The sequence below is a fragment of the Xiphophorus couchianus genome, chromosome 4, assembly GCF_001444195.1.
Source record: "Xiphophorus couchianus chromosome 4, X_couchianus-1.0, whole genome shotgun sequence".
In the NCBI taxonomy this organism is placed as follows: domain Eukaryota; kingdom Metazoa; phylum Chordata; class Actinopteri; order Cyprinodontiformes; family Poeciliidae; genus Xiphophorus; species Xiphophorus couchianus.
The window spans coordinates 14,634,614-14,748,571 of NC_040231.1; the positions used below are offsets into that span (position 1 = coordinate 14,634,614).

General features: G+C 37.7%; 2 protein-coding genes and 2 long non-coding RNA genes across 10 annotated transcripts; 2 read left to right on the plus strand and 2 right to left on the minus strand.

Annotated features, from left to right (window-relative positions):
- Positions 1-11,010: 11,010 nt before the first annotated feature.
- On the minus strand, positions 11,011-33,493 carry LOC114142668 (uncharacterized). The gene is made up of 3 exons (XR_003595091.1): positions 32,818-33,493; positions 32,329-32,426; positions 11,011-11,134 (listed from the first exon to the last, which is right to left on the minus strand). It is a non-coding gene; the product is annotated as an uncharacterized LOC114142668 (long non-coding RNA).
- On the plus strand, positions 11,094-34,139 carry syt9a (synaptotagmin IXa). The gene is made up of 7 exons (XM_028014048.1): positions 11,094-11,278; positions 24,535-25,024; positions 25,220-25,775; positions 31,162-31,282; positions 31,381-31,552; positions 31,796-31,925; positions 33,500-34,139. Exons 1-7 carry the CDS (start codon positions 11,131-11,133, stop codon positions 33,566-33,568), a joined length of 1,686 nt encoding a protein of 561 aa, XP_027869849.1. The 5' UTR covers positions 11,094-11,130; the 3' UTR covers positions 33,569-34,139.
- Positions 22,172-22,918, minus strand: LOC114142667 (uncharacterized). Its single transcript, XR_003595090.1, has 3 exons — positions 22,741-22,918; positions 22,342-22,663; positions 22,172-22,262 (listed from the first exon to the last, which is right to left on the minus strand). It is a non-coding gene; the product is annotated as an uncharacterized LOC114142667 (long non-coding RNA).
- A 6,826-nt stretch (positions 34,140-40,965) lies between the features above and the next one.
- On the plus strand, positions 40,966-62,698 carry ppfibp2a (PPFIA binding protein 2a). Of its 7 annotated transcripts, none has more exons than XM_028014040.1 (23): positions 40,966-41,088; positions 41,932-42,179; positions 45,134-45,220; positions 47,123-47,236; positions 48,824-48,988; positions 52,019-52,306; positions 52,605-52,697; positions 53,860-53,971; positions 54,521-54,582; positions 55,242-55,320; positions 55,409-55,533; positions 55,637-55,695; positions 55,783-55,843; positions 56,526-56,661; positions 57,471-57,606; positions 57,940-58,065; positions 58,160-58,310; positions 58,456-58,567; positions 58,815-58,903; positions 59,023-59,145; positions 59,463-59,588; positions 61,610-61,798; positions 61,899-62,698. In XM_028014040.1, the coding sequence occupies exons 1-23, from the start codon at positions 41,025-41,027 to the stop codon at positions 62,121-62,123; spliced, it is 2,970 nt and encodes a 989-aa protein (XP_027869841.1). In that variant the 5' UTR covers positions 40,966-41,024; the 3' UTR covers positions 62,124-62,698. The 7 variants fall into 7 exon arrangements, with proteins under 7 accessions (XP_027869841.1, XP_027869842.1, XP_027869844.1 ...); XM_028014041.1 differs by having other exon boundaries at positions 48,824-48,955; XM_028014043.1 differs by lacking the exon at positions 52,019-52,306 and having other exon boundaries at positions 40,967-41,088; positions 48,824-48,955.
- The last annotated feature ends 51,260 nt before the right edge of the window (positions 62,699-113,958 follow it).

A 113,958-nucleotide genomic window follows, 5' to 3' on the forward strand; every position in this document is an offset into this window, starting at 1 on the left:
AGATAGAGTTGTGTCAAGTCCTATTTGCATTTTAGCAGGTTCTGCTGCCCTTGTGACTAACCCTGTTATCACATGATAACATTGTGCTTCTCAGCCATACCCCAAACGCATAATTTCTTAATTAGCTTACTTCAGTGTTGCTAAGCAATTTCAACTGCACCAGCAGGAAAAGAAGCTGTGAAAGCAATCATTTTAATCACAGAATTTTTTTTTCACTATTTGGTTCCAATGGCTTTCAACAAGGTAATTTGAGTGAAGTGTTTGTGAAGCATGCTGCTTTAGGAGGGACTTATTCTGTGTTTCTAAACTGACATTTAAAACGTTTTCAGACTCGCAATGAGTATGCATAGCTATGTAGAAATAGAAAGCAGAATAAACACAGATTAGCTTGAAGCCCAAGTGAAAGGTGGATGAAACAGATTTCCACCCTGGAAGAATCTGTACTCCCATCAGGACTGCCCTCCCACTTGGTTTGTAGAGTGGGAAGCAAGTAGTCAGTCTCGACTCATGCCATTTTTAGCTTGTTCTGCACCAGTGCCACCATGATTCGACACTTGGTGAGCAGAATAGTGATCAATCCCTCCACCTAGAAATGGAAACGGACACCCATAGCCGGAGATATTAGAGCTATGGAGGAACTCGCTGCACTGTTACTATGGCAACAAGCCATGTGGGGAGGGGTGGGGGATGGCAGTGAGGAGGGTGTCAATGTTGGCTCTCTGAGATTGGTTGCTGGTTTGTTTGGTGCAATGGTTCAGCCTAGCTTTTTGTGCACCTTGAACTAGCTGAGGCTTCTTGGATTTATGATGCAAAAACAGCAAAGACTGCAGATGTGAGTCAGTGAAGCCCAGAATAATTGCTTAAAGCCATGAAAAACAATAACAAAAAAAAAGCCTTTTTTATATTCAATGACATAATAACTATGTTAAAATTTTCCATACTGGAAGCATTCTGCTCATTTTTAAACTCAGAAATGCTTTCATTGTTTAGCGTTTTCACTTATATGCAATATGTGTGTTAAAACATTCAATTAGTCTTAGTTGGTTAATTTTATAATCTTTTTTAATCACGAAAAATCATACAGAATACAGGAATATTGCATTGCTATAGTATTAATATTTTAAGTATTTATCAATCTATTACATGGTTTTTCCACCTATGTGTATTTGGGAGAGCAGTCAGTCAGTGGAGCTTGTCTGAGTCCCTCAGTGTTCTGACCCTTGAGGATATACATGCAACATTTACAAACAGCCTCACCCAGTCTCTCTGATAAATTATTACTGAAATGCTTTCACAAACACATCATCTCACTGTGTCCCTGAGCGACTATACTGTATGCTCAATATCGTCAGAGTCCAGAAAATATGCATTATACAGAACATGTAAGCGGACACCTTAAAACAAAGACATAAAACCATGTACACACACATTCCAAACTCTTGCTCCACCCCTGCTCCCAAGAGCCTTTTTCCAGCCGTCTTTTTCTCACAAAGATGCTCTGAACACATGTGAGACTATCACACAGGAATAAATCTTTCACATCACCCCTGGAGTAAACAGCTCACTCATCTGCACACTTCAGGACACAATCAACATCATCATTATGGGTGTTTCACAACTGTGCTTCCTCACTCACTAATGACAGGTGCATCTAAGAAGTGTACCAGCTTCTATTTATTACAAACATTTTGAACTTTTACTTTTGCATGGGACAAAAAAAAAGTTATTTCATTGTAAAACCAGAATGAAAAGGCAGCAAGAAATGGTGATCTAAAGACTGAAAAACTTTCTTAATTACTATATAAATAGTAATTATAGTATAGTTATTGAATTATTGAATAAATAGTAATTATAGTAATTGAATTCTATTCTATTCTATTCTAAATGCTGGATTAGTATGCATTCTTATTTGTTTCCTAGTTGGCACCAGTGGTCACCAGTTGGAGCAGGAACCACTGTGTGGATGTGCTTGTATTCATCTTCCTCTCCTCTAATCTGAAGGCTTTGTCTGGAAGCGTTCTCCCTTGAGTCTCACCAGGATTAGCAGGTCTCTAACCTCTCTCTGGGATGTTCCCTCCCAAGGGAAACACAATGTCTAGCTGAGCAACACCTCTTGTTCCTGCATCGGCTTTCAATCTGCCACTCATGAAAGAGTGGAGATGATGGACAGGCAGATGAGGCTCCCTCACTCCCTGAGTAATATTGCTCTATGCTCCAGCTCTGGAAATAACACGTCAACTGTCCTATAGTGCTGCATACTTTAGATAATTTTTTTATTGCATCTGGATGTTCTTTTCCTCTACAATAAATCCCAAAGATAATTAACCCATGATTGGTGGGTAACCTGTGTTTCACTTACATTTATGTCAAGCTTGTACACTGACTCATACCTTATAACTTCGCTGCTCTTCTGTTTGTAATTTAACAAACTCGTAATTGCATTTATAGTTTGGTTGTTAATTAGGATGAAATGTATGAGTTGTGATTAGTTCCATAATAAAGCCACACTATTTGATTCCAGTTGCGTTGCTTCCAGAATTGTTTTTGATGCCTTAACTTTAATTCTCGTATACAACCTACTTCAATTCACATAAACAGAATGTAAATACAGCTGTTTCAGAAGAGTTGATGGATACTTTAATCATGTGTCAAATTAAGTAGGGTGCACAAATTAAGCCTAATTATTATTTTACTACAGGCAATGCATTTAAAAACAAGAGCAAAGAGGTAGGTAAAAATAAGACTATAATTGTCATGTAATCAAGTCTTAAGAGGACATTTTTATTTTATGCATCCAATAATGCTGGTATGACTTGATTTTTACAAGTTGATTCCAATGTTCTTTTTTAGATATGTCTCTTTTAAATGTTCACAAACAAAAATAAAATCTACTTATAAGGAAAAAAAATGTCTATGTAGGCTATCAGCTTGTTTAAACAAAATCTCGCAATTTATCCTGACACTGATGTCAACAATGTTGTAATAGCTGGGAAAATCCCCAAGGTCACTCTCATTTCACAAATATATAATACACACAAACTTATTTTAGTTGTACAAACTTAGCTAATTTAATTGATGATTTTTGATCCACTCTTTCTGTCTTTTATGTTAATCTAATCAGATAGTTGTAGGTGCTTGATGTCTTGCCTAAATGTCACAAAAAAATATATTTTTTACCAGAAGAATTTCACAGTAAACCTGACAAAAGTGATTACATGTTTTTATAAAATAAATACAGGCGTCACGCTGCAGAAACACATGTTGCATTATGTATTTCCTTTTGCAATATGTATAAATCAAAAACTTGGCATTGATTTTTTGTAATACAGATATGGGTCTGAGTTTTGGATGGAGACCATCACTATTGGAATAGATTCCATACATTTAATTAAAAGGTTGCATTAATTAACCCCCATCAAACAACAGAAAACAGATGGATGAATTATGTTGACAAAATCATAATTTTAACCAAAAGTCAGTCCAAAAGTCCAAATCCCCCTCAAATGTCTTCAGAATATGGTTGGCGTGTTTGATTTGTTAGAAGTAAGGGTAGGCTTAGAGCTTCATAACACTAGGTCTGACAGCTGGGAGTTGCAACTGAGCCAACATAGATTATTACCTGCAGCTATTGGCACTGAAAGATGCAGAAAAAAAATAATCCATTCCACTTCAGTTTGCCACTCGAGAATGCTCTGTACCTCTGTGGCTAATTTCAACATTGTTTAAATATTATTTTTTCCCATTCAGGATAAAGAACATTCAATTTCCATGTCCAGGATGAAATTAAGTTAATTTTTTAAACAGATGCTATTGTCCTTGAAATTGTTTGCCTGCTTTTTTAATTAGAAGATTTTAAATTTTGACTGATTGAGAAGGACATGTAACAATGCTGTTGCTGATTTAGGATTGCAAACATCTTATATTTGGACAAATAATGAAACACTTCTGGGTGTGTTTTGGTGAGGGATCTGGTTTTGCATTAATCATTTTTTTTCTAAGCAGTTTACAACTACACACTGCCTACGCTTAGCAAGGACAGATTTGTTGCTTTCTGTTTAAAATTATCAGTAAAATTCTTCTTTCAAAAGATTCCATTAATTGAAGATAAAACTGTAAAGATATTCTGCAAATCTCTAAACACTGCTTGTTGTCATAACTCCATTTAATCTAAAGGGCTAAGTGGCCCCTGCTCAGCAATGTTCTGTACCACTTTATCAAGATAATTAATTTCAAAGGAAAGAAATAAAGACTGCAAGTTGAAAATAAACCGTTATGTAAACTGACTCCTTTACTGCTTGTTAAAACATGTCTCCTGTTCCCTTCACAGTGGGATTATATTCTAATTCGATCCCTGTGGACAGCAACTGCAAATAAAAAGATTTAGTTTTAGTTTTGCTTGTTGCCTGCCATTCTTAAATGGATATTTGTATTCTTTTTTTCATAAAGTCACTGCTATTTTGCATTTGCATGTGAACATGCAATTTAAAGTGATTTTTGGTAGGGAGAGTGTGGTTCAGAGGATCAAATGCTCTCTCTTGTTTACCTTGCCTCTAAATCTTTTCCCTCAGGTGTGTGCACCTGATCCCAATCATCTGGCTCCTCTGTGACCTGCAACACCTGCCACACACACTGTCCCTCACTGACTCATTATGTTAACTGTACTTACGTCCATGTCTTTCCACAGGGATATATCACACCTTTTAAGTTGTCTTGGTGTCTCTGTCATCTTAATTGGCTTACATAATTAACCACTAAAGTCAAAGCATTTTTTCCATTGTATTCTTCTGCGGATGTACTTGACTTCGTCTGTTTAACTTTGCCAGCTGTTTTTCAGATGTCATGTCTTGCTGCATCACAATGTTCTGCAAATAGTGTATGAGTGCTAACCTGTTACAACTACAATATAATTTGGGAATATATATGTTAATATGCAATGTAGCAATTTGGTCACATAAAATGATTGAATGTAAAGTGCCAAAGTATTTAAATGTCAGTTCTTGCATTTAAAGACTTTGACATTTATGGATGATAAAGGAGGAACAAATGTAAGCGTTAAACACACACACACAAAAAAAACATTTCAAATGAGTATATTAACATGATAATCAAAGCAAAAGTTGATAACTCAAGTAACTTGCACTTTCAAAAACAGTCAACTAAAATTAGCCCATACAAGTTCATGCAAACAAAAAGTATGCATAAAAGCGGAATGAGTCAGACAAATGTATTGAAAACAGGAAGGAATGGAGGCGCAAATAAGCATAAAGGCTAAGAAAAATATTGAAATCTCTCCATACAGAAAGCAATCCCGTCCCCTATAAATGCAAATCATATAAATTGGTTTAGTCCTAATGGACAGACTGTAAATAGATTTCTCATTACAGAGGTATCAGAGAGGTATCTCATGATGGATAGAAGCAAAGAGCTCCAGGAAGGCCTTTGCAACCTTACTGCTGCAAATATACTGATAGTATTTATTACATGTGTTTCTTCATTTAATGCTGCAAAATCTTGTGAAGAATCTAGACCGAAGACAAAGGTGGGTCTTTCAGCATGACAGCAGCTGCTTTTCCATTACAAATCTGCCCAAAACCTTGTTGATATGCCACTAATGTCAAAAAAACCCCACACAATTTTGTAATTGCGGTGTTTGCATTAAATTAAAAAATGTAATTAAAATCACACATGAATAAGTTTCTTCACATGATAAGACATTAAAAAACAAGCTGAAAAACCACCTCATCCTGGCACACAAACATGAGTTTTTTTGTTTGTTTTTTAAATTGGCCTGTTTTCATTAAACAAATTTGTTTTTGCATTTCCAATTTGTGCAATTTTATCATCAATTGAAATGCAGCTTGTGATTCCAAAAACAGTCAAGTTAATACAGATGTTATAATTGGCCATTCAATCACCCAGTGAAGTCACTTACTTTAATATCTATGGAAATAAGTGACTTAGACTTAGACTTAGACTGACTTTATTGTCATTTTGCATGCACAGGGTGTATACAGAACGAAATTTCGTTGCATACGGCTCAGGACAATGTTTTGAGCTTCCAATGTTATGAGGTTACTCCAGAATAAAATAAAATACAGTATAAAATATGAATATAAATCTAAATATAAAATATAAAGTGCAGGAATGACAGTAAAATATAAGTTATTTAGCTCTGTACATGTGCAAGGTATAAAGTGGAGACCAGATTTTAAGTGCAGTCCAGTTAAGAGTTCAGCAGTCTGATGGCAAGTGGGAAAAAGCTGTTTCGGAACCTGGTGGACCTGCACCGGATGCTGCGGAACCTCTTTCCAGAGGGCAGCAGGGAGAACAGTCCATGGTGAGGGTGTGAGGGGTCACTGACGATGTTTTGGCCTCGGGACACGCAGCGCTGGGATGAAATGTCCTGAATGGAGGGAAGGGGGGCCCCGATACTGTCAAGTGCATGTCAAATTTAATATTGACACACCTTAGAACCTTCATGGCTTGAAAACAGTTTGTGTGTAAAAAGTGGCCAAAACGTAATGTGGTATTCAAGTAGGTTCTCCATACATTACTTCCCTGTAATGAAGTTGTCATTACAAAAAGGGCATTTTTGCTGAAAAATTGATGGTCATTCCACTGTTTTAGACATACCTTAATGCATGGGCTAATCTGTTCTCATATCTTGTTTTTCTGTATTACTCCTGGGTTTTTTTCTAACATCTGGTGTGAAGTCATGTCAATAGCCAACATTTTTTTAAATTTTCTTTCTAATTTTATTACGTAAATAGATGTTTATTTGCGTGACACCTCATCACAGTCAAGAATACGTTAATCGGATAACTTTCTATCTCTCATACTGTATGTCTGTCTTCTTATAACATCTTGAATTTACTTAAAGGTTTTTCTCCTCACTTATATCATTGATGTTCAAGGCCTCTCTTTTAAGCGTACAGAAGAGCAAATTCAAAAAAGAGCAGAGAGGTGAATTTCTTTCCATTGTCCTCCTTGCAAGAATCTCCTCAGAAATGCACATTGTTTGATATAAAGCAAGCTGAAAAGCTTGGACACATGAGAATAATTTATAATAATTGTCATATAGTCTTTTTTTAGCCACATGTGAATTCTGCTGTGCCTTTCTGGCTGCTCATTGCCTCATTTCTTAAAATTGTGTTTACCGTTTGCCAACATTAGACCAGTTTCACCAGAAAAGCTGTAACATTCATAAAGGTCAAACCACAATAATGTGGTTCCAGAACTAAAATATTATAACCTACCGCCAGTGTTATTGTGCAACATAGCACTACTTGCCTGTAGTTAAAAGCAAATTATACATGTTAAAAACCATGATTGATATTAAATGGGATGAGGGATGAATTTGGGTCCTTGTCAGTGAACTGACACCCATGTCCACCTCCTCATACCTCCAAATAATGACCAAATCATCATCGATACTGTCAAGTCAAACTGTCATAACTCATGCAGTGAGACCTAAAATGTCACTGCTCTCACATACTGAGCATTGAGTGGCATCACAATATTTATAAAGGGAAATGACTCAGGTAGGGCTAGCCATTTTACAGTCTTGTTATGAAATTGTATTTTTATAGCTGTGGCTGCTTTGAGTGACAATTGAATAAGCCAGGGGATACATATAACAGCGTCTGGTTTTCAGTGAGCTCTATTCTTTAAACATTGCTTTATTCCAAGATGACGACAACTAAAGAATGAGTGTTAAATGGCACTTACTAATTTAAAAGTCAATTTGATTTTAGAGACAGCCAATGTTGTTCCTTCACAAAAAAATTTGATGTTGTATGGATGTTATTCCAGCTTAATTCTGTTCAGTTCAGATGTAAATTTATACCAATATGATACCATAAAACCCATTTATTAACAAAACAAACTAAATCACAGAAAATGCAACATTCCCACCATACAGCATCCAACAGACGATTTAAGAGGATAGGAAACAATAAAGCACTCAAATTTTGTTTCCTAGTAACCACAACTAGAACTTTGTTTAACCATGTTACTTACCAGAATGTAGCCATTGGAAGAGTTATTGCTCCAATTAACTCAGTATTCTCTCTGAACTCCCCTTTCTCCCCCAAATAGTTACCTTGGAACAGTGCTTTTTTTCTGTCCCTCTGATGACAGAGGGACAGAAAAATCTCAGATCTCAGATCTTGTTCACTTGCAAGAGATAGCTACTCATGCAGATATGTTATTCCTTAATGACATTTATCACATCATCTACCATTTATCATGACAATTTTCTTCACCGAGGCAGATCCAGCAAGACCCGAGGCCCAAGGCTATACCACCTCTTATGGAGGGGCCTGACAAAGCCAAGGCACACAAGCTCCACCATGCAGCCACCAGGAGTGAGCTAACTCATATCTGAGCGCCCAGCCCCAGACACCAAAAGCCACCAACACACCAGCGAGCAGAAGCTCCAACTCTATACTTCCACATCCAGGTAATAATACTTCAGAAGGTGGTCGCCTTAATTCTAGGGTGCAGACAAGTAGACCAAGATCCTGCAGTAACGAAGAAGCCCATCAGATCAGACAAGGGACACTGAATGCCCAACCAACTTCAATCCAAACTATGAGTAGACCATCGAGAGGTAGGGCCATTAAAGGGGGCCAAACAAGCCAGAACAGCCCACGAGTTTTGCTGACGTTTAGTGACATATTGTTTATCTTTTGTGAAATCATGATAAATAACCCTCATATGGGCTCATCGTCTTGTTCCTAAATTCTAGGATATGAACTTTAGTGCTATGAGTGCTCATTAAATGGGGAATGGCTAAGGAGGGCTAATAGTCACTGGTGTCAGTAATCTTTTTTGGTTCTTATCACTCTGCGAACCCTTTCAGATGATGTTAGCTGATAGCAAGAGAAAATAAAGCATTGCTAATTGAAAAGCACTAAATTGGAAGGAAATTGGGAGAAACAAAGCGCAGTCTTCCAAGAAATAGGAAGAAGATGATAATGGTGAAGACTGCAAGAAGTGAAAATTAAAGTAATTATAGTGAGGAGAAAAGCATATAACCACAGTATTATTATATTTAGGAAGAAAAAGAAAAGCAGAACAACTTGTAGTGAAGATTATGGGTAAAGAGTGCCTTGTTTCAGTTGCCATGGACACCAAGTAAGCTGATTTTGTGCATTGCAAGCACTTTTCTCTGAATGAAATCCCACATACACAACCAAACATTAGGCTCATTAACCATTCAACACAAAAAGCTCACACAACCTTAACTCTTTAGTTAGAGAGCGTTTTATATAATCAGCAACTCGCAAAAACATGTTTTACAGAGATCAAGTAATGAGGACCCCCAGCTGGGTCCAAATTAACAAAAGGTATCAAAGCCGAAAGTCAGGTTTAATCATCCAAAATGCCAATATACTAGCCAGACTCTATAATATCATAATAGTGGTACTTATAATATTTTAATTTCCATGTTTTTCATGTATTCCTCCCCAAATTCAACTTAATTAGAAAGATGCGGCCAACTGAGAAAAAAAGAATTTTTGTCATATCAGTATTTCACCTTTTATCTTGTCCTTCCAGTTAAAGTCCAAACAGTATTCAGTAAAGTCGGAAATTGTTCATTTCAGCACTTTTTCTTTCTCAGAGCCTGCAATCATGTGACAAAAGCTCAACACAAACACCGCAAACATAAGAGATGGGAAATTGCAGTGCAACAGAATGAATTCACAGCTCATTCTAGATCTTATTTATCTTTGATGGAATGGAACAGGCTGGATGTTCTGTTCTTCATGGAAGGAGTGTGAAAAGGATAAACACAGCGAGGCTTTTTACCTTGTTTTAGTCATTTCTAACATAGTTTTCTTCAGTGGCCTGTGTCTTGTAAAATCTCAACAAAAAACATTAGAATTTTTAAATTCTTAGATAAAATTGCAATTGAAAAATTCATACTGTCTTCATTTATTCATTGATTTCTATACCTCAATAGATTCATAGATGTCCAATTAAACAAGAAATTGTTTGCCAATTTATGATAATCAGATTATCTTGCATTTGCTTTCTTCTTTATATTATAAGTTATTGCTTTTTCTCTTTAAGATTAATAGTGTGCACAGTAAAACTACATACCTTAATTAGTGGGCTTCTCAATCAATGCAACGATTCAGTGGATGTGAAATTGACTAGGCTCCCATGAAAACTGACAGGTGAAGTAAATGCATATAAAGAACAACAGGACAACAATGTAATAGCGCATATATTGACACCAATTATCCCATGAGAAATATAGAAGGTTGCCTATGGTTGATTATAATTAGACTTCTATAAAGACAGGAAGATATTAATACATTGTTCCTGATTAAGTTTAGCTTGTGGGAAAACAACCTTGCCATTTATGTGGCAGAAGATCGTAACATGAAAACATCAATGAAAAGCACAATTTCTCTCAATAACCAACAACTATTCTGTATTCAAGTTTTCCAAGGTAATCTACACGAACAGTATCGCAGATTTTGATGGGTTTTGAGTGGAAAGCGGTTTTGCCAATGAAAGCCTAAAATGATTTCACAACGCGAAAAAAAAAAGTAGGTTCTGATTGGCCATGTGCAGGAACGTAAAACCACACCAGGCTTGTCAGAGCACTGATCGTTTTATTTATTTATTTTGTTATTATTTTGTACTGGTTGTAAAGCTTGCAAATGCGGCTTTCTCGCTGTCGCCTACTCGGAGTTAATGTGTTCAGCTTTTCCCGGGATTCGCATTGCTTCGTAGCTCAAATAAAAATGACTCGGAGACGGAAGTCAGCGTGATGCAAACGATTTATTGCAGCGGGAGTACACGCGCACATTTCAGCACACTGGACAGCGCACGGCGCCGCAGAGGCGGTGCGTGGATTCAACCGGTGGCTTTCAGCAGAGCAGCAGAGTGAGAGGAGTGTTTCACTCATTGTTACACACAAGAATACAACTCTTCGTGCTCCACATGTGGGATAGGTTGCTTCATTTTTGGAGCACTTGGACTTGGGATTTTTTCGCCCTTTCCAACAAAGTCCGGCATCGGAAGGCGTGCCGCGTTTCACTCCACAAACCGTGCCGACCAGCGTGGAGTAGGTGCCGACGAGAGACCGTCCATTTATAAGGATGCTGGTGGGAAATGCCTGGAGACAGAGATGACGAGATTTGTCAAAAAGCACTCGAACTCCTGTCAGATCTTTGCTCAAAGGGGGAAGTGCAGAATGAAAACTGTCTGGATTTTATCTACTATTTCCGAGATCTCACCAGACCACGATATTCTGATTCAGGTAAGGCTTTCCTTCAGTGGCGGAGCTGATCAGGAGGGAACGGGCATGTGACTTCTTTCGTTGAAACCGACCGGCATACAGCACGAGCTTTCGGGTTAGAGCATTTACTTGATCATAGTAGATATTTAATCAATATTCTTGGTTTTTATTTTGTCCCTTAAAGTCATTTACCCGTTGTTAAATCGAAATTTCACTTTATATTTGAAGAAATTTGCTGTTTTTAGTTTGTTTTTGTTTTTTTCCAATTCGTTTATGCGATTCATTTTTGGTACCCACCAGAAGAAAGTATTAAACTAACTTAATTTCTGACTTTGTTTCATATAGTGAAATATACACAATTTATCTTTTCTCCCGGTTGAGTAAGCAGGAGGTCCATTATTTGCCTCTGTTACTCGCAGTTTTAATAGGCTCCTGCTTATTTAAAAGTTTATTTTCCTCTCTTGCCTAAAAGTCTCTGCCTTGGAGGAATAAAGTGTTTGCCTGAAACTACATCAGAATCAAAGCCAAGTGTTAAGAAATACGATTAGGTTAAATCATTAAGGCTTTGAAGCTATCAAACCTCACCTGACTTGGCTGGTTGAGCGCGCGTGCGCACAAAAGCAATTCATAGATCGTGCTGGGCACAATTCCTTCAATCCTCCACAAGCCTATTTTTGTCTATATAGTTTGTGTGATGATTTCTGATTATACAAAAATCGTGCCATTTTAGGTCTTTCTGTGATTCTTTATTTTTACTCTAGTCATTTTTCTCCTTAATTTTCTGTTCTGAGTAAACTCACTCACATCCCCAAATTTAGGATTTGTATGGGCTAACAAGCAGACAGGGAGGTTATTGATCTCAAATCACATGATATTTAATTTTATTTTTCACAAAATCTGGTAGATCTCATCCTGTATGATGCAACAACAGAATGATAAAGTCAGTGGACAGCCATTGGAGCAACCACAGCTCTAAAGAGCTTGGACTAGACTGTGTTAAAAGACTTTCCTAAGTTTGTTTCTCATAAACATGCAAATTATGTTTTTATACAAATCTTTTTATTGTTAACTACTGACAACAGTTAATGCCAGTCACTTATTTAGATCAAATTGTCAGACAGGTGCAGCAATATTAAACTATTAAAAGAAATTTGACTTTGCTTCCTAGCTATATCTGACATCTTGAAATTGACATCTGTCTCTTTAGGAAGTTCCAACCATGTCTGACACTTCCCCATCATCATCACAACAGTGCTTCTCTCTGGTGCCATTTACAACCTTTCTTAGGAGGGTTGGACTGAGAAGTAATTCAGATGATAAGCTCAAGAGATGCACAGTTCCATGCCACTTGCTAACTGCTGCCGCTAGTATGGTGGAGCTGTGCAGTGAAGGCAGATAGGGGTCCTCTGTGGGGCTGGAGTTTGGGTGGGCTGAAGGTCCAAGATGGAGCTTTGGGTGATGGGAGATGCATTGGATGAGTAAGTATGTAGGCACTTTGGAATGGCTACCACAAGAGATTGAAAGATCTTTAATGTTCACAGATCATATGAACAGAGAGCACTGGCATTCAGGCAAAACACTTTTGAACAACAACATCATGTCTTCTTCTTCAGAATGCTGCCTGCATTGTTTTGACTATAGGTAAAGGCAGGTAAATATGTTTTGAAATGTCCTGCAAGAAGGTAAAATCTGTTTTTGGACACTACCGAAAAATAAACTAAATATTTCAGTCATGGGTTGTGCATCAGAATTGATCAAATATAACCTCACATTGTTGGTGGTATAACTATTAGAACCATATCCATTGTCATTCTTGGTTTCATACCAGTGCAAAGATGCCCTGCTGTCATCTCTTTTATCCTGGAGCTGATTTCATTTTCAATATGAACAATCCAATTTTTCATTTCAAATCATAAAGGAAAAATGAAATGTTTCTTGGTTTGCCTCTGAGACCCAGTTTTAAGTATAATAGATTCCCAGAATGAAAACACTGAGCAGGAGATGACCAAAATAGGTTGTCTTATATAAAACGCAGCAATTGTGCAACATTTCTTGCTGCTTTTAAAAGTAGCACACAAACTGCTGCTGTTTGTAATTCCATTACGTTTCTATCTAACCATCAGCCAATGTGTGTTATAGCTTTAAAACTAAGCTTCTGTGAATATGAACACCAAGCAGCAGGTAAGACTAGGAGGAAAACAATTTAAAATGCAAGAGTCTGTCCCTGGATACTAACTTCTAATTAACCACTGAAAAATCAAGTAATGCTGCTTATTATACATTGAGAAAGCAGCATCTCAGAGCTTACACGTTGCTTTTTCATCTCTTGCTCACCTCCTACACTATTGCACCTCTGAAGGTCTTGTGCTCTAGATTTGGTTCACCTTCTTCATTGTGATGCTGCCTCCAAACCATTCCAGATGTCTGCTGATTCCTTTTAACCAGTCAGTTCTTCAACATTCTGCCAAGCTGGGCTCGATGTCCTCAGATGGCAAATCCCTCAGTTTCTCCCTGATCACACTTACTCTGGTGTTCACAGAATCTCGCAGCACAGAAAGGACAGTTGGTCTAAGTTCTTGTGCTAACTCTTATGACTGTGCCTACACACAGGCTCAACGACATACTTAGCTAATTTGCTGGATTTGATTTCTGAGCTGCAACAAGAAAAAACGAGCTATCCTTTTTTAAAATTTATGATCATGTCCATTATCTTCATGCCAAACAATACACTTATTTCAGGTAGCTTAATTGCTAATTTCATATCATTTTGTGCTCATTGCACTTTTTAAAAAACTGTCTTTGATTAATGGTTCCCAAAAATATAGCCAGATTTAATTTTGTTTCTCAAGGTTGACACAATGTTTATATTTGTAAATGCTAATTAGCATAAACTTAAACAGAAGTAAATGATACATTTCTTCAGTATTATCTCTAAAAACAAAAATTAAAAAGTAAGACCATTGGCTTTGACACATTTGGGAAATATTTAACACGTAATGATTTGTTAATGTTAATTAGAAAAAAAAAACAACAAAAAAAACTATTACTATTGATTAAAGTGTCTATCTTCTCCAAACGTAAATTTTCAAAAGTTGCAAGCTCCTTTGACTAGGTCACAGTAGGATAGAAACAAAAGGACCACCATACTTATTACTAGAGATGTTTAATGGGGTATTTTTTTCAAAATTCTGTGCAAGTCTTCCCCTGGACAAATTTATTTTGAATATATGGCACAAATTCCATCTTTTCTCTTTTACAAAAGATAACTTATGGCATCTTGCAGAGTCAGCATAAGAAGGCAGAATGTATGCACCACTGACACCACATATACAAAAATAGACATGGTCAGGTGGATTTGCAGATACTGTCGCTATTAGAAAACACTGTGCAAGAGGGTGGAGTTTTAGAAGATACCTATGTGTTCAGCATAGCTGAATTCAAGGAGCTCAGTCAAAAGCTAAGGCAGACATGCGTGGCCAGCGTTTCAATAAATGAACATGATCGCACAATAAAGTTCTGCTGCAAAGTTGAAAAAATGTAATATCTCAGATGGATAGTTGAATGGGAAAATACTACAAAAAGATGTGACATGTTATGATGTGATATGATATGAAAAAGACAAGTGCTTTCTAAACTAAGTGACATTTTTTCTGTTTGATTTAAAGAATGGAAAACAAAAGCAGAGACATTTAAGTCAAATTCAAGAATCTGCCAGTGTGGCAAAAGTAGGAAGTGGACATTGATGGACGTTGTAGTAGTGCCAAGCAAAAGACGAAACACTGCTGTATAACTAGACCTTAAACAAAGAAAGACTCTAGACCAGCAAGGCGTGTTTGTTCTGTCTGCAAAATAATGATTTTATAGCTGTCAGATTCAGCTCTGTCAGATATAGGCTGATGCTTTCACCTGCACCTATACTAACTACAGGATAAGAGCTCTTTCTTTGATTTGTGAAACTGGAAGTGACTGGTGAGGCACAAATTCAACCTCAGTGTGTATAAGAAATAAAAAACATGAGAATTTCTACTGCCCTCATAACAGGGATGAATTACATAAAGATTTAATTTTTGCGTTAAGTGGATATCTTGGTTAATTTTCAGTCTCGGCAGAGACATATCCATAAAATCAACGGAAATTAATTAATTTAAAACCAATTCATGCCTTATCATAGTCACTATGAGAGTGTATGTGGATAAGTAGAAGTAGTATGTAGGTTACCAGATTAGAGATCAAGACCATCAATACATAAATACCAACCTTGTTGTCAGAAGAAACCACTGTGCATGATATAAAAATGTTGCATACTGTGCAGATTGCAAATATTGTACACATTATTGGTTTAGTCTTACCAAAGACCAAAGCATACATGTCAGCTGAGAATCTTCCAATTGCACACAATCCATCCTGGTAAAACCAGGGGCAGCTACAATAGGAAAAGCAGGTAAATAACAGGAGAGCACTGACTTTGGCAAGGGGGAGTATTGGACTCACCGGGTTGTGAAATTAGTAAAAAAAATGAGCCTAACTAATAATACACAAGGGAAAGATGCTTATCTCATGGTCGACCTCTGAATGTTTACATGCATTAGGACACATGCATGTAAACATGCTGTGTCATTCAGACATTCAAACATGTCTGGGATTAATGCACAATGGTTCATATAAAAGTTCCTTCTTCAAATTATCATTACAAGATTGTAGCAGTAGAACAATTAGCTTATCGGAAGACCATTCTATGTATGTGTGACTTTTCACACAGTTGTGTGATGACAGTTGTGAAGACCTCATTACTCACCCAATCTCTAGTTAAATTTGAATTTTATAAAAAATAAATTGTGACAATTAAAATAAAATAAAAGCACTATACAAGCAGGGAAACAGCAAAGATTAGTATTTAAGAAAAAATACAAGTAATCTGGGGGTATATTTACTGAATATTAAGGTGAATATGACAATTGAAGTCTGACAAAATAACCAATACAACAAACTAGAGAAGTTCAGTCAAGCATACATACCTATTACCTATATTACCAAATTATCTATACCTTTGGCAGATGCAGGTTTAAAATAATCCTTTAATTTTACTAATATGCTTCATCTGACTAGAGCTACTTTGTGGTAGCCAAGTTTGAGTCTTGACATGAATCTGGTAATCAGTGGAGAGCTAATTAATAGGGTGATGGTAGGAACTCCTTACGATCTCAAAGGAAGGGAGTCTGCCCTCACTAATAATCTCTGTTTTGACAGTAATTCAAATATCATAAAATGAAGTCCACAAATACACTGTGGGCTTAGAATCACTCTGACATGATTTTTCTGTTATGCCTGCTTTTATTCTCCCACACCCACTGGATGTATAGTATATGAATAAAATATATTGAAGTATTTTCCATTTTTTTAAATATTGTAGCCGCAAAGTTTGATGTATTCTATTAGACTTCATGTAATGGATTAATGCAAAGTACTGCATTAATGTGAAGGGGAATGAAAAGATAACAGGGTATCTAAAAGTTTATATAAATTGCATAAAGTGTGATGTGGATTTGAAGGATGGGAGTTAATCTGTGCAGTTAAAACAAAAGATAATCTGTTCATTACTCTGGTATTTATCAATACAAATAACACTTTTAATTATCTGATTTAAAACAGGAAATGTTTAGTCGTTTTATTTCAGACTGTCATGATGGGTGATAGCCGGGTTACCCACATGCAAGAACACACCAAGAGAAGCGATATGAAACAACAATAATATTTATTTTGGTGAAAGGAAGAGGGGTCAGGGGAAATAGTTCTGGAACCTGGGACTGGAGGAAACTGGTCATCAGACTGTATATGAGAAAAAGCGGAGTGAGACACGGGATGGGTCAAATGGAATAATTCTGAGAATCTTTCGTAGGACGCTTACTTGAATGCGGAGGTTAGTATTGTCAATGGTGGCGGCTGGAGAAGTGAGTTACCGTCGGAGAGCGAGCAGGTAAGCCTTGCAGCTGGAGAGCAGAGTGGGCTGACTTCCGAGCGGGGCTTCGACAGTTAGCTCCCGGAACATGAAACGCTGGCAGGCTCAGTCGGTGGCGAGGCACAGAGGATCCACGGGGAGGGACCAGGGAGGTAAGTGCACGGAGGAAGGCAACCGATTGGTAATACCAATGGCGTCGTGAGGAACACAAGGAAATCCAGGGGGGAGCGCTTGTCCACATCCAGGAGTCACAGGGCGATCACAAGGAAATCTGACGGGGAGAACACAAGGAGCGATCAGAACACAGGGAGCGATCATAGAAGGCTTCTTCCTAAGAAAAACGTCTACCAGTGAAGGCAAACACTCAGGCACTGGAGTGTCAGCTAGGCTGTCCTTATGAAGCACCTCCGCAGCTCTTGAAAATTAGACACAGGTGCGTCTACAGGTTGGCCGCCACACTTCTCCAGGGGCTCCGCTCACTGGTGACATCTGATGGCTGTTAAAGGAAACGCAGCTTCTCAGAAAAAACCCAGGACAGAAGAGGAAAAGAAAACAAAATAAAACAGGAAAAAGAACCCCAACCTAACAGTACCCCCCCCTCAACGGACGCCACCTGGCGGACGAGAAGAGGAGGAGGGCTGAGAGGCGGTGAAATCCCCAATAAGGGAGGGGTCCAGGATAAAGGAGCTAGGGACCCAAGAGCGTTCCTCCGGACCGTAACCCTCCCAGTCAACGAGGTACTGGTGACCCCGGCCACGCCGACGGGAAGCCACAAGCCGGCGGACGGAGTATGCCGGGTGACCATCAATAAGACGGGTGGGAGGAGGGGGTTCGGCCGGAGGGCAAAGATCACTGGACAGGACCGGTTTAATCTGGGAGACATGGAAAGTAGGATGAACACGTAGGGAGGAAGGAAGGCGAAGGCGTACAGCTGCCGGATTGATGATCGACACCATTTCAAACGGGCCAATGAACCTGGGAGACAATTTCTTGGACATGGACTTGAGGGGTATGTCCCGGGTAGACAACCAGACCTTCTGACCGACCAAGTAAGTGGGCGTAGAGGTTCTTCTCCGGTCAGCCTGTTTCTTGTTCTGCGCGGCAGTGTTATGAAGTGCCGAGATGGTTTCAGACCAGATCTTTTTACACCGGCGAATGTGATGTTGTACTGACGTGACAGATATGTCCTTCTCGTCGTATGGCATAAGAGGGGGCTGGTAGCCAAGTGACACCTCGAACGGGGAAAACCCTGTGGCTGCTGAAATGTGACTGTTGTGTGCATATTCTACCCAAGGTAGATATTGAGCCCAGTCTCCAGGGTTTGATGTAGTCAGGCAACGCAGCATGGCCTCCAGCTCCTGATTCAACCTCTCCGTCTGGCCGTTAGTCTGGGGATGGTAACCAGAGGTTAATGACACCTTCGCCCCTAGGGCGGAACAAAATTGTCGCCAAACTTGGGAGATAAACTGAGGACCCCGATCGGAAAGGATCTCCTGGGGAATGCCATGTAACTTAAAAACATGTTTTATGAGGAGCATGGCAGTTTGAGCGGCAGTGGGGAGTTTGCGAAGGGGAATGAAATGACAGGATTTGGAGAAGCGGTCAACAATAGTGAAAATGGTGGTCATACCCTTAGATGGAGGTAATCCCGTGACAAAGTCAACAGCGATGTGGGACCAAGGTCTCTTGGGGATGGGTAATGGCTGGAGTAATCCTGTGGGTGGCTGATGGGAGGACTTGTTCCTGGAACAGACTGGACATGCTAATACAAATTCTTTGACATCTTTATGAACTGATGGCCACCAGAACCTTCGGTTGACCAACCCAATAGTTCGACTGATACCTGGATGTCCGGAAAACTTGGAGGAATGTATCCACTGCAGAAAGCGGGATCGAGCGGAAGCAGGGACGTACGTCTTTCCCTGTGGACATGACTCAGGGACTGGCTCGGTTAACTGGGCTTGACGGATGAGGTCTTCAACCTCCCAGGTAACTACTCCCACTGTGCAGCTGGAGGGCAGCAAGTTCTTTCTCAGAGTCATCGGGTGCATGCAGTCTAGAGAGGGCGTCCGGCTTGACATTTTTTGAACCTGGACGGTAAGAGATAGACAGGTTGAATCGAGAAAAAAAATAATGACCAGCGAGACTGTCGAGGGTTGGAACGTTTGGCTGACTGAATGTGAGACAGGTTCTTATGGTCAGTCCAAACTACAATGGGATGCTCAGCTCCCTCTAGCCAGTGTCGCCATTCCTCTAGGGCGAGCTTGATAGCCAGTAACTCTCTGTCCCCCACGTCATAATTGCGTTCTGCTGGCGAAAGTTTGCGGGAGAAAAATGCACAGGGGTGAGTCTTATTATCTTTTTCTGAGACTTGAGACAGCACGGCCCCCACTCCAGAGTCAGAAGCATCGACCTCGAGGATGAACTGTCTTGCTATATCAGGCTGGACTAGTACTGGGGCGTTAGCAAACAGGTTCTTGAGTCGGTTGAAAGCCTCCTCTGCTTGTGGGGTCCAGGTAAAACTAGACTTGGTGGATGTGAGTGCAGTTAAAGGTAAAGCGGTCTGGCTATAATTTCGTATGAACCGGCGGTAAAAGTTGGCAAAGCCCAAGAACCGCTGCAGCTGTTTACGGGTCTCGGGTCTAGGCCAGTCCAACACAGCTCTAATCTTGTCCTCTGAGGGTCTTACCTGCCCGCTCTCAAGGACGTAGCCCAGGAAGGTAACTGATGATCGGTGGAACTCACACTTTTCTGCCTTAACGTACAGTTTGTTCTCCATAAGGCGTTGGAGAACCTTCCGGACATGCATCTTGTGTTCCTCCAGGGACTTGGAATAAATCAGTATGTCGTCTAGATAAACGAAGACAAACACATTAATGAAATCTCTGAGGACATCGTTTACGAGGGCTTGAAAAAAGGCAGGCGCATTAGATAACCCAAACGGCATAACTAAATATTCATAGTGTCCCATGGGTGTCTTGAATGCCGTCTTCCACTCATTTCCCTCGCGAATGCGAAGGAGGTGGTAGGCATTACGGAGATCGAGTTTTGAGAAAATTGTGGCTTCTTGGACGGGTTCAAAGGCTGAGGAAAGCAAAGGTAAAGGATATTTATTTTTAATGGTGATCTGGTTCAACCCCCTGTAGTCAATGCAGGGCCTCAAGGACCCATCCTTCTTCCCCACGAAGAAGAACCCTGCCCCAAGGGGTGACGAAGAAGTGCGTATGATGCCTGCTGCTAACGAGTCATTAATGTATTTCTCCATGGTCTGACGCTCTGGACGGGAGATATTATAAAGTCGGCTGGTGGGTAGTGGAGCTCCAGGTAACAGATCTATGGCACAATCGTAGGGACGGTGGGGGGGTAGAGTGAGTGCTTTGCTCTTACTGAAAACTGCAGCCAGATCCTTATATTCGAGGGGAACCAATGAAAGGTCAGGGGAATCGGTCTCATGCTGCTCTGCTGTTATGGAAGTCGGGGGAACGGCAGAGTGGAGACAAGTTGCATGGCAATCACTGGACCATGACTCAATAGTAGCCTTTCTCCAATTTATCTGTGGGTTATGTGCGAGTAGCCACTCGAACCCCAGGATAACAGAGGAACTGACTGCGGGGAAAACAAAAAAAGAAATCTGCTCTGAATGGTTACCAGAAATCACAAGACGGACAGGTGTAGTCTTCTGGGTTATTCTGGGCAGGACCTCACCATTGAGGGCTGAAACACGAAGTGGGACCGGAAGTGGTTCTGTAGCGATTCCTAGTTGTTCAACAAGGGTAGAGTCAATTAGATTTTGTTCACAACCTGAGTCAATGAAAACTGCCAGAGGAAGAGATTGATGGCGATGGAACAGTGTAGCGGAAATAAGGAGACGAGATCTTCTATTAGTGGGTTGCACCGGCAGCCTCCTCGTCGTTACCGCCGGGCCTGCAAGTTTAAACGTACAGGACAGTTAGCAATGAAATGGTTGGGACCCCCACAATACAAGCATAATCGAGAGACTAGTCTTTTTTGCCTCTCCTCAGGTGTCAGGCGGGTGTTACCCAGCTGCATGGGTTCAGGTTCTGTGGTCTCCGAGGGGTTGGGTGCTTCCTGAAGACTAGGACGGGTAGCTTGTAGGGGGGCTCTGACTGAGGGATTTCGGCGATTTCTCTCTTTGGCTCGAGACCGAATTCTATTATCCAGTCTTATGGTCAGATTTATAAACTCCTCTAGAGTTGCAGGTTCATCCAGAGTAGCTAACTCATCTTTAATCTGTTCACTCAAAGCATGAAAGTAAGCACTTTTAAGTGCCGTGGCATCCCAATTTGAGGCTGCTGCCTTTATCCTAAAGTCAATGGCAAAATCAGACACAGTTCTTTGCCCCTGTCTTAGGTTCCAAAGTTCTCGGGAAGCTGAAGTCTGGTCTGTCTCTTGACTAAACACCTGTTTTAATTCTTTAATGAAATCGGGATAGGAACAACCAAAATCAGTGGGGGAGGAAAACTTAGCTTCGGCCCAAGCCAGAGCTCGACCGGACAGCAGGGACAGCACATATGCTATTTTAGCGTTGTCGTGTGGAAAACTTTGAGGACAGGAATTGAAAATGATGGAACATTGTAAGATAAATCCTCCACATTTGTGCACATCACCTGTGAACCTCTCGGGAACTGGCAGCCGAATCTCCGAAAACGTGGGACGGATTGGCGGGTCTGGAACTGCAGGTGAGGCTGGGGCTGGAGGCTGCGCCTGCTGAACGGAGCCTTGCAAAAAGTTAGACAACTCGGTTAACCGACGGTTTCTTTCGGCCTGTCTGTTACTCAACTCTCTTAAAGCTGAATCATGTGACTGTATGAGAGCGTGTTGTTCCGATAAAGCCCTTCTTATAGCGTCTGCTGGGGTAGGTTGTTGGCCTGAGTGTTCTGTCATGATGGGTGATAGCCGGGTTACCCACATGCAAGAACACACCAAGAGAAGCGATATGAAACAACAATAATATTTATTTTGGTGAAAGGAAGAGGGGTCAGGGGAAATAGTTCTGGAACCTGGGACTGGAGGAAACTGGTCATCAGACTGTATATGAGAAAAAGCGGAGTGAGACACGGGATGGGTCAAATGGAATAATTCTGAGAATCTTTCGTAGGACGCTTACTTGAATGCGGAGGTTAGTATTGTCAATGGTGGCGGCTGGAGAAGTGAGTTACCGTCGGAGAGCGAGCAGGTAAGCCTTGCAGCTGGAGAGCAGAGTGGGCTGACTTCCGAGCGGGGCTTCGACAGTTAGCTCCCGGAACATGAAACGCTGGCAGGCTCAGTCGGTGGCGAGGCACAGAGGATCCACGGGGAGGGACCAGGGAGGTAAGTGCACGGAGGAAGGCAACCGATTGGTAATACCAATGGCGTCGTGAGGAACACAAGGAAATCCAGGGGGGAGCGCTTGTCCACATCCAGGAGTCACAGGGCGATCACAAGGAAATCTGACGGGGAGAACACAAGGAGCGATCAGAACACAGGGAGCGATCATAGAAGGCTTCTTCCTAAGAAAAACGTCTACCAGTGAAGGCAAACACTCAGGCACTGGAGTGTCAGCTAGGCTGTCCTTATGAAGCACCTCCGCAGCTCTTGAAAATTAGACACAGGTGCGTCTACAGGTTGGCCGCCACACTTCTCCAGGGGCTCCGCTCACTGGTGACATCTGATGGCTGTTAAAGGAAACGCAGCTTCCCAGAAAAAACCCATCATGAAGAGGAAAGCTGGTCGGAATTGGTAGGGTGGATGTAGCTAAATACAGGGCAATCTTGCAAGAAAGCCTGCAAAAGACTTGAGATTAAAGCTGTGATTCAACCACCAGCAAGACAACAAACTTAAACATATATCTAGAGCTTCAGTAGGACGGTTAAGAGCAGTGGTCACCAAACCAGGTCTTAATGGTCAGAAACCTCTTTTAAATGAATGGCGATGAACAGTTCTCAATGAGATTCTAATAAGAAAATACAATCATTCAAATCAGGTCTGTTGGAGCAGGGACAATCTGAAATATGCAGGAGAATGAACCCTGAGCACAAGGGTTAGGCTCACCGCTATTTGCATACTAAGAGATTGGAATAGGCTGCTCAAAATCCAATCCTTTAATTCATTTAAGAATTTGTGGCAAGACCTAAAAGGTGGTATTTATAGATCATCTTCATTGAATATGGCCGAGCTATTTTGCAAAACGTCTTAAAAATTTTTTTATAGTAGCAGGAGGCAGTTCTGCACAGTATCAACTGGAACAGATAAATAGAAATATAAGGCATACTATTCAAACTTTTCTATGTAAAAACTGCATATAATTTCTTTCATCTTCAAAACTGTGCAGTTCTGTGGGTCGACCTTTACATCAAATCCCAATAAATTGAATAGAAGACTGTGGCTGTAATGCACTTTTGCACTTTTGGTTTAAAGAGGTTCAAGGGGTTCTTATAATTTGACAGTGCTAAGTGCAAAATATTAGAAAATGTACAATTGTTGTGATCTGTGTTTTTCTGTATGTTTATTTTGAGTTTCTGTGTCTTCTGAGTCTCCTTGTTGTCCTGTCTTCCCCTTGATTGTTCCCAGGTGTGTCTCGTTCCCTGATTACCTCCTGTGTATTTAATGTCACCTGTGTCTCTGCCAGGTCCTTGTCAGTTCTGTCTAGTGTCGAACCTGTCTTCATTGTTGTCCATTCGTATCACCAGTTGCTACCAGTGTTGAGTCTTAGCTTTCGCTCAGCTGTGCTGCCTGGTCGTTGGACTGTTTGTATCTGGACATTTTCACCATCAAAGATTTGTTATTCACTTCTACCTGGGTCTACAGCGTCCTTGCCTCACCATCTACACCGCACTTCATGACAATAATTAATGTTTGCAGATACTTTTGTTTAAAAAAACATTTGCTGCAAGGAAATCAATCTTAAACAATTTATATGTTAATTATGCTGTCATACGTAAACACTGCTACATCCTTTGAGAATAGAAGCATTGTTATGCACCATACACCAGAGTTTAAAGTCTTGAGAGAAAAAGAAATCCTGTCAAAATGTTCAAACTGAACCCCAATGAACTAAAAAAAGTCAAATAAAGCTAAAGTCTAAGAACATTTATTTGGTAATTCATAATTAGCACATTACTGTATCTGTTCTGTGTAATTTAGAAACAAAAACTATCTTGAAATATCTGTCAGAAGATAATGTGTTTGTATTAAGAATTGATAATATTCTTACTTTTCTCCTATTGTTCTACGATAGCAATGGTGTAGGTTTAGCAATAAGCAAAATTACAAGTAAAATCTCAATTTAATTGTGATTTCTTTTCACTTGTCATCTTCTCAGATATATCAGTGAGTCTACTCTCACTAGTGGTTACTGCCTGTGGATTGGCACTATTTGGGGTTTCCCTCTTTGTCTCCTGGAAACTCTGCTGGATACCATGGAGGGAGCGAGGACTTTCACCCACAACAAAGGAGGCTCAAGGGCACATAAACCCCACCATGAGCCCTCTGCCCACACAGCCTGCACCCCAACAGCCAGTTTACACTGCCGTCGACCCTCCGATGCACAACCGCCGTAAGTCTTCACATTGTTCTGTCGCCAAAGAGCCTACACCCGTAGCCTCTATTGTGTCAGTGGAGGCTCCCATGACTCCCGTGTCACCTCCACCTGTGGTGCTGGCCACACCAGAGGCAGCTATGAAGATAAGCCACACATTCCCGGACATACCACTGGATGCTCAGAGTAAAACTCGGGAAAACGGAGTTCACACAAACCCTCGAATGCAGAGGCAGACAACAGAACCAGCACCAGGTGGTTGCTCAGAAATGGGGTAGGTATTGGTTTTCCTAATATTCACAAATAAGACGTATTCCTGTTCTGAGAGTCCAGCCTTTCCATGATCTTGAATGTTGCTACTCATATGTCTCTCTTAACAAAATAAAAGAAAAAAAGTTTAATCTTACTGCCGTTGATTATTTTTGATGTAGTCTGACTTTAACTATTTCTTTGCCTTTTTTGTCCTCAGTCAAAGTTCCATTCGCAGACATATCAACCTCTCTAACCCAGATTTCAATGTGGCACAGTTCCAAAGACAGGATTCCCTTACTGGAATGGGTCTTGGCCTTGGCCGCCTCAAACCCGAGCTGTACAAGCAACGCTCACTTGAGGGGGATGAGGGCAGTCGCAGAGGTGGGGGTTGTGGGCGCCTCCATTTTATTCTTAAATTTGACTGCGACTTGGAACAATTAATAGTTAAAATCCACAAAGCAGAGGACCTCCCAGCCAAGGATTTCTCTGGTACCTCTGATCCTTATGTTAAGATCTACCTGCTGCCTGATCGGAAGACTAAACACCAGACCAAGGTGCACCGCAAGACGCTCAACCCTGTGTTTGATGAGGTCTTCCTGTTCCCTGTGGCCTACTCTGAGCTTCCCACACGAAAGCTGCATTTCAGCATCTACGACTTCGACCGCTTTTCACGCCATGATATCATCGGTCAAGTAGTGGTAGACAACTTCCTGGATCTGGCAGATTTTCCCAGGGAGACAAAACTCTGCCGTGAAATCCAATATGTCTCCTCGGTAAGTCATTTCAGGTACTCATTTTGTTCCATGACTATAGAAATGAAAAGTAAAATAAAAAAAGTATGTTTTATCTTGGTTCATTAGAGTTTTTAAAAAAAAAAATATTTTTCTTTTCAAGCAGTTGAATTCTCATTTCTTCATTAAACACTTGTTCTCTGAGGTTCTTTGTGGTGTGAAGAAGCATAAAATCATTGTCTGCTTTTCCCTTTGCATTACAATTAGGTTGACTAGTCATTGTAACAACAGAAAATATAAATATTTGAAAGGAAAAACAACCAGCACACAGTAGCCTTCAGATGCCTATCTAATACAATCTTTTACAATGTTCACAGTTGCCAGACATATGACTCATTTTAGTCTGGGTCTGCAGCTATTTCTCTTTCTGCTGAAACTAGCCGAAAGACAAAAAATTCACAAGACTTTTGAGAAAATCAACAAGGTTAAAAAGCATTTCCCACATCAAGTTTATTGTAGTTGTGCTTGTGTCTATTTTAAAAGGTGACAAAATTATAATGTGAGATTATTTAAGGATCACAGCTGCTATTTTATTCGACAAGTATTATCAAAGATGGGATTTTTTTCATTTAAACTTCTTATTCCTCATGTATCTAAATATAGAAAAGAACACCAAGCATCATCACTACGGTTTTGTGGCTCATTTCATTTTTGGGTTAATGCTGAATGTATATTCTGAGACTAAACATGTCTAACAAATAAGTTAACTTTTTCTTGCTTAATGAAAGACGATGTGGGGAGATTTATGTTTTCTATGTTTGTCCTTTCTTTGTAAAGCATTTTTGAATGTCCTAAACAGTATTATATGTTTGTCCTAAGGTTTTGTCATAAGAGGCTTATAGTGTCAGTATTGGAGAATATTTTAAATGAAGTATCTTTCTTGAGCCTTTTCTGCAGCAGATTGATTGGCTTCCTTGTCAACCAGAGATACAGCATGAGAGTCACAATTGACTTCACTGACAGTAATGTTATAATAATTATTAGTACTATTGCTTCTATATTTTGTTTTGAAATACTTTACTGTGGTAGTGAAATTATTATTTGCATTAAATGAACAATCAGCTATATAACTTTCTTTTTTTTATTCATGCCATGGCCTTAGCCTTTTAGTCCCTTAAGTCCTTGAATTAAAAAAAATGTGAATAGATTTAAGGGCTCCAGGCTTCAGCTTTAACATCAGTGACTCACAGTAAGAAGGTCTCAGTTTGAAAGCTGGCAACACAAACTTTGCGGAGTTTACACATTCCCACTGTGCATGGGTGGACTTTCTTCATGTACTCTGGTTATGCCCTAAAGTCTTTATACATGTGACTTAGTTAAACACAAAAGAACAAACATTACCCCTAAGTGTAAGTGTATGCCTTATGTGTCTTTGTGTTGACCCTGCAATGGAAAGGAACTTATTTTGTGTAAAGCCCATCATTTCTCTCTTTTGGGCTCCAGAAAGGATAATGAGTTTTGCGAAACTGTTCTAGTTTGTTGTTGAATTGATAACTAAAAAAAAGACAATAGTTGACCAGAGATGCATCTTTTTTAACCAGTCATGCAATTAGTCAACATAGGAAGTTTTTTTTCTGCTCTAAATATCCTAAATCTTCACATAACTAAGAGTAATCTCCAGCTACCTTAGAGAGTGAATTGCTTGCTGAGCCTCAACAGATTTTCTGGAAGAATCCAAATGAGAGGAAATCATGTTTGAGGAAAGACACAAACTGGGTTTGGTAGTTTTGTTTCAAAGCTACAGAGCAATGTAAACTTAGAGTTTTATGTTTGAGTCAATATTAAAAGATTTGAGGATACACACCTCCGAGAAAGGCCCATTTCACTTGCTGAGCTCAAGTAGAGCTGCAGCTAAATGTCTACCTGACTAAGAGAACTTCCTTTAACATTTTTGAGTAAAGAGGAAGTTATCTACAGTAAAATAATATTTTAGTTAAGCAGCATCTTCACCTGATTTCAGAAAAAAATACACCTTTCATTATAGTTTCAATTTATAGAAAGCACGAGTAAATGATGCTATTATAATTATTACAACCAGTTTTGATCATTTTGTTGAGGTATTTTACTAACTAACTAACTTTACCAATACCCACAATTCCCAATGAAATTAGCCATATGGTCTGCAGTTGTACCCTTTTATCAAATACATTGCTATCTGTAACAATATTGCAGAAACAGTTGTTGCACTGCAGCAGTGAAGAAACGAGAGCACACATGCAGTCAAGGTTCTTCGTATTTTGTAAAGTGTATGAATCATACTCACAATCCTGTAGATTTTGGGGCACCCTTAAAGAAATGTAGATCATGATGTCCAATTACCCTAAGCTAATGGCAAGTTTATGCAATCAAATAAGAAGTAAGAAGGTCTCACTTTGAATGCAAACAGACAAAACTAGTTTGAGCTTAATAATTAATAAATACTATACATTACGTCAGTAACATTTTAAATTTATTACCATGTGAAAGAGAAGAGTGACGGAATAGATAAAGTTGTCACAAATCAACAGAGAAAAAGAGGCACAGACATTATTCTGTCGGCATGCTGAAGATAGAGACTTCACAGGAATATCGACAAAAGTATTGATATTTTTGAGCAAACTACCAGCTTATGGTTGTTTTGTGGATCAATGCCTCCACTTATGCCCTTGATTAATTGTTAGTCAATGTTGTCCATTTAGAGCAGAAACCCATGAGAAAGGTGGATGATGAGAACCAGTGATTCACAGAATCCAACATCCTCCATTCTCACACTTTTCTTTCACACTCCCAGTACTCAGAGAAACCAGATACAGCTCACAGGCTGTATGCCTCATCTGAGCACAGACTGTAAGACATGCACAAATGCTTGTGTCCACAAAATCTGCACATAAGTCTCTCAGAAATTGGTACAATATACAAAGGTAGGGCATTCAGTAACTACTGCACCACAGATGATTGGATATAAATGATGGAATTTTCTTTAAGCCGCATTGCCAGAGGGAGGGACCATACTGTTTGTTTTGTTGCCAGATTGGTCTCGTTAAGCTCCACAGCAGAAGCAGAATGTATATTGATGGGAGAACATGTGTTATTTTCTGATATTGAGAATGGCACTGGTAATAAAAACAAATGCTACGTAATGCTTTTATTGCTTAAGGGGATTTGGATTTGATTTCTTTTAGATGATTTTAGCTTTCCAGCTTCATGTAATGAAGGATAATGTGCCACAGATGGTAAATTCAGAACAACAATAAATCTAATATTGTCAAAAAACTTCTGCATTTGATTTCTAAGCTGGATCCTAGAGCAGATTTTGAAATTGTTAACCTGTGTGCATTTTGATGATGCATGTTGACGGTGGGACATGAAGCATGTAAGACCCGCAGGTCCTTTGTGGGATCTCGACCATACTACGTCAATAGATAAATAAATAATCCTTGGTTGTGTTTGATTATTAATTTATGATTATACAAGATTCATGCTGAGACATATGCCCTTGTGTACGGTTAGTGGTATATTTCTTTTTTCTTGCCTTATATTGTAACACTCGAGTATTTATAATTTCTGAATACAAATATCTCATAGAAAGTAATCTCAACCATTGTATGAGCACCCATCAAATTAAACATAAAAACTGTCTCAAGAACCTCTAACGCTATGACAGTCCTAGGTAAACCTAATTGTAAATGTTGGACTGAAAATGTTTTTATGCTTGCATCTATTGTTTTAAATAATGAATTTACAGTTGGTCCTCATTTCAGGTTGTCTCTTGGTCATCAATTGCTGAAGAATTGCTGTGAATTATTCTAAAGCCTAATTTAACACAGTTGTGCAGTATTTATACTTGCTGAAAATATTATTTAAATATTTGAAATGTATAAATTTCAACTGCTTTAATTACAAAGGATATTTGCCCCACTTTATACATAAATATGTATTACATATCTATTGTTGTATTCATAGCATATGGATGGCACCATTTCATGTTAAATCTCCACTTGTATCAAATGGGAAGCGTGTTTATTTGAACTCTTTGCATCTTGCAGAGTTCAGTATGAGAGACATCTGTGTGGTAATTATTGTGAAGCTACAGCTAAATTGAGCAAGCCATTACACAACCATGTTCAACAATCTTAAGTTAATAAATCACAAGAACCCTTTCACTTTCACAGGAGAAAACAAGCATATCTGTTAGAGCAGCATCAATAAAACCAAACATACTCAAATACTGAAGGTAATTACTGGCACATCCTGGCAGAAACAGTGAACAGAAACCGTATTTACTGTGCATAACATTACCATGTCAAACAATTATTTGTATGCAGGTAACTGGTGGGTAGCATTACTCATGAAAAGCAAATTTTCTACTTTTACTGGCTTAGTTTTACCTCTGATTGCATCAAAAAAAGATTCTTCATCAGACTCAAATCCTAGACCTTGTGTCTGAGTTGAGTCTTAAGTCTTTACAGTGTGAAATCAAGTCTGTAAATTAAGTTTTTGCAAATTAAATGACTTTTGTTCAAGTCACAGATTTGAGGCTCCTCTGGTAGTGATGCTTTATGTGAATGTTTCTTCCCAGCTAAGATTGCATTACTGTTCAGATAGTGTCTTTGCTTCTCTATCGCTAATTCAAAAAAAAAAAAGGATTATTGTTTTATCAATGATAAACTTTGAGTATAGGTCATTTGGTGTGCATATATTTAGAGCATGTGTTTAAATTCCTCTACTTTATGAAAACCCTGTTGGCATCGAGAAAACTTGCAATGATCACAAAACAATAACTCTGGAATCACATAGTAAAATGCTGCACTGCTCTGTCACACATATTTGGTTTCAATATATTTTATGTTTTTATTTTTTTTCACTCTCATAAAGATGCACACACATAAGATTGCACAGACTGGATATACTTTACCACTGAAATTTTAAAACATTTGCAAGGTGTAACATTATTGTCAGCATGAACGGCTGGATGGGTAGATGGATGTCCACAACATTTAAATGTTTAAGGGGCTGACATTTTATAAAATTAAACAAACACATCAATAACTCCGGAAGAGATTGTAGTGTAGGAGTAGTGCTCACCACACATTTTGTCTGCTGCCGTGGTTCTCACTTCTTGGTGGAGCTATTTTCAGTGCAGGTGATAAGTGAGCTGCATCTAAGCAGAAGTCTGCATTCTAGCTGAAATATGGGAGGGTTTTATCTGAGCCAAGCACAGGACACGGTTTTTTATAAAAAAAAAAAAAAAAAGAAGCACGAAAAGCACTGAAAGTAAAAGTCAAGACACTCCTGCTGTTCTTCCTCAGCTTTGGCTCCAGTGCAAAAAGGAATAACAAACGAAGATTCAAACTGAGGTGAGAGTAAATGTGTCTCTGATGTCTTTTAGGATAACGTGGACCTTGGGGATTTGATGTTCTCCCTCTGCTACTTGCCTACAGCAGGCCGATTGACCATCACCATGATACAGGCTTGCAATCTTAAGGCCATGGATATAACTGGTGCATCAGGTAAATGAAAAAAGACCTTGTCAATCCATAGAAAGTTGCGTTGCTGTTCAGGAAAGAAATAAATGCATAACGTAAACATTTCTCTGTCTTTTAAAAAGATCCGTATGTGAAGGTTTCTCTGATGTGTGAGGGTCGGAGACTGAAGAAAAGGAAGACATCTACGAAAAGAAACACCTTGAACCCAGTCTATAACGAGGCTATTGTCTTTGATGTCCTTCCAGAAAACATTGAGCAGATCAGCCTTTTAATAGCAGTGATGGACTATGATCGGTTAGCTTACAACTTACACCATACCTGTCATTAATAATTATAACAAAATAAACAGATAAACATACACTGAAACCTTTTTTAGGGAATATGTAAGCTATGGTTTAAAGACTGAACATTTTTAACAATCTTAACACTTTCCTTTCAGAAAATTTTCTCATTAAGAATGTAACATGGCATTGACCCAGAATGCAAGGCAAGCTGAGATTACATTCTTTCTCTTCTCTCTTCCTCCTGCCCCTGTAGTGTGGGTCATAATGAGGTCATTGGTGTGTGTCGAGTCGGCAATGATGCAGACAGCCTCGGTCGAGAACACTGGAGTGAAATGCTCACATATCCACGGAAACCTGTCGCCCACTGGCATCCTCTTGTTGAGGTGAGTTGGCTTTTCTATAATGGATGTGACAGCTGTTTCCAGGCATGGACGACTGACCAATTTTCAAATGCAAAGATTTGTTGTTGCTTTTTTTTTTCCAGTTGTTTTTTACTAACCATTTCAAAACTGGGATCTTCCATAAAACATTGACAGATTTATAACTTCAACTTATAAAAAGATAGAAATACTTCCTAGCTTTTCACAAATAAAACCAAAAAAGTCGTCTGTTTGCTTGTCTACATAAGTTGAGAACAAAAAAAGCATCTTCTCTCTAAAAAAGCATAGAGAAGATGCTTTTTTACATACTCTTATTTAGTTTGTATTTAAATAAATTAGATGTCTTTGGAACAATGGTCTTAAGACACAAGAGACCAAAGTGGAAACATAAACCACATGCACTTACCAGAATACTAATGTAAGTGTAAAGGTAAACAAGGCCGTTTGTCCTAAAGCTGATTCCAGTCATACAGCAGTTTAATGACGCTCAGGACATCTTCAAATCTGCAACAGAAAGTATGATAAAGAAAAGTTGCTGTAGTGCCATGGTTGTAGAAATATCTGCAAAAATAAATGCCTGGAAACCGCAATAAAAGAAAACATTATTGTACACATTGTAACAGTTTTGCTATGCAGAGGCTGATTACATTATAAAAAAAGTTATTTAATTTTGTTGTCTCAGAAGTTGGTCCTACAAATGATTAAACCATGTGGTTTTGTCCCAAGATTTGTATATTATTGAGTCATTTCTTTTTCAAGAAGAGAAGTCACAATTTAAATACATTCCGGTTTTAACACGACATAAAATTAATGTTCAGATATGTATCAAATTTGACAAAAATAGGACACTGTTTTTCTCTAGGAATAATAAGTATAAAATTAAAAAAACTATTACCTCAAATAACAACCATTTCCACAAAAGAAGTAGGAACTCCTAGACGGTAGAGAATAAAGTGATTATAAAGTCTGAACCTGAGTAGGAAAAGAAAATAAATGATAATTGAGTTTCATTCACCTTCAGCAATTCAATGCAGACAACTTTCTTGTACCGTTGAAAAACATCAAAGTTTAGCAGCAAAAAACCAAAAACTAAGACATCCTAGAAATCACAACAAATAGTACTGTATTTTTCTACATCCTCAGCAGCTGCTGTATTTTGAATCTTGTGTAGAAACCAAATATTAACCCAAGTTTTATTTTCATTTCCACAAATCACTCATTCTCACAAAAATCTTGTCCCACCTGGAGGTGCATATTTATGCATTCACATCCCACATAGACCATTTTATCTTGAAAATATTTCATCCTTTCACTTGCAGATGTCAGTCAGAATAGAAAGTTGATTAAAAAAAAAGGATAAAGGCTAAACTTTGCTGCTATGTTTTACTACCCAATTCCGTGCTGGTGGTAAGTTATTTCGTATGTTCAAAAACAAAAATTTGCATATAAAATAAATGTGCTTTTTCTCATTATCTATCTGTTTCTATGAGTTATTTGTGTATGTAATTTTCTTAATTTGTTTACTTGTTCATTAATTCATTTTTGTTTGTTTATTTTTTCACTTCTGTTTGTTACAGTACCAGGGGACTACAAGTAGTAGCCAAGGAGGATCTTGTAATTCCCTCAAAGCTCCTCCTTCTCCGTAGCCTTCAGCAAAAATTTTAATGAAACTACTGATCAACCTGAAGCTCTTGCTGAGTAATGCTGAATGTTGTTCAAAAATGGTTTTAATAAAATTAATGCAGGCATTTAGTAACAACTATGGAAAGGAGAGATGCACACTGTCTTATGTTGCATGTAGAATGATTGCAAGAATGGATGTTTTGTTTTTTATGATGTTTCATTAGAAAAACAGGTGTATGCAGACATTTTAAGTCTGTGCAATTCCTGCGTTTATACAGACTATACTGTTATTTATTTTTACATAGTCTTGGTACTTGTTTTAATAAAGTGAGTCTGTACTTGCAAGATGTACTTAAAACCATTTGAACTGCCATGCCATTTCTTTTGTTCTATTTGGTGTTGACTTGGTGCATGAGGTCATGGTTTGGTGGGAAGTCTCTTAGTTTGTTTGCTTCTGTTTCTATTTTACAATGCAGTGTGTTGCTTTGTCTGTTGATGTGAAGTAACGGTTAATTTACATACAATGTATATGTGAGCAAAACTATGTTGAATGTTGGAAATAAATAGCGTCGAATAAAAGTAACTGCAGCCTTTTTTGCTGAGTTGTCATATTATTAAATTCCACAAAGAAGAATATTGTTTCTATCTATCTATCTATCTATCTATCTATCTATCTATCTATCTATCTATCTATCTATCTATCTATATTACAATATGCATATACACATTTTACAAATAATGTGTAAGAAATTTGTTTTAAGCTGCAGTACATAACTTTAACAAAATAGCTTTTTCTATACTTGTTAAAACTATCACTATGCTGCAACAGTATTATATGAGACAGATGATCTGCAAAAAGAAAATCCTTATTGTTGATAGCTTTATGAAGTAATATATATGCAGACATTGGGACAGGATATTAATAGTGGCTTGCGGACTTGCAATAGTAACAAAATGGGACAACACAATGCATCCAATCTGGACCAATTGACAGAGATTTTTGAAGACATTTATCTGACAAACATAATGAGGGAATAAAAACTCTGGATGGAACAGAACCAGGAGAAATAGGAAGTATCCCAAAGAAAAAATTAAGACGTGGACCTGACAACATGTCTTACTCCTGTTCATGTAAATCCCTGTTTTTGTTAGCAGGATTACAACAAATTGATTTACATTTTTATCTCAGGTTCTGTTTATTGCAGCTATTTATAGCAGTGGTGATATGTTGTTACAGATGAATATCCTAAGACTGTAACTATCTTGCCCTTCAAATATTTGAGCAAGCAGTGAACAACCATGACCCTGTCTGCTTAGTCGGCTGCTGATTATAACACACCATGTGACTGTATCGTGATTGCATTGTCATCTGAAAGAGGGAAAAAAAAGGAGGGAGAGTGTTGGTTGTCACTGCAGAGACACAGGTGAGTGGGTTGCTTGTTAAGGCCTTGTTAGTGGGCACTGTGTATGACACATTTCTACTGCACTGTACTACAGTGATTCAGACAAGGAGGGGGAAAGAGAGAGAGAAAGACAGAGAGAGATCTTATTACTGAACATCTTACCTGGTGAAATAATTATTCACCTGACATTTGACTTACGCAACCAAAGACTGCTAATGTTAAAAAGCGGAAGAAAATCCATTGTAAAAAGCTACGTTGATAGAACATTTCTAACAAAAGTACCTCAGAAAGGTCTTTTACAAAGTAATTGATGATAATGATTATTGGTTTGATCTGACGACACTAAAATGTTCACCTGGCAAAGAATATGTGGCATCCATCCATCCATCCATCCATCCATCCATCTTCTTCCGCTTATTCGAGGTCGGGTCGCGGGGGTAGCAGCTTGAGAAGGGAGGCCCAGACTTCCCTCTCCCCAGCCACTTCTTCTAGCTCTTCCGGGGGAATCCCGAGGCGTTCCCAGGCCAGCCGAGAGACATAGTCCCTCCAGCGTGTCCTGGGTCTTACCCGGGGTCTCCTCCCGGTGGGACGTGCCCGGAACACCTCACCAGGGAGGCGTCTAGGAGGCATCCTGACCAGATGCCCGAGCCACCTCAACTGGCTCCTCTCGATGTGAAGGAGCAGCGGCTCTACTCTGAGTCCCTCCCGGATGACTGAGCTTCTCACCCTATCTCTAAGGGAGAGCCCAGCCACCCTACGGAGAAAACCCATTTCGGCCGCTTGTATCCGCGATCTCGTTCTTTCGGTCATGACCCAAAGCTCATGACCATAGATGAGGGTGGGAACGTAGATCGACCGGTAAATCGAGAGCTTCGCTTTTTGGCTCAGCTCTCTCTTCACCACGACGGACCGGTACAGCGCCCGCTTGACAGCAGACGCTGCGCCAATCCGCCTGTCGATCTCCCGTTCCCTTCTTCCCTCATTCGTGAACAAGATCCCGAGATACTTGAACTCCTCCACCTGGGGCAGGACACCCCCCTTGACCCGGAGAAGGCACTCGACCCTTTTCCGGCTCAAGACCATGGCCTCGGATTTGGAGGCACTGATCCCCATCCCGGCCGCTTCACACTCAGCTGCGAACCGCTCCAGCGAGAGCTGCAGATCATGACCTGATGAGGCCAGTAGGACCACATCGTCTCGGCAGGGTCCTGGAGGGTGCATGGGAGTTCGCCCAACCAGTCTACATGTGTTTTGTGGACTTGGAGAAGGCGTTCGACTGTGTCCCTCGGGGAGCCCTGTGGGGGGTTCTCCGGGAGTATGGGGTACCGGGCCCTTTGATACGGGCTGTCAGGTCCCTGTATGACCGGTGTCAGAGTCTGGTCCGCATTGCCGGCAGTAAGTCGGGCTCGTTTCCGGTGAGAATATGTGGCATTTAAACATATTCATACAAATAGTAAATTTTTTTCCCTGCAGCCTATAGTTAAAAAAAGAAAGAAAAACGCAGTGAAACAGCAACAAAATACTTAAACTATATGCAGTCCTGCTCCAAGTCTTCAGACTGGGGTAAAATGACAAGTATCTGGGTGCTTGGCTGAATTACAACCAGGTCTTACTAACTTTTAAGAGATTTAAAAGTACTTATCACGTCCAACCTTTGCCATCAAAAATCCTGCGTGTAGAGCCCAACGATCCTGCCATGCCCAAAGCCAGAAAGCCTTTTTGCCTAGAGTTATAGTGGTGTGAACGCTATTCACAAAACGGCATGAAAGAAATATTTATGTGACGATTTAGACTTCTTAAGGCTATGATTTAAGTTAACATATGTTTCTAATACTTTGCCTACTTTCTGTGAGTTGTGCCTATTTCTTCTTTTAGAATTATTTTTGCCTGACTATGACCCAGAAAAAAACTGGAACACCGAGTCTCAAGATTTTGATCAGGAATGTATTGAAATCATATCAGAATTTTTTTTTTTTTTTTTTTTTGTGAAAAAGCAAAAAGAAAAATCATCTATTTGATATTCCTTGTCTTATCCAGATATATATAGTTGTGGTAAAAATAAATGCATTGTTTATTTATTTATTACTTTCTTGTTTGGCCACATCATTGTTATAACAATGATGTTTAATATAAATGATTTTCCTGATGAACAGAAAAAAAAAATCAATCATCTAGATATGACAAAAGGTGACAGAATTCTTTCAATGTACACCTGAAGGTACATGAGGTATATGAGGGTACATATATATATATATATATATATATATATATATATATATATATATAAATATAAATATAAATATATATATATATATATATATATATATATATATATATATATGTATGTATGTATATACGTATATATATAAAAATTTAATATATATATATATATATATATATATATATATATATATATATATATATGGTCATTTATATGAACATATATTTCATATAAATATATGCTTCATATATTTATATGAAACATTGTGAACAAACTTGACCGGATTAGATTACACTCATGTAATAATTTGTATTCAGGGCTAAACATTGAATGATATTTATAAGTGTTTATACTTTTTTTTGTTAAATTGGATGAAACATGACCGCCTGATCTGTGTTTCATTAGCGCCCCTTGGTGGCAAAAAAGAAAATCACATTTTAGAAAATAAAAATCTCAAAATCTCAAATATATTAAATCTCAAATTTAATATATATATATATATATATATATATATATGGTCATTTATATGAACATATATTTCATATAAATATATGCTTCATATATTTATATGAAACATTGTGAACAAACTTGACCGGATTAGATTACACTCATGTAATAATTTGTATTCAGGGCTAAACATTGAATGATATTTATAAGTGTTTATACTTTTTTTTGTTAAATTGGATAGCTCATACAGCATTTTTTGTACAAAAACTGAAAAAAATAATAATTAGAAAATACAACTTTTGCATATAATCCTATTATACATGTTCAGTTTAATATATTTACTGAGAAAATATTTGGAGGTGAGGATACAAAGTTGGTATAGAGCCAAGAATTACATTTTATTAGGTGACATTGGTAACTGAGGGAGGTAACGACAATATCCTTTTAACTTTTGAACAAGGAAACCTTGTGGTAGATGATAAATGAGCCTGCAATCTCAATCCCAGTCAAAACAAATAGATTGTTGTAGTCTCCTATCTGTAAAATGTCAATGAGTGGCTGAACAGTTTTAACTTGTGTTCATAAAGTATGTGTTGCACACTTAATGATTAGTCAGTGTGGTTTTCGCAGGTTCTTTTATTCGATGAACGATGTTAACAAACAAGAGCAACAGTGAGCCCCTCCGCTGACCAGCCGTTACTGGCTCGCTGAGTCAGGAGTGCTCACCGTGCTCTGTGTGCCAACTGGTGGCGAACTGCTGTAACTGCAGTTTAATGCATCTCAGTTCAAGTAGAAATGCAGCTTAAGAGTATAGTCAACAGTCCTTAAATAAAGTAAAAAAAAAGGAAGGGGGTGTAATTATTTCTAATGCCATTCTGTCACATATGCACTAAAAACAGGTTTTTTTTATAATAAATATGCCACATAGTTAACCAAGCAACAGTTGCACAAACATGATGTGCATCATATTTATAGCAGTCTTTTTGTAGTGTAAAGGACTTTGATAAATCCTTTCAACACTTTTTCTTTACATATGCTTTTAGGTTTTAAAGTATTTTGGAAGTATTTATTTGTATTGTATCAGCATGTTTCCTCTGAATAAGTAAGACAGTCATGTAAATCAAGGCGGATCAGATGATTTCTTCCAAACCATTTCTTCTTTTACATTGTTTTATAAACTTTTGAGTGATGCCTGTCTCATACCGCAAACAAACGTTTTGGTTGAATGAAAAACAGTGATAAACCTAAACCTATTCAGAGTATAAATAAATATTAGCTGAATCGTATATCCTGTAAGATTTTATGGAAAAACAACAACAAAAATACTTTCAAGGAAGAACAAAATCATAAAACAGAATTTTCTTTTTAAAGAAACAACTTCTAGGTGTCAATTTCTTACTTTGTCAGTTCCAAAATTATTTAAACTTACTTACTTTAAAGCTGAAATTCGTAACTTTTATAAAAATATACAGATATTTAACATATTTGGTGAAATATGTTATGGTATCAGACAGATAATTAGTGAAAAAAATTTAACTCCTCTGCCTTCTCGTGCTATCTAGAAACAGCCAATCAGAGCCAGGAGGCGGGTCTTAGCGCCGTCAGTCTCGCTCCATCTCCCCAATCCCGCTCCACCTTGCTTGGCTCTCTACTATGCTGCAGCTAGCAAAGCCTGTAATGAATGCGTAGGCTAGTTGGCATGGCCGCTGATAACGGTGGATAAACGGTTTCCCTGTATCGGTAAGTTAGTTCTCTACCATTAGCACATTTAGCAGCCAATACATGAGGGGATTAACAACAGTGCTAAGAAACTCCTGGCCGGAAGTTGTGCATATCTTCAGACGGCTAGTAGCTCTGAGCTGCTAGCTCAGGGATAAGATCGATCTTTTCACAAGTTATCTGTCTCATAACATACAGACACCACATGGTGACAGTTTCAAGTGTTTTATAAATGTTACATACTGCATATTTAACTAGCTTGCGTCTGACAAGCTAAAAATTTCTACTAATTTATTAAGAAAAACGCCATTTCGACTCTATGAAGCTTACCGGTCTCCTGTGAAATTCTGTTCCCGTGTGTCAATCTGTTCCCCCTGTGTCGGGAGCGCGCAGTGCAACCAGACGCGGATCTGACCATTTTCACACAGATTATTTCAAACTGAAATATTTTGTTCTCCACAGATGACGTTGGCAAATAAAGAGCAAATGTTCCCAAATCTACAGGATTTGTTCTACACGATGAGAGGAATAAACACAGTTAAAGACTTACTGGTAAATTAATTTGTTCCCATCTTATGGAGGGAAACGTATTACCTCAAGCAGCTAGACCACCTTCCCATCCCTAAACTTTAGTAAATAAAGACAAAATGTTTTCCAGTTCTCAAAGACAGTTGTGTGGTACGATTGACCAACCTAAATTTCAAGATGATTGGTTAATCCCTGTCCCATGGGTTCTGAAAGCATTTTTTTCTCCTTTGAAAAGAGAGGAGCAATGTTCTCATGCATCAAATAATAAATAAATATTTCATCTCATGTAATATAAATGCTAGAACTTATTATTTGTGGCTTAAAAATGACTGTCAAAAATGAGCAATTAGAAATATCTTTATCCAGTAATTCCAGTATTTCAGTATTTTTTTATGTCCTGCTGTCTAGTTTACATCCGTTTATGTCAGCAATAAAAAAATACAAATACACACAATTTGTTGGGAGACAGTGGTGGCTGACTGATAAATTATGAGGTTAAACAAAACATGACAAAAAAACTACAGGCAGCTTTCTAAAACTGTCTTCCATTTACCGATTGACCCATGTAGAAAGAAAGATACCAGAGGGAATCCAAGTGAAAGGGGGGAAGCCCAGATTCTGCGGCAATCTAAAGCTTATCTGAGCGGAATTGCACAGGAAGGCAATGGCCAGGCTAGCTCAAGCAGTTTTGGGAAATAAACTTTTTGCTGGATGTTTTACAAACTGCTTTATTATTATTAAAACCATAAATATGACTATATCACATGAAATCTCATTAGTTTAAAAAAAAAGAAAAAGAAATTCATATAGTCCAGTGAGTTTATTTTTTGTTGTGAATTGGCACTATATAAATAAACTAAACTAAACCGAATTGAAACGCTCTAAATTTGAGCTTCCGCCTCATTTGGACGACAAGCCTGACAATTTGTGACACTCTGGTCACAAAATAAGAGGACAGTTTAAACCCAAAAGCCACACTCTGGAGGTTATTTACTTTCAGAGTCACAAAAATGTCAGGATAGCTGTTAGAGCTTTGCTGTGCACTTGAACACACTCTGCAGTCCTGCCCTTCAGAAGAACATCTTTTCCATCATTCTATCAACTTCCACTCTGCTTTACACATGCGAAGGAGTATCTATCTGTCCTGCTTTAAGAGTTTCCATGGAGACACATGCCAGCCACATGTTAAAAGCTGCCTTGGAGCAAATGGATGACATTATAGCTGGTAAGAGTCTGTGTTTCATCATCAAAGTCTCAAGAGACTGCCCAGTTTTTAATGTTAGGCTTTCATAAGACCGCCAGCAGCCAACAGATTTTGCTTATGACCACTTTACATGTGTATTTAATGACAAATTACCATGGTAAGGAAGGATTGTTTTATGTTTCCTGCTCATTCACACTGTATATAATTGACCTTATTTCTCTCAGTAATTTAACTCGAGCTTCTGTTGTTTCTTGTACAATTCTCACAGAACAACGTGAGCTTTAACATACTTCTAACATTTTACGTCTATTCTTTTCTAACATTGGTGATACATTTTGCTTACGGCTCATGCTGCAACAACAGCAGTGTTGTAGCATGGAGTCATGGCTCCAAGATCTACAATCAGAGGTGACAACCTAGTCATTATCACATTTAGAGACAACTTAAAAGGACAGGAAAAAGCTAATAATTAAACAAAGCAACCAATAATTTTACCATCAAATACCTAAACGTTGACATTTATTGTTTCTCCAGATTCTCATTTCATGTAATGATTATGCTACTCTACCTTTTGCTTTAGTTTGAAAAGGCACTACATGAAAAGTACTTTTTTTTCCTAATTTGTGGATTTGAAAAGCCACAACTAAAGTTTGATACTATTTACATTCTACACACAGCAGCGGGTCATTATTCTGCCCACAAGGGGGCATAACTGAAAATCCTTTTCCTTTCCCTGCAAGTCATGCTTTTTTGTTTCTAGTCAACTCAGAACTGCTGCAAAAATGCATAAAGGTTGAAATAACCACAATATTTGAGGTAAATGCAAATTCCTATATTTGTGGTTTCCTCTGTTTTATTCTCTAGGCAAAATGTATGAAGGTGTTTTCAGTCCTCCGATGCAGTCGTGTGACCAAGGTTACAAATCTTCAGATGTTGACCCAGAGTTGCCCCTCCCCACGCCCGGGGACCCTGCTTTTGTGGCACTTGAGCTGATGGAGGTCCTCAGGGCTGTGCTGGAGGACCAGAGGAGTGAGGAAAAGCAGGGTGCTCTCAGTAAACAAATGTCTACAGACACAGCAAATGTTATATTAAAATGGCTGCAAAGAGATGAGGTAAGTAAGTTTTCACTTGTAGTGGCAATTTTTGCACACATTAAGCAAATATAATAGAACTGTGAAAAATGGGCATGCAGATATCCACAGAACTTTGTCTTCTAATGTTGAAGGGTTTGGTCATTGAATTTAGAAGTTTTGCTGGGGCCTGGCAAGAATTACTTCTAGGATCAGATTTTTTTTATTTTTTGCTTCACTGTTGGTCTGTGATCCTGTTTAGCAACATCTGGGGGACTGTTTTCTGGCCTGCTAAGAAGTGAACCTGCAGGAGGATATAGTGAATGGGACTAAACCGAATTGTAATGAGATCCAGAGCTTCTGTTTGGAGTGCAAGTCGTTTTATTTCCCTTTAACATTTTATCTCTTATTCTTTTCGTCTTTTCCTTTCAGAAAGAGTGTTTTAATTGGTTCACATAAGACACCTAAAGTATTTGCGCTTGTTTAGATGTGATATTGTAAACATAATGCTCACTTCCACTCTTCTCCTCTGCCTCCTCCCCTTCTGTAAAGCCTTTACTGACTTCTTGCCCCTCACCACATCTGAGAAGCATATGGTGGAAAAAAGTTTCCTCTCCTATATTCCCCATTTAGAAAGCCCCACAGAACTTAGGTTGCTTGAGGGGTGCTGCAAGAACAAACTTAGGAGAGACAAGAACAACAAGAAGAGAAAAGGGAAAGGTTTAGGACAGAAATAGTTGAGAAAATCATTAATCACATGGAGCTCAAATATGCAGCAAGAAAGAAAAAAAGGGCAGTTGAAAGTAGATAGAAAAAAAATAAAAGAGGGCGTGGGGGATGGGGGGCAGGAGGTAACATAAAGCCAACTGGCATAGTTTGACTTATTCAGTTCAGCTCTAAAAGTCTGAGGCAGTCTGGGCTCCAAACCACACAGACCTAGATCCTTCCTGCACGCTCCTTGCAGCACTGGGTTGTAGTAAAAGAAGGAGAGCATGCAGTGCAGTTAAAAGCCATTGTTTTGATTATGTGTTGGTGCTTCATAGCATATATTCAGTTCTGTTAGACATCAAATGTAAGATCTCAACTACAATGGGTCTGCAGAATGGAGAATCATATTGATTTCTACAAACATTTCACTTGGCTCAGAAAGGTAAGACATTAACTACTTTTATGTCTACTCTTCATACCTTCGTTCAACATAGTTGTGCAACTCTTTCCTACATTTTTTGATTAAGCTTTCTGTTTTTGCTTTTTAGTTGTATCTTTATAGTTCCCACAGTCAGTATTTCAGTGGAAGACTCTCTTCTTTCAAACATGAAGTGTTGCTTCATAATAACAGTTTTGCGTTGTCATAACTTTTGAAGAAAATTTCTCTTGTTGCTTGACATCCCAAGCTTTCTATCTTAAGGTAGTTGTCTTGTTTATTTTTCAGAATTTTTAAGTTGTTTGAACTGAATTAAAGGAGGATAGTACAATGTGTGAGACATTTCACCTTAATCTATAAAGTATCTTTTAATAAATATCTGCCATTTGGTTATGTATGAGACCACTTCTATTGGTTTCTACTAGGTTTTAATATTCAGTGCTAATTCGATTAATAGAAAATGAGCTCTGAATAGAAAGCTCCATCTGTACGAGTGGTTGTGTCCTTTGACTAGACACTTGACCCTCCTTGCCTAATGATGGTGGTGCCCTGTGGCACCTGTACATGGCAGCCTCTTTTATGTGCACAGGGCAGCTTTGGCTACTATGTAGCTTGCCCCCATCTTTGTGTAAATGTAATTCAGTGATGTTCATAGCTGTACAATGAACTCGTCCAGAGTCATATGGAAATCTTTTGAGAATGACCCTGATTAGTTGGCATTTGGCAACACACTTGCTTACTGCAACAAATCAGCTTGTGTTTACAAATGATTATCTTACCCACCTCATGCACACAGTGAAAAAATAAACTTGACCCCTATTATTTTCCCTCAAGTACGCTGTTTTTTTTTTTTTTTTGCAGTTTATTGTCAGATACTAGTTAAGTGATTTCTTAATTATAAAAGTTCTAAAGATCTATCAATATCCAGTACCATGATTTGAAATTGTAATTTGAAAACTTAATTTTGTATTTACTCATGTATTTTTATCTCGCACTAAAATATAGTTCATGATTTGAAACATTAAAGTGGGCAAAAACAAATGTTTTTGCAAATATTCCCAGAGTAATTCAATAATGTACATTTCACATATATAAAGAAAACAAGTAGGAGAAATAAAATAGGAGGAAAAATAGGATTGAGAACACTGGTGCTCAAAAGTGAAACTGAGTTTCTGATGAGACATGCAAGTTGCAAATGTAAGAAGTATGAACCTTCAAGGCTCATTCACCTTCTTTTATGGGCCACAAAAATTCAGATTTAGATTCAATATTTAGTTATGAATACTTTTCTAACTGGATTTACTGCATAATTTGAAAAGTTTTGAAATTGTAGCTGCTTTTACTATAAAGCTAATAGTCTATTTAAACATTAATTTTGGAATGTCAGACTTTTACATATTTGAAAAGGTATGTTGCAATTCTTCGCAGCACAAACCACAAAAGCTTAACAATTAATTCTGAAATACAATGTTTTCTTCTAGAAGTTCTGAAGTTCAGTTCAATTCAATCTTTTTTTTTATTATTCAAATGATAATTAGGAAATATGGGTTCTATTCCTATGCTTTGCACTTCAATGACTGTGAAATACACTGAGTATACAGGCAACACTGACCTAATACAGAACTCCCCTCTAAACTATGTAACTGGCATAAAATGTGAAACACGACTTTTAATGCTGGATTAGGATTTGTAAACCTCTTACAATCTCCACACAGTTGTGGCACTCTAAGAGGTTTAAGATTTCAGTGCTTAAAGGCTGTAAATAATAATAAAAACGAAACGCTAATTTCCACCGAGAAACTGTTCTATTTTGTGAGTATTCAAAGATTGATCAATTATTTCTGTTCAACAGGCAAACCTCACCTTAAACAACAGCAGTGAGTCCTATCAAGAGAGGTTATCACGTCTGGAGGGAGACAAAGAGTCACTAATTCTGCAGGTATGACACTCTTGCATTGGTCTTGGAAAATACGAAAAGGACAACTAAGATTGCTTAGAAATACTAGAATGTTTCCAACACTGATTTTTTCCCCTGGGCATCTGAAGTGAATTACCTGGGAATTGATTCTAACCTTTGGTTGTATCTCAATACCGAGACAAGGTAGAGATGGGGAAAAAGAGGGTGAAAGAACAAAGATGTATGGCAGTATTGTGTTGTAAATGTTGCACAAGTTTCTACTTCAAGGTAGAGATGGGGAAAAGAGGGTGAAAGAACAAAGATGTATGGCAGCATTGTGTTGTAAATGTTGCACAAGTTTCTGCTTCAATGCCCAGGTGAAGCAACAGTAACACAGTGGGTTTGGTGCTATTATGACACCACAATCTCTTGTTTTGACTGATGTGTTTTCTTATACCTGTAGGTGTGTGTAGCACTCCGGGCGGCTGAGCAAGTGCTTTGTAGACAGGCTTAGGCTCGAACCATTATGTGACCTGTTGCATGTAGGCGTGTTTGTGTGTCAGAGTAAGTTTAGAGCAGGTGCCTTTTATCATTCATTAGGCCTCAGAGAAAGAAAATAAATTCTTTAGAAATGTTTGCTTCAACAGTTGGTGTTCTGTTGACGCAAAGCTGAGCTATTTAAAATCAGTTTTAGCCTCTCAGCATCAAAACACAACATCACAAGTACACTAGCACCTGATTATGTGCCCATATGTCGGGTAGATTCTGTGCACTTGTATATAGATTTAGCACAAACAGTAAGATAATTTGTTTCTGGTTAATTCTTTCTTTCTTGTAAAAGCATGTTCAGTTTTTTCCTTAAACAGCTCCACATTTGCTTGAAAACTCATTTGTGGGTTGAGTAGCAGAGTTGAGTAATTACTTCTTACCAATGAAGTACTTGCCAAATACTAATAAAAAAAGAAGGCTCGCCATCTTTTGATTTATCCACAATTAGAAACTGAACTTGAGGGAACTGTTCATGTCAGAGTGATCAACACAAACATGTGATAACAGTTTGTTGAAGAAGGCCATCCCACAGCAATTTGTGTTCAAGTTGTTGTGCAGCAAAAAGAGGAGCTGCAAAGCTATGTCGGTTGTGTACATTTCTTTTGCTTACTATTGACGCCTCTACTTGTTAAATAAAAAAGGTTGTGTAACAGCCAATATTTCTCGTTTCTTTAAACTTCTATCATATACAATCCAATAAATTACGCCATTTGGTTCATATCCCTTCTCATAATCTGAGATCATCTGGTCAGAAATCAGTGCTGCGGACTAAGTTTTAAGACCAATGAATTAGACAGAATTTTCTATTCTGATCTATTCTAAGTTGTGCAATAAATGACATTTTTCTTTGCATGACTGTGAGTTAGTTAAATCTTTTAAGCATCAAAAATATTTTTCTTTGCCACCTTTCAATTAGTTAAGGCTTTATCCTGTCCCCTGTTTTCTAAGATATATGTGCTTATATATATTTTTGCTTTTGATTGTTCCCGTCTTCCACAGTGTTTGCCTTCCTCTGTTTAGCATGTTGTGACTTCTACATGACAAACTGGTTTATAAATTAATTGTACTTAGACAAAAGGAGAGTCATTCAGAGTAAGCTCTTAGTATTGGGAGTAGGCTTTCACTGGCAAAACATACTGAATGATGCTGCTCAACCTACAGATTTCATAAAATATACTGAAATTTTCTTACTTTTAGTGCCAAGTATATTTACCTTTATGTGTTGCTGAGATTCCTGTAATTGTTTCTTTATTTAGAATCACAGACATTTCCTAATTGAACTTTTTCTATCATATCTCATATATGTGGAAATTTTAAGAACGTTACCATCAGTTTATTTTGAGAACCTATTTATCATGTTCTAAATCATCTTTTGACATACAAAACCCCTCATAGGTGAGTGTGCTGACAGACCAGGTGGAGGCTCAAGGGGTGAAGATCCATGATTTGGAAAGTTCTTTGGTGGAGCATCAACACAAACTCAACAGTACAGAAGAGATGCTACAGCAGGTAGTTGCCTCTACTAGACTTTGAACTATGTGCTTTGTTCAGACAATATTAGCACAAAACAATTTGTGTGAATCTGAACCAAAGTCTGGAAAGCCTCATAATGACTGCAACAGTAATTCAATTAACTTGTTGTTCCCATAAAAATATACAGGGTACTAAGACGGTTAATCTCTTATAAAACGTGACATTTCTGCACTTTGACGTGTTTTTCATAAGCTGCAACCAGGAAGAACTTCCTCTTCAGAAATTCATTTCTTGGATTCTGGAAAAGATAGCTTTGAATTACTTTGGCAAAAAAACAAATTATGACACTCAAACATTTTCCCAAACAGTTTCTCACTCTGGGTTCCTGTCTGGTTTATGCAAGGCCAAACTAGTCTGTCTGGGCAGGAGATTAACTGCATAGCAAGCCACTCCCCTAACTGTTAATAACCATGACTGCTCACATGCAGGCTTCTGGAGAGAAAGAGAGACAGGAAGGAAAAACAGAGGGAGGGAGAAGAGAACAAACGACGAGGAGAGAAACAGCTGTAAAAAAGGTGGAGAGATGGGAGGGAAAAAGAGCGAAGTGGTGCTCCTGTAAGAGCTGGATGTGCTTTGCTGGCACTCGGCTCTTTTGCTTTAGATTTGAGATAGTTTGTTAGAGTCCACTGGATGAACTGGATATGTGAAACCTTGTCCAACTTGAACTCCGACACATTGTTTGCATGAAGGAAATACTGACAGACACTGGATAAACCAGGTATTAACTTTCCTTCTTATGTTGCAACTCTTGTAAAATCTTTGTTGAAGGCCGGAGTGAAAAAATCTAAATAGGTCAAAAACGTATTTAAAACTGTGTCTTTTTCTTCTAAGACTTATTTAGCAAGCTTGCACATTATGAAACGGGCAGCCAGTTTCTTGGAGATGTGGTCATTATGAGGCTTTGGACCTGAGCCCTAAATCTCTTCCTGGTGACAGAATTAAAATACTTTCCATGTGCTGTGTAGAAGAAGTTCAGATACTTTCAAAAATCCTACACTTTAAATGTTTACTGGGGCTACTGTCACTGTTTTCTGCTCTTTTCTGGATGTTCAGCACCTGCTTGACATTAGCCAAGTAAGAAGTACATCTACCCTTAAGTTCTGGTTTAACTCTGATGACTAACAGCCTTTGAGGAAAGATATCACAGAGCTATTAAACTGTAATCTCCCACAGCATTGGGTTTGACAGGAGGTCATTTTTATACAGAGGACAGGGAAATGCACCTGTCAAAGTTATTTTGATATTCTGTCAATGAATATTTTGCATGCTTTTTCTTGGTCTCACCCCCTCCCTTCTCTCTGCTATGTACTTTGAGAGAGCTGCGAAATACACATTATAAATAGTGGTCATGGGTTGTGTATATTTAGCCACCCAAACAGCTTCAGAAACCAGTGTGGTTTGTGTGGAGGAACAGTCATTACAGAGCTGGTAACTTGCTGTGCCTCACACTTCATGTTGTGTTTGTAGAGCAAGTGCTTTAACTCGTTTAAAATTGGGGGTTTAATGCATAGGGTTGCGTCTGCCTGTGTTTTTCACACTCTTGCTGTGTGTTGTTGATGACAGGAACTCGTGCATAGGACGTCACTGGAGAAACAGAAGCTGAATCTTATGGGGGAGGTCTCTTATCTGAAACTGAAGCTGGCAGACATGGAGGGAACGCAGGTTCATGGGGCAGAGAGGCAGCACAAAGCTGAGGTGAGACTTCTCACTGGGTCAGGAACACCTCAGGTACATTATATAGATAATTTTGGGTTTATTATATTGTCTTAAACTCAGTGTCTGTCAGTTAAAAAACCGGTGTGCAGAGAACAATCACTTAATTCACAGTTGCTTTGTCATAGTTTCCAAAGTGAACAATTACCTGATTTTTGACACCATAAAAGTCTCGTTTCCAAATCACCTTTTATAGTTTGATTTAGTGAAGATACCGGAAATTTAAGAGGAAATTTAAACGTAACTCTGGCAGTAATGACAAGGGTAAATATAATAATCCGCTTTTTGAATGTTGACTTTAAGGAAGCCCATAAACCCTTATAGGATCTGTGGAAACAAATCATTCACCCAAATACTGACTTCATTGTACCTGGGGGAAAAAAAAGTAAATGGGACTTAAAACATTTTTTTTTAGTATATCCAGATCATTTATACCAACAGACTTCCTGGGCATTTAGAGACTACATGAATTATAGGAACGGAAATCAGAACTTTTACCAGACAGGATACTGTAATGTATGTAATTACTGTCCAAACACTGCTCAAAGGATCTTTTTGTTCTCAGTTTAAAGGAGTTCAAACCCAAGGGAGCTGTCATGATGGCCAAATATGTGAGCCCTTAGTTATTGAAAGAAATTCTCAGTTTAAAAAAATATTTTTCATAAAATTTTCTTGGAATCATCTGAATACAGTTAATATTTCTGGAGGTTTGCATTTGTAGGTCCAAAACATCACACCCATTCAATTTTTAACACCTGCTTTGACTAAAGGAGATCAAAGAAACTGCTTTTATCACTACAGTTGTCCCCCGCATGCTGCCTTTGTTATCTAAACATTATGTCCTCACATATGCTTGTTTGCATGTACACACATAGACACGCGCAGGGCACTTGGTCCTGGAGCCAACAAGCTTATGGTTAAAATTAGCCATGGAGGCCTTCCATATCATTTGTCATATCCGTTGTACTGAACCCCAAGTAAGACTTCCTCTGTACACTGTCCAGGCATAGCATGTGTGCTGTTTACACACTGTCTGGGGGAACATGGGTAGAAATCACCTTGAAAATGTATTGATGTCTGTTAATATGAAAAACATGGAACTTTTTTGTTCCATGTTTGTAAAAACTACATAAAATATATTTTGGACAAACCAGTGTTGGCTCAGTAAGATTAACGGTACCAGTCGGTGTCCCTTTAAATACTAATTTCAAATAGGGCTGAAACGATTCCTCGAATGATTTGAGTACCTCGATTATTAAAATTCTTCGAGGAAAATTTACCTGCCTCGAAGCTTCGTTAATTTATGTTTTATTATTTAGCGCACCGTGTTCCTGCCGAGACATTATTTGCGTTGATCGTAGCTCTGACTTCCGCCTCTGAGTTGTTGACGAATGCTAAGTGTTAGCAGCATAACGTCCAATTTTCAAGTTCGGCCCGTGGGGATTTTATTGATTGATGATAATGCCCGAGTTTTCATCATTTTTGGGGGACCAATAAGCATCCTTAAAATGACTGGCGCAATGCCTGGAGTACAGCAGCCTTTTTCCTCCGGGAGCTGCTTGTTCAGAGCGAATGGTGGGAAGAGCGCTGCAGGAGTATTTATACAGGTAAGCGGATAGACTTAACACGGCGGCTTGAGTGTAAGCCTGTATGCTTACACTGTATGCTTACAGTGTAAGTGTAACTTTATGGACTAACCGCACAATAAATTTCATATCATCCCAGTCTCAACAAACGGGTGGCGGAAATCATCGTGGCAGTACATGGCTGGTAGATGAGTTTCTGAGTGTGACTAATGAAGGTGCCGTAAATATCCCGTATTGTTCCTCCCTGTTCTTACTTTCGTCCCTGGTCTACCGGTCCCTGGACTTACGTTCGTCTGCCCCCTGGTCTATTTCCTCACCGATAGTAACACCGGTGTTACACCAAATTTATCAATATGTTGTTTTATACATTTTTTTATCCCATTAATCGATTAACCATAATAATAATGTATAGATTACTCGATCACTAAAATATTAGTTTACAACAGCCCTAATTTCAAATGTAGCCATATGAAGATACATTCATTACCAGAAACCTGGAATTCAGTGATTTTATAGATAATATAAAACAATGAAAAATAAAAAAAAATACTTCACATGAATACAGAAAATGAAATACATACTCCTGTTAATAAGTTAGCCTTTGAGGTACGAAAACCAATAACCAATAAAATAAATTAAGAACTTGTCTACTTTTAAAGTAATATATATTCTGTATTTTTGGTAAAGAACAATACTGTATATCACTAAATGAAGACCACACCTCCTGTGAAAGGCAGTTAGGTAATGGTGGTGCAAATAATGAATGATGGGGATACTTTTCTTCGAATGTAAGCCTTCTTAAAGTGGATGAGTTCTTAATACCAGCCAGTTTTAACCCAAAACATAGAGCATATCAGCAGTTTTTTTCCTTTTCTTTTTTCAAAATTGTTCAGGTTGAATATGAGGTCAGACCTAAATCTGTCTGGAAAATGTTTGTGGATCATCTGATTGTCAAAATCAGTTTGACTTCTTACAGATTTTAGGAACTGTGAACAACCACAGTTTTATCCACAGCCCCACAAATCTGTCAGATGTCCTAAAAGATTTAGATGATTTTGGCAAGACAGAGTAGGCAAGCAGTGCCAAGTCATATGGGACATGCACAGACTTCAACTAACAAAGACAGACTACTGAAATAAAATTAAAGAGGTGGTTTAATAGAATTTTGTGCACATATATGCAAAAAAGGTGATGCATGCCTTTTTCTCAGAGTTTTTCATACTAACAGATTTATTTATTTTTCAGTTGGTTTGCACAGCATACATATCAGATGCATGCTGGAAAGGTTTATAAATTATTTATTTTGTTTTTGTTTTATATTTTTGTCTTATCATAAATACCTGGCATTTAACATGGGCGTAGACTTTTTAAATCCGCAATATGCACAAATCCTGCATATAGTTTCTTTCTCTCTCTCTAAACATGTCCTTCTCAATGTTTTTCTTCCCCACTCTGTCAGACTGTAGTGAATTTCATTAGTGAACTGCAGGAGCAGATGTGTCAATTTCAGAAGGAGATCAATAGCAAGATCCAGGAGAAAAAGGCCTTGGAGATTTCGGCTGACAGCAGATTTCCAGTGGTGGGCCCCACTGAGTCCCCTGAGGGCCGAGGCAAAAACTTCACGGTGTCCTGTGATGGACCCTCGGGGTGTATGCAGAAGCTAGAGGAGACTCCAGACAGACCTTTGGGGAACCTGGGAGAGGGTAGCTCAGAGGCAGAGCAGCTGTGCCACTGCGGAGGAGAAAGAGTAGGCATAGTTCACCTGCATGGCTTCCAATGTTGTGCACAGCATGGGTTGTCTTACTTTATTGTGTTGAGCATCAGATGGAATTGAAACATTCACCTACTGCAATTAGCCTATATTAAGCAGTGCTAAATATAGCTGAACAAACACAACAAATACATTTTGGATTATGGAATAATGTGACATATTAAAAATTTTCAGTCATTAAAGATTGTGTGCTGTATGAAATTATTAGAGTAAGCGTCTTTATGAAAGTAACTGGATTGTAAGCCTGCTAAGTTTTCCAAATGTTCCTGTTTAGGTTTTGCTAAAAGAGCTCAGGATTCTCAAGGACAAAGTAGAGTATCTGGAGGACCAGAAGTTACAATATGAAAAGAAGCTCAAGGCAACCAAGGTAAAATATCTCTGTGTTGACATTGCGTTGCACCATAAGTGCCCAAATTCCACTGTTAATTGTCCGCTCAACTTTCCTGAATGCAGTCCAGTTTGATGTTTCAGCCAGCTAAGTGAGTCATTCTCTTGTGCATGTGTTCCCTCTTTTTTAGGCGGTTATGGGTATGGCATATTTTTTATTCAATATAAATAGAATTAATAACAGCTTAGTCTATTTAAGTACTGTCTTTATGTTTTCTTATATGACTTTATTATAGACATTCTTCTGCATTTTTTTCTCTTCAGTTAGAAAAACAAGTGCACAGCTTTTAAAATATAGTACATAAAAAAATACAAAGGAAACAGTCATCTGTAGTGATAAGAACCTGTGGAGTTCAGAAACCATCTTTTGCAAATTAACATCTACTTAACATCTACTGTGACAGTGGTCTAGATGTGTCATTTTTATAGATTTTGCTGCATTCTGTCTAGGTTTTTGGGAACTGGGGACCACATTTGTTGTCGCTTTGATGTCATCAGACAGACTGGCCACAAGAATTTTGTTAAAGAGCAGTATGCCACGATTACTATGCTGTTGAGAAGTAGATAGAGCACAGGGTTTGAAACTATGTGAAAGATTTAAAAAAACTGACTGAAGCTAGAGTTTACTTTGCATGAACAGCTGAAAGGAAGTTCAAACAGTCAATCTTATAGAAATGGTCTCCTTAGATTTAGGTTGTATGAATTCTGTTAGACTTTTTGTGTTAAGACATAACTTTTAATTATCCAACTGCATTACAAAACTGATTACTTGCCAGTATAATAGCCATACCTTGTGACTTAAATTATCATACTTGTCACATTTAACTTTATTCCAAAGATGGTGACACAGTTCAGCCTGAACAAATCTTTTTCATCTGTGTCCTCCTTATGTAACTTCCTTTAAAACAAACTAAATTGTGGAGAGTGGTGGTTCAACATTTGGTGCTTTAGAACTCAGAGAAAATAACTTCTCCATTTTTTGTTTGGGGTGTTTCATACATAGCAACTTTTGAGGAGATTTGAAATGCATACATGTGTCTAGTCTTTATTGAGTGTAAGCTTTTGTATGTGAACCTTTTGTAAACAGTGAATAGACCTATGTTTTCTTTCTGCTAAAATTCTTCCTTGTGTGTCACCCTCAGGCAGAGATCAGCAACCTTCAGCAACTTCTCTTCACAAAGAATGCAGAAATTGAGAGCTTGCACACTCAGTTGCTGGCTAGACTTCCTCTGACGACAGAGATCTCAGAGAGAGGTAAGCAAACAATTTGTGCAACTTCAAGCCTTCAACAACCTGCCAGTGAAATGCTACAAATACATACGTATAATTAGATGAAGACAATTATCGACTGTCCTTTTGCATTCAGTAACAGCTATGGAAACATTTTGGCTTGACCATATATAAATTGTGTTTTTGGGGGTTGTGTGTCTATCTCTCAGAGGAGATGTACAGGAAAAGACTAAGCACCAAATGTAAGCTTATGGAGCACTCAATAAAATCTCTTGGGACTTGTCTACTACTAACTGTAGATTGACTGCTTTTTCTCTAGAGTGTTTTTTCTTAATTATCTTTTTTTATTTCGTTTTGCTTTAAAAGACTGCTTTGAAAATCATCAAAAGTTTGCTTAAATTACTACTTCAGTCTTTATGTGTTTCTAAAGAAACACCATCCTTTTTGTCAAAAATTGTCTGCTTCTGAGATCTTGACTCATAGTTATTATCGTTTACTAGAAATGCTGATGTAGTCCTGAATAAACGGGAGCCAAAATAGATTAATAAACTATGTAACTTTTTTGTGACTTAGATCAAGAACTCCAAAGGCTTCGCAGTGGAATGAAATCACTGGTTGCTACCAATGAAGAAAAGGTAAGCTGTAAAAAAAAAAATTAAATCAACTTTTTAAAATTATTTTATTGTGGAAAAACATTTCATTACACCCTAACTTATTCAACTGCTCTGTATGTGGGAACACAGTCATTTTTAAGGAAAGTATCAGCTATTAGGTCCTGTTATTTCCTAGAGGTGCCACCCTCTGACCATTTACGTTTTGCACAGAGGATCTTTTGTGTTCTTTCGCCCAGAGTATTTTGCACTTTAAGCACTTGCAGACAGACTTGCGTGTAGCACACTAGTGAGGACCTGCACACACACACGCACACCCCCACATCCTGAAACGAGCCTTTTCAGACTAGCCACAATTAAGCAGGCTTTGCTCTGCCAAGTTTAATTTTGGAGTGAGCTGCATTAAGATAACTATGGCAAAACCAGGCATGGGCACCACTTCAAAACAAACACACTCCTTGCAGCTGTTTGCTACAAAATACAGTTTCCAGTGAGGTCTAGGTTTGTTCCCTCCCTGTCCTTTACTTTGATGTAAAGGCCATATGGTGGAAGGGTAATGTCTGTGGGCGTATCAGCCACCAGCCGAGTAAAACCAGCAGCGGGTGGTCATGCTTCTTAACTTTTAATGAATATCTTAATAGGGTTATGTTGACTTTAAAGCTCCACTGCTGTGTTTTCTGCAGGACAGACAGATTGAAGAGCTCACTCTGCTCCTGAATCAGTGCAGACAGTTCAGAGATGTAACTCTCATCTCAAGACAAGGTATTGGGATTATTTACCCTTCTATATGAGTGACTGAATTTTTACCCTTATGATGTATAATGTATAATCTTTCCATAACTTGTCGCAGCTCCATCTGCTGTCAGTTCATTGTCAAATGGTCGGACTGCTTCAAGTAGCAGTGAGGAAGGAGACCAGATCCTGACCAAGACTGTTGACTCTACTAGTACAAAATCTGATGATGTGAAGTCTGAGGTGTGTTTAAATAAATCTAGCTGGTTTTAAAGTTAGCGTAAAAAATACAAATCGAAACGGTCCATGCAAATTCTGTGTATTGTAATTTTTTGACCCACAACAGGTTTCAACAAATAGTTCGTCTTCTCAGCAAGCATCAATCCAGACAGATTGCGATTCCAGGTAGTAAAATACTTTTTTATCATAATGAATTTTGCATCTCTTATTGGAATATTTCTGAGTGTGTTTTGTCTTTTTTGTTTTTTACAGAACGGAGCTACAGATTTTATCAAGTAGCTTGAATGACATAACAAACAGACATTCACCCAAGGTATTTATAGTGTTAGAGAGGTATTTACCATCCCTTATTTTATTCAACAGACATGCACATTTGATTCAAAGGTAGCAAGTGCCTCCTGTTGGTCTCATTATGAATATTTAGGGTTTTTGAATATTTATTTTGTTGCATGCACATGGTTGAAAATTACTAAGACACTGGCCCAAACTTGGAGATGTAGCAATTATGTTTAGTGTCGTCTACTTGACTGTGTTCTGTACATTGTCATCACTGATTTCAAATTCTTTAGAAGTGTTTTCAAATCTCTTACCAGACTTAAGAGCTGTTGCAGTGGTCCTCGTGAAAGGACCACTGCAACAGCCTCTGTCCTCGTGAAAGCCTCAGACAGAGGCTGACACGAGCCTTTCTAATATTCATTCTCACTTTAAAAGTCAGGAACACACCAAACTAAATGTCTGAGATTTAAATAGTCAATTGCTTTCAAAATTCTGATTAATCCTGATGTTATATTCATGAGTTGAGTGGTGATAGATGTGTGAGTGTGTTATTCCTGAGACATTTTACAAGAAAAATAGCTTCATCTCCAAATTTTAGAAAAATACACTTTTTTCACATGGCCGTAATTGTACTAAATGATCTGAGCTCATTGAATTGCATAAGAATTATTAAGAATTTTCTTCCTTTTTATGTATATATCTTTTAAATTTGTAAATAGTTTCTCCGTGGTGGTCTGGGTGATGATAGAAGTCAGACTTTGCCCATGAATTCTACTCTCCTGGAACAAAATGAGACTGATGATACAGATATTCAGAGACATAAAAATCCAGTTGAAGATGGAGACTCATGCCAAAGTAAGTTCACACAATAAATTTTATACCGTCATTCATGATATTGTAGGTTGAACAGTGTAAAATGCTTTGGCATCATGTATTTCAGAGGCCTAGAGATTCCCATGAGAGCAGACAGGATTAAATTTTTTTAGCTACACCACTCTCTTCTGACCAGAAGACCACTGAACTCTTGATCACAGCTAATTGCAGACCTCCTGTCAGAGCAGATGGCTCGTGGGATAGGGTTACTTACCCAGCCCAACCTCTCCCTTTCTTGAACCAACCACATTCAGCCCAGCTCCACCCTTCCTTGATGTGACTGACCAGTTTAAATCCAGGCACACCCTGTTATCTCTTTGAACCTTTGGCACAGACAACAGACTTTATCATAAAGATATCACCATGTAAATTATCCTAAAACTTTTACATTGATACATTTACCCTGTGATCTGTAACCAGTATTTATCAACTCAACAAAGCATTGTGAACAGTCAGGGTACCACACATTTTTCACATGAATTAAACATGTTAAAAAAATATCTGGCTCCATACTCACTCATCATTATCAAGATATTTTCTGTTGTGTTAACTACAGGGAAGCAGATATAATCTTTATTCAGATGTCATTAAATAAGAGCATGTTTTTGGCAGGAAGTTACTGAAGCTTAGTCTGCGCCCTGACGCTATTCTGAGTAAAGCACTTTTTCAACAATACAAACATGTCTGTAAATTTTAAAAAAGAATCCTTAAAATGACCAGCGCTTTTAGGAATCAAGTCTGCATACTCTTTGTTCTCAGTTACTGACTGTTGTTTTTATAACCCCCTTAAGGAAAGTTGGAGAAAGCCCATGACTGCACACCCAGTGAGAATTCCCCTGCTCATTGTGAGGTACAGCCTGGCCAGCGAGCTGTGGGATCTCCTGAATACATGAAGAACAACAGGAGCTTCAAGAGATTCTGGGGAAAGTAAGTACAGAGACACAAAAACAAGTAAGCGATGTCCAAACAATTCGAAAGAGGCGACATTTATAATTTTATTTTTATTGCAGTTGCAGTTTTAAATCTGATGTTATGACCTAATTATTAACTGACCACTTGATATTTCTTCGGCAGATTATCTGCTGATTTAAAAATGAACAAAAAAACAGAGTGACGTACCCTGCCCTGGTAAAGCAGTACACTGTGAATTACATTTGGTTGATCCCAATACAAAGACATGCAAAGTGTCTGTCAGTATTTATTTTGAGTATCAAAACTGCAGTCATTTTAACCTGCCAGCTTGCACTTTTGTTCACACAGGCTTCGAAGAACCCAGTCTGGCGGCTTCCAGCCTGCAGATCCAGATGCGGGTCAGTTCAGAAGAGGAGGCTTACGTGCAACAGCGGGGCCCAGACTTACCCGAACTCCTGAATCTAACCCCACACGGTAAAACACTTTGTGTTTCAACATTTTCCTACTGTACTTTCAATACCTTAATAAATTGTATATTTTGTCTCATTATTAATTTTGTTGTTGTCAGCGACCTGAATATTCCATTCAGTCAATGGACCAAGGAGCAGGTGTGTGGCTGGCTTGAGGACCACGGTCTTGGCCAATACATCAATCTCACCAGACAGTGGGTTGAAAATGGGCAGACGCTTTTGGCAGCCACACCTCAAGACTTTGAGAAGGTTTGAGAACTGCATGCCAAATGTAACACTTGTACAAAATAGATTTTACATATCTTTACACTTGTATATTGAGTCATACAGATATTGTAAAACATGTCAGAACTATTGTTTTTGTTCCCACCTTGACTTTTCTTTCTGATTTCAGGATATGGGCATGAAACATCCCCTTCACAGGAAAAAGCTACAACTTGCTTTGAGGGCCTTTACTTCAAAGGTTGCAGAGAAATCGTCAGAGCTGGATCACATCTGGGTCACCCGTAAGCGTTAATCTGCAGGAAATATGTCTCAAACTGTTCCAATTTTAGTTAAATCCACAATGATAAAGTAGGGTTCCTTCTGTCATAAACCAAACAATCGTACACAGTGTAATATATCATAAGAAAATGTAAATATTATCATTTGCCAAATCATGAAAATTCAACTTAACACATTTTTGCATGAAGCATGTTTTTAATGTTGTATCTTAGTGAGCATATCTATGTGGGATTTTCTGTCCCTCTGTAGGCTGGCTGGATGATATTGGATTGCCTCAGTATAAAGACCAATTCCATGAGGCCAGAGTAGATGGCCGGATGATCCAGTATCTCACAGTGGTAAGGCTTAATCAAATTAATACACAATTTTCTAATACATTTGAAGTAATAAAGCTGTTTTTGTTGTATGAAAACAAACTTTTCATCAAATTCAATGTTTTATTTTTTTGTAATTTCAGAATGACCTCTTGACTCTAAAGGTCACCAGTCAGCTTCACCATCTCAGCATTAAATGTGCCATTCATGTTCTTCATGCCAATAAGTTCAACCCAAACTGTCTTCGACGCAGGCCAGGCGAAGAGGTGGATAAACACAAAAAGAACCAAGTTGAAACTAAAAATATACTTGTGGTAGTATTACGATGACAAATATGGTCATGCCTCACCGTTATTTAAAGGCATGGATGTTACTAGTTTACTGAAATTGTAATCTCATAGTCTTCCACAGGATGGCAGCAGAGATTAAATGAGCTTAATCTCAGCCTTTATGTTTGTTTTTAAACAATTGATTTAGCTATCCATCAGCAATGATTAAATATTTCTTATGCAGTAGGATTCCAGTAGGTATTTTTTTATTTCAATGGAATATTATTTCAATGACATTTTGCTTTTATTCCCAGAAACATCCCTCTCCTTCAGAGGTGGTACAGTGGTCAAACCACTGTGTAATGGAGTGGCTAAGAGCAGTTGATCTTGCTGAGTATGCTCCTAATCTTCGGGGGAGTGGAGTTCATGGTGGCCTGATTGTAAGTACTGCTAAAAAAAAAAGAAAAAAAAGCTGGTGTGTGTTATTTGTGGTTTTACATTAAATAAAATATTTTCATTTCTATTTCGCATATCTAACAACATCAAAAAGACTACACTTGGTTTCAGAATGAAACATAATATTAGGTTAAGAGAGGGTTTAAAGAAAGAAAAGATCAAAGACCTTTCCTTTTTTTTATCTAAAAATGTTTTTAAAATAAGTTTAAAATTTTACATTAAGGTTCCTTTAGACAAATTAAATACTATGGGTGATAAATCAAAGACTATAAAACATAGCTACTCACTGTTAGTGCTACACCATTTAAATTGCATAAACCTGATTATTTGTCTAGCAAATTAAGCCACTTCTTCAGTTCAGGTCACAAGTTCATCAAATCAATCAAATATGCTATTACACTGTATTGCCAAAAGTATTGAGTCACCCATCTACATTGTTGCATTCAATTGTTTCAGTCACTTCCATGGCTACAAGTGTAATATTGCAGAGTGGAACTGATTGGGAATGACAGCAACTCAGGCAAAATATTATAGGTTACATAAAGTCACAGAGAAGAGGTTGCCAACTTTCTGCAATGTCACTTGCTACAGACCTATGAGCTTCATTTAGCCTTCAAACTAGTTCAAGAACAGTGTATAGACACTTTTCATGAAATGAACTTGTTTTTGCAGCTGGATCTGAGCTTTATATCTTCCAACTAAATGCTTGGCATTAGATGTGGTGGTGTAAAGCACACTCCCACAAGACTGTCAAGGGGTGAACACCGTACCTGCTTTCTGGAATTACAAATTACATCTATTTGGCAATCTAATCAACAACTGTGGATGTCAAAGTAGCCAGAAAACCTGCACCTGCCTGACTGGAACATGTAGTGCCTTCTACAGATGGGATTATGGTGTGGGGTTGTTAGTTCAGCTCTACCCATTAGCTCCAGAAAAAGGAGGGCTGGTTGTTTGGTGCAGCCCATTGGTTCCAGTGAAAAGATACTTTTGAATAGTCTTGTGTTATTTTGGAATTTTGGAGCTTATTCAGTACCACCATCTATTTGTACCAATGCACAAAGCAAGGTCTTTAAGAACATCAGGTAGCAAGTTAAGCAGGTAGGAGTTCACCCTGCAATCACTGGGTCACAGGCTTTACTGGACAAAACACTTCACCAGGCCTCCTCATCCAGTATTAGTGCCTCACCTCACAATTGCTCTACTGAAAGAATGGTTGGCTATTTCCACAGCCACATTTCTAAATATTTCAAACAATTTTCCCAGGAGACTTAAAGATATTGAAGCTTTAAAGTGTGTGTGGCCAAACTAACTGAAGCCTTTGTATTAAAATATAAGATGCACTTGAGGTTCATATGTGTGTGGAGAAAAGTGGCTCTTTGAGAAATATATTCTACCTTTACATGAGTATCATAAGGCATCTGTGCCTTCATTTTTCACAGCACAAAATAAACAAGACTCATTAAAGTGTAACTAAGTAGATAAATTGTGTCATTCATAAGTTTAAATGTAAATAAACTGCATATTCATAAGTGCTATTTCCAGATGTGCTGCTGACTTTTGCGTCTTTAAAGCACACTTAGAATATGTCTCCATTTCTTAGCAGTCTTGCATTAATTTATCTGTGTAGAACTGGAAGATGCTCTATAACTTTTAATGTTGACAATCCAGCACATTGAGCTGACATTCTTAGGAACAACACCAAACAAGCAAAAATACCTCTGGTTTTGAAGTGAAACTTTCAACTCACTGCTGTAGAAAACCACAAGACAAATCAATCATTCACATACCATGATCTTTAGGAACAATACAATTATTGTGACTTTAGTTATTCATTTCATATTAGGTCTCCCACTTTCTCATCCTAACAATAGCCCAAAAGGGGGAAAATGGCTTCAGAGGAGGAATTGTGCTGTTCTAAGCCTTTTTTAGTAGTTTGTGGCTTGAGACTGTTTCATAACAAACTACACTAAATATTTTATCAGTCCTTTTTGTTCTTTTATAGATCTTGGAGCCTCGCTTCAGTTCTGAGACTTTGGCGCTGCTTTTAAATATTCCTCCACAGAAGACTTTGCTCCGACGTCATCTTGCTACTGCTTTTGCTGCCCTGGTTGGGCCTCAAGCCATGCAGGAGAAACGAGAGTATGGCAACGCCACAGGCCATGTCCCGCTTACTACCACTGCTAAAGTTAAAGTAAGAGTGCCGTTTGAGCACATCCATATGTAGTTATTACAGAAAAATAACAGATATAAAAATGGATTAATATTATATTGTACCTTTTGTGTTTCTTCAGCCAAAGAAGCTGGGCTTCACCCAATTCAGTCATCTCAGAAAGAGGAAACCCGATGAATCTGCAGACTACATTTGCCCAATTGACAGTGAGGCACTAACAGTGAACGGAGTTTCCCGGGTGCTCACTCCAGCACACAGAGGCTTTAGCTCAACTTTGGACAGACAAGCTGAAAAGTGGCAACCAGCAGCTGTAAAAGCTCACAGTAATGTGCCAGATAATAACTGAATAAACAAGAAACTCAGTTTTATCTTCCACTTATTGACTTAAAATTTGCTGAAAGATTATTATGGCTTTTCACCAGGATGTATTTCTGTTGGGATTTGCTGGATGAGTTTGGAAGACTCTATGAATACATACAAGTGTTTTATTTATCATTGTCTTTTTGATCAGATGTGAGATTGAAAATCTCAGTATCTAAGAGTTAAATGTATCTAATACGATGTGAATGGTATTACAAAGGCTGCTCCCGGCATTCCTTATGAAGATTGATTCCAAAGCTTACCCCACTGCTTTAAAACTGTTTTGTTGACCATTTTGTATCTAAATATTTCTGTATTTTTTAAATGTAAATTAGGATTGTATGTACAGCTTAATTATTGACATGAAGTACTTCAAGGTTGTCTTTTTATTTTTGGAATCGTTATTTTTGGCATTTCATTTAGGATATTGGATCTTAAAATAAAGTTATTGTGTAAATAGTATTCTGCTGATTAGACAGTTAACCTAATTAGAACACAAAGTTGTCATTCATTAATATGCCTTAATAAATGGTAGGTTTCTAATATTTCTGAAGCTTTTAATGGCGTGTAATATTTATTTCTGTTTCAACATTAGATATAGATAGACAGACAGACCGTAGTGCATGGTCACCAGAGCACTCGTGGCTTTAACAGCTAAGATACAGTGAAGAACCCTCAAGCACCCTCTGGGAGGATGTGAGCTTGGGACTAAGAGCCACCTCTGAGAGAATGATGGGTGTGTGGAAGAATAACTTGCTTATGAATAAGCTGTGTAAATACTCCCACCTGGAATACAAGAGGATAAACTGCAAAAAACTAAAATTTTTAATTTTATTTTATTTATTTTCCAATTTATTTGTTTAACCCTTATAATACACCAAAATATTTGCATAGTCTGTTGTCAGTTTAAGTTATAAAACTGACAACAGACTATGTTGTACACATTAAAACATTAAAAGATGTTTTAATTTGTATGACAAATCTGAACTGTAACCAAGTTTCATTTAATCCCTGAACAAGCCAGATATAATTGTTAAAAAACGTTACATACTGGCAAGTAATCAGCAGCCATATGTCAGTTTTATTAATCCATTTGAAACTGCAGTACATATTAAAGCTGCATCTGGAAGCAAATGATCACCGGGCTGGGAAATATAGATATGCTCAGACACTGGTCTTCAGACTGTTGCTTTACCCGTTTTTGTTTATATGTATTTTCACATCTGGTGCTGTCTAACAAATGTTGGTCTCACTTGGGGACATGCTGCTGCTGCTTGGAACAACCTAAAAAAAATACTGATAAAATGTATCTAGTTTTATTTTAGTGTAGCTTTACTCTGCATTTCAAAGATAGAAATGATGGACAAAATTCTGCTTTGTGAAGAAAAACATGAGGTGGTGTCTGTTTTTCCACTAGTAGGCTTATTTTTTCTTTATTTTTCAGTTATTTTAATTGAGAACTTTACCTATTTGACGTATTTAAATAAACAGCAAATTTGTTTATCTTAGGTTTTTTTAATCCTCTTTGTGATGGTGTTTGCTGGTCTCAGCCTGTTAACATTTTACCTGCCAGTATTTGATCAACATGTGGGCACATATCTGATAGTGTAAGTTGTGTTTTTTTATTTTCATTTCTTTGTGTTAAATAACTGCATTGTGAACTGTAGTTGACAAATATTTAAAATTGGCTTAGACATTATTTTAGATTTTTTTTAAAACTTCTACAAGATTATAAGACTATTTTTGAAACACACACACATATAAAAAACAAGTAATATATTAGCTCTGCGTTTCATTAGTTTGAAAAGAGAGTATTCTGATAATTAAGTGCAAATGACAGTGTCATAAGTTCTTATTTTTATTCAGCTGATCAACGTTAAAGAAATTGGAGAGATGTAAGTGTGGAGGTTGGCATTATGGTAGGTGAACATCTTAAAAACGCATAAAGCAATTGTAACACAAGGTTTAATAAAGCTGGCGATTATAATGTATTATAAGACAAGAGGTTACATGAATTGAATGTTTAGCGCAACATAAATCATTTTAAACCAGCAGGTGTCAGTGTTGCCTATGTAGTCTGACAGAATACCGCCAGTTATGAACTTTTACACTTGGTTTCAGCTCTTTGTCACTTATCATCTAAGCACTTTTATTTATTTTGGGACAATCATTTAATCATCCATTTTGTTCTTTATTCTTGAAAAATCAATGAATGTAGTGTTTCATGTGGAAGGTGTTATAGTTTAAGAAACTTCTGTTGTCATTTTGCTCTAATTACAAAGTATGTAAGACTTTTCACATTAAAGGAAAACAAGTTAGATTTAAAATCATGTCAAATATATCCACATTTCATTCAATTTTACTCTGCTTTCCAAGTTGTTGTTTCTTTTTGTTGTGCGTGTCTACGTGGAGAAAAGATGCTTTGTTTATAACAGTGCATCTTAGGCTAATTTCAGTAATGTGATCCAGCCTGCACCCGCTGACAGTTTAATAGCTATTATTTGTGTCACCCTCTCTCATAATGCCTCTGCTGTAAATTGCTACCTGCAGGCAAGCAGGGCTTGACTGACATATTACCTTGCAATATGGTGTCTATTGTTTTAATTAAGTGTAAGTGTTTGTGACATTCATTGGTTTCCAAGTTACTTTTTAATAGCACATCAGAAAAAAAAAGTGAAATTAAATTATTATGGTTTACGTTACATAAATATTTTTTCCAAACTCCTTGCTAATGATTACACATTATTCTACCACTGTGACTGTCAGTTTATTTAAATGCATCACAAATAAAAACGTAGGATAGGTGATGCAACATAAACACTCTATTGGCAGCATCTGCTTCCAGTTTTTTTTTTTATCCACCTATGAGCTTTATTATTATTCTTTTGTCCCTGATGTTTTTGGGGGTTTTATTCGTTACAACAAAAACTAGTTTAGTTTTATTTTTTTTTTTCATCAGCCAGTCTATTTGTGCTTTAGTTTCTCCCCATCATCAATTTACTCTTTTAGATGCCCTAAGTGAAGCATAATCATGTTTTCATCTGATGTCACTGGCCATTCCTGTCAGTAATGTACCACCAGCTTGCCAGTTGGGGGAACATATTTCATGTCAGGGAGGTGCATGTGTTGCATACTCTCCATCCAGCCACTGAAGTCGTATCTGTCTCTGGCACACCAGTTTGTTCTGACAGGCCTGCCACAATGATGACTGCATCACCCAGATGCGGCAGAGTGGCTTCCGAGCCAACGCTGACATGCCGTCTAAAGGAGCAGTCAGCCGTCTACATGAGTCTCTTTCTGCCCCATCAAACCTCAGAGCCCATCTCATCCCATAGAATGAGGCAGCATCGCCCTGGTTGGTTGTTTCGTTTTGCTCTCTGCGATGAGTTCATCTAATGTGACAGACTTATCTGACTTAGATCGTCTTAATATCTCTGACGATAAGTTTGTGTCTTTAAATCTTTGAGTTAATCTAAAGACAATCTGAATTTGCTGCGTAAATGTAACTCTGTTGCTTTTAACATGCATGACGATGAAAAATTCAAAAACAATTACCATGTGTGCAGGACGATCGCATAACATAATCATAAATACAAATGCTCACAGAGATTTTTTCAACAGTCAAAAATTTCCCCCTACTAAGCAGCTCCCTCTTCAGATTCAAGTTGGTACTCAGACTGGACTGCTTCGAGACATGAATATTAGTTCCAGTCAGACATGTTTGCAAAGTGAAAAGATTATTTTAAAGCTAAATCTGTCCGGGACATGAATATATCAGACCTTGCTTTGGCGTCAAGCCAGTTGCTGCTGTTGCTAGTTTGAGGGATTTGAGTGGGGAAGGCTTGGAGGCTTGGAGACTGCAGCTATGAGAAGGAGCTTCTTGGAAGGCAGAGCTTGGTTCCACCAAACGTTTTGCAAATCAGAATGGTTGCCAAGAAATATTTAACAATTTCTCAAGCATGCATGAAAAAAAAAAAAACATCAACCAGAACTATCATAAAAGTGCTGAAAGTCAAAAGAGTTCCCATGTCAGAAGAATGGACTCTGTTTCTGCACCTTTGGCTGTCATCATGGGTGATCAAGACTGACACACATCACCAAAGGCTTTCATGTCTGATGAGAACACCTGTCTGACTCCCAGGATGAAACTGGACAGAGGCTTGCCAATGCAATTAACATTTCATATGTGCTGTGCTGTCTCAGACAACAGTGTTGTGGTGCACTAAAAGAGAGAAGACAGCGCAAGAACAAAATTGTAGCATATGGTATGATGTTGTAAACTTTTTGCTTTAGTTATTTTTATTTTATCTTTACAATTTCTTAGATCTAATTCCTAATATTGAGTTGGAAAAAGTATTTGCTGAAATGAAATGTTTGGGTAGTTTAATATGAAATATAAATAACCGAAGTGTCTTCCAAAATCAGTCTCAACATTTATTTATTAACTATCCCAAACCAACCAGCAAGTGAGTACAGGGAGAAAAAAAAAAGATTTTAAAGGGGCCTAGTCAAAGTTCAGACTTCATTCTGACTGAGATCATATGACAAAACCTTTAACTAGTTGTTTATTCTTGAAGAACCTCCAATATTACTGAACTAAGGCAATACTGCAAGAAAGAATAAGTCAAAATTTCTCAGTGCCAGAAATGGAAAATGTTTGATGTCAGTTGTTGCTTTTCGGTGTAAAACAACTGGATATCAGGTTCATTGGCAACTGCTTTTCAGATTGAGCCAGGTGTGGTCGAATAGCTTTTGTCGTGTAATAAATGAAATTACAATTTGAAAACTGCTTTTTGTAATTACTTAAATTATCTTTCACTGATCTTAATATTTGTCTCATCTGAAACATTTAGGTGTGACTCAAAAAAGCAAAAACAAAAGAAAAATACAAATGACATACACTTTTTCTCTTTGCTGCAAAATCACTTTGAATAAACAGAACGATTAAAAGCTGGGGTCATAGAGATTTATTTTTGTTCGGCAGAGATGAGACACAAGGAAAGTCAATCATGAGACGTTAATGTTGATGGTCTGTACGGAGGAAACAGAAAAAATTTCCACTGAGTTGAGGAACAAAACAGCAATTCAAACTTTTCTTCCAAAATTTATAATTCAGAGTACTCATAAATAGTTATTACATTTACTATTTTGACAAACTGAAAAATACTATCTTACTGTGTAAGTCATCCACCTCTTAGGGACACGATCTTCACATTTATTAACAAAACACCTGGTTGTGTGGTTTTATTAACCTCCTGCGTAAATATGAATACCATAGCCAGAATATATTGCATCCTCTTTTTGTCACATCCTGTTTACAAACTGCAAATACATACAGCAAGGGATCTGTTTGATGAGATAAGACACTCATTTGGGCAATATTGCATAAAGAAATATGCAAGAAAAGAAAAAAAAAAACAACCACCAGCCACGCTAGATGAAATTACAGACAAAAAAAATGGTCTCTGATGAATTGGCACTTAATTACCGGTTGATTAGCATAATTATGCATGTTAATAGCATCTCAAATGAATTGCAGTTGTCAGGAGGGAGGAAGCATCTGTAGTGGTGGCAGCCTGATACATATTTTCTCCTATCCAACAGCGTTGTCTAACTCTTCCCCTTAAGTGTTCTCCATTAATCACAACACACTTCTTTTCCTTTGGAGTGAAATTTGGCATTTTGGGATAATTGGCCCATTATGGTGTGCTTGTCACATCTGTAATACCAGGCTAATGAGTCCCCTTGTGTGCTAGCATTCCAAGATGATGGCAGAGCATTGGTGCTGAGTGGCAGGTAAAAAGATATGACTCAGTCATACTGAGACATGAAATCAGACTGTTGCAGAGCTCAAACTCTCAACATCCCAAACACTGACAATATTTGGATCTCTGTGAAGCCATGGTGAAATAGTGAATGGAAATTTACTACCAATTAGAAGATGGAATATGAATATATGTTATTTCGTACAGATTTTAGACTATGATATACTTAAATGATTTAATTTTACTGTTATATAGTAACATATAACTAGCTATTAAACAATTTCTGTGTATAGTGTATTTTATGACCTTTTAGATGATTCAACAAAAGCATATTTAAATTTGGATTACATTTATTTTTTTTATTTTATTTGTTGTAGTATACCACAATATATTGTAACACCATAAATAACAATATACACAGTGACAGACTTGTTGTTTTTGATACATCTTATGTTATTAATTTGAATGAATTACTTTAAAAGCAATTTCTTGAAAGATAACAATGTTTACCTTCTCTTGATTGAAAAAAAAAATGCCATAACGTATTTGATGATACATATTTCCCCACACTACTGTTCCTGGTCTCTTATTGGGAGGCACTGAGGAGAGGTTGGTCTCAAAGTTGCAGACAGAATCCCATACAGATTGAGGGAAAGGGTTCAGATGATTCTGTTGCGTGTTGCATTTGTAATAATCTGTAAGTACACTTTTTAAAACTTTCATGAAAAAGAAATAAAGGCTATTAACAATTTTAAAAAAGGAATTATTTTAAGGAATCAAACATATAGTCTTTGTTTTTTAATAAATTGAAATCACAGTCACAATATTCTTAGGTAACGCCTCTTTAAACAAAAAACAACAAAACAATTAAATGAAGCAACAAACAAAGTACAAAACCCAGTGACTGAAGCAATCACTTTAGCCATTGGCTTTTGTGGCAGGGAGAATTCCATTGGATATTAACTTACTAATGCCTTGTGGTCTGTCATTCTCAGAGACAGCCTCTTAATGCCCAAATGGCTCATTTACATTATTGATAAACCAACCCTGAATCACCTCAAACATGGACTATTTAGGGGAAATAATTTTATGCAAACTACATATTGATGGACTAATGATCAATTGGTCCTTGTGTGGTGATAATATGCAACCACTAAAATGTGATGTACATGCTCAATTAGAGTGTAAATAAGTAGTAGCTGGTTGAAGCAAGTGGCGTAACTGCACTGCTTCTCTGTCTGACCATACATCTTACTCCATGAATGATATTGTGACAGAATTCTTCATCATCCTTGATAAATGTTTGTAAAGCATTATTCTTCTCCAATAATGGTAAACATTTTCTTTAGTTTAACTAAGATGGACCAGGACATCATTTATTTAATCTTACAATTGTCATTTTATGCATTTTTAGTGAAAGCAACGCTGGAATGATTTAGATAACATAACAGTCATGTGTTAGTATGACTATCAAAGTCAGGCCTAAATTAATTTAAAAGTCTTCAGTAAGACTAAAAAGTCTGACAAGTACACAAATCAATTTTTGCTAAAGCTCTTTTGCAAAGAGGAATGTGCTAAAAAGTTTTTTCTTCAGATGTGCAAAGTCTGGTATATGCCCACCAGAAGACATGCAGACTTTCGAGGTGAATTTGGTTATTCTAAAAGTATGTATTTAGGTGGCTTCATGGCAAAGGTGAGCATTAGTACGAAATTTCTTTGGAGCCATTTATCATTCCTTCACTTCTGACTAATACCACATACTTTGCTAATATAAAACCCTGACAGCATGATTTCTTTCCCATGGCTCTTGGGCCGTAAGTCTTGAAAGGTTGTTCTTGAAAAGGTAAACGTACATTTGTTGGCACAAATTTTGCTGGGCAAAACGTTGGATTTCATGTTAAAATGTTCATTTGAAGGAGGACTTCTTTAATTTTGTTTGAATAGAAAACAACATAATGCATGTTTTCAGGGTTTTTTCCTAACTCGGTGCAATCTCACTAGAGAATCAATAAGGAGTTAAATCGATAAGTAAAACTGATTTCTTAAGTGAATATTTCTTAAGAACAGTGTATCTTTAATTTTTAATTAAATCTTTCTTCCTCTTTCTTCTTATTTTAAACCTTTTAAAATATTTTTTGGAGAGGTCAAAGCAGATAAACTGCTCATATGCATCGTAGGGACATCCTTTTCCAAACAATAAAATAATCAATGCTGTGATCAAATACATTGTTGTGTACAAAGTGATGCAAATGGGGTCTGCCAGAGCTCCTTTTGTGTCTCTGACAAATTGGGGACATTGTTTGCATGCAGGGAGATTGCCTGTCTCTCATAGTAACACATGGTACAGAGGATTTATCTTGCTGATTGATTGGTGTCATCTGTAAATGTTCATCAGTCTCTTGATTTCTAAGAGCCATCACTATAAGAGTAAACTTATTTTGAAAGCAACTGTAAGTGGTACGATTAGCATTTCTGTGTCTATGACAGAAATAGTCATTAATATTCCCCACCCAAACAATAAGAAGACAAAGGGTACAGCTTTGTCTGTATATCATCATTTATCTCTATGACCTACAAGCTATATAGATGTCACCAATTGCCATTGAGTTAAAGACAGATAACCACTATAAAACACTGAGGATTCATAATACAATCAAGATTGAAAAAATTCAGAATTCTTTTTTTTCTCCCCCAGAGATCCTAAAATTCTTCTGTAGACACTTGTCTATTTGATTTTGTTTGTCCAGTTGTTACATATAGAAGTAATGAAGACATTTTTCAATTTGTACTATTTAATTTACCCAACTTCAAATGCAAAGCATCTTTGGCAATGACTGCCTTGCAATATCAAGAATCTATTAAAACGGCACCATTTTCAGCTTCCAAGTCAAAGACTGAGGAATAATCAACTCATGCTTTGGGCAATGTTAGCCCACAATGCCCTTTTTAAAATGAATGACCACCATCTGCACTTGTGTTCACAAATCCTGTTCATATTGATGGCAATGAATGAAATGTTCCTCTTCATTTTTTAGCGTTTCCACATATATCAGCCAGGGGGAAAATCATTTATCAGGGCCATACGGGTATTATATATGCTGACTGCTACCATTATGATAACATATAATAATGAAAAGAGGCTGTGGTGATTGGGGCTTTATGTGCCTCTAAGGTAATTTGCACAGTCATGTTTCAGGCGTACTGTGCAATAATTTTAAACCAACCCTGATGTCTTTGCGCTTCAAATGTCCACAGGCAACACATCTTTGGTCTGGAGGGGGGTTTACTGCAGATGTTAATCATCCATCGGTTGGGTAACGTTTTGACGAAAGGTCAAAAGCAAAGTCATTGTTTGCAGAAAATTAACACACAATGAAAACCATCATTTTCAAATTAAGAGCCCAGCATGATGTTAGAGGAATTCTGATTCACACTTGTTTTCCAACCACAGGACACTGACGCCTTGCAGTCACTGAGTCAGCCATGAAAGTCCACTTGAAGTTCAGTGATATCAGGCAGTAATTGAAATAATCCCAGGCCAACATATCTCTATGTGAAAGACTGTAGATCATATTTTGTTTTCAATAAGAATAATCTAGTCTGTCTCTGGATACAAACCTGTAACGACATAGGATTGCTTTGACATGCACTTTTAAAAACAGAAAACATCAGCTTTCTTAAAGAAAAATGTGAGCAACTAGTGAGATATTAATAGTGGAAGCATTCAGCCTAATCTGTTGCTGTCTTTACAGTCTGCCTAACAGATACTAGAGGAGAAAAGGGACATCATATTATGAAAGAAAATTAGAGCAAGTGTGTTCAAAAGTAATTAGTCCCCTTCTTTAGCACTGTCCATTAGCCCTGACATATTGACACAGGAGAAGAAAACATTTGTGTCAACTCTGGCAGCTGCCTGCACTGTTCAGATAAACATTTTCTTTCTGTTTTGTTTTGATTCCTGATTACAAAATGATTAGTCAGCATGGCCGTCACCTTCTTACCCTTCACCTCTCGTGTAGCTTGACTGACAGATCAAACAATACAATGGTGGGTCTTCTTAAAGTGTCTGCTACTTTCTCTGCTGTATACACTAGTCCTTTTTTAAGTGAAGCACAACATTTGGCTTGTAAATTTTATGTGGACATGCTTTACAATGGATAAATAAATTTGAGCTCCATTATTTTTCAATAATAATCTTTGAAATTAACATAGACAAGAAATGTTCTAAATGTGAGGAACAATTCATTATTGTTGTTAGTTTTTTGACTGTAGTACCTTGGGGGTCATAGAAACAATTTCTAATTCTATGCAATTCAGTTGTAAAAGACTTACTCTTACCTTTAAATTATGATACAGCAATGTAACAGAATTTCCTAAACAATTTATACCACTGTGTTGAGAAATCACAAACAGCAATATATTTCTCCCTGAATCTTTTCCTGAGTAAATATTAACTTCTTCATTGTTCATGTACCAGTATCTCATGGCTAACACAAGCTTTAAACAGCTTTAGATAAAACACAATAGCTCCTTTATAGAATAGTATCACTATGCATGAATGACTATGACCAAATCCACACATTTTCTGTATACTTTATCAAATATTCATGCTTATTCTAATTGCAGTATTATATATTGGAATCAGATGTTACTGTTATTACCTGAAATAACTGTGCAATCTAGTGGCAAAGGTGACACAAATTCAGAGAAAGCACTTCATTTTGATTACTGACGAAGTAATGTTTGATGACCATGATAACTTGTTACGATAACAGCAGACAGAGTACAGGGTGCCCTTGTGTTTATTTCAGTAGCAGTCGGATTGTTCATTGGTCACCCCCCGACGCTGTAGCAGCTTATATTTTGATAAGAGTTTGATAAAAAGACGATAAGGCCAGTATCTTAAATCTTTGGCTATATTGATTTACTGCTCGGGCTTCTACAAATGACATACCACCGTCTCCTTCCTTCTTTAACAACTTCTTAGATAGTCAGAGGAGGTTGTTATTTTACGCATATCACTACATATTCTTACATTGGAAAGATATATTACTAAAAATATGACATTTCTTAACCCTGGATTCAATTTGTGAGTTAAGGAAAAATACAGAACCCTTTTCTTAAATAAAAGACCATGAAAGACATTCTGTGGATTTAGATTTGTCTTGTCAACACAGACGTTATATGTAAAGATACGCATCAGCAAAAGGAATGTCTTTCAGTTTCATTCAAAATGGCCTCTACAGAAAATCAGCCACGTTGCTAACATTTGTCTTCTCAATGGAACTATTTTAGAATAAAGATAAATGCTGTCCACTTTTACAAAGCTATAAATGTCTGATTTTACTCACCATAACGGAGTAATCAACATAAAGGCTTCAACTTTGGACCTAATTCCCAGTAATTTATCCTGTTGGAGTACAGCCAGGATCATTGATAGGATGGTATCATAGTGCCATAATAGTAACTGATTGCCGCAAAAGTTTTTTTAAGTTAAACAAACTTTTAAAGCTGACCACATAAGTAATACAATAATAATGCTGAAAATATCCACTCAGATTACCTTTAGTTTGAGGAAATATATTTTAATCAAATAAATTTAGTTTAGTTTTGCATAATAAAATAAAACTAATTTAAATAACTATTCTGTTCGTTGTGATTTGACATCTTTGAATGTCAAAGATTTTCAAAGAAGAACTAAATCTCTTTCTTCTGAAATAACATGAATGGTTTTGTTTCTCATTCACAAAACATTCTTGATAAAGCAGCTTTTATGATCTGTACTCCCTCACTAGTGACAAAATCACATGCTCTGGCACATGGTACTGTGCTTTGGCCTTTGATCAATGGTTAGATGTGGGACAGCAGTCACTTTTCAGGGCATGCTCTTAGTCCTGTTGAAAATAAGTGAGGTACTGCAGAAAAAGAAAGTCCACTTATTTTTTCAGTTTTCTCTAAATAGAGTTGAAAAATGGGGGTGAATGTGGTAGATATTACTGTTTTGTTTTTCTGTTTTTTGTTAAATTTATTGCCAGTAGGAAGAAATATTAAATGCTTATAGGTTTTAGATATTTGATTTCTTGTTTTGATTCACATATTTTCATGGGACAGTGTCGGGATGAGAATAAAAATGAGCAGAAGAAATCTTTGTAGATCTACAACTTTTCATGAACAGGATTTTGGTGGAAGGTAGTGTTGTTTTACATTTTTTCTTTGGGAAGAGGTTTTGACAAATTTTTGGTACGGTACTTTGGATTTCTCCAAAATGTTGCTCTTCAATAAGCATCTAAGCACATGTTGTTTCAGCCAGTGGATCCACAAGTATTTTTCTCTTTCCAACAAATTTTGCACTGAGATTTATACTGTACTATATCTACTTTTCATACTTTTGTATGTTTGCATATTTATTTTTATTTAAATAATCCCATTCAAGGTTGCAGGGCAGGGAGAACTAGAGGCTACCTCTGCAGGCAAATGGTGAGAGGCAGGTTGCATCCTGGACAAGTTGCCAATCAGACCAGCATAGACACTCAAGATAGAAAACCATATTCAGACACAGTTATTCACATATAAAGTCAAATTATAGCCACTAACCCAACATGATTTTTTTCTGACTGTATGAGGAAATAACTCAATCCATAGATTTGAAATGACTGTCTTTTCATGATACAGCCATGTGATTTTTTTTTCTTGTTTCCACTGAGTTTGTTAATTTTTCATGTTTATTATGTTACCCTATGTACTTAAAAATGTTATTAAAACGCTATGTACTTAAAAATGCCATTTAAAGACACCCCGTCACATTTAGACAACACATTTTTACAGAAATGCAACTAATGAAGGGATTGCTTGATTTGTCGGTGATATTCTACAGGCATTTACAAAAGCTGGAAGGTTATTGTGGTTTGCAAAAATATGTCTAGAACTTGTTGTTGCGCAACACCCCCCCCCTCCTTTCTGTCTCTACTCTCTCACTCTCGTACTTCCTCTTCTGAGAGGGGAGATGTGCTACCAGCTCTCCGTCTAACGGGTACGTTGAGTTTCCTAAATCTGCTGGGATTTACCCTGTCCAGAACTGAAGTAAACTCTGTTTAAGCTGGTTTCGAGAAACGATTCGCCTGGTTATCTGACGGCCTACATCCAGGTGTCCCACCCTTCTTCCCCCTGTGAATTAGCCAGACTGAGCAGCCTACAGCCAACTAGTTTCACAGAGCACACCTGTTAACGGTCGCTCGTTCTCTATTTTGCAACTTGCATTTGTTATTGAACCAGGTAGGTTTTAGTGACTCGGGCGAGTCCCAAGGATGAGGTTTTAAATATGGGCTACCAGCAACCTAAAAACATTTTCCACCTCTTCCTCTCCAGAATCAAACATCACAGCTATTTTACAACCATCAAAGAACTTTAAGGTGACTCATTAACTGAATGTCCACAACATCTTTAGATTTTCTTTATGCTAAATATTTTATTAGTAAGGCATTTTTGCAAGGGTCAGTACAGCTTAATTCAGTAGCAGAAATAATCAAATAAGTAAAATCAATCATCTAGTCTATCTTTCCCTACTGCTGATACTGAGTACTAAAAAAGGAACCTTAGAGCGAGACGGACGGAGTTTGGCGCCTCGAACCCCAGACCTGGCTTGATGATGAAGAAGGTGTGGCAGCAGGAGGAAGATGTTGATCGATGAAGGCCAGGATCTCCGCAGGTCTGATGAGCCTCCTCTCCGCATGGATGCTGAGGTCACACAGGACTTGGTGCTGGCAGGAAAAAAGGCACCAGTTCTTCTTCCTTGTCTTTGTCTTCATCTTTGTCTTTGGGGTCAGAACCCAGCCGATGAGAGAAGTGCGATTCGAAGCCACAGATTGTGGGCCAGACGGGTTGGTCTCCATGTGCAGGACAGTCTCCGGCTCCGTGGCCCCGGCTCTTCTTCAGCTGCAGAGTTCTTTGTCCATCTCGATCTTGGCTCGAAGCTGCCCGGAGGATCCAACGAAAGGTTCCTCTTTTGCACCCACCTTATATAGGGTTCATCTGTCTGCTTAGACAGATGATCTCATATCCGTCACTGTCTTAAGAGACATCATGTCATGATGTCTGTGCCAATGTCTCAGGGCTGCTCAACCTCCTGTTTCCATATAAGGTGCTGATCATCTCTGCTCTCCTGTTAGTTCCCCTTTTTCCCTTCCTGTCACCTTTCACCTACCATCTACCTCCAACATATCAGTGATGTTTAATTGCAGTTTTACAACCTTTTACACCATTTCAAGTTTAATGTCAAAATCACATTTATATCACATTTATTTTCTTTAGCTTCTCTGATTTAGCATTCATTTATAATTTTATAACCATAACTTATATCACATTTATTTTCTTCAGCTTCTCTGATCTATCATTCATTTATGATTTTATAACCATAACTTATTAGTTACTCTTATTATAATCTTAATGTGAGTTATTACAGATGTTTTCTGAAAAGAAACCAAGAATAATCTATTATTCTAATTATTTGATACCAAAGTTACATTTGCTTGTTTTTCTTATAAGTGTTCTCACAAATATAAGTGTAAGTATTATTACAAGTAAATCAATATTAATATAAGTATTTTACTTTGAATCTTATCAAATTACTCAAAATGTTTAGATTTAATTTTTTAAAACTTTCATGCTTTAAAATAGTCTCAACTATTTTTATAAATCTGCAGGCTGGAAACTTCCTCTTTTTCCAGGAAACCTGCTTTTCCTGTTTAATGACTCTCTCTGACTGACTATGATTTCTTATGATTAGATAGAAAAAAGTAGAATTAAAGCAAAGTTTGCATGAGACAAAAACAACACACACAACTAGATTTATTTTATTGACACTTAAGTCTACTGTTGGGCCTTGATGTCACTTGAGTGATTCATTTTAAAGATAACTTTATTTATTATTACTGTTAAACTAACTTTATTGACACTTAAGTCTACTGCTGGGCCTTGATGTCACTTGAGTGATTCATTTTAAAGATAACTTTATTTATTATTACTGTTAAACTAAAATCTCCAGCATGGGGAAGTGGGATGAGCTCGGATTTTCTTGACAAACTCCTTAAAGCTTTAAGTCTGTGAACACAAATATATTCATACCTTTTCACCAACTTTATACAGATTTATAAATTTTTTTTAGGGAATCCCACAAAATAGTGTAAAATATTAAATATTCATATTGAAAAGTGATGAAGTCACAGTCTAATTCAAGACCTTCTGGTACAAACTGAATGCTTACCTGATTATAAATCACCTTGGAAACACATGGTGATGCAAAATCCATAATGTGAACATCATGCTTAAAATCATATTTAAGCATTCAGGAGCACTGCTACAATAGCCTGTTAGCATGCATTTTGCATTTATTTACCAATTAAAAATGCATTTGGTATGGATTTGAAAGTACTATGCAAAGCTGCAGTGCTCCTGTAAACAGATTACGGTCCTGGGGGACAGTGTGGTATTGAATGATTAAATAGGCCTACTATGATTTATGATAATGCATAAGAAAAAAAACAGGGGCCTCTACCCTTAGTCGCTTCGCTACAGCAAAGAATCGTGAAATTAGCATTTACTACAATTCTTCAGCTTCCAGTAAATACCTTTACTATAATATCTCACGTAAGTTAAATCTTTGTCCAAAATTATTTCAGTCACTCTGTGCATCTCATGTTCTGCAGTTGTCAATGCAAATATTTGACATAGGTGAGAAACAAATTACTCAATGTAAGCAAGACAACAGTCTCTTATTTACACACAAAAAACTAAATGTTTAAAGAAAAATAATTTTCTTTTGTTATTGAAAGAGTGTTACCCTACTCCTGGACTCTGATCTGCTTTAGCAGTGCAACACATGGCATCAGTCGGAGCTATAAAGCCCATGTTAAACAGCGAGTTGATTTGAGCACTCCATGAGTGGGAGAGATGTTCGTTAAGACCTCTTTCAATTCAACTGACATGTTGAATGCTCCTCAGAGCAAAGGGAGATTTGAGGCTTCGCTTTATGTGACAGATAAGATTACACAGCTAATCCAACCATGTCACAAGGGAATCATGTAGTCTTCAGCTTGCTCTTATGAAGTGCTTCTCTCTCGCAGTTGGTGTAATTAAGAAATCTCTTAATGTGCACCTACTTGATTCAGTTTCTGTATTCAGCAAAGCAATTGGACCTAATATCTTTTATTCCGTGGCTCAGCTATGTTTCGTTCTAAGGCCAAGGTATTATCCTTTTAGTGTTGGTTTTGCTTGACTTTAGAATAAGTAGTCTTGTAGTTTTGTTTTATAATAGACCTATCCAGCAGTACACCTAATTACAAGGTTTTCTGGTAGAGCAAAAGTGTTTTTTTTTCCTTTCAGCACACAGACTCATCAGGCAGCCTTAGCAGTAAAATGCTGAGCTTCAATGAGACATTCACAACAGTTTTAAAGCCCTGCTCCCATTCTGCCAATGATATTTTGAGTCAGCTTGAATTTGTACCCCTCACTCCCCAAACACCCTCCTGCCCCCCAGAAAAAAAAAATCCTGAGTAAACACACTGAAAATGTGAAACCATTTTAACTGTTAAATGGCAGATTCACTGTAATATTCAGTGCAATTATGTATGGCATATGCTACACTGTAGCTAAGGGGTGAGATTCTTAACCTTTATCTTTTTAAACACTACTGGGTACATATCTGTGTATTATCTCTAAAGACACAGCAACATATAGCCATAGTTTGGCAATAACCCAGGGGTGTTTCCTCCTGCTGGCCACACTTTAGGAACCTTTGAAATGTAATTAGATTTTATCAGCCAGTAAAGCAAACCCTCTTGTACAGATCAAGTGTGTGTATCATATGATTACAGTATCATGCTCTGATAAGAAACATTTCTGTATGAATGAAAACGTGGCCTTTGCCTTGTGTGTTTTTGTCACTATAACGGTCTGTAATTGGTGCTATACAGATTACGAAAGGTTATTGGAAATAGCCTAATATTTAATATGTTAAAATAAAGAGCTAAAAGTGAACTAACCTTAGTTTCATTTGTTTGTACATCACTGCTGAAACAGGAGAGGTCAACAGGGATTCAGTATTCAGCCACTAAAGTCACAAATTATTGCACAAAAGGTTGTCTTGCCCTGAAGTTTAACCTGTTTTATGGTGTTTTACTTTTAACAAGACTGTATTTTCTAAAGTACACCTTATACTGTACTGAAGAATTAAAGACAGCAATTTCAATCACTGCCTTATTGCAAGGATTCCAGAGAGAATCAGCGTCACACAATATCATGTGGCTTTTCAAAAAAGAAAAGAAAAGGAACTTGCATCCACCTTTATCAGTAACTCCTGAGACTGCATGCCAGGTTGACCTCTTTTGCAGCATTAAAGTATGGCTAAGGCTATGAAAAGGGTACTATTCAAAATGAAAATAGCTAATACATGGTATAATTGCTTTGTGTTCTATTTGCTTTTGATACAAATAATTCAATTTAATAAATTTGAAAATAAGTTTATAATCAAAGTTATAAAAGATGGGGCCCATCGTTCTGGGGCCAAGTCTTGACAGGAGCAATATATGCACAAGACTTGGCTGAAGCCACCCTGCTGTCACTTTGTGATTGGATTAATGTTGGTCTAGCATTGCTGCCAGCTTTGTGGAAACCCCAGGTGCTTCCTGCTGCTTTGTCTTGGAGGCCCTTTGGAAGTTCAGCCAGGTGCTGTGTTACTTTAAGGCACATTCAAAAAAAGTTTAAAAGTGAAGTTCAATTACTACAGAAATATTTCTGAAATCATGTCCTTAGTAAAATACACTAATTCTAATCTAGAACATATAAAAATTATTCTTGCTGCTTTTGAGCCCCAAGTAGGGTAGCCATTCGCCAGATATTATGACTATTACTATAATGTTATTCTGATTGTTCCAAGTAACACATATTGACAGCATAAAAATTGAGTTTTTACATTTAATTTGATATGAGTTTGCATACCACTACTGCCCAGTTCTGATCCTATAGTAAAAAACAGATCATTAAAATGTTGCTATGTTGAACAAGCCCCATTCACCAAACTCAACAGCTCAATGGAGGAGACATTAATGGAAACTAAGGAGAATAAAATATGACAAAACAAGAAATGGCCAAAGTAGTAAATAAGGTGATTTGCATTGTGTAGTACACTTTTGTTTAAATCATTCTATAAATTTGACCTGCAATATTTCCTTTTGTGACTTGTATCTTAAAGTCTCCTTTTCTGTTACTGAATTATTTAATTTCAGTGTTAAGGTCCTCAACAAAATAAGGACATCATTAAGAATTTATGAATATAACATCAGTTACTTTTTTCTATCTCTCAACATTACTGGACCTTTTCCGTTTCTTAATTAAAGCACTCTACTCCTCCCCACTTTCCATCACAGTTCTGAGACCCCTGTGCTGCAGGATTATGGGATTACACCAGAAGGGTCCATGCTTATGAAAGCACTCAGTAGCAACCAGTCTGCTGCTTGGATTCTTGTGGTACAAAGAAATTCTAGGTGGAATTCTTTATTTGGACCAACAGAGCCTCTGCCTTTGTAAGCAGCACAGCAGGTCTGTGCTGGCATCCAATGGCATTTATTTTTTTACTTATTTGCCAAACAGTGTAAAAAAAAACAACAAAAACCCCCTAATTATCTATGTATTTCAAATGAATCTTATTGGGTTACAAATAACAACTTTGAGCTGTGTGTGAGTGTTATGTGTCTGCATTGGAAAGTGTAGTTCTTGTTTGCCTAGGTGTCTGAATTAATAAGACTATTACCTCAGCAATTATGGCTTTGTGCAGCATCTTGGATTAATTTCTTTGGATATCCAATGCTACCAATTAAAACTGTTGCCATAAGTCTAGCAAGAGAGGGTTTCAAAAGATACATTTCCCACCAAATAACAATGGCAATTTTGTAGGTTGTAAAACTGGGAGCAATTATTTTAATAAGCATAAAACAATTTCTACTGAGCAGCAGCCATGGCCGATCCAACGTTAGTGCTCGTGCCAAAAGTAGAAAAGTAAGAGTGTCAAAACAACCACAGGAAAAAATGAGGTTACCTGTTCAGAAGATTGTAAAAGAGGGAGGTGTTGACCTCCTGCTGCTTCACCCTGTGTGGTTACAGACTGTCTGGTCAATGTTACGTTGCATTTTTCAGAGGGTGCATATCCACACACATAGTACACTTATGTAGAGATCACAAGTATTCACCCTACAAAGCATTCAAGCAGTGAACAAATGGATTAAGTTACTACTGCTAATCTTCTATACAGTAATATTACATGTATAGTTCTAAAAGTTTATCTGTGAAGTACTAGTGCTTACTGTACCTAAATGTTTAGAACAGTATTCTAAGCTTGTTAGTCCTAATGACAGTGACAGCAGCAATGATCAGCAATTTGAGAAGCGTCATGTTTAAAACATGCATGCATTTAAGTCCTTACAAGACTGAACTCATTCTTACGGTCATCGTTTTGCTGGGGTCCACAACTGGTTTCATTTCCGAAAATGTCCAATGCCAAGAATTCCCCCACATGACTTTCAACATAGGCACCAGCACCCCTCCTGACCTCACTAGGGACAAAGGTGTTAGAAAATGGATGGATGGATGGATGGATGGACTTTCAACATGACAGGTTTGCTATTTTCCATTGAATTTGGCAGCTAGCTCATAATGGCCCTATAGACATTTCTTAGTATAGCAACCAAGCCAACTTATCACATTGACACTCCAAAATTGGCACAAGAGGCAGATTTGTGAGCAAATGTCTTGTTTACTGTTGGCATACAAATTGTATGTAGGAATCACAGAATACAAGCTGAGCGTGTATGCACTATTATTGGTTTGGAATATTTTCTTCTGATGTAATGCTGTGATATAAAATATTTGGATAAGCACGATATTTAAAGAGGGGTATTGTATAAAATTTACTTTTTGAGTTTTGTGTTGTATCATCAAAATCATACCTGGAGTGTTGATTTGATTATTTCATATATATTTGAGGAATCCTTGAATCTCTGGTGGAAGCCATTCGTGGGCGCCTTAACACTTGCTCCCACAAAGTGCTGCCTATTTCTACAAAGCTCCTCCTTGGAGTTACAGTCTTTAGCCAAGCTTTTGCCTCACAGAGCACCTCTCCCCTGCACCTTCCCCATACAGCTCCACCACACTAGCAGTAGCATCCTAAGAATGGTTTTACACTGCTTAACGGAAAGGAATTGTGGGGATGACAGCATAAAGGTGTACACTATTTAAGTTTAATGTTTAACATTTAAGTCATTTAAGATAATAAATGAAATCCATTGCATGACTATATTTAATACTTATCCACATAAGCTACTAGAAAAAAATGATATATGTTGTGCATTTCTAATGAGTACTACTGAGTACTATAGATACAGTTGGGATTGACCAAAGCATGCTTACCTTGATGTAGATATGTCCCTATAAATAAGTTTTCAGTACATGGTAAAGGATCATGTAACAAGCTGATTATCCTGCTCAATTTGTAGTCTCCTGCACATCTGGCTCTTAAATTACCACTGCTAAAAACAAGGAAAAATTTACAATGATCTTGACAGGGTTTCAGACTGGGCAAAGAGCCCAGTCCCCCTACCTCACACAGCCTCAGAGCCCGAAACACACATGGGGGCTATTATTCTTAAAGTAGCTGCTGTGGCACAAGGGGATAATTTGAACAAAGTGTGTGTGCATGCTTGAACACAGTCTTTGAATGTTTACTCTGTTATCATGTCCACACATCTCCAGCAAGTGGCAGAGTGAAAGCGTGCCTTGTCGAGGTAGAGATATGGGAAGATTGTTGTGCTGTTTAAACCCTTAAAATCTCCTTTCCATTTATCCTTAAACTGTCAAGTCAGCTCTTGAGTGACTTGTTCATTTACATATTTGTTTTGTTTTCAATTTGGCAGGAGAACTCTGACACGTGTGTTTATTAAAGAGGCACTTAACAGATATGCAGGGGTGTTCAGTATATCTAAAGCTGTAAGTCATATAAACATTATTCATATGTAGAAGATGAAATAAGATAACAACAAGTGCCAAAATAAAGGTGGAGTGGTATACAACATTCATTCATCCATGCATTTATTCATTCACCTCTTTAAAAACTATGTTCAGGATAATTTTTCTAACCCCAAACTTACAGTAATACCAGTTGTTGGTCATACCTCTAGGCTCTAGACGGACTGTCTCCTCATGGTACTGGGTGAATTAGGCTGTGGCTCGTCAGCAATGTGCTAAACCCATATGTGACTTATGGTTACCCACAAGGGATTTGGCCTTTAGTCCTACGACTTCAACCACAGAGCAGAAACACAAAAAAGTCTCATCACAAGCACCAATAAAAGAAAGGAAGACAGCAAGTGTCAAATAATAGAATGTGCTCTTATGGTGAGCTTATGATTGCTGTGTTCTCCAGTCTAAACTTCATAATTTTTTCCATTAGCTTTAGTTTTTGCTAAGTGAGACAGACAGCTCTGGTAGCTTACTGTTTATTGCAAGGCTACCACTCAGAAATGTGCCTGATTACCAATGTTTTATGGGATTCTTCCAAGTCAGATTGCATAGGGCAGAGTCATTAACACCAGTTTTGAAATATGACAATTCTTTAAAAACATATTCCAGCTTTTGGGTACTTTTGATGCATATTTGCGTATGGTTAAATGTCTCAACCACTCCTGAGAGGTGAGCCACTGGCTTTTATTCCACATTTATTCACACAAAGAATTGAGTTTCACCAAAATGGGACACTCAAAAAGGGAATTAAATGTATTTTTTCAAGGTGTGTAATAATGTAACATGATCAAATATTTGTGTATTGAGTAAGTATTAAAAAACTAATATGTTACTTTCCCAGTTGCTATTAAGTGTTATTTGAGCAAAACCACAATGTTGGTGTAGTGTTAAATGGAAAGTTCAGAATGAATTCAAAGGTCTCTTGTTAAAACCTACTCCCAGACTGCATAACATTCATTTTCAAGAAACTAAATCGTTTCTATTGTTTCACAAGGTGATTCTTTCAGTTTATCAGACTCTGAGCTCAACCATTGTGTTTTCTTGCTTGCCAATAATTCTCTGCTACCTATGTTTCATTCCTTAAACTTTATGCTTTGCCAGTTAAAATGGAGCATGTACTCCTTTATGCTTATATGCTATTTGAAAAAAATCTCATCTTAAAAATTTACCATTTTAATAGCAAAGCAAAAGAGTTGAACTATTCAAAAATAGGCTATTGCATCCATGTTCAATGCATCTCTAAGTAAAGACTCAAAGTTTTATCATTTTCATACAATCTTCATGTCAAAAAGACATCTGCTCACTACATTTTTCCAGCATTGTTTCATTGACATAATCCAACCAACTTCAATTTGGTTATCAAAGGAATCAATTGAAAAAGGCTTATTAGACATATGCTTGCAGAACTGATGAAACACTACACCTTGAATTTTGATCTTCTGTTAGTGAGGGTATTAATGAACTTCAATGGATAAACATGATGTTTGCTGTGGAAGCCTATTAATCCTACTAAGTAAAACACAACTATTGATTTAAGGTTGTTGTAATCATCCTTGGTATATCACAACAGGTTACAATGTCATCAGTCCCATGAAGGCTGAGGTCCCCATTGAGATTTTGGACCCTCATGGAGCAAATCACCTTGGACATCACTCAGTGATGTCACTGAATGACGCAAATATCACTGGATACCTAATCGCCAGGAGTTACAGGACCTCTCTTGCTTACTGTCTTTCGCTTGCAGCAATTTCAAAGAGGAATAGTCCAGGGCCATACAGAACATTGGTTCCAACTATGAACCAAGTTTAATGGCATCATGCCTTTCTTATAGTTCTCAAATGTCCACTTGAGTTCCTTCCTTTTTAGTGAAATGATGTGTCCTTGTAGAGCGATGACAGGAGAGCTGCTCTGTGAGACGGAAGGTTGGAAGTTTGGAAACTGCAGCACCGAGGTGGAGCTGCACCCAGAAGGCAGGCAGAGATGCAACTTTGGTGTCTCCAGATGTTTTGCACAGCTGAATGGTTGCGATGAAACGATTTCTCAAACATGAATAAAAGAATCAAAGCAACACTCCAGATATGTTTTTGGTGAGGGAATAACATTATAGCATGATGTAAAGTTGTTTTTTTTTTTAAAGTTGATTTTACATAATACTGCCCCTTTAATCAAATCATGACTATAATTTTTTTTAGTAATGTTTGTATATTTTTTTCAGTTATTTACTTTTTTTGGTTAAGCATGAACCCAAAGGACAGAGAAAACTAAAACAAGTCACTAATTTGACTGCAATTCAAAAGTAAACCTTTTCAGGTGAGGATATATTTTGCCATCCAGAACCAAGAATGAACCTGAAAGCCAATAACTGTTTATCCAGTTAAATATTGACAATGTCAAATTTTACTGTCCTCATTCAACCTTCACATACTGTATTTACATTATATACAAATAATGTTGATTGCATTTAGTGTCATTCTTAAATTTCAAAACATCTATTTCTCACATACAGATTAGTATTGCCCATCATCACTCTTGCATAAAGCATCCACACATCAGAGTGGGAGTTGCTGGGGCAGGATAAGGGGTGTGATTTTCATGATTTGATAATGGAACTTAAAAGATATAGACTGAAGTCTGTGGGTGGGCTCAGGGGAAAGAAACTCAATAATTAAAGTGTACAGGTGATTCATTCAAAGACAAAGCAGAGCTTATGGATATGTCAGCATGGTAGCTAATTGCAAATGTTAGCAGCAGTTGAAATGGATTGTTCTTACTACTGCTGTAGCTCCAAATTATGACTATTTTTTTTACCCTTTGTTTGAACTGAAATAGTCACTGTGAGCACAGATTCAGAAAAAGCATATTTTTAATGGATATATGCTTACAAAAATGCAAAATAAGTGAGGCAGATGAGTTGCAAACTGTCTTCAAATGCAGAAGATAATTCAAACATTGAGTTCAAAATGAAGTAACAGTTTTACAGAGCTTGATCCCTCATCAAACAAGCTATTCAACGAAGCAAGGTCCTAATCTGGTGGTATTCACAGTCTATTTCCAATGTTTGAACTTGGAGAGAATCCACAGGGAGTCCTGGTCTATCAGTGCTTTAACCTTGGTTGTGAATCTAGCCTTGCCTTACTTCATGCACAGGTAAAACTTCTAGATCTTGATGACCGGGTACAAATTCTTTTTAAATAGAAAAAGAATTGGGACCTAAATAAAATAATTTAGGTCCCATTTTCATTGAATGCTCTCTCATTTTTGTCATGAGGATATCTGCTGCCAAACCAGTCTTTCTCCTCCACAACAGCTGCAGAACAAAGTTCCCGGTGTGCTGAAGCAGAGTTCAGTTGACATACATTTCTCATCCCCTACTACATACTACCTAAAATTACTTTTTAGAAAAAAGTTATTTGTCACCAACACTGATTAATAAAAAAAACATATCCTTTCCACTTTTAGGATTTTAGAAACTCTTTACCAGTGAATCAATTATTTTCAAATATGTACAGATATGGTTGCAAGTTACAAAAACAGCTCATAACCCACAGATGTTGCAAAGGGAGTCTGCCGTTAAACATTTTGGAATAAAAAACCCTCTGCTGTTTTATCTGCTGGGTTTAATTTATTCCAGTAGCAAAAAAAAAAGTAGCTGTTCATGACCTTGATAGTCGGCACATTAAAGGGAAGAGTGTTTGCTAAACGTGAAATTATATGCTGCAAGAAAGACATGGCTACATCATTGGAGTCACCCCAGAGTAAACAAATGAGTTCAGCAAGCAGAGGAGGGATTACCATATCTCCACTTAACTTATTTTATCCTGTGAGAATCATCAATATTAAAGGGTAAGGAGAAGGAGAGAAACTGCTGAGGTGGGCTTTTAACAGCAGGGTGAACTGCAATGTTTAAGCAGAGAGATAAATGAGAAATCTCCCCAGAATCTACAAAGAGAGTAAACAGAGTCGTTTTATCATTTCACAATGTACCAATTTTTTGATTTTGAAACGGTGTCTTAAACAACTTAATTCTTGTACGCCGAGTTATTTATTTGCTCTTTTTGTTGGTTTTGTGTTTCTGTGTGTAATTTGATCTAACAACATGGGCTTTGATGTATATATTGCCATTCTACTTTTCAATTACAGTCTAAATGTATTTATTAGTCATTTTCTAAGTTTAATTTATGACTGTTTTAAACCTCATTACAGTTTTGACAAATTTTCCAGGTAATTTGAACTGATGCGTGAAATATGTTTTAAGTGGCTTCTGTGAAAATCATAGGTCCTGTCTAACAGTGTATATGTTGCTATTCTTTTATTTTGTAAATTGGCACATCTGTATGTCTAATGTGATGTGACATTAGACACACATCACATCCAATATGCAATCCAATATGTTGGATATTTGTGTGTTTTTTATGTTCTGTGGAACAGGTAATCTGCAGTTAAACAGCAATTAGGCCAGATTTTTTTTATGTTTTTCCTGTTTAAAAAAATAAACAAATAATCTGCCACACTTATGTAGATAACACCATATGGATGTAGATACTACAATTGGGCTGTGAGGCTCAGAATGATGGTGTTGTCAAGCTTAAGATTCTTCAGACTAAACATTAGGTTGCTGATCTATGAACTTTGCTCCTGTTTATCTTACTGTGACAAAAAAAACAATTAAATAATGCTTAAGCATTAGGAGCCTGTTTACACCGACACTTACACAAGCTTGTGCAAATATGCAAGCTAGGGAACACACACCCTGAACGGAGGCCTTTTTCTGCTTGCCAAATAGTAATCCTGGCCTCCACCTGATATAAGTTATCAATATTTTACAGCTGCCATTAAAACTTTAAAGAGGCAACAATTAGACGGAGAAACAAAGGAGATCTTTCATGAAGTGTGGTCAGGAAAGATTTTAAAGACGCCTTTAAACCCTTTCATTTGTTCATATAAAATTCCTCCTGTTACATGAAGCTGTGTGGTTGGACACATTTCATGAAAATATATTCTAACGTAGTCTGTGGTTTCCTTAAGGTTGCCATGGCCATCAGCAGGGAGAGTTTGAGTGAAAGGCAGAATCGTCTTTCACAGGACTGCATCAAATATTACTTATATGTTGATTTAAAAAATAGATGAATAATTGCACACACCCCAGCATTCCCTCTTTTAAACATCATCGAAAAGGCTGTCATTGTCTTGTCTGAACTTGGGTCTTACTCAACCACAGATCATACATCATCAGGTGCCATAACGTCTGCCAGTGAATATGCAGATCTGTTTATTTTTTTTAATGAATAATATGGAAACACAGAAGTAAAACAAAACATAGCAATGTAACTCCAGACATAGGTTGGCTTTTCTAACACCATTCAAAGAAACTCAGAATGATAATGAATTTCAAAGTCTCTGACTTAGTGTTCTTTTTTAATTTGTCTCATTTGTCCGTTAGTACTTTTATCTTCTAAAAACACAGAGTGCTTGAAATTTTGAATATTTTGAGTCTGAGAAGCTGAAGGTAAATATAAACTTTCCTTTAAACAGCAAAGACAAATAGGCTGCAGGCTGGTTTTTCAACCAGGCTGTATTCTGGTTGAAAAACAATAGTTGTACATTTTTCTGCACCTGAACTAAATTTAAATTCTAAATAGCTGTAAAAAGAAATCCATCTTTCTTTATTTCTTTCTTGAAAAGCAGGTCAGCTCCCCCAAGATAATCCTTGTGTAAGCAAGTACCAATTCTATCAGAGTGAACAAAAATGTTGTAAAGTAGGCTTAAACAAGTTTGTCTGTGTATTGGGGCTGAACTTTTAACTTTTTTTTTTTTTTTTTGTAAAATGCAGGTTCTCTTGCGATTAAATGTTGCAAATATCCAGTGCTTTCATTTCATAACTTGATCACTTAAGTTGAGACTCAGTTCATTTAAAGATGCAGTTTGTTGAACTTAGTAACTGTTACAGCTGCACAGAACATTATTAGTGTAGTCAACTGGATACTCTTTTGCTTTCCTTCATTTAGTTTGCATTGTGGTGGCATAATAATTTTACTCCCAAAGCTTATATGAAGTGTACAAAATGAAATGAGACCACCTGTAAGGGTTCTAGTGTTCACTGTAACTTTTAATTCTTCAGCCACATTTTGGTTGGGATTGTTGTTAATGATCAACTGACCACCTTAATCAGCCTTTTTCACTTTGGCTGCGTTTTACACACACCTAATGGTATCACAAGTAAACTTCTCTGCTTAAAGGTGCAGCAGCCAATGATCCAACATGTAGTCATGTCCAGACACATCCAGTCTTTGCAGGGATTTGCCCATATGTGTGTGATCATCAAAACAGGAAAAGATGACATTTAACACTAGGATTACCAGGATTTTGAGAAATTCCTATCTCTACCAAGAGGGGCCAGATTGGGTATCTTCTTAGAGCTACCGAGAGAGGGCCAAACTGGGTTATTAGCATCCAAATGTGGCCAAACTGACGACTCTGAATGGTCTAATTAGCATCCCTGTAGATGAGCAGGGGGGAGGAGAGCCAAACTCACTACATCAACTTTCACGCTGATTGTCCTTGGAACAGGATAGAAATTTTGAAAATAACTACTTCTGGTGGTTCCCAGATCTGGGAGACTTTGTACATGCAAATTTGCATGCTGCCTTTTGTGCTGTGGAGTATAAATATCTGGACATTCACTCAGCTTTTTAGTTTGCAAGAATCAAGATGGCGAAGAGGACACAGAAGCTGATGAATGCTGAAGAGGCTTTGGAATTACTTATGCAGAATTCATCCTACAACCCTGGTCGACACATCACTGTTGATGAACAGCTTTTCCCCACTAAAACCCGCTGCTGTTTCCTTCAATACATAGCAACAAAACCGGACAAGTTTGGCATCAAGTTTTGGGTGGCTTGCGACTTGAAATCAAAGTACATCTGCAATGTCTTCCCATATCTTGGCAAGGACCCCAGTCGTCCCAGCGGGGAGAGACTGTCCGAGACTGTAGTGATGAGGCTGATGGAACCGTTCATGGACAAGGGCAGAACTGTAACCACGGACAATTTCTTCACATCACTGTCACTTGCGCAACGACTGCGTAGCCGGAAAACCACCATCCTCGGCACAGTCAACAAGTGTCGCAGGGAAATTCCACAATCCACTAAACGTAAGGATCGCACTGAATTCACCACTCAGGTGTTTTCAACCTCTGATGCCACGCTGACTGTGTATGTGCCCAAAAGGAAGAAGGTCGTTTACATTCTCAGCAGCATGCACAGCGTGGTTGAGACTGAGGATACCACCAGAAGAAAGCCAAACACCATCAAACAATATAACAAAGCAAAGTGCGGTGTGGATGTGATGGACAAAATGGTGCGGGAGTACAGCGTGCGTGCAGGAACACAGAGGTGGCCAGTTGCCGTGTTCTACAACATGATTGACATGGCAGCACTGAATGCGCATGTGCTGTATCAGGCATGCACTGGGGTGCAGGAGAGACGGGTGGACTTCCTGGTGGAGCTCGCAAAAGAGTTGGCTAACTCTCATGTGAGTGAGAAGAAGGCGTGCAAGGAGCAACTGCTTTGCCAACAACCTGCCACACCCAGCCCAGGCAAAAGGGCGAAGTGCCAAATCAACCGTCGATGCATTAAAAATAGTACAAATAGGAGATGCGTTGACTGCTTCAAATACGCATGTGGCAAATGCAGCAAGCCCATGAACTGGCAGTGCCAGATGTGTGCCGACAGTGCAGACAGTGCACAGAATGAGGGCTGAAATGCCACTGTGCCTATTGCAAATAATTGCGGAATTGTTTTATTTCTTGTATTTTTTTTATTGTTATTAATGACAAAAATAAAAAGCATTCAAACAAATAACAGTTGTTCTTTTGTATATTTTTTTTGTATATCTTCTGTATACTCTTCTCCATCCTGCTTCTTGCAAACTAAGAAGCCTCTTGACCTCTTGACTTAGACACAAATACATCTGGTACCTGTCTGTAAAATTTCTAAATCTCCATTTAAAATATTAAAAATAATTCATTGTGCTTTTTTGCTAAAATAAAACTAAGCTAAATATAACATATATATAATCTTTATATTATATAAGCAGGGAAATTACTTCGCTTTTGCAGCATAGAGACTATCTACAACTTGAAGTTGTAGATAAAATAAAATAAAGAAATAACATGAAATTTAAATTGATTAGCACTAGGAGAGGGCCAGGTTTTCGATTTCTCCCCAGACTGGCTGAAACAGGGCCACAAGACCCTGTCCAAACTGACGACTCTGATGGCTCAAATTAGCCTCCATTCATCCATTCTTCTATTCTTCTATTGTTCTATTGTACATGTGGTCGTTGACCGTCAGGCCAGAATGTAGGGATGTGAATAGTCCATGTTGGGGGTGGGTATCTATGATACCTACGACTAGTCAGTTTAGTTTTGAAGCATACATGAAGTGTTTTTGGAGAGATGTGACTTTTTGCAGCTGATCCATGATGTTGTGCTGCATTATCCAGGTCATTTTGCCAAATGTACATAGAGTTTGCAAAACATACAATCTGTTTCAAAAAATATGCAAAGGTTTTTCTAAAAGAAATTAGTAATGTTTCTCTTTGAAATAAAGCTAAGAGGGTATAAAATGACAGTTTAGAAATAAACTAACCAAATTAATTGTGTTGATCCACCTCAAAAAAATCATGCAAAAAGTGTAAGCAAAAGAAATCTGGGAGACTTTGCACATGCAAATTTGCATGCAGCCTTTTGTGCTGTGGAGGATAAATAGGTGACTGCTTCACCTATTTAGTTCACAAGAACTAATGGCATTTATTTCAGTCATAATCTTGCGGGGGGTGACTAAGGTTCCATCACTATGTGACAGCTGGTCAGCAAACCTGGCAAACATGATTGACATGGCAGCACTGAATGCACATGTGCTTTATCAGGCATGCATTGGGGTGCAGGAGAGACGGGTGGACTTCTATTTTACTGTCAGTCCTGCACTTTATATTTTATATTTAGATTTATATTCATATTTTATACTGTATTTTATTTTACTCACAACATTGGAACCTCAAACATTGTCCTGAGCCTGAAGTGTTCAATGACCCTTCTTATGGAATGCAGAGTTCAGCTTTGCCCCCCTCTTGTGGTGCGTCAGTAATGGCCTTATTTACATAACAAAGGCGCCTCTTCACACCCTCTCTCGGAGGGCCAAACTGGCCCCTCTCTGGTAGCTCTAGGGACAGGGCCAAACTGGCCCCTCTCTGGTACCTGGACGAAGATTCCCATTTTGGGAATCTTTGGTAGTCCTAGTGTTAACTAAAGTGCAAGTATATAACTTCCAAAATATAGCTCTGTGAATACCGTTAGGTACGGAAACAAATTGTCTTGCAATAGGAATTCTTGAATCTCTTGTGGCAGCCATTTGGAAGTGCTTAAACATGCCTCAATGCTTGCTCTCACAAAGTACCTCCTATTTCCACAAAGCTCCTCCTTGGAAATACAATTTCCAGTTGAACTTCTGCCAAATAAAGCATCCCTCCCCCAAGCTTTTTTTCTCAGTCCTAAACTCCTAAGAACGGTTGTAAGTGACATAGCAGAGAAGTTGTCACTACATGCTGAAGACAGTGTTGGAAAGAGCAGGAGTTTCTTAAAGACACAAGCCAATTTCAAGGTGTCAAATTGCAAAGTCAGTTATCTTAAAAGGTGTGTTTGACAAATACAGCATTTTTATAACATACTTTATTGATTATGCAACAAAATGGCTCTATGTGCCTGGAAAATACATAACACCACCCCTTTAAATGTAAACCTGCAGCTGAAAGGAAATTTTGGTTTGCATGTTTATGGCATCTCTGCATGCATCCCAGTGGATCCAGGTGAAAGTGTAAAGTTACTTTCACACCAGTCAATATATTTCCAATGCCTTTTTTTATCCTCTCAATCCACAATTCAGAGAGCCATTACTTTTCTTCAAGAAGATTCTGTCATGGATCTCTTTGGCCCAACGGAATGTCCAAGTTGGCCCAGTTATGGTGGAAAAGCCGAGTGGTGGCCACATAATGACCAGTGTCTCAGGGCCTGGCTAATTTTTCATGTACAAACAGGCTGCTGACTCCCAGGCCCAGACTTATTTAAGGTCTAAGTACCCTCCAGGGGTCATTAAACATTGTAACTTGAGTCTCTGATCTATTGCATGAAATTCACAGCAGAAACCTCTTAGCAACCATTAGCTGATGTTAAAATAAGTTTACCAAAATAAATGCTTGACACATTAAAAAATGTTGTATTTGTAACCCAGTACACAATGACTCATTAAACCTATATTTGTGTGTCTTCCAAAACTTCTCTTGTATCCCACAAATGTTAGAGGAATATTAATTCATCATTCCAAAATACAATTTTTGAGCTTTCAAATATTCTATTAATCCGTTTAGAACTTGAAAAAAGAAGTAACATATTGCAGTACATGTATTATTTTCCTCCCTGCTCTCTCATCTTGTGCTTTGCTCACTCATGTCCATTTAAACCAGCGTTTCTCAATTCCGGTCCTCAGGTCCTCCTACCCTGCATGTTTTAGGTGTTTCCCTTCTGCTACACACCTGGATTGAATCTATGGGTGATCAACAGGTTTCTGCAGCACTTGATGGTCATGCAATCATTTGAATCAGCTGTTCTGGAATAGAGGCACATCTAAAACATGCAGAGCAGGGGGGCCTGAGGACTGGAATTGAGAAGCACTGAAACTGACTCTTGCAGTGCTGTTATGCTCATTCTCATTTATTGCATTCAGGGGGAAGAGTGTTTATTTACATTTTCCTCCAACTTCAGCTCCCTGGAAAGCAGCTGATTTTTGCCAGTGCTTAAATTCTTCACTTTCCTTCCAGCCTGGTGATGTTGATCTTGGCATGATAACACTATCCATGTAAATCATGTTGCAGCAGCAAGAAAAGCAAAATCTCTATGGGTTGACAATACTATTGAAGCAAAGGAGCATACAATATGGTGTTAGAAAGCAGTTGATCCAGATTGTTGTCTAAATAACCTATGGTTTTAAGTAGGTTATTGAAACAAGTGTAGTTACTGAAATGTGTTGTGATGTGTAAATTCACTAATTATTTGTAAGTGTAAAACTAATTAGGCTCACGTGAGCTGGAGTAAAAAAAAATATATCACCTGTAAACCTTTATGCAGATGAAAACAAGTCTGGATCGAAGGAATCCTTGCAACACAAGTGTCTATATTCACATTTGTCGTATAAACTGAACATCTGTGAATACTTTTGAATGCAGCATAATATGTAATGTAAGAGTGTGCAATTTTTTCCAGAGTAAAAAAAATTAAATGATAGCAAGCAAGAAATTTATTTTGCTTTGACACAAACTAGTAGCAATAACTGTACGTTCTGCAGCTTGAGAAGAAATTAGCTTGACTGTCACACATTTAACATTCGAAACTAGTGTTTATCTGAAAATTATGTTAAAACGTTCCTCTCATTGAAATTGATTTAATTGCTTTTGAATTTGCTAGTAACGCAGCACTTCTCAGTAGGACATTATTATCAGAGACGCATCAATGCTCTTTATGATGCTGTTCTATGTTCTGAAAATGCTCATAAGTGGTTATGGTGTTTCCATTTTTTACATATGCAATGTCATCATCATGAAACATACCAAAAGCACATAGCTTGTTAGTGTCAACAGTTACATTACCCACATCCAGTACACAAACCTAGCAAGGCTGTTAATTACTGAACTGAAAACCCTTTATCTCTTACTCGAAAAGCCTCGCTGTGGCTTTCCTGTGTGAGGATCCAACACCAGTTTGTTGCTTCTTGATAAACCCGGACTTTTTCTTGAGGTCTTACAATGAAAGCCTGTCTTAACTCCTGTACAGGATGTTGGTCTTTGATGTCTTCATTTACAACGCACTTTTAACCTCAATGAAAGTACCATGTGGCCTTGAGCAACATGAATGAGAAATACATGAGACTTTTTTCGTCCTGGCAGTTTGATGCATGAATTGAATTATTCGCATCCAGCCCACCATTTCTTTTACAGGATAAGGAAACACAATGTAATTAGCTTTTACCAAAAAAAAGAGGAAAAAATAAATGAGTATGTTTCACATCAATACTAATAATTGTAGTAAGTAAAATATCTTCTTTTTAACAGTGTAGTTTGTCAATACTTTAACTCTTGCAATTCATTTCAAATAATTTTCTTTAGATATCTCCACTTCACAACATGTTATATCGAGGCACTCGTAGTTATAATGCAAATAGTGCATTAAATGCAGTTTATCATTCACAATTGGCTTGCAGGTTTTTTAACTAAAGAAACAGATCGCATCGAGTCATTGACATGCATTGACTCTTCCTAGACGAGCATGTAATGAGTAGAGAATCGCTGGCATTGTATAGTTGATGTCATAGCATTGCATTGTACTGAGTTGAGTATGCAAGTAGTGTCAGTAGAGAGGAAACAGTGGAAAAACTTCCCTCTAACAGCAAGGGGCCACTAACCAAAGAAATGACACCTTTTGAAACAAACCCTGTGATTCCATCTGCTTGTGATGCAGAGCTCTAACACTCTGGATAGTGGTTGAAAATGTTACAAAAAACTATGTGATATAATGTAATTAAATAACAGGAAGAGTATGGCTGGAAATCCAATGTAGCCAATTCACTGCCTCTTGGATTTTCCAATCAGTAGCTGCTACAACATAATGACTTGGGTTTCACAATTCACCTTTAGTTAGTAGATTAGAACATCCTTCCTAGGGTGTGTTGTGGTGGCGTAGGGGATAGTGCGACCCACGTTTGGAGGCCTTGAGTCACCTTTGCGGGTACGATTCCCAGACCCGGTAACATTTACCGCATGTCTTCCCCCCTCCCCTTTCCTGTCAGCCTACTTTCATATAAGGGACATACAGCCCACAAAAAGACCCCCCTGGAGGGGAGGGAAAAAAAAGAACATCCTTCCCGATGTTCATTTTTGTTTGTGGGATCCCGAGGTATTCATAGCTCATGTGAACATCTGTAATGTTATCCTCTCACTGTGATCACTCTGCTTTTTTCTGAATGCCACTTGGCCGCAATGTAGAATATTCAAGTGAGCTATATCAGTGAGTCAGAATCAAATTCTTAATTGCAGACCTGAGCCTTTTATGGCCCACTGCCCACATCAACCCCACTGACAATCTTTGACCAGCCTGCATAGGTTTGTTGTAAAAGTAAATCCCAGTACTGAACCACTCAGTTTCTTTCTCTGTTGGAGAAGCATGACAGTGAACCTATGACATAGGCTAATAGCCAACAAAGCTCATCCTTGGCAAGGTGCTTAAAAGACCTGATAGCAAAGATTCAAGCGTTTAGTCGGGAGGTGGGAAAAGACATCCCAGAGCTCTCATATCCACATAGGATGTCTATTGCTTTTTTGGCATGAAGTCAATGTGAAGTTGGTCTTTGACAACCAGTATAAAAAGTTATAATGACATATCATAAATGCTGCAAAGATACACATTTTCTAAATAGTTTTTAGAAATGTTAAACAATGCAATAATTTTGTGCTCTACACTTGCATGGTGTACTGTTTGTTGTCAGTTTGATATGTATGCCTTAATGTTGGTTAGCCACGTAAGTTGGTGTAGCCATTTTAAGTTAATTAAGTGAAAGGAAATGCATAAGTTTCTGAATGTGTGTACTTATGAAATTATAAGAAGAAGCTGTCACTAGCTTGTCTCTTCTGCTGGCAGGCCCTCAATTCATCAGCACTTAAGTAGTTTTCCAACAGTACATTGACCTTGAGTGCCTGGTATCGATTTCCTGTGATGTCGAGCTAAGAGAGGTCGTTACCACATGGCCTCAGCCATGGGGTGTGATCAGGAACAGATCCTGGAAATCCCAATGCAATAGTGATAGATCATCAGGCTCTGTGGAACATGAATCCTTACATATAGAAGCAGTGTGACACCTACACTGAATTTATAATCATGCAATTAACCAACAAAACAAAGACCAGGAACTGATACTGATGTATTTATATATATATATTGTTGTTGCGCAACACCCCCCCCCTCCTTTCTGTCTCTACTCTCTCACTCTCGTACTTCCTCTTCTGAGAGGGGAGATGTGCTACCAGCTCTCCGTCTAACGGGTCCGTTGAGTTTCCTAAATCTGCTGGGATTTACCCTGTCCAGAACTGAAGTAAACTCTGTTTAAGCTGGTTTCGAGAAACGATTCGCCTGGTTATCTGACGGCCTACATCCAGGTGTCCCACCCTTCTTCCCCCTGTGAATTAGCCAGACTGAGCAGCCTACAGCCAACTAGTTTCACAGAGCACACCTGTTAACGGTCGCTCGTTCTCTATTTTGCAACTTGCATTTGTTATTGAACCAGGTAGGTTTTAGTGACTCGGGCGAGTCCCAAGGATGAGGTTTTAAATATGGGCTACCAGCAACCTAAAAACATTTTCCACCTCTTCCTCTCCAGAATCAAACATCACAGCTATTTTACAACCATCAAAGAACTTTAAGGTGACTCATTAACTGAATGTCCACAACATCTTTTAGATTTTCTTTATGCTAAATATTTTATTAGTAAGGCATTTTTGCAAGGGTCAGTACAGCCTAATTCAGTAGCAGAAATAATCAAATAAGTAAAATCAGTCATCTAGTCTATCTTTCCCTACTGCTGATACTAAGAACTAAAAAAGGAACCTGAGAGCGAGACGGACGGAGTTTGGCGTCTCGAACCCCAGACCTGGCACGACGACGAAGAAGGTGTGGCAGCAGGAGGAAGATGTTGATCGGCGAAGGCCAGGATCTCCGCAGGTCTGATGAGCCTCCTCTCCGCATGGATGCTGAGGTCACACAGGACTTGGTGCTGGCAGGAAAAAAGGCACCAGTTCTTCTTCCTTGTCTTTGTCTTCATCTTTGTCTTTGGGGTCTGAACCCAGCCGATGAGAGAAGTGCGATTCGAAGCCACAGATTGTGGGCCAGACGGGTTGGTCTCCATGTGCAGGACAGTCTCCGGCTCCGTGGCCCCGGCTCTTCTTCAGCTGCAGAGTTCTTTGTCCATCTCGATCTTGGCTCGAAGCTGCCCGGAGGATCCAACGAACGGTTCCTCTTTTGCACCCACCTTATATAGGGTTCATCCACCCCCCTGGTGCGCCTGCTGTCTGCTTAGACAGATGATCTCATATCCGTCACTGTTTTAAGAGACATCATGTCATGATGTCTGTGCCAATGTCTCAGGGTTGCTCAACCTCCTATGTCCAAATAAGGTGCTGATCATCTCTGCTCTCCTGTTAGTTCCCCTTTTTCCCTTCCTGTCACCTTTCACCTACCATCTACCTCCAACATATCAGTGATGTTTAATTGCAGTTTTATAACCTTTTACACCATTTCAAGTTCAATGTCAAAATCACATTTATATCACATTTATTTTCTTTAGCTTCTCTGATTTAGCATTCATTTATAATTTTATAACCATAACTTATATCACATTTATTTTCTTCAGCTTCTCTGATCTATCATTCATTTATGATTTTATAACCATAACTTATTAATTATTCTTATTATAATCTTAATGTGAGTTATTACAGATGTTTTTCTGAAAAGAAACCAAGAATAATACATGATTCTAATTATTTACTACTAAAGTTACAGTTACTTGTTTTTCTTGTAGTTCCCACAAATATAAGTGTAAGTATTATTACAAGTAAACCAATATTCATATAAGTATTTTACTTTGAATCTTATCAAATTACTCAAAATGTTTAGATTTAATTTTTTAAAACTTTCATGCTTTAAAATAGTCTCAGCTATTTTTATAAATCTGCAGGCTGGAAACTTCCTCTTTTTCCAGGAAACCTGCTTTTCCTGTTTAATGACTCTCTCTGACTGACTATGATTTCTTATGATTAGATAGAAAAAAGTAGAATTAAAGCAAAGTTTGCATGAGACAAAAACAACACACACAACTAGATTTATTTTATTGACACTTAAGTCTACTGTTGGGCCTTGATATCACTTGAGTGATTCATTTTAAAGATGACTTTATTTATTATTACTGTTAAACTAACTTTATTGACACTTAAGTCTACTGCTGGGCCTTGATGTCACTTGAGTGATTCATTTTAAAGATAACTTTATTTATTATTACTGTTAAACTAAAATCTCCAGCATGGGGAAGTGGGATGAGCTCGGATTTTCTTGACAATATATATATATATATATATATATATATATATATAACAGAGAGGACATTACATGCATTCAATTTCATGGATGTTTTTTCATTATATCTATTTATGATATATCAAATGATTTATCAATCATTTGATAGTGACAGGAGAAGTAAAGTTAAGTCCACATATGCAAATAAATAAGCAACTCAGTTTAGTACATTCTCGTTTTCTTTCTGTCTCCATAGCAGATTTTTTGAAAGCATCGTTTTATATCACATATTTTCTATGTGCCTCATTTTCTCTCTGGGCAACTAGCACGGCTATTACTGGTCTTGTCTCAGAGGGAGCAATCTCTGGTGCCATTCAGACCACAGCTCACAGCCTAGACTGCAGGCCCCATGTGGAGGAGAGCAGCTTACAAGCTTTACCCACCAGGAGAAAACTCCCTCTGCACAATGGTCCTTTTCAGAGTTCCTCTGCAGGCGTCACACAAAACCCCCACAAGATTGAGGTCTAAAGGGATGCGCACATACGTATACTATCCCCTATTTCATTATTCTGACAGCTAAAGGGATTATTGCAATACATTAGTATTAGTAATAAGGAGCACCTAGAGTCCAAAACTTCTTGATATGCAAATGCAACACTCTTAACATTCTCACAATAAGGCGCGGATTACGCTGCATCAAAGGAAGGGAACTGTAATCAATTGATTTTTTTTGTCTTAGTTCTACCAAAAGTAAAACTTCTGCATACTTACTTTTATGTTTATTTCATATATGTGAACTATTTGTGAAAGTGAGGTTAAGATGGTAGTTTTACATTTTGAAAATAGCATAGATATCATTGTGAATGTCAATATTTAAAATATTTCACAGGCCATAAAAAAAAGAAAAAAAAAGAGAGATTTATAGTTCAGTGAACACCCATGAACTTGTTGTTTACAGGCTACAGCATTTGACTTTTACTGTGCCAGAAGCTGTTGTAAATGAATCACTGAGGGGAAAGGTGCGGGAGATTGTTGAAGGGGGGCAATTCACATGACAGTGGTTTTAATTAGCATTTGAATCGCACAACTCCACGTCACCACCCTTATACAAGTAGAATCTGCGACTGGCTGGATCTGTAGCCAGGTAAGGTATATTATTCATTCTAAGAAGGTAAAATTTAACACCATTGGCCACATAGGTCTGTTTAATTTTTCAGCTTTTATGCTCCTTATAATGCAGTCCCCACATGTTCTCGACCCCCAAATTAATAATCATTATTTATTACGATTTTTTTGGCTCTGTAGGCCTTCATGGACGGTAATGCAGAAAACAATTTTAAAATCTCTGTGTATGGTACATACAGTGTAACATGCAATTAAACGTTTTTGTACTGGTTTGAACTTCAAACAAGAAAGACACCAAAATAAGTACATTTTTAGAATAACATTTTAAGCATCAACTCTAGAAATGAAATGTCTTGCCCTTCCTCATACTGTAGCTGGCGAGATTCCCTCAGACTCATCAGCCACTGGTGATCTGTAGGGGTGTACTGTGGAAAGGCATCCAATGCTTTGCGCAGAATCCAACTAAATATGTCCGATGCCGCTCCCTGTCAGACATCATGCCCGCCATGACACCGCCAGAACCTGAGCTCCTCTGCTTGTAACATACTGTGCCTTGCTACCAGCAACTGCAGATCAGTTTTGCAAGCAAATTTCTGATTGGTGTTAAATTGACATCACTGAAGTTACTCTTTTGTTTCTTTGTAGAGTAACGGGGGAATTCCTTAACAATCTTATCTGCAAAGTCTGGCTGCTGATCAGTCTGATAGAATTGTATCATCTTGTCTAACAAAAGTTCAAAATCAACTTTTTTGGCTTCTTACGGTGTTTAATTAAATCTTTTAACCTATTAATTTTTAAAGTAAACGATCTATCCAGCCCCTGGTGAACTTAAGTGCTACAAATTTTGCAGCTATGATTAATTTGTAAAAGGACAATAATAGTAAAGAATTTGAAGGAAGATCTCCGGTGGCATCAGTTTTCATAGTTCCCCTCATACTTGAGGTTGCAGCATGGTACAGTAAGTACAGAAATAAGGGCACAGGGTTGAAGAGATTGTGGTGGTTCTCCCTGTTTCCACTTGTGGTTTGCATGTCCGTGGTTTGCCTCTGGCTATCATTGGAACAGACTCCCTCATACGCTCTGTGCACCGCAAACTTCAGCTTGGGTGGTACAGATCACCCCCGCCCCCACAGCAAACCCGAGACGAGATGTAACTCATTTCTTCCACTACTACACAAATTGACTTCATTTTCAGAAGTTCTTAGTTGTGGAATATGTAGGTGTACACTAAAGAAATTCAAGATGGTTTTTTTTGAGTGAAAAAGTAAGGAGCTAAAGACAGCCGGTTCTAAAATTCTTTGTTTGTATCAATGCGCGCTTCTTACCCCTGAGCTCCATTTCTTTGCCTTTCTCTCTCCGTCTTACAGCATTGACAACACTGTAATTTGAACTGCCTTTCCCAGGAGCCTAATCGTTTACTTCCTGCTTGCAGAATATGCAAGTATTGATTAGTTATCAGACTCTAATTGGGGTGCAATCACTCTCACCCTAGGAGGTTCAAATCTATGATGGGAATGGCAGATAGTAAATAAGCTAATAATACTTGTAAATTGTACTGCCCAATTGCCCTTAAAATATAAAAATATCCCCAATATAATTCTTTCAGTAGTATCAACCGGATTAACAAAATAACAATATAATAAGTGACAGAAGATTAAAACAAATATCCTTCCTTGCAAAGTATTTATACCCCTTGAACTTCATCACATTTTGACTTTGTAAAGAGTCAAAATGTGAAGAAGTGCGACATTTATTTATACTTTGTGTGCCAAAGTTAATACTTGTCAAAATAACATAATATTTTGTTGCCAATACAGCTGCAAGGCTTTTGGAGGGTATGTCCCTAAGAGCTTTCCAGAGGAATGCTGTCCCATTCCTCCCTGGAAAATTACTTCAGCCAGTGGCACTTTCTGATATGGGCGACATGGAAACCTCCCAGGGTGGCATCTTGTGCAGAGCGGCATGAGGACCTCCCGCCACCCTTCCAGCATAGCATGGGATCTGAATGTTTTGCATCCCACAACCCTTCTGCAGTTGTTGACAGAGGTGGGATGGAAGGAGAGGGGAGGGAGGTGGCTTCCCCAGGGCACCAAAAAGGCTAACACCACCTCTGACTTCTGCTCATTCAGATTTTAATGAGCTGAATAAATCTCAACTGGACAGCAATTGTCAAATGATGCCACAGAGCCTCATTTGACAATTGAAGCTCATGAGACATTAAACCATTCAATTGTACCTCAGGCTGCATGTTCAGGCTCATTCAGAGCTATAAGGAAAACAGCATGCTACATAGTTCATATTTCCAATTAAAACATATTAAAAACATTGATCATTTTCTGTCCAATTCACCAAAATGATGCACCTCTTTGTTTTGATTTATCACATCCAATAACAAGAAAATATACTAAAGTGCGTGACTGTCATGTGTCAAATTGTGATGAATTTCTTTAAATTGCATGTAAGTGGAGAAAAGGTGAAAAATCTAGATAGGGCTTAACCATAGCAAAGTTACACCACCATCTACTTAAATGTTGGATCTCTTAGTGTCTCTGTGCACACTGTTTGTAAACGTACTGACCTACATGTCCTCAAGCAGTAGAAGGGAATGCACAGTTCTCCACACTTCTCTGCCTCTCTCTGCTCTTAGCTTGCCTCGGCCTCTCTGGAATACTGTGGGTTGCACTGGCCACAGCTCCCACTGTGCCGGAGCGCAGTGCAGAGTGTGGCTGGAATGGGAATAGACAGTTAATGGGCACTTAGAGGACGGTGAAAACATTTTCCTCTGGAGAAGCAGCGGCTTGGATGCTTCTCAGTGGGACAAAACTGAGCTAGTAACCCATCACTCACTGACTCTGTGTCAATTTTTTACTATTCTCTGTATGTACTTTTCAATTACCAAAGCCAAATTTTGGTTAAGATAGCATAGCTGGTAGACCTGTATGAGCAGATTTGTTTTAGTCAGTAACACAGCAGATGGAACACCTAACAATCAATAAATGGTGTTTATTTATTTGACAAATCCTTTTTAGTATACTTATACATACTTATGCACTCTTTAATTCTCAAATTTTTAGATGTTACCTTCATTCATTCCATGGAATGCCTTAAATGAGACTGGTTTGGCAGACATTAAAATTGGTCTGCTTTAAGTTTTAAGTGAGGGCTTTGAGTACAGAGGATCATTCAGCTCAGTGCCCGACAGCAGTGCCTGGTGATGGGTATTGGCCAGGTCTCAAGCCCCATGTCCTGTCCAGACATATGAGAATACCATGGAGTGTGGTGTCATTTAGGAAAAACTGGAGACAGCTGCACATTTTCCAGTCTAACTTTGAGCTTTTGCCTGCATTTCTGTACATTACTGTGTTGTTTCCATTCCACCAACACCTCATATGATTTTGGACACCAGCTCTTACCTTTAATGTATTTATTCACTTATTTTAACAAATAAATTCTTCTGATTTTTTTTGCAGTCATACAGAAACAAACTTGAAACAGCTCTTTTGCTGAAATAAAATGTAAGTTTAATAAAAATAACTGAATTCAGTTTCTTTCTTTTATTTCTTTTACTTGTATAAGCTCAGGTAAACCATTACCAACAATATTAACCTGAACGTTAAAAGTTAATATATGCTTTTATTGGTGATCGTTCAAGTATTCTTAACGACATAGCTTGCATCTCAAAGCCTTTAAATGACTCCTGATTTATCAGGGTTGGAAAGAGAGCATTTCTCTGCCTTAGATATATTGTCCCAAACAGTGTTATAGAAGTGGAAGTGCCTGTTCTCTGAGAGGGAGGGATATGTGCACTAGTGGGAGGAATGAAATCTGCAATGGGAGGCAGATGTGTCCAAAGGCGACCTTCTCAGCAGAACTACCCGACTCCTAAGGCAATATAATTGACTGGCTCAGGCTTTCCTGCCTTGTTTTATCCTCCAGTTTGTATTCTATCTGTCTCAGTAGAAACCATCAGATTTGATTCTGTGAATCGACACTGTTCCCTACTAAAGAAAGCATAAATAAGGATTTTGTTTATGTTTGCATCAGACTAGTTATAGAGCGAGGCTTGAAGGATTGGCATGGCATAAATTAATTTAAATAAAATTAAAAGTGGGTAAAAAATGCAACCACCAAATGTGGACATAGAAATTATTCTGTACAAAGAATATTATCATTGAAGTTTTGGTGAAGAGAAGAAAAAACTACTGTTTTTACTTTCTACTCAGTGAAGGATTACTGGTTTATTTGTTAAGGCTTTATGACGACTTAAGTAGTCTCAAAGGTGCATAAACTTTGACCCCTGCATCTCGGACATCACATCAGTGGTAAAATTGAATCTTTTATTTTTATTACTAATAGACAGACTTTACGCCACAGAACGTTTTTCACGTGGCAGTCACAAATTTACATTTAAAAAGAAAATAATGATGTAAAACATAAATCAAGACAACTTTGAGTTAAGAAGAAGTTGTAAATAGAGAGCACTGTTTAAAACAGGAAAAAAATATACATTTTTGATTCAGGTTTGTGTGCTTTCATGAGCGTCAATAGTTATTTAGTGCACTATAAACCTCATATTGTTTCCTATGTGATGAACTTTAACTGAGCACAGCTCTCTCTGTGGACATTGGTAAACTGTGGTTTAATCACAATAGAACAATAGATGTAAACTGAGCAACTTTTATGTCCAAATTCAGTTTTTTCATGCTGTTGTGATATTTAGTTTTAAAAATCAGAGCGCGGCCACTGGTGTCCGTGTATGTGTGCTTCCATATAATACTCCTTCTATTTGGATATGTTTTGGTATATGATGTATAACTTGTCAGATTGCTTTAAGCTGTAAGCACTTTCCATTGATTGTCTCTGATTTACCCCAAAACTCTCACCACATGCTTCCGTTACACTTCTGTGTAAAATAACAGAAATTGGGTTCAACTTGGACTGTAAAGGCCCAAGTATTAAGTTTATGTTTTACATTTAAGTAAAAGAGAACTGTGTTTAAAGCAATCTCTTCTACCTGTGGTCTTTTGTTGAAGATTGCCTTTTATTTGTTCAAACAGGATAAATGGAAGCCAAAGTCTAAGATGTTCTGGAATCTATTTCCTTTGGTGTTTGATATTCCTACAGAGATTAACACAAGATCCTACTATGAGTATGAGTAGGCTCTGGGTGACTGTATTCACTGCCTTTTTTCACCAACTGTGTGTCATACTTACACCACCGCAGGTAGAAGTATATTTGGTGAAGCTTTTCTTTGCCATTAGAGAGTACAGTAAGAAGCCATTAATCGCTGGTTTTGTGTAGTCCCATACAAGGGCATGAGGTGCTAATGACTACTTTTAAGATTTGTAAAATGGATATTTCATTTATGTTGACTAATAATAGCTAAATGCAAAGATGCAAAGCATAAAGTGTGCCAAGGCTTTCTCTTTTCAGTTGCTAGACATGGTTAAGCAGAAAGCTGCTCTGGCTGAATTGTATTCTCTTCCTGTGTGCGGGGCCAGGCAGGGGGAAGGGAAAGAGCAGATTTATGTCCTTCTGTGACACGTGCTGCTCTTGGTCTCATGCTTATGGAAAATTGGATGTTTTAAGAAGAGTCTGTCAAAGAAAAAAATTTTCTGTAAACCCTCTGCATGTCAGGCAGTTTGACGACATTATAACTAAAGTAAAGCGTGAAAATGCTGTTAATGACGCCAATATGCCACATTTTCACAAAAACATTCACGCCACTTTAACTTTGAACTCAAACAGCTGAAGGAGTTTTTGGCTGTTTGAAAACAGTCTGCTTCAGTCTCTAAATTTTATGTAGTCTGAGGGATTGTGAGATTGAAAGAAAAAGTCCAGTGCCAATAAACTGATCACTGTTTAAACAACATATTAATTCACAATGGATGACCAGTTTATCTACATATTTTCACACTCTCTACTTGAACACTGAAATGCCTGTCAGTAAAATTGGCCCAGAATGCTTTTACCTACGACTTGTGGGAAAATGACTTCGGTCATAATTTTGTCATTCCAAACAAGGAGGGACAAGTCCATAGTTTCCAGCCATCACAGTTAGCCTTTGTCCATTCAAACAAGCATTCCCATAATGCCCACATGTTTCAGATGCCTTCTTCTTCCTTGTTTCTTCAATTCTGTGCTTGTTTACTTTCTGAAGAGATCTCTCTGCCCTCTGTTTGCAGCTTTCCTTCCCACTGCTGTGTAGGAAACGGACACCTTGGTTCCCGCAGACACTATTGATGATATTCAGATCCAAATCCTTTTATCTTATTGTGCTGGTATACTACTTTTTTCTGGTCAAATTGTGCAGAAAATTGTTTTATTGTCCAAACATATTCAGTTTAATGATATGGACTTAGTAAGGATCTAGCATAAAAAGCATGTGACCAAAATAAGAAAACGTACACGAGGAATGAGACGTTTTTAAACATTATGCAGAAAATAAGTCATTGTTCTGTGAAAAACAGGACTCGTGTTGGATGTTAAAAACAAATGGAATTATTGTGATATTACTGGAATTTAATAAATGAAATTGAGCTTTCGCTACAGCTGCAAATACAAGTAGTGGAGACTTCACCAAGTAAGGAAAATCAAATCAAAAATATGTAGTTAGGATCTTCTGGCTCTCAGAAAAGCAACCAATCTGAAACAACCCATAAGACAGACATGGATTTCATGTCATATAGAAACAGGAGAGTGGCAGCGTGTGATATGAAATGTTACGATTAGCACTTAAAAATTCTTCTTGTTGATAATTTGACTGCTGAAATGCACATTTTTACCAAATGGATGTTAAAGCCTTAATGCTTTGAACTGTATTTCTTATTTTCACAACTCTGCAACTGTTTTTATAATTGCTTGATACTGTTGACTATTGCTTTGGTCTTGATTGGCCATTTATTTATAATGTCTTAGATCTTCTGTCTTTCAATTTCTGGGACTTTTTTTTTTGTTTGTTTGTTTTTTTAGAATTGGACAGAGCTGAATTAACTTTCTTGCTGCTGAATGCATTTGTCTATAAAAAATTTAATTTGATTCAGAATTTTGTAAACACACTAGAATACAATGATTACTAAATCAGTTAAAATATTAACTCCACAGTTTTTTTGAACATATGGGAAAATTTCCTTTGAAATTTGCGTTAGTAATTTAGGAAATAACATTTTAGAAAACATCACAGTGAAAATAAATTTTCTTTGAATTTCACCTCCAGAAAATGGGCTGGATGTGTTTGGTGCCGGACAAAAGTGCAGCTTATCCAAGCATTGTGTTTGAGACTCAACCAATGATGTGTTATCTAAACTGTGATGACCTCAGAACCATCATCAGATTTGCAATATACTTCCTTGAGATGGTTATCCCTGCTGGATATCCCTGTTCAACATCTCAACCTCATCATCAAACCAATTTCTAAAACAACAATAGGGTGGACAAAAAACCTCCAGCACTTTCTCTTCTTCCTGAGCACATGTGGCCACTGCAATCTGTGTTATAGATTACAGCAGGATTTCGTCTGGGAAAGAATGAGAATGCTCTTAGCTAATCCTTGTTTTCTGTTTGTCGAGGGACGAGCATGACTGTTTGAGAAAAAAAAGGACCGCTGAACTATCAAGATGAGAGCTGAACTGAAGAGAAGTTGAAATGACAGCAGTTCAAACAAATGAATTGATTTTGACAGATCACTTTTGTGTATTGCTCTCATGTGTGCTCAATTATCTGTTGGTTTCTGGTTACTTGGCTTAAGAATTGGAACAGAGCTGTGAAACAATGCACTTTCAGATTACACTTGATGTATATTTTTTAAGATCATAGCCGACAGATCTTGTTCTTGGTATATACCACACGGCTGCCTTATTAAATCTCATCAAACAGCCCGTATCATGTCTTTTCTGTGTAGCCCTCCTCGGAGCTGCATGCTGCTGCGTTTATCAAGTCTGGACCAAATTCACAATCTTCCAGCAAAGTCTAAATTAGTGTAACAAGATCTGTACTTAGAGACACACGCGTGCCAAAACAAATTGCTCTAATGTTGAGAGACATTAAAGAAAAGGGTTAGGAGGAATCTAACACCCAGTGAAGATGTAAGCCAGCAGAGGGAGGTAATCTTAGAGCTTCCATGGCCTGGAGGAGCGTACCCCCTGATGTTTAACCCAACTCAACTTGGCAGTTGACCAAATCGTGACAACAAATGTTGTGTCTTCTTCAATTAGACACAAGTTTCTCTGTGCAGCCAAAGCATGGGGGAGATTTCATAAAAAATGCAGAGTTTACATTAAAAAAAAGCACACAGTTTTGTGGTATGTCTTAGAATTAAACTGCATTTTATATTAACTTAATTCAGTCATATCCCTCAGGTTGCAACTCATTTACAAACATCATTTGATCATTTGGCTAATGTGGCTAAAATTAATATAACCCTTTTTAGTCTTTGCATAGCATTCAAATTGCGAACATTATGACAAATGCCATAAGTGACCTAGAACAATAGTTCTATGAGAATTTCCTGAATGGACAAAGAATGAGTTTCTCAAGAATGAGACATGAGAATGATGTTTCTCATGTCTGTCTAGCAGCAGACATGGCAGTGAGATAGATAGAACTTTGTGGTGCAGAACACAGCTGGGTGCAAATTCATCACTTACATTCATAAATCAAATATGTGTCATATCCAAGGCCAAAAACTGAAATCCATTGCCTCTCTTTAAAGCTTTTCCTTTCCTGGCTAAGCTGATATTTTAGAAAATCCCTTCCTTTGACCACCAAAGGGATTACAAATACATAGCCCCCTCCACACACACACACACACACACCTGTGTAGCCGTTATAGCACTGCAATGTCAAAAATCTGTCCGAATTGAAAGTTCATTACAGTGTCTTGATGATGTCTTGTGGCACAAGGTGAGGTTCTGAGGCTGTTTTGACTGTCTTAAATATGCAAATAAATAAATAAATAAAAAATGTCTGCAGCAAGGTTTTGTTGGTTCATTGTCATTGTGTCATGTGAGGAAACATAACTGTGGCTCAATGGTAGGAGCGATGGTTTTCCAATCTTGAAAGTTGTAGTTGCAATTCTAGGGTTTTCCTTCCGTTTGTTTGCTATGTAACATTGGTCCTTCTAGCATGTGTGGATGATATGATTTTGGAATTGACAATATGAAGCAGGAGTTGTCAAACCATCACAGTGTTTGTTTAGGATGTCATTTGACCAACAATTCAACACTCCAACATGGTTAGTGCAATGGTCTTTGCAGCTGTAATGTCCCTTGGCTTGGTCTATGGGATATAAAGAACATAAATCTGGACAGTGAATGAGGAGGCTAGATGGCATTCAAGACGTTAATTTATTATATTATATTTTAAGCTAATTTCTGAACAGTCTGATAAGTAGTTTCAGGGAGAGCTCAGACTAACATAATAAACAAAACAACCCTGAAATAAAATAACACTTCTAATAAAAATCTAGTTAAGACAAACCTACAAAAACAACCTACATAACAAGCAGATAAATATGAAAAAACTGAGACTGAATAAAAGGTAGCTCTCCCCTAAAGGCAGTCTGACCAAGCAGTACAACAGGCATTTAAGAACTGTTTAACAAACAGGGGTGTATGGCAGTCAAGTAGCCAAGAGGCACAGAAGAACAGCTTCACAGCCATTAAATAGGCCACAGGTGATTAACGATTGGCTTGAGATCCATGAAGATGCACCCAATCTTAGAGGAGGAGGTGGAGCCTACAACAATACACAAAGTATTACTGCACTGCAAAACAAATATCCACATTGAGAATGTGACACAGCCCAGCTGCTACACCTCTGCACTGCTCTCCCTACAACTAAAATGATTATGCCATGCTGCGACTAAAGACTGTTTTTTTTTTGCAGATATAAGGTCTACCCAGTAAGCTCTATCAAAGATAAATATGTGACACTATTTCAGGGTTGGGCGGATGCTGGACAAAGATGGTAGAGAAGATAACTGAAAGTTTTTAGAGACTGAATATGGCAAAATTATACTAAACTTTGCTCTTGCAAGAAAACTTGTTTAATTTAGAAAATTAATTTTAGTTTTACAGACATGAGCATTTTCCAACATGCATTGATTTGAAGATTTGTGCTTTGGGAAGAGCACGAATCTTCCCAAAGATTGAAGATTGAACCTCAGTGGTGATGACTTTTGAAGAGTCCAAAAAAGTGGCAATAAACAAAGCCATATTTTTGTACTAGTATTTGTCTTTGTACCTTCTAATTCCCACATCCACGATTTAAGAAACACACATTTACATTTTTATTTTTCTGCATTTCTTTGTGTTGCATTACAGAATGCTGCATATGTTTGGTCATTAACATGCAAAGCAATGAGTCTAAAAATCAGCATTTGCCGATAAACAATTTAACCTATAGTATATTATTCAAAATTAAAAACGAAATAGTAAAGATTACTCCAGGTAATCTTGTTTGGAGTTGTATTAAATCCTCTTCAGCAAGTAATATTACCATCATGAGCAAGCAGCAAAGAAGCATTAGTTCAGTCTTTCTTTTAGATTATGTAAGAAACCCTTTTCATTCCTGCAGAAGATGTATTTCACTCAGTCATTGAAGTGCTCTGTCAAATATTGCCCCGACTGTTGCTTCCTGAATAAAATGGGTTAAAACTAAGATTTCCTGTCTTGGCAGAAGTCCCAACTGAGAACATGCCTCTGCCTGTAGAGAACCACAGAGATACATCTGCATCACAGCTTTATGACACACTAACATACTACAAAACAAATTCAACAAAATTAAATGCACAGAGCTACTTGCCTTCACCGGAATATTAAAATGCAGCAGTTGTGCTGTTAGTGTAAGTCAATAGTTTACAGAAATAGAGTAATTAAATTATTATAAATAAGTTGCTGTAATGCCCCAAAAACGGAAAAAAATATCATCAAAATTTCTAGATTAAACCCTCTTTTTTTCAAATTTCTCACTGAATTATCACATGTAAAATCAAAAACTTTTCTTTTACTTTTATGTTTTCCTTTTTATTTTTTGCAAATGTAAAGACATGCTATATGGTGTGTAATGTGGAGCAGATGAAAGTCCCCTGATGCAGTTAGTGAATTAAACCATCAACATTTGAAAGCAAAAGAAGGAAAACATTTGTTGTTTGATGGGATGAACCTGAGAAATCTGAGAGGATATTAAATAATATTATTCAGTGCCACAGACATTTTATTGCTTACTGCTTGTTAAATATCAAAGCTGATCAGTAATACTTACAACTATACCTTTCTCTTCCTACTTCTCACAAACAAAGGCTGTTGGGTTAGTTTAATGCCTGAAGGGGTAAGGAGCATTGATGGAATTACTACCCTTACCGTGCCACTTGACACACTCATCTCCTACTACAGGTGTGATGTCTGATATGGATGTCTGAGAAAGACAGTTTTTCTCTTTGTTCTCATCCCCCATTATTTGGACTCTTCCAGGAAAGCTGTATGCCTTGCAATGCCAGTAAAGCATCTTGCACAGAAGTCCCACCCCCATCCTTTGACCCGACACATCAACTGTTACAGTTATGGTTCACAGAGCTACACAACTTTCCCAAAACATTGTCAGCAGAAAGCATAAAAAAAAAAGGTATTCATGCTGAACTAAACAAAATGATTCTACACAAGAGAAACCCTATATGGTGTAATAATAATGAACAATTTGGTGGGGTTTTTTTTCTTTTAAGTTTCCCTCAATGTTTTTTTGAATTGCTGAGCAGCTTCTAAGCAACGCATCCTAATTCTTGCTCTCTCTCTCTATATATATATTTCTTAAAAATTCTTACTTAAAGATGACTGTTTCACATTGAAGGGTACAGGAAATCTTGAGGTAGACGAATAGATTTGTTCAAAGTCACAGACTAGAGTGGGGATCCCCAACATCACAGGATGTTATGTATGAACATGCAGCAGAACATCCTGCCTTCCTCTCACTACTTCAACACTTCACATTAAAGGAAAGGCACACTTAGAGGCGCTGAGGTAGTGTTCCAAAATCACGTATGCTTACCGTCGTTTCCTGTGGTGTTTCAGTTTTGTTTTCTCTCCCTTTTGGGGTTCACAGATACTTTCTAGGCTTTGTGTCTTCCTTTGTTCTTATGTTTTCTCAGCTGGGGAAGTCCTACGTCTTCTGAGAAAATGGAGCGTTTCTCCAGAAAAACAGAGGTCAGTTGTGTTGCGTTTGTGTCTGACTCAATGCTCATAAGAAAGACATACCGCTAATCAGAGGGATAAGGTCTCACACCTTTCTCAAACTCCTCCTCACTCTAATTGATGGGTGTAATTTGATGGTGACGGTAACAGAGTTAGAAAGCAATTAGCATCAGGGCCCGTCGGCACAAACACTGTGGAGAGGCTACGTGTGGGTCACATTTTAATTTGGTGAAGTGCTTAGTGCTTAGCAAAGGAGTCTGCCTTTGATATACTCAGTAGATGGTAAATCCTGTCAGTGCTAACTCCACAAACTACCCCACCAAACAATGTCCATCTAATCCACTGATTAGGAACACACTAAGAACACAACAAATTATTAGGGTGGCATCTGACTCTGGATTAAAATCCACACTTATTTGAAAAAAAAAATGGAAGGACAAGTAGAGATGACAAAGAGGGGAGCGAATAGATGGAAACAGAAACAAGGCAATCACGGGAGGGGTTTAATTAAAGCAACTGATTTGTGTTGTTTGTAGAAGGACTAATTGTCTTTTCCCCTGAGAAAGCTGTTCCCTAAAGCAGCATCTCCAAATTACTTTTCATACAATAAATCCTTATTGGTGGGGAATAGTGTTTTACCAACTACAAGAGAAAAAAAGAGGAGAACCTAGGTTCAATTAAAACAATAACAGCAGCACAAGGAGACTCACATTTTCACTTACATCCTCAAAAAAATAGGATAATCTACAGTGTCTTGCATCTTCTAATTAGGCCAGCACTGCTGATCTGGTGAGACAAAGTGCCATCCTTCTTTTTCCCTGAGGAGTTTAACATGGAGATCTCAAGCAAGATCACTGACCCATGACGACCTTTAACCTCCAATTAAATCATGTTTGATTTTCATTCACAGATCTTAGGTCAACTGGCCCAAATTTCAGGGTTTCGCTGAATTTGAAAGTAACTTCTCCCTTGAGCAAAGATTCAATTGACAGAGAATCTTTTGAATGTCTAAAGTTGTACTTAATGTTCTAGGGTGTTCAGCTTGAAACTTCTTGATGTGGTTAATAATATTCTGCATATAAAGCATTTATTAAATATATTACACAGATACACAACTGTACAGATCTCCATGTATTGATTGATATTTAATCACAATGTAACCTCTGTAAACCTTAAACTTAAAGTTTAGGTTCTGTGGTCAGTGAGCATGTAACCACAGAATTAAATATGGTCATAAAGGTTTCCTAGAACGACTCCTGACCCAAAGTGCAAAGTCTATATTACATCTAATCTTCTGAAGTCATGCAGATTCATTTTGTTGTTGTTCTGCATGTCTGAAGTCTTTAACTTTTCAGATAGACTTTAACCCTGAGGAAATCAACTTGGTAATTTTCTAAAAATAGAAAATATTTTAACTCTGAAAAACAAAACAATCCTGTTGTGGGATAATCTGTTATTTAACATTCCTGAGAGAGACGGAGCATGGTGCCTTGACAGATAGTTTTATGTATTTTATAT

Excerpts from the sequence above, each read along its gene's own strand:
- syt9a (XM_028014048.1), top strand. The coding sequence starts at position 11,131 with ATGCCTGGAGACAGAGATGACGAGATTTGTCAAAAAGCACTCGAACTC. Across the intron at positions 25,776-31,161 it reads AAATCCAATATGTCTCCTCG|GATAACGTGGACCTTGGGGA; the intron begins GTAAGTCATTTC and ends GATGTCTTTTAG. Across the intron at positions 31,283-31,380 it reads GGATATAACTGGTGCATCAG|ATCCGTATGTGAAGGTTTCT; the intron begins GTAAATGAAAAA and ends TCTTTTAAAAAG.
- ppfibp2a (XM_028014040.1), top strand. The coding sequence starts at position 41,025 with ATGGAGACACATGCCAGCCACATGTTAAAAGCTGCCTTGGAGCAAATG. Across the intron at positions 41,089-41,931 it reads AATGGATGACATTATAGCTG|GCAAAATGTATGAAGGTGTT; the intron begins GTAAGAGTCTGT and ends TTTATTCTCTAG. Across the intron at positions 58,904-59,022 it reads TGATCCAGTATCTCACAGTG|AATGACCTCTTGACTCTAAA; the intron begins GTAAGGCTTAAT and ends TTGTAATTTCAG.